Source organism: Neofelis nebulosa, chromosome 3 (assembly GCF_028018385.1).
Source record: "Neofelis nebulosa isolate mNeoNeb1 chromosome 3, mNeoNeb1.pri, whole genome shotgun sequence".
Taxonomy (NCBI): domain Eukaryota; kingdom Metazoa; phylum Chordata; class Mammalia; order Carnivora; family Felidae; genus Neofelis; species Neofelis nebulosa.
The window spans coordinates 176,855,734-176,988,440 of record NC_080784.1 but is presented as its reverse complement, the minus strand read 5'-3'; the positions used below and the strand labels follow the sequence as shown (position 1 = coordinate 176,988,440).

The 132,707-nt window shown below is 37.9% G+C and overlaps 1 protein-coding gene and 1 long non-coding RNA gene across 2 annotated transcripts; both read left to right on the top strand.

Moving 5' to 3' along the window:
• Nucleotides 1-13,618: 13,618 nt before the first annotated feature.
• DTHD1 (death domain containing 1) lies at nucleotides 13,619-79,098 on the top strand. Its single transcript, XM_058722885.1, has 10 exons — nucleotides 13,619-14,008; nucleotides 16,473-17,088; nucleotides 20,906-21,233; nucleotides 24,100-24,279; nucleotides 26,779-27,023; nucleotides 38,009-38,173; nucleotides 40,141-40,430; nucleotides 47,692-47,936; nucleotides 74,821-74,878; nucleotides 78,245-79,098. Exons 1-10 carry the CDS (start codon nucleotides 13,738-13,740, stop codon nucleotides 78,589-78,591), a joined length of 2,745 nt encoding a protein of 914 aa, XP_058578868.1. The 5' UTR covers nucleotides 13,619-13,737; the 3' UTR covers nucleotides 78,592-79,098.
• Nucleotides 79,099-115,196: 36,098 nt separating this feature from the next.
• On the top strand, nucleotides 115,197-128,374 carry LOC131507711 (uncharacterized). Its single transcript, XR_009259641.1, has 3 exons — nucleotides 115,197-115,263; nucleotides 121,493-121,671; nucleotides 128,160-128,374. It is a non-coding gene; the product is annotated as an uncharacterized LOC131507711 (long non-coding RNA).
• The last annotated feature ends 4,333 nt before the right edge of the window (nucleotides 128,375-132,707 follow it).

The following is a 132,707-nucleotide window of genomic DNA, read 5'->3' as shown; positions in this document are numbered from 1 at the left end:
GATTAGCTTGTCTTGCTCTTTGTGCACGTCATGGCTCGAGGGTGATGATTAAAGTCGTCCCCAAGTAGGTTACAATGTCTATGACTGGCCCGAATCTCACAACTAAGCTGTAAGGAGGAGATCACCATTCTCACATTGAAACAGTCCACACTGTATAGAAGCTGAAGCTGTATGCACAAGGTCGACATGCTCAAGAATTCACTCGCCTTATTATATTCTGCTTCTTTGTTTATTTTGTATCATACAAAAGGGCATTGCCACAGCTGCTGGATTAAGTAATGGCTCAAAATATCAGTCTACAAGGTCACACAAACACACTGCTATTTCTTCCTTTGAACAAGGATTTCAACTGCTGCAAAAATCCTCAAAATACACTTACATACTCACATGAATAGTCCTCCCATGGATCATCTCTTCCTCTCAAAAGGCATATTGAAAGTATTTCCTTGTTCTTTGTTATTTTTTTTTTTTTCTAATTCCTAACATGTTCTAATTCCTAACATGTTCTATCTTTCCTTGAAGTGCTCTACTTTCTGGGTTCTTAAGAATGTTGAGATTGTTTTTCAGGTATTAAGTGTTGAGCTTGTTGCTGAGGTAAGAACAAATAAAGTACAATAAAATATTTGGGAGTCTGGTGCTTTTTAAAAACATAGAATTTCTTAATGAGCATACTTTGAATATATTCAAAATGTATATTTAAAATCTTATAACTTATCCCACAGGGTAAAGCTGAAGGTTCCTTGCATTTCCAGTAATTGAATTAGTAATTGACAGTTCTTTAGAAATTGCTCCTTTTTACTATTCTAAGCTATTGTTAAACTTTTGAAGATTTAATTAATAAAATTGTGGTTTTCAAAAGTACCCAAACAGAGGAGTCTGCTCTTCCCGTGGATGAATACATTATTTCTCTTGTATTTCTGAAATAAGAAACGTCCTCTAGTGTTGAACATACTGATATATTTCTCCTGGTGTCATCAGTCCCTCTTAGGACATAAATGAGGCACAGAGGGGTTAACTCTTTCAGAACATAAGGAAGCTTCCCATACAGAGGCATTGACTTACTATGCCCTCCTGTAAAATCAAATGAATTCATATGGCACCTTTACTAAAATGCAGTTAAATAATTAATGCCTAACCACCTAGTTTATTATTTTTTTCCAGGAATGATCTTAGACTTTAGAAAATTACAAACCAGTTTAAGATTAAAGAGGATGGTGACGCCTGGGTGGCTCAGTCGGTTAAGCGTCCGACTTCGGCTCAGGTCATGATGTCACGGTCAGGGAGTTGAAGCCTCACGTCCAGCTCAGTGCTGACAGCTCAGAGCCTGGAGCCTGCTTTGGATTCTGTGTCTCCCTCCCTCTCTCTCGGCCCCCTCACCCCGCCCCCCACCGACTCATACTCTGTCTCAAAAATAAAATAAAACATTAAAAAAATTTGTTTTAAGATTAAGGTGGGATTACAACAATGTATTTGCAGCAAAAGGAGTATGAAGACAAATTGAACTGTGCTATTTAAACTACAATTTTCTCACTCCCACCCCCACCCGACAAGGATGGCTTATAGCAATCACTATCTATTGCGTTTAAAACAACACTAATATTGCTTAAGCAATAATAGCATATTTTAAAAAGCGTAGGCCTGATTTTCAGACCTGATTTTCAAATAATGCTCTTAGTTTCTTTGTAAGTAGCAGCCAGAGTTAAAAACGCCCCTCATCTTGGTGTTAGATAATACCACAGAGAGTACTTCTGACTTCAGCCTTAGCTTCTGTCTACTGGCTAGACCTATTTAAATTTCCTTAACCTGTTTAATGAGGTCCAAAAATAAATGTATATTATAGAGAAAACTGAAGCACACTCACTATTTACAGAGAAATGACACAGAGAGGGCGTTTATGCAGTATGTGACCTAAATAACCCAAAGCAGATTTAATTCAATATGGGAACCTGGGATTACAGTGGAGCTGTTATCTGGGTCTATCAATAATTGTAAAAGCATCTTTACAAGGTGGCACGATCTTGGATTGCCGGTGTCCTGTCCTAACAAAAAATGAGTCCTCAGGAGAACAGAAATTAATTTACTCCTTTTTAAAAAACGTTTGTTTGTTTGTTTATTCACTTATGTATTTATTTACTTTGAGAGAGAGCGCGCGCATGAGCGGGGGAGGGGCAGAAAGAGATGGAGAGAGAAAATCCCAAGTAGGTTCTGTGCTGACAGCAGAGGCGCAGAGGGGTGCCACAAACCGTGAGACCACGACCTGAGCTAAAATCAAGAGTCAGACATTTAACTGACTGAGCCACCCAGGTATCCCAGAAATTAATTTACTCTGGTTCTTAGTATTTAAAAAAAATTTTAAGCTTATTTTGAGAGAGACAAAGACAGTGCGAGTGGGGGAGGAGAAGAGAGAGAGAGGGAGAGGGAGACAGAGAATCCCAAGCAGGCTCCACGCTGCTAGCACAGGGCCTGGCGTGCGTCTTGAACACACAAGACCGCAAGATCATGACCTGAGCCGAAATCCAGTCGGCGCTTAACCTACTGAGCCACCCCGGGACCCCCTTAGTATTTGACAGTTAAATAAAGTTCCCTTAAAATTGTATAGCTTAATTCTGAATTAAGAAATAAAACAGTAGAAAAATCATGCATTGCTAACAGTGCTCAAAATGATAGAAAAAAAAAAAAGTTCTTGATGTGCAGACCTAATGCAGAAGCTGAGAGGTACTATTGCAGATCCATACAAAAAAAAAAAATTAGGTAATGCTGGTGAGGAAACTCACAGACCTGCCAAGACTCTACTGCAAATGGGTTTATCCAAGTGATTTTTGGCAGTTGATTCAAGACAGCAAGAGAGAAAGAACAGGGAAGATATGCTGAAAGGGAGAGGTAGGTGGGACGCCATTCCAGAAAGGAGATGCCCGTGATAATTTCATAATACAAATGCTTGCCAAGGGCCGGTTATGGCTGTCCTCCTCCCACCTATTGCCATTCACTGAGATCTTAGGGTGACCCAGAACCTGGAGATCAGAACAACAAGGAGGAAAGTGACACAAAAGGAAAAGATTGATGACATTTTCTTTTCTGATATTGGACACGGTTAGTATCTGTAGTGGATGGACATAAACTGAAGACAGCAGCTGAATGCATCCGATCAATGCGTCAAGATAACAACGGTCAAAGAGGGGAGAAAGTTGTGGTGCTGAGGAGCTTAATACTTTCTATTTATATAGTGGATTTTATTTCTGAGCAGCAAAGATACTTGAGTATTGAATGTGTGTAATATTGTTCTCCTGGTAATGACAGTACTGTGGTGTCCTGAGGTGGTCTTAGCCCATCCACATCCAATTGGAAGAGTTGTAGTATTTCTGAAAAGCAGCACATCACACATCCCTCAGTATCCTGTCCTCACTTTAAAAACGAGTTTCCATGATACTGAGGGTGTGGCTCATGCCAAAGAATTTGTTTCTTGCAAATTTATTTTTTCAGTGTGAGGAACAGGGTGTCAATTCCACTTTCAAAGACATGAGTCCTTGTGTGACATGACTAGGAATAGGTCTCAGAGATATCATAGAGCACAGGTGAAAGGTCATTTTGTGGAGCTGAGATCTAGGACACCACAGTCATTTTCCATTGGCACATTATGTTATGACTGTCCACAGGAAAGGAGGGAGACTGGAAGCAAACTTGGAGAAATATGTAGTTTATATCAGACTCTTCCTTTTTCTCCTTTCTAGACTTTTCCTTCGTTATTTCTTCTTTCTCTTTGCCAGAACTACCTTCCAAACTTTAATCACACCCTGGAAGAAGTCAAGTCATGAGGAAGCTATAGAAACACGTTCTAAATACTAGGATACCATGAAGTACACAGTAGCAATGCATCTGGCACACCCTCATTTGAAACTGTCTCCTAAAACTTTGGCAGAGAGGAAACTATCCAGTTTTTATTTCACAAAATTTTGCTTCATTGGTTTCATGTCATAGGCCCATGACTGTATAAAGAGTCATAATCTTGACAAACACATCAGTGACTCAACAGGGAAGTGTTGCAAAGCTGTAGTCCAAACACTGGTATTAATTTCAGAGGCCATTAATGCTATTAAAAAAGGAACTTTTGCTAACCAAATAATGGAATGCCCTTAATTACTTTTCAGTTCGAATACAGTCCCTGACACCCTGAACAGACCATTTTCTTTCTTTATGTAAAGTGACCATAGAACTTGGCAACAAAGACTTTAAGTATTAAACTCCCAGGTATGACAAGACATCTCAAATTCAGTTATCACTGCAATTGAATGGTAAAGATAGAGAATTTACTTATAAAGGAATGTAACTATCTGTTACATGTCTGCTGTAGCTCTGTAGCTTTACAAATCCGGTGACTTAGTTTAAATCAACTCTTTTAGGGCTCCTGGGTGGCTCAGTTGTTTAAGCGTCTGGCTTTGGATCAGGTCATGGCCCCACGGTTAGTGAGTTCGAGCCCCATGAGGGGCTCTGTGCTGACAGCTCAGATCCTGGAGCCTCCTTTGGATTCTGTGTTTCCCTCTCTCTCTGCCCCTCCCCTGCTCATACTTTGTCTCCCCCTCAAAAATAAATAAACATTAAAAAATTAAATCAACTCTTTTACTTCTACTTCTCATCAACACATAAAAATGGCACAAATGAATGGCACAAAAGATAAGTTTCAAATCTATAATTAAATTGCTCTGTCACCATTTTTATTGGGATACTTTTTAATGAGTTTTTCAGTTGTTTAAATTCATATGAAAATCAATAACAAAGAGTTAGCTGTCTATGTGCCCTTTATTTGGAGCCTAATTTTTAAAACTTGTGTGAAAAATAAGGTGTTTGTGATTTTGATGAGTTAATTGGGAAAGTGAACCCTAAGCAAGTATTTGACATTATTATGGAATTTTTAAAGAACGATAGTATGATTTTTTAAAAAAACAAGAATGCGTGGACGGTTTATTACATTTCATCATCGTCTTAATCATCGAACATTTGTTTATCTTCTGCTGTATCTAGAGCTCTGTGCTCCAGATAAAGTAGTTGATATTGGGTCATTACCAGGTAGTAATTATTCCACCTCTGTTTGAAGATCATGCCAAGCTCAACTGAGTACTTTTAATTTAAGTTCATTCCTGAACACCTGCCACTGTATTCCAAGCATATTTGAATGTCAAAATACACTCTTTATAAAGTCAATTAGAATATGTGTTTGTTGTTTTGCAGTAACTCACTTGATGTGAATATGTTATGCAACTTTAACATCATCACCAAAGGACCTCGTAGTGAATGCAACAATTTGGCCTTAGTTCTTTTTTAATATATATATTTCATTTATAGCAAAGTAATACATGTATATAGTTCTTTATTTTATGTTTATTTATTTATTTTGAGGGGGGGAGCAAGAAAGAGCATGTGTATGTGTCTGCTAGCATGTGAGCGGGGGAGGGGCAGAGAGCGAGGAAGAGAGAGAATCCCAAGCAGACTCCCAACGCTGGGCTCAATTTTAGGAACTATGAGATCATGACCTGAACTGAAATGAAGAGTCAGACACTTAACCAATTGAGCCACCTAAACGCCCCGATATGTATATAGTTCTTAAGAATCGATAACATGACAACTTTAAAGAAAAGCAACAGCACTTGCTCCTTTCCCACCTCCCACCTGAAATACCCAAGTATCTGTCAATGATCTACAGTCAAAGGCCACCAGAACACAACTATCATCGAATAGATAGAGCTAATTACTCATTTCAGCAACAGAGAACTCACATCACAGGGAGCCGTGGGGTATCTAAATTAAAGAGACTTATAGGATTGGGTTTGGGGGGAATTTCTTGCTCTGCATAAGAATTTGTTTAGACATGGGAACAATGCAGGGCACCTGGGTGGCTCAGTCCGTTAAGCATCTGATCTCAGTTCCGGTCATGATCTCACAGTTTATGGGTTTGAGCCCCTCATAAGACTCTGCACTGAAAGCTTAAAGCCTGGATCCTGCTTCCGATTCTGTGTCTCCCTCTCTCTCTGCCCAACCCCGCTTGTGCACACTTTCTCTGTTTCAAATATAAATAAATGAATAAATAAATAAACAAACAAACAAATAAATAATGAAAAAAAAGAAATGGGAACAATTCTATGATTGGATATTCCACTAAATCTTCTCTATAGGGATGGAAGACCAGAGAAATACTAAAGCTTAGTTGGTAAGAAGCAGCCTCAGCCACATGAGCTGAAATAGGGACATGTTGGGTATTTTGTGGCTAGGTCAGTGCTCATATCTTGTCTGTGTTTAGACATGATTATAAAGTGGTCTTCATTGTGTCTTGATTCATTATAGTCACAGAGTGTCCTTGTATGATATTCATGTTCTGTGAAATGTTTTATGTTCAACAGGAGAACACCAGAGCCTAGCAGTGAATGTCAGGCGGGTCCCTAGCAACACTACGGCCCAGCAGATAGCCCTGGACTAGCCCCTGTGGGTCAGGAGTGGCTTTCCTCTCTCCCACATCACATTCAATTTTTTAGCAGTTTCTTCTGGAACTTACCTCCAGATTCTTAAGTACTAGTTTCCTCTTATTCTTAAAGTTTTGATTTATTTTTAAATATTTGACTTCCTGCTATAGAAATAAGCTTTTTTGGGGCACCTGGGTGGCTCAGTCAGTTGGGCCTCTGACTTCTGCTCAGGTCATGATCTCACAGTCCATGAGTTCGAGCCCCGCATCATGCTCTGTGCTGACAGCCCTGAGCCTGGAGCCTGCTTCGGATTCCCTCTCTCCCTGCCCCTCCCCCGCTTGTGCTCTGTCTCTCAAAAATAAAATAAACGTTAAAAAAATTTAAAAAATAAAAGAAAGAAGCCTTTTGGTCTCTTATCTATCCCATTTATACTCATTCTCTACATACATGCCTCCTGTCGCCATCCTGGTATGTGCTGATATCACCAATATTAGTTAAAAGTAATTATAGTTATTTTTGTTTTTATGGCTATGAAAATATTATCCAGAGCAGTACTGTACAGAATACTATGATTATATATCCTTTCCTTTAGAATTTAATTTTATTAATTGTCTTATTTGATTTGATTTGCTCAGTTACCAATAATTCTTCCCCTAAATTCTCCAGTAGAATTGCAAAACTTTTCTTTGAATGGTTAAAACATCAGATAGTTCTTTAGTTCCATTTTCCTCTTGTAGACAGCCCTCCTGAACGCTCAGATGACTGAGGGACCCTGGAGCTATTTTTTTTAATTAATCTCTACACTCAACATGGGGCCTGAACTTATAACCCCAAGATTGAGAGTTGTATGCTACACCAACAGAGCCAGCCAGGTGCCCTTTGACTAGGAGTTCTTGAAGCCTATCACATTGCTGTAACATTGCGACTTCCCCTTAAGCATTTAATTAGTTCCTCTCTTTGCTGGCTTTTCTATTTCCCAAGCCGTTTTCTGTCTGTTCACTCTGCTGTTTTTGATGGACACAACCTCTAGTAACTTCCCAAGAAAGTGTATACAGGAAGCAAATTTTTTGATATGTGCATACCTGAAAATGCCCACCCTGCCCCCCTGAACACTTTAAAAAATATTTTCCTTTTTTTTTCCAGTTTTATTAAAATATAATTGATAGGAGGCTTCATTATGTAGGCATAATTGATAAAATCATTGGCCAGTAGTGATTGATTTAAACTCCAGCCCTTCTAGCCTCTCTGATGGTAGGATTATGAGGGTGGGACTGAAACTTGCAACCCTCCAGTCTCCTGGTTCAACCCCTGACAACCAGCCCTCTTCCAAAGGGCTATCCTATAGCCACTTCATTAATATAACAATGGCCACCCTATTGCTCTCACCGCTTAGGAAATTCCAAAAGTTTTAGTAGCTCCTGTCAAGAAATGGGGTCTAAATCCTAACATACATTTCTTATTATAAATCGCAATATCACAATATGGCTACGTGATTTTCACCATAGCGTTAGCCAATCCTTCCATCCCATCACATTAATTACCATTTCTTTTTCGTGTCACTGCACACTTGCATGATAGTTTGGGGGAAACAGAATTCTAAATTACAAAGAGGTTTTCCTCTGAATATTAAAGTCACAAATCTGTTATTTTCTAGGTCTTCATGTTGCTGTTGAGAAATTCAGTGCCTTTTGATTTAAACGTGAGACTTTTTCCTTCTTCGGAGGCTATTAGGATCTTTGTCCTTGGTGTTTTGAATATTCATTATGACATGACTAGCTATGCCCTTTTTTTTTTTTTGCATGTATTTTGCATGTATTTTTTTTTTTTTCATGTATTGTTTGCATGTATTGCCCTTTCAATCCAGAATATGAAATTCTTCAGTTCTGGGAAACTGTCTTGTATTATTTCTTTGATATTTTATTTCTTTCAGTCTTTTCTCTCCAGGGAAAAGACTTATTATTTGGACCACCTGGATGAATGACCTTAACCTCCTTTTTTCCCTCTTGTCTCTTTGTCTTTTTGTTTGACCTTCTGGGCAATTTCCTCAACTATTTATTTCTACCCGTATACCAGTTTGAAAAATTTCTGTTTGTTATCCTATTTTAATTTCGGTGAGTTATTTCCCCTTGTCCAAATGTTCCTTTTTTTAGAAAATCTTTTTGTTTTGTTTTGTAGATGCATTATGTTCTCTAATCCTAGACTCTAAGGATGCTAATTATAGATTTATTTCATATTTTCTCCTCTTCCCTATGTTAGCTCTATTTTCTCAAATTTTTTATTCATGTTTGCTTCAGTGTCTAATGTCATAAAAGAAGCTTTTTCAAACGCCTGAGTCACTTGTCTATTACTCCATTCTTTTTTTTTTTTTTAATTTACATCCAAATTAGCATATAGTGCAATAATGATTTCAGGAGTAGATTCCTTAGTACCCCTTACCCATTTAGCCCATCCCCCTTCCCACAACCCCTCCAGTAACCCTCAATTTGGTTTCCATATTTATGAGTCTCTTCTGTTTTGTCCCTCTCCCTGTTTTTATATTATTTTTGTTTCCCTTCCCTTGTGTTCATCTGTTTTGTCTCTTAAAGCCCTCATATGAGTGAAGTCATATGATTTTTGTCTTTCTCTGACTAATTTTACTTAGCATAATACCCTCCAGTTCCATCCATGTAGTTGCAGATGGAAAGATTTCATTCTTTTTGATTGCTGAGTAATACTCCATTGTGTGTGTGTGTGTGTGTGTGTGTGTGTGTGTGTGTATACCACATCTTCTTTATCCATTCATCCATCGATGGACACTTGGGCTCTTTCCATACTTTGGCTATTGTTGATAATGCTGCTATAAACATTGGGGTGCCTGTGTCCCTTCAAAACAGCGCTCTTACTCCATTCTTAAAAGTGAGGCATTAGGAGAAACTTTCAGTAACTTCTTATGCCTTAGATGGGGTTTATGACAGACTGGTCCTTCACTGTTGATGGGACATGGGGTCAGGGATGGGGGGTGGGGAGGAGCACCAAAAGTTTCACTATTAATAGATTTTTCTCTTTGGATGTTCAATTACTCTAGAGAGGAAACCTCTAATCTTCTGCCTGAGAGGTTATGCCTGCAGGCCGCTGTTCTTGGAACTGAGCAGAACGGTCACGGTCGCATGGGACCTCACTATTTAACATTGTCAGATTTCTCTTAACCCATGCCATCATAGCACTTCCTTCCAGTTCTTGGCAAGGTCCAGGCCTTCTACCTTCCTGCTGCAGTTTCTTCATAGAGAAAGTCTCTAGCTTCTGCTGTGTGGGAGAGAGACTTATCTGGCTATTTGGAACAGAGGAAGGGATTTAGGAATCTACCTGCTCCCCAATCTGAGTTCCAGTAAAAACTGGCTTATGCCCCCCCTTCACTCTCACTGTCAGAGGTACTAGATGTTTCTAATTCCTGGTACCTTCTGAGATTACATGGCATGAACTGGCCTATTTTCGCCCCTATACATGCTCTCTTTGCCTGTTAAGTCCTTTACTTAGTCCAGCTGCTTTTGATGTTCCCAAAGTTTGTTGACATCTTTTATCTGTCACAGTATCACCCATTCTCTCTGTCCTTTAGGGATTATACATTCTCTTACCCTCTTCAGTGGCATTTTGGGAGAAGCAGAGATAGAATACATATCTAGCCTACATTGTTTAACCAGGAACCTAAGCTTCGAATTTTACTACTTATTCTCTAAATACTCTTAAAAATTGATAAGCACACTGGGAATTCTGTAACAAAGGATTGGGGGAAACAAAAACAAAACAACTACTTTTCCTTTTTCCTTCCACACATCATTCAGTTGTATGAGCTTGTCCTAATCAGATAAAAGATGAACAGAAATTCAACAAGAGTTTTCGAATGGGGCAAATTTAGTCTGTGCTCACTGTACCCAAATCTCTGATGGAGCCAGCTACAGGCACTCAAAGAAAATAACAAAATCAGATAACAGGACTTGTAACAGTGACTCATAGTACCTTATGCCTATGTAATCCCTTTGCTTACATCTGATTTATCAACCCTGGCTCACTCTAATTTCCATGGAAAGTAGCATACTTTATCACACTTCAAACTGTGTTGTCCTCACCTCCTGACTAGTATCAACAGGTTGTTCAGTCCATTGCAGAAGTTTCTTTCTCCTGTAGTACCCAAGTGACCATCCACTTCACTTGAATTTCATCTCTACTCACCGTGATGCTTTTCATGTTAAGGAGAACTGCTGTTTTTCAACCATACAATGTTGCATAGGAATTGAAGGCTGCCTGCTAGTCGCTTTAATGTCAGTGGAAGCAAAGAGTTCTCAGTAAAGAAAGTAAAAGATAGTCTTAGTAGTGATAAGAGCTAGTAGCCACAGTGAAGATGCTAATCAAATGTTCAACCCACCAAGATAAATGTTAGGAGCTAGTGTCTGTGGATGTCACAAATCTTGATTGCAAATGTCAGTTCTTTCCATGGTTAGTGACTTCAATTACCTGGAAACAAGATGCAGGAACATGCAGATGCTTGTTTTAACAAGTAAATGTAGCAATGGCCAGTGGTAGGTCTGACTTTGCAAATATTACATGTACTTGGGAAGTCAGAGAACAAGTTTGGACTTGAGGAGAGCAAATGTCAATGAGGCTGAAGAAAAATGTTTTTGGGTGATTTTTTTTAATCCCCCCTGCCCTGAGAAAGAAATTTACAACATATCTAGAAGGGAAAAAAAGTGTATTGGTGTGTTGGTCCAATGTTCAGCATTTCACTATCAGTTTTACTCAACAATTAAAACGCGCATTAGTAGAAATCTCCATTGATCTCTTCTACTTTCAGGGACTCATCCATCACCTATTTGCTGATGACGTTCAAATATGCCAATATTATTCTTTGTTTTTAATTTATAGTACATTTCAAACTGTCCTAAGCTATCTCAAGCTCGGCAAATCCAAAATTAATCAAATTATCTACTCATCCAGTCTAACGTTCTTCCTAAACTCCTTAGTTCATTGAATTGTTCTCTCATTTATTTGCTCACCTCAACTAAAACATTTTAGTCTCATGCTCTCTCCAAGCACAGTGATTCCACCAGTGGCCAATAAATATTTCTTAAATCAATCAATGGATTTTCAGTGCTTTTGATTCTTCTCCCTCTAATGACTTAGTGAGTTCTAGTCACTTGACTTCAACCCCCTTCTCAAGACATCTCCCTCCCTGCCTGTACTGTTGCTGCTCTAATATGGGCCCTCAAGCCTTCTGCCTCCTGGGTCTCTACCATCTAAACTTAATTTCTCTCTTTTGCCTGCCAAACAAAATTCCAACTTCTTCTCCCGACTCTCCTCAGTTATTAGATCCTTCTTTCATCACTTCCTCCGACTTGTTTTTGAATCTTCCTGTAAAGCCAGGCTTTCCCATGTTTGATTGCACCGGGTCATTTCGTGCCTCCATGCCTTTGATCATGTGATTATTTCCTACCCTAGAATGTTCCTTTTCTCTATCTTCTAGCCTGCTCAAATCCAGACCATCCTGTAGCTCCTAATCCAAAACCTCCCAGGCCTCTAGATGGACTCACTTTTTTACTCCTCAAAGCTTGCATGACCTTTTTATGTACATGTCTGCTCTATCTCTCACAAAGTCTGAGTTGCATTTTCATAATCTACTAGGTGTCAACCTCTCCCCCAACTCCAAAAAGGCCCTCTTGCCTAGCCCTTAAGCCTAGCCCACAGAAAATGCTATACAAAGTTTTCAGAATTGGCATTGACTGAAAGCCATTATATACACTATTACTGGGATTACATACATATTTCAGGAGTTAAGGGGAAAAAAAGTAAAGAAAAGAAAATTGAAGCAGAAAGCGTTTAGTATTGAGAAGATGGTGAAAAATATTAAGACAAAGTGGCCCATGATGTATGAACTAATATCTCAAAAAGAAATCACCTTTTCAGTGAACCGAGGTTCACAGAGGCCCTCCTCTCACGGCCACCCTGCCACCATGCTTCATGCCGTTCCCTTTCTTTTCCTGAAGACTCTTCAAACCACAGGCAGCGTGGGCAGTAATGAGACCTGTGGTTCATTCTTTATTCTTTATTCACTGGGTTTTCTTTCCCTATCTTGTCATCCAGGCATCATGAGTGTGGCTCTAAGAATCGCAGTGTCAAATGACAAAATGTGATGGCTTGGGGAGAAGCAGCCTGGTCTTCCCTTTGGAAAGCTTTCACTTCATCCCAGTATCTCTGAAAGAATATGAATCTGGAATGCACTGCCCTCTCCAGGTGCTATGTTCTCTCTAATCAGGGGAGGGGGATTGGAGAGGAGGAAGGGGGGAAGGGGGGATTCCTTGGCACCCCCCCCCCAGGTTCTCTTGTATCAAGTCCTGTATTGCAATGGCCTCATATATAATGTGCTACCTGAAACATCAGTAGTGGTGAGAAACTGTTGTATGTGAATTTTAATTATACATGGTGAAGAGTCCTTGCTAGTTCAGAGAGAGCCACTCTTCATGTTTGCTTTATTTTAGTGAAGGGGCATTTTATCTAATTAGAGAGAAATTATCACAGAGGAAAGTGGCCAGGCACCTGTCTCAATCCCACTGCAGCCTTGCTGTATAAAAAGGTACTAATTTGACTTACCTAACCAATGGCAATAGATGTACTCTAGCAGAGGATTCTGTTTTTAAAGCTCTTTATTATAAAAGAATTATAAATATATGCTAATTAGAGAAAAATCGTAAAGACCCTCCCTGTAACCACATCCAGCTTCAACAATTAAGTAGCAGCCCATCTTAACTCATCTCAACACCACTCCAACACTTCCTGATTGTTTTGCAACAATTCAAACATCATATTATTTCATTCATAAATATTTTTAATTATCACATAGGAATCTTATTGACAATACTGTTAAACAGTTTACCTTTGATTAATAAAGTTCTCATCCCACCATAGAATCTATATTTTTTTGCCTCAAAACTTGAAAGGCACATAGGGCTTCTCATATACATATTGAATGTGTAAAACTTCCATGGAGAGTGGGATTGTGTGAGCTAGCTCTATCCCTGTGATTAATCTACTCTGTACACAATGGCAACCAGGGTGTGGGAACGCCCCTCCTTTGGTCACCTAGTAACTTTTCACTGGTCAACAAGAAGCTGAATAAACTATTATGTTGCGAGAAAGTGCTTGGCTAGCTGACTTGGATCATCTCCTAGATTTTTAAGAGAAGTTCCATTGCCAAGTTTGAATTCGCTAAACCTTCAAGGCTTTGCTGGCAGAAAAGAAGCGTTCCACTCTTGGAGCATAAATGGATTCAGAAGACATGGGCTCAGGTAAACTAGGCCAAATATTGAAGCAGATTTGGAGACAAAATCTGATGCTAAAACAGGCCCTCCTGGGAGATAGCCATTGTGAAGGGGCTGGAGGGGCCACTTGGATAGCCACAGTGGTCTTTCTGGGGCAAGAGCTCAGTGGGGCCCTTCACCAACTCTTGGAGCACACTGCAGGGACTCTGCGCTCTACCTGCCAGCAGCTGTATGTATTGCTTGACAAGGAGAATCAGTGTGTCTGGAAACAAGGCAAGTATTTCTTTTTATTCTTTCTCTAAGAAATGTTGATTGAGTAGTCACTTTAAGAGGTACTAAGGAGCATGCGAAGAAGGCTAAGATAGAGTCTTGTCCATAAGGGACTATTTGGGGAAATAAGGTAAGACAAATGCACAATAGTGCAAGAGATAGCAAAACTAGTTCCATTCGAGAAATAGAAAGAAAGTACATTAAGAGTTCAGAAGCAAGAATGATTCCATTATTAGAATGGGAATTTGGGAATTTTGCTAGATCAAATGTTGTATTTTAAGCTGAAGCTTAAGTGGGGTTCCTGGGTGGCTCAGTCGGTTGAGCCACTGACTTCGGCTCAGGTCATGATATCACAGTTTGTGAGTTCGAGCCCCGCGTCCGGCTCTGTGCCGACAGCTCAGAGCCTGAAGCCTGCTTCAGATTCTGTGTCTCCTTCTCTCTCTGTCCCTCCCCCACTCATGCTCTGTCTCTCTCTGTCTCAGAAATAAATAAACATTAAAAAAATCTTTTTTAAAAAATAAATAAGCTGAATCTTAAGGAATGAATTGGATTCATGCAGCTGGAAATTAGGAATCTTGAAAAAGCATTCCGGGCAAGGGTATTATTAGCAGGATCCACAATTAAGAGTAGGAAAATTGGGGTACCTGGGTAGCTCAGTTGGTTAAGCAACCAACTTCGGCTCAGGTCATGATCTCATGGTCTGAAGGTTGAGCCCCATGTCGGGCTCTGTGCTGACAGCTCAGAGTGTGGAGCCTGCTTTGGATTCTGTGTCTCCCTCTCTCTCTGTCCCTCTCCCACTCATGCGCTCTCTCTCTCTCTCTCTCTCTCTCAAAAATAAACAGTAAGAAAAAATTTTTAAGCAGAAAAATATTCCTGTTTTGAGACAGAACAAACAGTTTTTCTATATTGGAATAAGATGAAGTTCTATTTGTAGAATTATTTGAGCTTGAATCCATTAATTATAAAAACAGTAGAAAGACTGGGGTGGGCTGGGCTATAGAATTGGACACTCCCTTACACACACACTGAGAGGGGAGCAGGTTCTTGGGAATAGTCCCAATTATGGGTGCTGAGAAGTATGACAGGAAGAATATTGTATCTGATGAATATGATCTCAGACAACAGTTACTCTAGATAAGAAGATGGGTGGTATCATGAAATCGAACTCTAAATAATATAGTGTCAAGGTAAGTGGGCAGGTCTCATCAATCAGGCATCCAGGGCAGATAATGTTAAGAAATTATCTAGAAGGCAGATGGTAGGCATTGGGGAAATCTGCCCAGAGGCAGCATGATCCAGACAATGGCAGCTGGAGCTCATACCTAGGACTCTAGTCTCTGGAGCGAGTCGAATATGGTCTTAGGCAACATATCAAGACAAATGCTTATTCATGGAAAATGATAAGGTCACAGCTACCAGAATAGGAGATCAAAATAAAGGTGGTCTTGGGTACAAGACAAAAACACAAGTTGTGAGAATTGGAGCCCAAAGATAAACCTAGACTTGTAAAAGGATGATTTAATGATGATTCTTAAGATACTGACCGATGTATGGGGCCTAAATTACACATTCCTTAGTTCAGAATTGAATTCTAAAGATTGGAGAACTGCTAAGCCTGCAAGAAGTGATCAAATGACCTGAGCTATGAGCTGTGACCTCAGAGGAGGGATGAACAAAGAAGAGAATGGTAGGACACGGGGATGGAGTAAAATATTATTTCAAATAAGATCACGAGGATCTTCACTAGCGTGAAGAGGTTTGACTTGGTTTAGTAGTCCTTGAGTAGCTAATGCAGGTTCTAATCAGAGAATCAGAAGCTGTATAATTAAAGCTATTCTTTGGAAGGCTGATTAGACAACTGTAAATGATCACAAGCTCAGCAGGAAGAATAGTATAAACTTAATTTCATTCTTATAGCAGCCAGAAAAGTACCTAAAAAAGTATAGTTTCTACACCAGTAAAAATAATGTAGCTATGGTATGCCTGCTACTCAAGTCTCCTCTGAAGTGTTTTGCTGAATTTCAGGGAAATACTTTAAGTGGATCACTGATAAACAATATAGTACCTTAAAAGGAGAAGGAACAAGTCTCAAAGTCATACTAGATCATCAAGGAATGATTGAGGGAAATGTTGAGTTCAGTTGAGTAGTTTTGTTGCTGTGTAGGGGAGATCATGCTATCCACCTGCAAATATTCAAAGTATTTTCATGCGCAGAAGGTATTAGACTTACTCTTTGCCACTACAGTAAAAAACAATTTGTCCCCAATTCCTAGACATGTTAAAAGAATGACAGTTGTACAAATGACTTCTCCTTCAGGAGGGAGATGGGCTTAAATGACTGGTAAGGGTCTTGGTAGTCTTGTAAGGTTATCTTGCCATACCTCAGTGGAGAAATATAATTTGTTTCAGCTTTGTATTTTATTCTTTTTATGTATCTGTGTGTGTGTGTGTGTGTGTGTGTGTGTAGAAATGACTACTTTCATAGACTGCCTCATGAAAATAAATGAATATTTGGGGAGCACTGCTACACTTCTAAAGAAAGAAGAAAAGGAGATGTGTAATTTATGCGGCATGCATGATGAATGTACCCCACTGAAGACAATGTCCACCATTCACGATATCAAAGAAGCAGACATTGCTGCAAGAAGGGAACAGAATGTCATAGAAACAGCTACTGTTTCTTCCACAAATGGAGAGCAAAGTCATTATACGAACCAGGTCCAGTTAAAAAAAAATAAAGCACATATGAATTCAGACTTAGTGGAAAAGGAAAACAATACATCATTGAATGAAGATATAACAGAGCAAGAGGAAACAGAGAACAAAATGTTCCCAGATAATGTAGAAAATGAAGATGATAAACAAACAGAACACATGACTGTTGAGAACGTAAATGGCAACAGGGAAGAGACGCATGACATAATCCAGGCAACAGAAAGAGAAATACAAGAGACCTCAGAGAACCAAAGAGAAGAGATTACCACATCCTCAATAACATGTGATATCTCCAGCAGATATCTGAATAGTCTCCTTTCCAATGATTCAGAGAGTCTAAAGCAAAAGAATAACATAATGGAAAAGGAGTAAGTAAATGTAATGTGAGTGGTGCTTATACAATGCCTACTGATACGTGTGTTTCTATAGTGATTACACGTAGTATTTATACATGACTAGAATTTTACATTTCCCTTTCAGATCATCTCCAAAAAATATTACAAATCAATAATTCAGCTTAAATTACTCTTAGCAGCATTTATATGGCAGCTATCACTAATTTTTTTTTTTTTATAGTTTTAGGAAACAAACACTCAATGTTTCTTTAGAGGGAGAGGAATTGACTATATATGGAAGCAGTTTAAATGAACAATTGTCCAGAACCTGAATGGTATTCTAAATCACTACTCTTTCAATTATAATAAAAAGAAACTAGGAGATTACAGAGAGTTCATATACTGGAAATGCATTTTCTAGCCTCAGATTTGTTTTAGTTATATCCTCAAATAAATCCTCACATTTATTTTATTTATGAATTATCATAAATTCTTAACCTGTATCTGTAGTCTCTAGGGGGCATGGGTAAGCTTTAAGCAGTTTTTAAAACTAAATGTGTATTTTCATACCTATTTTACCTCTTTGAAGATGGTTCAAAACTTTTACCAGATTCCCAAAGAGCCCATGACATGTGAAAGAATAAAAGTGGAAATTGACTGATATACTTCAGGAATTATCTCCCCTATACAAGGGAATAATAATCCCTATTTGTCCAAATAAAATAAAATATTCACAAGCCATAGTTTTCTAGCAAATATCACATCCTTGCAAGGCAATGGAGAAGAATGAAACAATCATTGCTTTGGGAATCAGAAAGACTTAACATTTTATATCCTGTTTTATTACATAATAGTTCTGTGACCCTGGGCAGCTTGCTTCATCTCTTAGCCCTATTTTCTTCTTTGTAGACATTATATATACTTGCTGGGATTATTTGGTAAGGTCAAATGGGAAAATCACGTAAAGGGCCTAGCACCACGTCACTTTGTAGCTGCTCACGCTGGCCTTCATGTTAGTATATAATCGATCTCACTCTCAACAACCCTCACTTTCTCTACCTCCCACACGCTTCCAAACTTCATTTAACCCCTCTCTGCCATGACGTGTGGTGTTGTTTTCAGGTGTACGATACCGTTTCCAGGACAACACCACAACTGAGTCAACGACCTCAAGCAACTCATTTTGCTACTTTGACCTTACCTATCTCATCAGTAAAATGAACAGGTTGAGTTAGGTTAGCAGTGATGTCCCTACATGGCTGAGAATGTAATGAATTTTGTAGATGTCATAGGAGTGCATTCGATGCATGAAAGACCCCCATAGTTTCAAAGAACTACTGCCCCTGCAAAACAACTATTAAGTTAGTTAATACACAGTTACCCACTTTACTGGAGAAAAATATTAACACTTCATATTCTTACATTCAGAAATGACTCAAAGCATCAACTAATGAGTCACTGCTGAACCACTCCCTCTAACACCTCCCTAGGTGTTCCCTGGTTAGTGATTTCCTCTTCATAGCATCCAAACCAATTGTGCTTGGCTTGCATATTTATAAAGATGATGACTCCTTTAAATCCCTCAGGCTAGAACGCCATCAGATCACTTAAAATATGTATGTCATGAACAAAATCTTGCTGGGAATCTGTTGTGATTCCTTGCTGGATAGTTTTCTGTAAGAAACCTATCTCTTCTACTGTTATCCTAGTACGTATAGACTCAAAGGGAAACAAGACTAAAATAAACAATCTGATTATTTTAGCTGCTGGACTAGATCTATTTGATTAAGCCTAGAGGAAATGGAAGCATTTATAGGTCTCTTCACTCATTTCATCTGTCTTTTAGAAGAGTGTATGCAGATCATTTCCAGGGCATAGAAGAGAATCATTTTTGAAGTTATACAAGACTGACTCACTGTATTCTCTATTAAACAATTCCAAAATTGTCTCTCATTTTCTGAAGTACCATTATTACTGTCATCAGAGAATATAAAAACAGACCAATGTACTGGGTAATTTTCTTTCTAAATTTACAGGTTCGGAAGTATCAATATAAATGACCCTCCCTACAATTTCAACATGTTTTGTTTTGTTTTGTTTTGTTTTGTTTTTGATATCTATGTTAAAGGGCACTATTAAATCCAAGCTACTAATAATTGAAAAATGGTTAAAACCTTATTATTCTAGAACTGGGTATGAACGCTGCATTTTATACTGATCGTCTTATATATTTTCGCATTGCCAACATTTCAGTCATTTCACTGATGAGAAATGTGAAGTAACCAGAAGAGGAGAAACTACAGCTGGTAATTTTAATGTAGAGGGTCTAACATTTACCAAGCACATATTTTATGCTAACCCCTTATTATGAGAAGTTTAAATATTTTATCTCATTCCATGTTCACACCATCGTGAATTAGGCATTAGTTTCAGTTTGTAATGGACCAAGAAGCCAGTGCTTTGGAGTGATTTGAGAATATTATGTTAGAACATGTAGGCATTTGTACTAAAGACAGATGGATTCTTGTATTGGTTCTGTAGCTTGCCATTGGTGTGATTTTCAACACATGAAATTTTCTAAGCCTCAGTTTCCTTACCTGTGAAAGGTGATGACAGTAGTACCTGCCTGACACCCTAGTGTAAGGATTAAATGAAACAACGTGGGGACCCCTGGCTGGCTCAGCAGGTAAAACATGCAACTCTTGATCTCGGGTTGTGAGTTCAAGCTCCATGTTGAGTGTAAATATTATTGAAAAATAATAAAACCTTGAAATAAAAAAAAAAAAACAATGTGTAACCTAAAATCTGGTCCATAGAGAGAGCTGACATATTAGCTATTTTAATAATTATTATTGGTATTTGGGCACCTGAGTGGCTCAGTCGGTTAAGCATCAGACTTTTGGTTTTGGCTCAGCCCGCATCTCAGTTTCTGGGTTCAAGCACTGTAGCCATCTCTATGCTGTCAATGCAGAACCCACTTGGGATTCTTTCTCTGTCTCTCCCTCTGGCCCTCAAAATAAATAAACATTAAAAAAATAATTATTGATATTTAAGGTCAAGCAAATAGTAAGGGACTGACCGATCTCAAATCTGAATTTAAATGTTTAAGACTCTAAAATCTTTGGCAAAAGTGATAGTTATAATAAGCAAGAGTATAACAAATGGTCAGAATAAGTGTTTGTATTGATTCTTTGAGGATTGTAAATATTCTGCTTCTAATTACCTTGATTAATCATAAATTCACAGTATTTTTGTACCTTTCTCAGTGTTTCGCAAAAACATAATAAACATCATCATTTGATGTAATGTGTTTGGATAATTCCAATACCAGATATGTATTATATATATATATATATATATATATATATATATATATATATATATTTGTCTCCTTCCCTTAAATTTAGTAAATGATTCAGGTATACGTTCTTGGTTTATCAAAAAGCATTAGCAGTCTTCAGATTCATTTTGCAAAGTGAACAAAACTGAGAAATCAACCACCTAAATAATAGTGGTAATGTCAATAGTAACAATAGCTAATATATATAATATACAATACCAACTATGTCAGGCATAGCTTTCTAGTTACTTAACATATGCTAGTTTATTAATTCTCACAGCCTTCTTATGAGACAGTCTGTGAGAATAAACTGAGTTGAACTGTCTTACAGTTGAATAAACTGAGGCACAGAGAGGTGGAGTATCTTGCCAAAGGTTACAGAGTTACTAAGTGGAAGAATTGGGATCCACACCAAAACAACGTGGCTCTCGAGCTTGTGCTCTTATGCATTTAGCTATACAGTACACAAACTAAATAATTGCAAAAATTGTGTCTTTTTTTTCCCTGCAGGTATTTTGATATACTGAGTGATACCAGCCCCCAAGTGTCTTGTTATATTACAGCACCATCAAATGTTCTCCAGCATCTAGAATGCCGGATTATTAATAGCATGAGTTCTTTAGTAGTGAGTGATAATGAAGAGTTGGTCAGTAATGTCATCACTGTTGAGTGCTCAGATGTGGAAAAGGAAATTCCATTTCCAATATGCATTGCAATTCCATTTACTGCACGTTACAGGGGAAATTACAGAGACATCATGGTGAAAGTGTCTGACGTAAACCTTGGATCAAGTTACCTAACTCCAAATTCACTGGAAGGAATGAGAAGAAGTTACAAGGTTGGTAAACCATTGGCTATATCTACATTTGCTGTTTGACTCCTCTACTAAATATTAGTCAGGCTACCAGATTGTGTATAGATATAGATAGATTGTGTAATAAGTGGAAAGGCTGATTAGGTTAACACCAGTGAATTTTTTTTTGTTTATTTTTTGTTTATTTTTTTTGTTTTATTTTTTGTTTTTTTTTTGTTTTATTTTTTGCTATCTATAAAGATCAAAGAGCAGAAGTTATTGACCAAACTTAGGAATGAAGAACTTGTGTCTAGGACCCAGCAAATGTATTTTCACCTGGAAAACAATACCAAAATCATGGCTTACTCAGCTTCATGCCCTAGACTAGCATTAGACTAACATTTCTAATGTGATGGACCTCTGTCTAAATTTAAGAAGATTGGTATCCCCAGATAATACTAGTTTTATTTTTATCATTCATGAGTTGGGAAAATATGTTTAAAAAAATGAACAATTGTGTGTGTGTGTGCGCGCGCATGCCTGGCGATAGTTATTAAGTCTATAAATTGTGTTTTGTTTATACACAGAAGACAGTATATGTGGTGGTTAGGATGTGGGTTGTGGAGGAAGACTGGCTGGGTTTGCAGAAGGGGTCCTATACTTTCTTGCTGTGTTAGCGTGGGTAAATTATGTAACCTTGCCAAGACTCTATTTCTTTATCTGAAAATGAACACAATAATAGTGTCTACCTGATAGGGTCATAGGGATCAAATGAGTAAATGCACTTAAGATAAAAGTAGCCTATAAACATGTGTTAGGAGTTAATAAATTAGACTTTATTGTAATAACTCTGAACTTCTCTACTGTCACAAATTCTTGTTTTGAAGACAGAATATAACAATTGTTAAATTAGCATAAAGTTGACGGGAACTAAGGTTAAAGATTTTTCTGTGGGCCACCGAATTTACCATTAAACAAAATATTTTTCTTCTTAGCTTTAAGTAAGTCATCATTATTTGAAGACGAGGGCAAGGAATCAACGTTTAAAAATTCCACAAAACAAGAAATTCTTTATAATACATCTCTTCTTTTTCTGATTTGGGACTTTTCTGAGTTACAAACAAGGTTATACAGTAGAATATGAAAGCTAAGCTTGTTCTAATTATTTATTCCAATTCATGTCCCTGATACATTTTATATTTAGTCTAGGAAGACTGCATGTATAATAGTCTGATCAGCATTGCCCTTGATTGTGGCTTTTTCATCTTGACCAGTCTACATGACTGACATTATAAAAGCAAAAACTGTTGATAGTACATGTGACTTTCACAAAATGGGCAGGCAAGATGTTTAGTAAATGGATAATCAAAGCAAAAAGGAAACAAAATAAGAGGTCCATCCTCTACTAAAAATACAAAAGCATATGCTTTTTATAATTTTCCAAGGGTAGTTATCCCCATTCTTAGCTCAAAAATTTTAAACTCTGGAGTCCTTCCAAAATTTTATGTGGTTCATCCAACATTTAAGAATGCTAATTCTAGAGTCAGATAAACAAACCATCATCAGACTTCTGTTCATGGCAACTCCCATGCTTAAAAACACTTCTGGTTCCCAGCATCTGCCAAATGTGCAGAAAATGCACAGCCACCACCACCAGCTCTGGGAAGACTTTTGTTTCTTACTTCTCACCATTTTCCCTTCAGCCAATGAAGACCATTCATCTTGCCCTTAAGTTTCCCGATGACGGTTTCGTGACGTGATATTGTGAAATGTCTTCCTCAGTTTTTAAATGATAGATTATTTTCCATTGTGAGTGTCCCTGAAATGTTTGCTTATGTGTGTGTGTCTGCATATTATCCACTCATGCTGGGGTGGAGCCGGAATGGGGGGACACATGAATAGACCAAATTACCAATAGACCAATAGAGCCTTCCTCCTCATTTTAAGCTTTGGTGGTTACACGAATAGATCATTTTGCTTTCCTTCATGTGCTCAGTTCCCTTTTGTATGATAAAAAAAGCTTCAATATGTGACTGCATATATGCATTAAAAATGTAAATGTCAGTATATAAAAAATAAACACAAATGTCTCTTTCCAGTTTGTTTTTTTTTTTTTTTTTGTTCCCACTGCATGAAGGGGAAGAATAGAAAAAATGGCTTTGCTAAGAGATTGTGAGCTGTCAGAAGGAAGAATTTGCTGACGGTACAGGTGCTTTAGTGTTTGCATAAACTACCCAAATAATGAAATTTGGAATTTCCTAAAACAGTGTTGAATTTTCTGAATAAAGGCCAATATCTATTAATTTTTTTAAGTCTATTTCTTTATTTTGAGAGAGAGAGAAAGAGAGAGGAGAGAGAGAGAGAGAGAGAGAGAGAGAGAGAGAGAGAGAGAAAGAATACCAAGCAGGCTCTGGGCTGCCAGCGCAGAGCCCAGTGGGGGGCTCAAACCCACGAACCATGAAATAACATGAGCTGAAATCAAGAGTTGGATGCTTAACCAAATGAGCCAACCAGGTGCCCCTAAAGGCCAATATTTAAAGTTTATTCTGGTAAAGGAACATAGGATTCCACAAATAGTTAATATTTATGAAAACACTAAATGTGATTGTTCATTCACTATACATCTTGGGGGGGATTTAATTTAAATTTAAAAATATATTTATTTCTCTCTTTTCTACCACGTAGTCCAAATCTGAGAAACTAATATCGACTTCCACCTCATCTCATGAAATGACCAACCCTTTGGTGTTAATGAAATCTTTCTCAATTGTGAGAGATTATTACAGGGACAGCAGATAGACTTTTTCTTTTTTCTTTCTTTTTTTTTTTTTTTTTCACAGCAGAGTATGTACAGCAGATACTCCCTGAACAGTGCTGCATTAATGTCCTTTCATGTCCTCAATCCATACAGGGGACCTGTGCTGAAGTCAAAGTGTACAAGTTGGGTATCTTTTCTGTTGTGTCTTGTTTAAAGAAAGAGTCCTTCACAGTAACAAAGAAAGGCCATACTCTTAAGCCAAGCATGGATTCCCGAGTGTCCTTAAATTACCCTCCAGGAGTTTTTGGCTCATCAGTACTGGTACAATTAAAGGTAAATGCTAAAAACTGGTAAGTTTCTTCTCATAGATTTTGTGGGTCATCAAACATAGTCCCAAAAGGATAAAGAAGATACCACTATTTAATATAACAGTAAATGAATTCTTCTTATACTTTTCTTTTTTATCCTTTTTGTCTTTTATTTAAATTTTATTTATTAATTTATTTCAATAATAGAATTTAGTGATTCATCACTTAAATATAACACCCAGGGCTCATCCTAACAAATGCCCTCCTTAATGCCCATTACCCATTTATCCCATTGTCCTACTCAATACCCCTCCAGCAACCTTCAATTTGTTCTCTATATTTAAGAGTCTCTTATGGTTTTCCTCCCTCTCTTTTTATCTTATTTTTTCTTCCCTTCCCCTATGCTCATCTGTTTTGTTTATTAAATTCCACATGGTGGAATCATATGATATTTATCTTTCTCTGACTGACTTATGTTGCTTAGCATAATACACTCTAGTTCCATTCATGCTGCTGCAAATGGCAATATTTCATTCTTTTTGTTTGCCAAGTAATATTCACATATATATACATATATACACATATACATATGTATATATATATGAATGTGCCCCTTCAAATCAGCATTTTTGTATCCTTTGGATAAATACCTACTAGTTTAAGTGCTGGGTCATAGGGTAGTTCTATTTTTAATTTTTTGAGGAATCTCTATACTATTTTCCAGAGTGGCTGCACCAGTTTGCATTTCCACCATCAGTGCAAAAGTTTTCCCCTTTCTCCACATCCTAGTCAACATCTGTTGTTGCCTGAGTTGTTAATTTTAGCCATTCTGACAGGTGTGAGGTGGCATCGCATTGTGGTTTTGGTTTGTATTTCCCTGATATTGAGTGATGTTGAGCATCTTTTCATGTGTTTATTAGTCATCTGGATGTCTTCTTTCAAAAATTGTCTGTTCATGTTTTTGCCCATTTCTTCACTGGAGTATTTATTTTTTTGGGGTGTTGAGTTTGATAAGTTCTCTATAGATTTTGGATAGTAACCCTTTATCTGATATGTCATTTGCAAATATCTTCTCCCATTCTGTCAGTTGCCTTTTAGTTTTGTAGATTGTTTCCTTTGCTGTGCAGAAGCTTTTTATTTTGATGAGGTCCCAATAGTTTATTTTTGCTTCTAGTTTCCCTTGCCTCTGGAGACATGTCTACTAAGAAGTTGCTGTGGCTGAGGTTGTTGCCTGTTTTCTCCTGTAGGATTTTGATGGCTTCCTGTGTTACATTTAGCTCTTTCATCCATTTTGAGTTTATTTTGTGTATGGTGTAAGAAAGTGGTCCAGGTTTGTTTTTTTTTTAATGTTTGTTTGTTTGTTTATTGAGAGAGAAAGAGCATGAAAGGGATAGGGCAGAGAGAGAGGGAAATACGGAATCTCATGAAGGTTTCATGTTCAGCACAGAACCCAATGTAGGGCTTCAACTCACGAACTGTGAGATCATGACCTGAGCCAAAAGGAAGAGCTGGACGCTTAACCGACTGAGCCACCCAGATGCTCCTCTTATATTTTTAATGACCTAACATACAGTGTTATCAGTGATAAAGTGGGGATTTAGAGCATAATGAATCTCATTCCAAAGTACATCCCTGCTTTATTTGAAAGCTTTCTTAGCTGTGTGTGTGTGTGTGTGTGTGTGTGTGTGTGTCTTGATAATTATTAACAAAAACATATGTTGAGTATCTATGATAGAATTGATGCCAGAATTTGGGACATTCATATGATTCAAAATTTGCATCTGAGAGGATGGCAAAAAAAGAGGCTAACCAATTTAAATATTTATGATTATGAATATTTAGTTATATTTAATTATAAAACATCCCTTTTTGGGAATGAGGATTTAGTATATACAAACACCATTTGCAAAGTATACACAAGATATGATAGAGCATCAGTGCACATTTTAGAAGATACACTTTCTCAATATTTTCTGTTCTTCCAGTCTAGACTCTCCCCTCATGTTCTCCTGTTTCTCTCAGTTATCGTAAGTGGTTAACGGAGAAGAAAAAATAGGGGAAAAACCCATATTATGAACTATGTATTCATAAGTATTTTCCATAAACTTTGAAATTTTAGAATTATGCTAGCTATTTTTATTAGCCACTCTTGTGTGAGAGGAAACAAATATAGTCTTGTTTTTCTAGTTTCTAGTTTCTTGTTGATCTAACAGCAGTTTTAATTAGAAATTACGTAAAATGTCTATTTTGTTTTCTAGGTCATTTTGTTGCCTACAATGAGTGTTTCTCAGTTATTTATAACATTGGACAAGGAATCTAAATTCAGAAAGACTTTGTAAAAGGGGGGCCAAATGCTGTGTTTTTTAATAAATTAATTCAGTGTTGCTTCCAGTCAACAACACATAGAGAAATACATAAAACTAGATTCTGTCAAATTTTCAGAAAATTGGCTTAGAAATGTGCTGATACTTTGCATCTTTTGTTATCAAAATATAGGAATATATGCATTTTTCTCCTTGTTTAGGTCCAACCAGTTGACCCATCTTTGGTGGCATATTTAAAAACACAGCAAGATACTTCCTACCAGGTGATATCAACAAGCCCGCTGATCCACATGAAGCACCCTTTGGTACATCCTTTCCAGAAGCCAGTCACTGTATTCCTACCTTGTTCTCCACACCCTGATAAAAAAAATCTTGCATCTGAGATAGATCATAAAAGAATGGCTAGTGCTACTACAAAAAGGATCATACCACTGTACCTCAACCGGTGAGCTAAATCCTTGTATCTCTAACTGAGTTGATGATAAACAAAGAAATGTAAATAATTTAAAAATGTAATTTGATGTCATATATTTAAAAATCATTATTGAGGGGCGCCTGGGTGGCTCAGTCGGTTAAGCGTCCGACTTCGGCTCAGGTCACGATCTCGTGGTCCGTGAGTTCGAGCCCCGCGTCAGGCTCTGGGCTGATGGCTCAGAGCCTGGAGCCTGTTTCCGATTCTGTGTCTCCCTCTCTCTCTGCCCCTCCCCCGTTCATGCTCTGTCTCTCTCTGTCTCAAAAATAAATAAACGTTAAAAAAAAACCATTATTGAAATATCATGCAAGATTTTACTATAGATATAAAATATTATAGACCCATGAAAGGTAATGATTTTAGACCCACAAAAGGCCCCAATGTATGCTATGTGGTAGGGTAGACACAGAAGAGGTAAAATTAATCTTTGCTTTCAAAGAAATTATGACATGGTTAATTATAAAGAAGTGGTACAGTGATTTTAACTTCTATATTTAAGAGTGTGCTCTTAATGTAGGAAAAAGATTAACCTGAACTTTTCTAAAACAAAATTAAATTTGAGTTTGTATTCGCCATATCGGTGGAATACAGGTGGATAATCCCTTAATTTTTATGATTACGCAAAATCCCCACCAATGAGACAAATATACATATTGAGTTACTTGTCAGAAATGACATTGGAAATGAAATGCTAGCCTATTTCAGAAATGACATTGGAGATGAAATGCTAACAACAAATAGGTTACACAGATAATCCCGATCTTAATTCCTGTTCTTTCATTTAATGCTTATTTTTTCTTTTCTAATGAAAAATGTAGAAGGGGATGTTTCTGTTCTTCACTTCTGAAGGAAATATTTTTTTCTTTGAAAAATGAAAGGGAGAAACAACTTCAGAGACTTAATTGAAATACTATCTACTATTAATTGAGAATCTACTGTGTACCAGGTTTCCTGTGTATATGGTCTTATCCAGTTTCCCCCACCCCACTTTATCTCCATTTTATTAGTGAGAAGACTGAGACTCAGCGATATTAATAACATGTATAAGTCACTATACCTACCAAGTGACACAATCTTGGACACCCTTACATATCTCTAGATTTATTTATGACTCTATGTAGCCATCCTTTATTAAGTTTGAAACTGCAAGGCTGGAAATTGAGATGTGGATTATTTGTCCTTTCCCACAATGTTTGCGATTTAGGGCAATAGTAGAATATTAGGTTGAGGCTGGGAGAGGAAATTAAACTTTCCCTTGTGTTAGATTTAAGTGAGAGAACATAAAAATATAGACATGATCCAGTTATATATACTTTTGCTACTTGGGATGGAGATCTATTTATCTGTCTATCTATCTATCTATCTATTTGTCTGTCTATCTATCTATCCAACCATCCATCCATCCATCCATTCATTTATATCTATATAGATATATAATCTTCCAAATGGCAGTTTAGTTAATCCATGTTCCTGTGTACCAATGTAAAGTCAGATTTAAAACCAGAAATATCCTGAAGCTTCAAATTTAAAATGTACCAGTCTAATAGATTAAAGACATGCTATTTTAAATATCCCCTGAGATACATATATATTTTTTATTTGTTTTTATTAATTTTTTAAACATTTATTCATTTTTGAGAGACAGAGAGAGACAGAGCATGAGTGGGGGAGGGGGCAGAGAGAGAGGGAGACACAGAATCCAAAGCAGGCTCCAGACTCTAAGCTGTCGGCACAGAGTCCAATGTGGAGCTCGAACTCACTTACCATGAGGTTATGAAGTGAGCTGAAGTTGGATGCTTAACTGACTGAGCCATCCGGGTGCCCCCATACATAGTTTTAAAGATAAGAACTTAATCCTAAGAATGGATTCTTACCAGTAACCTGTTGCTGGAACCTAGTATTTCTACTATGTATAGAGGGTGGATGGCAAAGGATTAATAAAAATAATTTGTGACTGATATGTATTTTCCATCATAAAACAAAGCAGCTTCATTTGCAATAAATATGATAGAAAAATAATTAGCTTGTCCCTGATGGTCTAATCCCCTAGTCTGAGAAATAGAAATTTATCCCTGTAACACACAGATACCATTTTTGGATCTGATTAGATCAGTGTTCCTTTGCCCCTCTTTTGCTATATTTGCACATGCCTCAGAAATGACAGAGCAGAATGCAAAGACAAATTGGAAGCAGCATACTGCATTGTCAAAAATGAAATTCCCACAGGTATAGAGATAAGAGCAGAGGCGAGAGGAGCCCCAGTAGAACTCATGCTGAGGGTGGCACATTTTCATACACTTAATTGATTCGAAACATTTGAAATCCAGTTTTTTTCAGGTAGAAGATTACACAGGGGTACTCCAGATAAATTATACTCAGGAAAAACTATTAGACACTGAAAATTGATTTATAAATTATACACATGGATCTGCTTTCCAGATCTGAGAAAGAGATTCAAGTGGCTACCAAAGCGAGTGGACAAATATTCATTCAAGATTAAGGGAAAAAATACAAAATCCTACATGATTTCCTAAGGAAAAAATTGTAATATTAATCAAAAAGATTTGAAAAGCGGAATAAAAACACCAAAGAACATACTATGGAAATAAAGAAAGAGAGCATCATTCTGACATTTCACAGTAACTTGAATAATGAGAATCACAGTTACCTGCAGAGTATTTTAGAAATCTGTTTTGTAAGTGTAGTATGATCCAGTAAGCAAAATTTCTGAGAAACGGAAAGCCATCAGGATAGACTAGAAAAAGACAAGAGGACAACAGGATAAGATACAAAGATAACAAGCAGAGATGAAAAGGGACCAGTGTTTGATAAGGAGTCATTTGAAGTGATGTCACCTAATAATTACAGGTATCATCAAAGGAGCAACCAAAACAACCATAAAAGAAGCAATAATCAAAGGCATAGTTGAATTTGATTTTCTGACGTTGATTAAAGCCTTGACTTAGAAAGTGCTGATTGATTACTAGACACAATTTATGAAAAAAAAAAAACCCATACTTAGGCATAACATGGAAGATTTGAAATGCACATTTAAATAAAACATAATTCTTTAACAATCTGTTTAGCAGAAGCAGATTAAGTAAAAAGGAATAAAATCAGTCTTGCCTCAATCTCATTCATAAAAGTACAAAGCAAAAAGTAAAAAGGAAAAGTTTATATGGCAAAAGGATAACAGAAGGAAAACAAGAAAACAGCATGGTGATATTAAAGAGAAAAGATGATATAAATAAAATCATCAGTTATATTAAACAAATATAAATGGAGTAAACATAATTTATACTGTTGTTCATCTTACACAAACCTTTAATATTTTTTAAAAGCTTCTATGCTGTATTTGAGATGATTTCCTCATGTATTTTACCTTTTTTATATTTTGCTATTATTTATTTATTTATTAAAGTAAATTAGGTTTTCTTTTTTATTTTTTTCAGAGAGAGAGAGAGCAAGTGGGAGAGAGGAGTAGAGAGAGAAAGGGGGGAGAGAGGGGCAATGGGAGAGAGAGAGAGATAGAGAGAGAGAGAGAGAATCTTAAGAGAGAAAGAGAGATCCTGGGATCATGACCTGAGCCAAACTCAAGAGTCAGACACTCAACTGACTGAGCCAACCAGGCACCCTTACATTTTTACTGTTGTTTTTTTTTTTTTAAATCAGTAGTTTCAACTGTTCATTTCAATCATTGTAACTCTCATTTCTAAAAAAAGAAAAAAAAAGATATCGATATATTTTAAAAATCTTTTGTTCTAAGATGCTGTTTTTTCACTATGCTTTCTAATTCTTTCGTTACCCCCTTAATCATTGTAAACATACTCATTTTACAGTTTTATTGAGATTATTCTATCACCTACCTATTAGCATGATGTTTAAGATTATCTATTAGCCTGGTGTAATCTAGTACCTTGTCTATATGCTAATTCTGTCCTTAGAAATTCATTTCCAAGTATTGATTATGATTTTTAGATCAACTTTTCTTTTCCCCCTCCCTCCTGCCAGAGCAGCTTTGTGTGTTTGTTGCTTTCTTGAGCCAATATTCAAAGAGATTTTGGTTGTTTTTATTGTTTCTCATTTTACGGCCAGTGCTGCCCTTTTGGGATTCCAGTTTTATGACTGAGTTAGTTCCAGCTAATAGCTAGAGGCTGTATCTGATGTACCCGGTAATATATTAAGCTCCAGCCCCCACACACCTGGTGCGTATGCACAGTTAGTGGGGCAGGGTGTGCGTGTGGAGGAGACTGATGAGGGTGGGAGCTTCCATAGAACCAGTTGGTCATGTTCTGTGGGGAGAGAAGAGAATTCCAACTTTTTGAAGTGTGTTTGTTTGTTTGTTTCCAGATCTAAGGGATTTTTTTTTCCAGCTTTTGAGTTCCTCTACTTTCCTGTGTGTGTGTGTGTGTGTGTGTGTGTGAGAGAGAGAGAGAGGCAGAGAGACAGAGACAGAGAGAGAGACAGAGATTTTGTCCAGCATTCCTGTGTAGTGGGAAGATGGCCATTTGTCATCAATTCAGTTGGCCAAAGTACTAATTTCTTTTTTTTCCCTCCATCTCTTTGCTCTAGTGTATGGTCTTTCTGCTAGAAAATTCTTTTTCTGTCATGTTTAGGTGAAGAACTCTGGTTTATTCTGTAAGTAGTAGCTTAACTGTGTCCATATCTGTCAAGACATTCTAAGATCTCTAGGAGGGATTGATTTTTCCTCTCTTTGCGTCAGCCACGTTCTTTGCGCACATCCTATGTCATACTATAGTATCATTCTCCTTTCCATTAATCATCACTCAGCATAAGCATAACATTGTAGGTGTTAAAAAAAGTTGTGTGAGTTAAATAAATTAATGAATAAATTTATGGAAATGTAAATAGTATTAGTAATCCTATGCTTTTTAACAACACTGAATTAGTGTTTTATACTATGCTGTTGCTATTAGTGCTAGATATGGTAGATGCATTTCTCTCTCCAGTGGAGCATATTAAACAATAAAATGAGAACCTGTGTCAACTATTTGTTTAACATTCTTTCATGTGCTTGCTTTGGCAGCACATATACTAACATTCTTACATCAAAGGGTGAAAACAGTTGAACATTTTCTATGGAAATAGGAACACAGTGAAGCACTCCATGCTTCATAAAATAAAAAAAATGGTAAAAACTAGGTGAGGCCAAAACATGGTCTAAATACGAAGAATTAGCGGTCTTTATTACATTACATTCCTCTATGTCTGAATGGTTTCTGGGGAAAAGATGAGAGTCATTTAATTATGAACCAGAAAAGATTTCCTAACAGTGGTGAAAGGTGAAATTAATTTGTTAAATAAAAACTTATTCCATATTATATAAGAAATACTTTAGAGAGTCAGATGGGTAAATATTTTTGCTCATGAAAAATACTATTTCTACATATTGCCATTGGTTTTAAGATTATTATGTTCAAATGTAATATGTGAGTCTTATATGACAATATCTGTAAAATATATGCATCATATGGGATGATAATAAAATGAACACGTTGGTAAAACTACCACATAACTTAAGAAATCAAAAAGAAACCATCACAGAAGAACAGAATTGGAAGACTGACACTACGTGACTTCAAGACTTACTACAAAACCACAGTATCAACAGTGTAGTATTGGTGAAAGAATAGGCAAATAGACCAGTGGAACAGAATAGAGAGCCCAGAAATAGATCTACATAAATATAGTCAATGGATTTTTGACAAAGAAGAAAAGGCAATGCAATGCAATAAAGACAGACTTTTCAACAAATAGTGCTGGAACAAGTAGAGGTCCACATTAAAAAAAAAAAATGTAGACAACACTTATGCCTTTCACAAATTAACCCAAATTGGATTATAGGCATAAATGTAAAATGAAAAGTTACAAAACTCCTAGAAGGTGTTTTCACCTAATTGCACCTAATAGGTGAAAATCTAGATGACCTCGTGTATGGCAATGACTTTTAGATACAACACTAAAGGCACAATCCACATTAGAAATAATTGATATGCTGGACTTCATAAAATTAAAACCTTCTGCTCTGGGAAAGAGAATATTAAGAGAATAAGAAGATGAGCCCCAGAGTAGGAGAAAATATTTACAAAAGGTACATCTGATAAAGAAATGTTATCCAAAATACACAAAGAACTCTTAAAACTTAGCAATAAGAAACAAAAAACTTGATTAAAAAATGGGCCAAAGACCTTAACAGAGACCTTAGCAAAGAAGATGTATGATTGGCAAATAAGAATCTGAAAAGATGCTCCACAGCATATGTCATCACTGAGATACAAATTAAAACAAAAATCATACAAATACACATCTATTACGATGGCCAAAATCCAGAACACTTACAACCTTAAATGCTGGTGAGGATGTGAAGAAGCAGGAATTCTTATTCATTGTTTGTGGGAATGCAAAATGGTACAGCTATTTTGGGAAACTTGTGGTTTCTTACAAAACTAAACATACTCTTATCATACTATCCAGCAATAGCACTTCTTGATATTTATTGAAAGGAGTTGAAAACACGTCCACACAAACACCTGCATATGGATGTTATATAAGATTTATTCTCAACTGTCAAAACTTGGAAGCAATCAAGATGTCAAGAATGGATGAATAACATCCATACAATAGAAAATTACTCAGTGCCAAAAAGAAATGAGCTATCAAACCAAAAATACATGGAGGAATCTTAAATGCATATTGCTAAGTGAAAGAAAACAATCTGAAAAGGCTACCTACTGTATGATATATACTGTATAACATTCTGGAAAAGGCAAAACTATGAAGACAGTAAAAACGTCAGTGGTTGCCAGACATTGGAGTGAAGGAGGGACAAATAGGCAGAATATAGAGGGTTTTTATAGTGGTGAAAATACTTTGTATGATACTATTATGATGGCTACATGTCATTCTACATTTGTTCAAACCTACATAATGTACAACACAGAGTTAACTCTAATATAAACTATGGTCTTTGGGTGATCATGATATATCAATGTAGGTCCACCAATTGTAACAAAGGTACCACTTTGATGGGGGATATTGATAATGGAGGAGGCTATGCATATGTGGAAACAGGAGGTAAATGGCAAACCTGTGCATCTTCCTCTCAATTTTGCTGTGAACCTAAAACTGCTATAGAAAGAAAGAAGAAAGAAAGAAAGAAAGAAAGAAAGAAAGAAAGAAAGAAAGAAAGAAAGAAAGAAAGAAGAAAGAAAGAAAGGAAAGAAAGAAAGAAAGAAAGAAAGAAAGAAAGAAAGAAAGAAAGAAAGAGAAAGAAAGAGAGAAAGAAAGAAAGAAACTATCCTTGAAAAGTTTCCAGTAATGCCTATTTCTACTTGTAGAACCTTGGGATATAACTTCTTTTCTTCAAAGTTTATTTATTTATTTTGAAAGAGAGAGAGAGCACAAGCAGGGGAGGGGCAGAGAGAGAGAAGAAAGAGAGAGAATCCTAAGCTGACAGTGCAGAGCCCCACACAGGGCTTAAACTCACGAACCTTGAGATCATGACCTGAGCTGAAATCAAGAGTCCAACGCTTAACTGACTGAGCCACCTGGGTGCCCCTAGACAGATAGATCTTTTTTATCTTGGAAAAAATCTTCTGAGTGTCTTTCAGTGGTGTGGCATTAAGGCATTTATCTCAGAACAACATACCAGGGCACTGTTAGACCTGAGAAAGGCAGCTTGGAGTGGACATCTGTTGCTTTGTCTACCCAGCCACTTTAATTTTTGGAAATTGTACCACAAATTATGGAAAGTGTTCTTTCCATCCATGTGGATCTAATGGTAGTTTCCATGTTTTTTAATGTCCTTGTTAAATATAATTGAGCACTTGACCCAAAATGGGCCAATTATAATTGCCCCAATGCCTGGAATTTTGGGTACGGAAAAAGTTTCATCTCAAGAAAAAAGCAAAATCAGTAATTCTTGAATAAACAAATTTATTTAATGAAGATTATATTTTATGGAACTCTTAGTACATCAGAATTTTCTGTGGACTGTGATCAAATGCTAGCCATTGCTAGACAATAGGAGATGTGAAAGTTTGCTAATAGCATATATAAAAGGAAGAGTTTATTTGCAGAGTTGTCAAGAACAGCTGGGATAGATAAGGATGCTAGCAAATCATTTAATTTCAAGAGGAGGTATAATCTATTATCATATTAAAGTCTAAATGTGAGATTATGGATGCGTTAACTATACGGTAATAATCATTTTGTAACATATCCATGTATTAAACCATTACATTTTACACCTTAAACTTACACAATGTTATATGTCATGAAATCTAAATTTGATCTTTATATCATTGAGGACTCTTTTGATTTTGAGTGTCAGAAAAGCAAGCCCAAAGTTTTAAGGAAAAAGGAATTCTTTGGTTCATGTAAACAAAAAGTCTGGGGATATATTTATCTTTATATACTTCTTCAACCAGAAAGAACCTAGTCTCTCTCTTCTCTTTCTGCCCTCCTCTGTGCCGATTCCATTCTTTGACATGCTTGTCCCTCATGCTGGCAAGACAGTTCCATCTTGCTATTCCAAGTTCAGTAGAAGGTGAAGCTCCCCATGGATATGCATAAAGGCCCTGAGAGTTATTCTCACCCTAAATCAGTTACAAACCCATCACTGAACAGATCACCAGGACTGGGAGGAAGATGCACTCTACAGGGTAGGCTAGGCTAACAAAAACTTGAATTCACCCAGGGCTGATGACAACAATCCATATCTCACACATGCTGTGTTGTCCTCAAAGGCAGGCTGTCTCTTGGTTATCCTCACTCCAGTACCCAGGCTGAAAGGCAACCACTTTCTGGCTGCTGTCATGGGTAGCAGAAGAAAAAGCTTTGAGTAGATGCACATGAGCAATTAAATGCTTGGTCTCCAAGTGACATTCACTGTTTATTAACTAGAACTAGTCATATGGCCCCCACTCAATCACTGGAGAAAGGAAGTGCGATCCTATCACGTGCTCAGAAATCAGAAAAAATGGGATTTTTTTTTTTTAAAGCAAACTTTGTTAATGAATGCCAAATGCACTATATGCCTCAGGTTTTAGACCCACCTGGACGGGAGAGTAGGGTTCAGTTCTGCTACTGCTGAGAACCTGTAGGTCCCCAGAAATGTTTAGAACACTGGGAGAAAAAAGTTAGGAGTTGTCATCAGAAAAAAAAAAAAAAAAAAAAAATCAATCATGCATTTAATTAAGTAATTTTCTAGTAAATGACCAGAGTTTTGGATTCAGTTTCAGTGTATTTTCCTGTGTTAATAAATTATTAACTTCCGGCGTGCCTGGGTGGCTCAGTTGGTTGGTTAGGCTTCCTATTGTTGCTTTCTCATGGTTCCTGAGATCAGCTCTCCCCTCCCCCCATCGGGCTCTGTGCTGATAGAGCAGAGCCTGCTTGGGATTCTGTCTCTCTCCTTCTCTCTGACCCTAACCCACTTGTGCTGTCTCTGTCTCTCTCAAAATAAAATAAATAAATCTTTAAAAACTCCATAAAAAATAATTAACTTCCAAGTGTTACAAAATTTACTCTATTTGTGGTTTTAAACCAAAAGCCAAAAACTAAATGTTATTTCTTCCCCTATTCTCCATATTTTAAACTGGCTGATTCCCTGAAGGAATCAATAGAATCTAAAAATTTCAGAGTAGACATTTTAAATCAAGTTTAGTTCCTAATTTATGGCTTATTGGACAGCTCAACCTGTAAAAACTAAGGTGGTTTTAGAGCCATAACTAATCGTATTCACAAATAAGGATGTGGGATTCACACTTGGGTCTTCATTCTTAGTAACTAGCTAACATGGTTTTTACCCCTTGTGACTTGTACTATCATTAGACCTTCCCCCCCGAACCCCCCCCCACGATGTTCAGTATCAAGAACTTTTCTTCCTTTCTGAGGAACAGGTATCCATTTATGAATTCAAGAAAAGAGTTTATTGTCAGGCTATTCCATCTCTAGGACTACATGGATTCTTTCATTTTGATTTCTCTCCTTTTGTCTCTTAGCATCTCCTCTATTTTTTTTTTCGTTTATTAATATTCTCTGTGCTAATTATTTTTATAGCCCAGGGTGCCGTAGCTAAATGACAGCAGTGACAAGTTATAATCTCTGGTCCTCTTAGTCAAGTTCCGAAGAAAAAAGATAAAATTTGCTGAGTGTTGAAACTTGGTCTACTGTGAGTAAATTCAGCTCTGGTTGGTGGAAGGTATCACATGGTACATTCAAATGCAGGTTGAAAAGGAGGGGGGACTGTGCAAGAAAGCTAATGGGCTATGTCTGCTGTAGGAATTAGGATAAAAATATTAATTCAATTGATGTAGATACTATTTAACTCTATGATGTAGATACTATTGTTACTCTCATACTATAAATAAGGAAACTGAAACAGAGAGATCAAATAACATGCCCATTGGTCATATAGTTAATAAGATTCAGATCCACCCAGGATTTGAAAGTAGAAAGTCTTGCTCCAGAATCTGTGGTCTTACCTGTTAGGTGCCCCCACTACTCTTGGCTCCCCTGAAGCATCTGGGTTTTCACCAGTGACTTTATTAATGTTTTTGGGGTGTTCCCTAAACTCTCTTGCAAGTAATAAAATGCTTCTCATTTTCCAAAGTTCACGTCAAATATTAACATTTTCACTTTGCAAGCTTCCCTGAGCACCTTCCTTCTGTTTTCTAAACGACCTTGTGCATTCCCTTAATTATCACACCGATCACCTTGCCCCATATTTGGGTAATACTATAATACTGTACTCTTCAGGAGAGTAAGGGCTATATGTTTCTTATCTTTGTGTTCCCGGTGCATAGAGGAATTATTGGCCCATAGAATACATTTAATGTACTGTTATTGGATTATTTGCTTACTGAAAGAATTAATGCATTAAATAAGATTCATGCTACACAAATTTTACCAGTTTCTCCTCTCCTACCATTGTACAGGACAAAAAGCACTTCCATGAGGAAACCTGGGAACAATGGCTGTGAATCTTTGAAATTACTGGGATTCAGAAGTGGAGACAGTGGTTGGTTTGGGCTTGATAATGTTGTAGTGAGAACCATGCAGAGTGGCTTGATATCATTTGAATTGCGCGAACATTTAGAGAGGTAATACAATACCTGTAAACAATACAAGTTGACGGTATTATATCCTGATGAATTATAAGTGATGCTTACTGAAATGAAATTATAGGATTAGGTTTTTATGCCTCATATAGGAATATAAATAGTTCTTCAGGGTGTGCTGAAAACACAAACCAGAATTGATATGAATATGCTATCTATAATTTCATTCATGATAGTTTAATAAGTGCTTTTGGAAATCACTCATAACTTAGATTTATTTTTAGAGACTTCCTTTAACTCCAAAATAGTTTTAAAACAGCACTTTTATTTATGAAATTCCATGAAGACAGTAATTAACTGTTCATACTATGCTAATCTCATAAGCATGTATATGTAAACTGAATTTGTTATTTCCGTGCCCTTATTTTGCCTTCCTCATTTCCATGTTTTCTAGACAGCTAATTATGAGAAGAGTTTTAGACAGTTTTAAGGCTCATGAGGAGCAGACACTCATAAAGAGAAGGCAATCATGTGTCTAAAGATAGCTTTTATTTCAAAATGGAAGATCTTACCACTACAGTTGTCTCGGGTCAGAAGCAGAGTTTAATATGAGGATTTATTGATTTATTGAGAGGAACTCTTAGGTGAATCCTGTAAGGGAATGAAAGAAATGAGTAAGGCAAGGGAATAAGCTGAGAAAACCTATGGTTTCAGCAGAAGTTTACCTCAGCCTGGTACCTCCGGGAAGCTCAGGAGTGTGAGTACCAAGGAGGCTGGTATACACCCCTGCATCAGTGAGTCCTTGTCTGTGGGTGCAGGGATTCTCTGGCTGAGGGCGATCATGTAAGGCAATTTTTGTGGAGAAGAGTTGGGGGATGTGTGTGAGGCGGTAAGGATCCAGCCCAGAGAGGGATGTCTATATTAGTCTGCCAGGCTGCCATAATAAAGTCCCACAAACCAGGTGGCTTAAACAACAGAAATGTATTGTCTCATAGCTCTGGAGGCTAAAACTCCAAGATCAAGATGTCAGCAAGATTCATTCCTTCTGAGGACTGTGAGGGAAGGATCTGTTCCAGGCTTCTCTTCTTGGCTTGAAAGTGTCCATTTCTATGTTCACTTGACATTCTCCATGTATGCACATTTCTGTACCCAAAGTTCCCCTTTTTATGACACCAGTCATATTGGATTAGTGTATATCTAATGCCCTCACATTAACTGGATTACACCTGTCAAGACCCCATGTTGAAATAAGGTCACATTCTGAGGTACTGGGGATTAGGCCTCCAACATTTAAATTTGGGTAGAGTGGACAAGACTCATCTCACAACAGGTCTATTCATAACGATTCTGACACCACAGTGACAGAGAAAATATTTTAATCTCTACTTAATTATGACATCTATTCTTTATCCTGTTGGTAGTAAATGAATTATCTTGATTATCTTTCTCTTCTATAGTTGGAAATTATAACCCTTGGTGATGCTAGTTAAAATACAATTTAAAATATGCTGCCATATTTAGAGCTGATCTGACCCTGGGGGATTTCTTGGTGAACATCTGTTTAGAACTTGGTTTGGTTTGAATGGTTTCCTGACTGCCAGGAGGTTCATTAAAGTCATTCAGGAATCTAACTAGTTGGTTATTAGAACGCTTGATTTTATTTTTTTTTAATTTTTAATTCTTCTAATGTTTACTTATTTTTGAGAGAGAGAGAGAGAGTGAGACAGAGCGCAAGCAGGGGAGGGGCAGAGAGAGATAGAGACAGATTCTGAAGCGGGCTCCAGGCTCTGAGCTGTCAGCACAGAGGCTGATGCAGGACTCGAACCCACAAACTGCAAGATCATGACCTGAGCCGAAGTCAGACACTCAACCGATTGAGTTACCCAGGGGCCCCATGATGTTTTTTGTTTTTTAACGAAAGCTTGGATGATAATGGGTGTTATTTCTTATCAGTGATACTTTTGAGATTGTATGCTTCCCTCACGTCATGCCTCTTTGCTCCCGCGCAGATTTATTGTGCTACACCTTTCTTCCGTTGTGGAAAATAGCCTCTTGGTTTCTTTTGTGAAAGCTCTAGAAGAAGCTATGCTCAGCACCACTGCCTGTGTTGTACTCTGTCACCAGAAAGACAATCCACATAAAGTAGTCATTCTAGTGGTTCCTTCTAAAGATTTAAACCAGGTGCTTCGGAACTTGCGCTTGGAATCGTTCAGTGGCCCTCCAGAGTCTTCACGCGGCTTCCAAGTCAAAGAAGGAGAACAAATTCTTTTAAGATTTACTGGAAATATATTTGCTTCAAGTAAGTACAAAGACACCTTTTTGTATGCTCTATGGGCTAGCAGCCACAAGCTTCTGAAGGCCTTCGTTAAACTTGTATCACCAAGGAAAACTTCAGAGAACTGAGGGGAGGCTTATGAAAAGTAGGGAAAGAAAAAAGACTTATTTGCTTTTTGCTTCAATCTCTTTCTTCCCTTATTAGGGATGCATCTTCCCTTACAGACTGACTCTAGAAGGTGACACTCTTCTAGAAACAGTCTTCTCCGTGAATACTCTTGAATCCGAGCGAGGATCATCTCTTTCATACACCCTTGCAATTGCCTCCTAAACGCTCCTCTGTCTCCACTAAGAGCCATGTGAAGTCTATTTCTACACAGGAACAATAGTGATCCTTTAAAAATATAAATCATGCCTTATTGCCCTCCCCCCACATCAAGCACTTGACAATTATCTCTTATTCTACTTAACACAATATCCAAACTCTTTCTTATGTCCTACAAAGAATCTAATCTGGGATCAGCGGACTGATCACGACTCCCAAGAGATGTGTATCTAGAACTATATTCCAGTATGATTGTCTTATTTATACTTCCACGCATTTTATTTTATGTATTTAAAAGTCCACTCTGAGAAACAATTGATAGGTTTCACCAAACTCCAAAAGGGTTCATGGCACAACAGTGGCTAAGAACCTCTGAGGTAGATGACGTACCTTGCTTACCTCTCATCCTCATATTTTTCTAGGGCTTTTTTTTTTTTTTGCTTCCATTATAAATCATACCACAATGTGAAATTATTTTATTTATTTGTTTACTTACTCTTTGCTCATACACTTATGTTCTTCCCCGGAATGTAAATTCAGGAAGGTACTGGCTACGTCTTTCCTGCTGTGGATCCCTGAGCTTAGAAGAATGCCTGGCCCAGGAAAAGCTTTCAATAGGAATGTAGTGAATGAGTGAACCTATGGAAATACTAAGACCAACAAACAGGGTGAATGAATACGGGAGGTTGCAGGATAAGGTAGGAGAAATGAGGGAAGAGATCAGAAAAGGATATAAAATAAAGAGAAGAGGAAGAAAAAAGGAGAACACAGAGAGAAAACAGCTGTGTGAGAGAAGAAAGAAAAAGATTTTTGGAGAAGTTGCCATCCCCCCCCATTTTTTTTTTTTTTTTAAATTCAACTGCTTCTCTGTAACTTATTTCCTTGGGATGGAATAGAATCTAACAGGTAATGTATGTAAAGGTGAAGGGGAGAATTCAGGCTTGGGGTTCATGGGGATTTCTGGCCCAGGAATTTTGCAGTAGAGTTGACTTGAAGTAATATTCTCTGTTCACTTATAAATCGACACAGATCTCATTGATTTTTAATGGTGCCTATTTTCTCTCTGATTCTGGAAGTTAATCCAAGCTCTGTTGGCTCTTTGTTGTCACAAAAATGATGCAGCTTGAAGCTGAGGCTGCCCTTTTTCTGTATCTCAGAAACGAGACCCAAAGTGTCCCAACGTGAACTGTCTCTTCCACTTGCGCATGCGGAGTCCCAGCCGTCTGAGTCAGCTGGCAGGACTTAGTGAGTGAGTAACGAGGGTATCAGAAAAAGGGAAAGAGAAGGGTGAAGAGATGAAGGAAGGAAAGTACTGGGCTTCTGAAGCAGAAACCACAGTGTCCACCCTGGAACAATCTCTCTAGGAGACAGTAAAAAACTGGAAGTGTCCCACCCAAACTAAAGATGCCAATGACTTTCCTGTAATATTTAGGACAGCAGCTGTGTTTACCTAGTGCCATAAACAGGAGTGAGTTGCTATGCTTCTCACAGGCAGTGGTACTGAGGGTAAGAGTTCTTGAGGTTAGCCTGCCTGTGTGCAAATTCCTCCATGTAAGGAATGGGGAAGAGCTCATCTTCACTCAAGGGAAATGAATCAGGCATTGAACAGGGAAATGTTCAGGCATTGAACAAACCTACAATGCAGAAACAAAAATTCCTAGAGACCTATGCTCGGATCTGTGGCCTCACTGGATTTTTCTCCATCTAAGGGGAGCAAGATTCTCAGGAAAAAATGGACACCTCATCCTTTCATTAGAGCCTGGTGTGAATCTCAAAAAGGCATACAATCAGATAATGCCTGCCTGGAGGGTTCTCCACCCCACCCATCTACCCCGCCCACCTCCAGTTACCTCCTACTGTACTTTCATATCTCACCTTGAAGATCATGTTTAGAAAAGTGTTCCCCATCTTTTCTGATTATGTCAGTTCTTATCTTACTCTTTTGTGGACATGACCATAGATACAGTCTTTATTCATTTAATTGTTTGATGGATGTCGGTTTCTCTGACTACTGTCCCATGAGAACAGGTCTTGTCCTGTTAGTGGGCACCATTCAATTCCCAGCACCTAGTGTGGTACCTGACAGCTAGAAGTATTTGTTGGAAGAATGAAGACAAAAAATTGGGAAAGATTAAAATTATTTAAAAATTTAAAAGTATTAAAAATATTTAAAATTTTAATTAATGGATCCAGACATCTGCCCTTTGAGAAATGTTAAAAATTTTATATTTATTTATATAGAATACATATAATTCTTTTGAGTGAGGTCATGCACCATTTACTTTACTTCTACGAAAAACTAAGATAGGTGATCCCCTTGCTTTTTACATCAGCCTTTGGCATTCTTCTGAACATAAGCTAGAGTATGCCTTCATTCTCCAGGTTAGAGCTGTTAATTCAGACTTAAACTTTCCACTACAAGTCACCTAAACCCCCCAGTGCTCACAGAATCCAGAGAGGCCTGGGAAATAAACAGAAAATTTTATATAATGACACTTTAGCATGACCTGTAACATCTACTAATGCCCTGAAGAGGTTTGTGTGTGTCAAAGTGGCCCTGAATGCCCTTTAGCCCAGAGAAGTGACTTTCCCAGAAATGTGTAGGATGTTGGGATAACCACCCTTTTATTCATTCAATGAAAATTCCTTACCCTTGCGTGCATTATATTCTACTAGGGAGAGACAGAGAAGCAAATAAGTAAATAAAATGTGCAGTGTGGTGGGAGGAAAAGTGCCTTATAGAAGAATAAAGGAAGGAAAGGACATCAAGAGTCTCACAGAGAGTGGCAGAACTGCAATTTTCAATAGACTCATGAAGGAAGCCATCTTTGAGAAAGTGACATTTGGACAGAGACTTGAAGAAGGTGAGAAAGGAAGCCATAATCCTATAGCAGGGGAGTCTGTCCCAGGCAGAGGGAGTACAAGTGCTACTTAGCAGTGGCAGACGTGTACCTGACACGTGTGAGGAACAGCAAGAAGGCTGAAATGGGTGGTAGACAGGGTGTAAGAGCAAAGTTGTAGGAGAGGAGATGAGTACTGATCATTCCTTGAAGGCAACGAGTTTGCCTTTTATTCTAAGTGAAATGGGCAGCCATCTTGTTAACAGAAGAGTCACATGATCTGAGTCAGATCATAGAACAGATTTTCAAACAGTTATAATCTCAGAGGCAAAGGAAGGATTGGGGAGACAAGTTAATGAGCCATTGTAAAAAACCAAGCAAGGAATGATGGTGGCTTAGGGGTAGAGGTGGTAGAGAGGTGTTAGAATACAGAAATGCCCTGAATCAATGGTTCTTGTAAGATTCATTTGGTTCCCCATTTTGCTACCTTTCACTTATCACTTACTCATCTGATGTTTCTAAGCAAAAGCATATATCTCTACACTTTTACTTTCTATGTCATCTTTGAAAAATATTCCAATTCCCCTCATTGAGAAGAAAAGATATCTCTATGAGGTATGCCTAGTAGCTCATAAAATATAAATAAGTTTTGTATTTCTTCATATGACAAATATTTATTGAACAGCTACTGTTCCAAGTTCTTCTAGGAACTGTATACATAATATGCTGAGGAGAAAGAGGTTCTCAAAAGGTCAGCTAATGGTTGATTTCATAATTTTGGAATGCAGTAAATGGATTTTGTTTTTACTTCTCCTCTAAATATGCCAATGTGGGAGGGAAAAAAAAAGTAGAATAGTGCAATTTCGGGGTGCCTGGGTGGCTCAGTCAGTTAAGTGTCCAACCCTTGATCTCTGCTCACGTCATGATCTCATGTTTTGTGAATTTGAGCCCCGTGTTGGGCTTCTCCACTGACAGCATGGATCCTGCTTGGGTTTCTGTCTATTTCTCTCTGCCCCTCACCTGCTATGCGCTCTCTGTCTCTGTCTCTGTCTCTGTCTTTCTCTCTCTCAAAATAAATAAACTTAAAAAAAAAATAGTGCAATTTCTTTGTGCTGCTTGTCCCCCCTGCCCCCCGCCCACTGTGACAGCGGTATTCAAAATATAGTGCTATGTCTTGGCAACAATGAAATTCCAACTTAAAAACATGTAAGGTTTCTATTTATAACACTAAAATCATGCTATTTATTACTGTAAATCCTCAACACTTTCATCTTCATTTCATATTTACATTACGGATCTTTAGTTTAAAAAATTAACTGTCAGGGGCGCCTGGGTGGCTCAGTCGGTTGAGCGTCCGACTTCAGCTCAGGTCACGATCTCGCGGTCCGCGAGTTCGAGCCCCGCGTGGGGCTCTGCGCTGATGGCTCAGAGCCTGGAGCCTGCTTCCGATTCTGTGTCTCCCTCTCTCTCTGCCCCTCCCCCGTTCATGCTGTGTCTCTCTCTGTCTCAAAAATAAATAAACGTTAAAAAAAAAATTTAAAAAATTAACTGGCAGTGAGAGGCAGATAAATTTAAGATCTAAATTGAATCAATGTAGCTCTGCTTCACCTTCAGTCTTTATATCCTGCATATAAATATTCTTCATGAATAATTGTGTACACGGCAGGGAGTATCTTTCAAAGGACAGAAGGAGAGATTTATTAAGTTGTATTCTATTGGGACCAAAGTAGCAACTCCAGTAGCATGGAGAAGTTTGCCAGGTGTTACTCTAGTGATCTAAAAATTCTAATTTATCTAATTTACTAGATGACATTTTGGTGACTTCAAAATTTATCTTTTTTTTTTTTTTTTTACCAGCAGGAAACATTCAAGAAGGCAAGCCATGGCTTGTCATTCCTTTCCTAGGACGTCCTAGGGATCATTCTGTTCAAGTAGCCAGGTTGTCTCTTAAATACAAACTTTTGCAGAGACATACTCTAGCACCTTTCCTAACCTGGAGTTATTCAAATTCTAGATTTAACTGTGTGCTTTAGAGATTCACCAAAATGACCTCTAGCAGTCCAACATGGAGAAAAATATTGGTGTCATCTACATCCCTTATTGAACTCTGATTTCATTGGGAAGGTTTTCTCAAAGCGGGAAAGCTTTTCACAAGAAAGAGCTCTGGGTCGTCAATGTTCAGGCTTCTAGGTGTAGGAGGAAGCTGCAACTTAGATATAAAAGCTTCACATTGATATATTTGAAAAATTTTTTGTTTTTTTGTTTTTACCATACAAATTCAAAAACAGTTGAAGGGTCCTGCTTCTTTCTTATCATTTGCTATTATTACTATCATTTGCTGAGCACTTATTATGTGCTACGCCTTGTGCCAGTCATTTTATCCATGTTATTTCTTTTCGTTCTCAGAACAATCCCAGAAGGTAAGTTTTATTTATCTTGGTTTAAAGATAAGAAAGTTAAGCCTCCAATAAGTTCAGAGATGGGAAAGAACCAGATAAATATTACAATGTAGATAAGTAGCTGGGGCTGGAGCTGCATCTGGATCTCAACATTTGAAACAGTCTTATCTTGACTGCTACAATGTAGCTTACATTTAAATTTTGCTAAGGGTAATGCGACATGTCTTAGGGAAAATGGCATCGCTATTGGAATGGCAAGGTAAAACTGTCATGGTAAAACCCCATGAGTGAAAGGTTATCTTCACTAGAGCTCTTGTATTTTCAGTGAGCAGTTGAGAAGATATACCCTTATTTTGGGGAATTAATCAGGTTTCAATAAAAATTTCAGTAACATGAATCTAGTAGCTATTTCATTTTGAAGTTTAGCTAGAACACCTCTATTTTTCTTTCCATTTATTTATTTATAGAGAGAGGGAGTGAGTGCAAGTGGTGGAGGGGCAGAGAGAGAGAGAGAGAGAGAGAGAGAGAGAGAGGAAGAGAGAGAACCCCAAGAAGGATCCTCACTGTCGGTGTGGACCCAACGCAGGGCTCGATCTCATGAACTTAAACCGTGAAGTTATGACCTGAGCTGAAATCAAGACTTGGACTCTTAAGCCACTGAACCACTCAGGTGCCCCTAGAACATCTCTACTTCTGTGATCCTGGACATGTTTTGTATCTGCACTGTCCACAAGGTGCATATGTTGCTATGAAATAGACATATGTTGCTATGAAATATTTGAAATGTGGCTAGAGTGACTGAGGAGTAAATTTCCAATTTATTTAATTTTAATTAATTTCACCATTAATTTTATTTATTTTTTTTAATTTATTTTTGGACAGAGAGAGACACAGCATGAACGGGGGAGGGGCAGAGAGAGAGGGAGACACAGAATCGGAAACAGGCTCCAGGCTCCGAGCCATCAGCCCAGAGCCTGACGCGGGGCTCGAACTCACGGACCGCGAGATCGTGACCTGGCTGAAGTCGGACGCTTAACCGACTGCGCCACCCAGGCGCCCCTCACCATTAATTTTAAAAGCCACATGCTGCTAGTGGCTACCACATATCTAGAATGCCTATTGTGAGGTCATGATAGGGTACAATATGCTATGAATAGTTAGGGGAGAGACAAAAGACAATTACTGAAAGATAAATGTAATTTTCTAACCACAGAAAGAACAGAATATTTCAATACTTTTTTTGTTAGAGTAAAATGGAATGGAAAGAGAAAATTAAAGATTATTAGGTCTAGAAGCAGCCAGAGAACACCTGGTCCAATTACAGATAAGAAATCTCTGGGGTACCTGGGTGGCTCAGTCAGTTAAACATCCGACTCTTGATTTTGGCTCAGGTCATATCTCATAGGTTCTTGAGTTTCAGCCCCATGTCGAGCTCTGCTGGCAGCACAGAGCCTGCTTGGGATTCTCTGTCTCCCTCTCTCTCTCTGCCCCTTCCCCACTCAGGCTCTCTCTCAAAAATAAATAAACACATAAAAAAAAAAAAGAAGTCTTTTTAGTAATCTACAGTTTCAGTCTACTGCTGCTAATATTTTGGCAAGAGTCAGTGATACCAAAAAAAACTTAAATTGTATTAAAAATGGAATAATAGTTTGGATTTTAAAAATTTAAATAAGGCAAAGTGGTATATCTTAGTAGCAACAAATGCATTTCACTTCTTTTTAGGCAATGGAAAGGATTATGGAAAAGATTACAAGCTTATTTTTCATTTACAAAGAAAACCCAGGCTGGAACTCCAAATCAAAGAGGTGGATGAATTTGGAAACTATAGCTGCCCTCATTATAAGGGCACCATTGTAGTTTATAAAGTACCTAAAGAAAAGATAGTCCACAACTTGGATCAATCTCCTATACTGGATGAAAACCTTTGTCAGTTGCCAATTTGCAAACTGCCATTGAAGTTGCCAAAGGTAAGTTATTTTACTTCTCTAATTACCATATTTTGTTAACTCTTCGTGATTCTCCACCACAATCTATACTTCAGGCACATGGATACGCAAGGTGAAAAGGAAAGGCAGGAATAAAGTTGATAAGGAAGGAGTGGGTATATAATTTTAGAGTGGTGGAATACACTTCAGGATTTTCACTTCCTTTCATATCAACTTTCTTTAAAAATTTTTTTTAACGTTTATTTTTTGAGAGACAGAGAGAGACAGAGTACCAGCAGGGGAGGGGCAGAGAGAGAGGGAGACCCAGAATTCGAAGCAGGCTCCAGGCTCTGAGCTGTCAGTACAGAGCCTGATGTGGGACTGGACCCATGAACTGTGAGATCATGACCTGAGCCAAAGTCAGATGCTTAACTGGATGAGCCACCCAGGTGCTCCAGGATCTACCCAGGTGCACCTCAACTTTCTAATAGCAACAATTCAAGTTGATCCGGTCTTGACAACATGTTCTTAATGATTATAGAAATAATGTCATTCATTTTCTGTAACTGCATAAGAATAACTGGGAAAGAACTTATGAAAACACAGACTACATTTAACAACACAACACTTTTAGGAAATGTCATGTGGGGAATGGGAAAACAACATCAAAATATTTTCATCCAGGCTTATAAAATCCTGTACACTTGTTTTAAGAGTGAATACTCTTACCTAAAATTCTTATTCTTTTCAGGAAAGTAGGATTGAATTGTTTCTCCTAATAGGTCAAACAAATAATCTTATTGTTGTATATACTATTTTCTTCTATGATCCAGGATTTAGTCCTTCCAAACTATATTCTTAATTAGAAATATAATTGAAAAACTCACTTTATCACTTCAAAGAGTAAACGTATTCTTTAAAGATGCTAAAATTACGTTTTCGTGTTTTTACTTTTTACATTATGAATAGTAGAAATGTGTGTCGTGCCATTAGATATGGTACTGATTTTAAGTTAATCAGTAATTAATGAATTTGACAGATATTAATTGAACTCCTGAAATAGGGAATGTATTATGCTAGGCATTATGAAAAATACAGAGATATAGAGGATAATACATGCCCTAAAACTGTGTTGTCCTAAACGATAGCCACTAACCATATGTGTCATGTGTGGGGCACTTGAAATATGGCTAGTCCAAATTGAGAAGTACTGTAAGTATAAAGTACAGACCAGATTTCAAAGACGCAGTACAAAAAATATAAAATAACTCATTAATCATTTGTTTATGTTGATTTTGTAGAAATTATAATATTTGGTTACGGAGTGAAGCAAAATATATAATAATAAAATTTAGATATAAATAATATAATAAAACATATTATTACTTACTCCATAAAGTTAATTTCACCCATTTAAAAAACATTTTTTTATGTGGCTAACTAGAACATTTCAAATTGACACTTGTCTGTGTCAAACTATATTTTTATGGCACAGTATTGCTCTAAATGATTTACAATCCAGCAAAGTATGTAAAATCTGTACAGTTGACCCTTGAACAACTTCAAGGTTAAGGGCACCAACCCTTGCATAATCAAAAATCTGAGTATAACTTTGACTCTCCCAAAACTTAACCATTATTCGCCAATAGTTCATTGGAAGCCTTACTGATGACATAAACAGTTGATTGACCCATATTGTATATTACATGTTTAATATACTGTATTCTTACAATAAATGAGAAAAGAACATTATTAAGAAAATCATAACGGATATATCCAAATACTATATTTTAGTAGGTGGGAAATCATAGCTCCCTCTTATATACAAATCAGCAGAAGTAGGTACAGTTTAATATTTTTACCCTATTATCAACTTTTAAAATAAAACTGAGACAGAAGGGAGCCTGTTTAAGATTATCCAGATTGGAACGAATTTTGTGACTTGAATATACTAGAAAACGGGAGTTAGACCCTCTAATGAGAGTTGTAAAGCTAGTTGTGGGCCACGTCCCAGATTATTCAAATAAATTACTTTTCTGTTTAGAGTCATATCCGTGATTGAGACCAAAGTCTGGGAGGGGGGTGGGGCACGACGTGGGGGTGTGGGATTAAATAGCCAAGGTGCTATTTCAAGCCTGACAACTTCATTCTGTTGTATATTTCCAGTTGTGTTAATCCTAAAGCTGCTGTAAGAATCTGTTTTCCATTTCATAGTAATTTTCACTCTTTCTAGATGTTATTTTCTCAGCATTTTTCAGAAATCTGCTCCTTGATAGAAAATTATCTTTCTGTAGATATAACTCGATTTTAACTTAATTTCACTAATATTCATGTTTGGAAGAAAAGTAAAATTGCTGTAAAGGACAAGTCAACTGGTATTTGTGGTTTAGATCTTTGTAGCTTTATTTTATTATATCTTATTTTTTTCCTTTTGGCAAAAAAAGAAAATCATAAGGAAAATGCATTTGCAGTAATGTTATGTATTTATAAATAAAAATCAGTGTATAAGTTGACCCAAGCATTTCAAACCTGCGTTCTTCTAGGGTCAGCTGTATATAAAATCACCTTGTAAGATAGTAAATGATTAGACTAATGGGAAAAACAGTGTACTAATAGTTGTTCAGACGAGGAAAATAGCTTTTCCGGAAGCTGGTACCAATAGGAAATTCATGGTGGTTATGGCATGTTATCTGAGCTTTGTAAGTTGTTAGAAATTTAGCCGATGGAAAGGAAGAAAAAATGTTATGATGATGGAATGGAATGAGTTGGACTTCGGGTGGTAGGCGTAGCTTAGCATGAATTCATAATTCATGTAATAACCATTATAATAATGCATAATGTCCCCAAAGTCTTTCAAGGGCTTTTACATGCCCTATATTATTAAATTCACACATGAGGCTTTACCACTGTTCTCATTTTATAGGAAACTGAGGCATAGAAATTTTAGTCAACTTGCCCCTGGTCCCATAGTTAAGGAAGTGTCTGAGCTAGGATTCAAACCCACAACATCTGCTTCCCACAGGTGCAACCACTGTCTGCTCTTGTCTCTTGAGCAGATAAAACTAGGATTTAGGGGGCGCCTGGGTGGCGCAGTCGGTTAAGCGTCCGACTTCAGCCAGGTCACGATCTCGCGGCCCGTGAGTTCGAGCCCCGCGTCAGGCTCTGGGCTGATGGCTCGGAGCCTGGAGCCTGTTTCCGATTCTGTGTCTCCCTCTCTCTCTGCCCCTCCCCCGTTCATGCTCTGTCTCTCTCTGTCCCAAAAATAAAAAAAAAAAAAAAAAAAACGTTGAGGAAAAAAAAAAACAAACTAGGATTTAGATAACCTCCAGGATATAAGATGGATTTTAGGACTTCCATGTTCACCCCTGAAGTTGTACAATAATTTTATGTGTATTATGCCTTAGTGTAAAGGTGATATTAAAATTAAAAACTGATATGGCATGAATTCTGGCTACATTGAAAGTAGCCATATCAACAGAGGTGCTGGGTTATAGAGACAATAACTCTTTACTTGCTGGTTTGGGGGAGATTCTGGGGTTCCTGGGAGGCATTTGCAGGGTAGCAGAGTCTACTAAACCATTTATACTTAAAATTATATTTAAGAACAGTGTATCTATATAGGTGTGTACCCACCATCAGTTTTTCCTCTGTGCATTTTCACTTCCGTCTTAGGGCCTTTGTACTTGTTCACTATGCTTAGGGCTCTCTTCCCTCAGTCGAGTAGCTGGTTCTTTATCATTCAGGTTCAGCTCATAAATCACCTCCTATAATTACCCCCCCCCCCATCTCCTTATCTAAAGCCACTCTTTAACCCATTAGCCCTTTAAAATTTACTTCATAACACTTACTATTAATTGAAAGTAATAGAGTCATGTATTTGTTCGTGAACTTTCCATTTGCCTTTGCTCCTTGAGAAAGCAAGCTCCGCGAGTGAAAGACCTTGTCTCCTTGTTCTGGCTATACCGTCGGTGACTAGAACAGTGCCTGGCACATCATAGGAACTTTAAATATTTGTGACTGGATCAAAGAGGAAAGGTCTGTACCATTTGTTAGGTTCTAAAAATTAGAATTAAAATTAGATTTTAAGAACTATGGACTTAATACTCCAATTCTCTTGTCCAGTGGTTCACAGCCTCATTTATAAACACTTAGCTGGTGGGCCAAGGAGTTGATTTGGATCAACACGAAGATTTGGGAGCAGAGCAAGAGAGGAAGGAGACACTGGGGGCATTCTCCAGGTAGCTCCACTTAACACATTACCTCCTAAGGTCACTATGTTGTTCAGCTGCTATAGGGAGATCGGCGGGAGACAAATAAGGAGGCTTAGAATTTTCTGGCAGGAGGTGGTGAAGGTCTCACTGTGATAGTGGCAAACAATGGAAAGAAAGCCCCTTATGTAAGAGAGGACAGACTTGAAGTCCAAAATGTGATACAAATTCAGCTCTCAGTTTTTGGTATTTTCTCTGATTTCATGAATCAACTGGCCAAATTAGCCAAGCCATACAATTTAAGGTTTTATATGGATTTTGCTCAGTAAAAGTCTGTGTGAGTGATTGTCCAGGTCTTTTGCACAAGTTCTTCCTCTGCCTTGATTCTGCTTGCCTGAACAAATCCTACTGGTCATCATTTACAGCTCTGTTGAGGTGTGACTTCTCCCAGGAAGCCTTCCTTGATTTCCCCTTTCATATCGACTTTGATGTGCTTGGTTTCCACAACACCTGTACTTCCCCTATTGCTGCAGTTACCATATTGTATTATCATCACTTGTTTCTCAGTAGATATATATCTCTCGGTCTTTTTGTTTGTTTTTGCCCTCCTAAAGAGTCTCTCTGGACATCTTTTCCTCTAATCAACCCTCCCCACTAAATTTTAATATCACAGATACAGAGTATGCATATTTGTATTTTATAAACTAAAAGTGTAAAACATTTTCATATTGCCCAAGAGCTAATTTTCTTTCAATTTGCATTGCCAGTGTCAGGCATACAGTACATGCTTGATAAATATTTGTGAATAATTAGAGGGATGAGACGATTTCTTCAAATCTTAAGACTGACCAGTTTTGACACTGTGGATCTTGAAACTATATGGACATTTAAAAAAGATGTTTATTTATTTATTTTGAGAGAGGGAAAGAGAGCAGGGGAGGGGCAGAGGGAGAGGTAGAGAGAGAGAATCCCAAGTAGGCTCCACGCTCAGTGCGAGCCTGTTGCTGGGCTTGATTGCACAACCTCAAGATCACGACCTGAGTCGAAATCAAGAGTCTGGCCCTCAACAGACTGAACCACCCAGGCGTCCCTGGCTTGCTTAAACATAGTACATTTTACTCTGCTGATCTTCATATATGAATCTACTGCTCATAGCCTTTGGTCCTTCCTTTTTCTTCCAGATGGGTTTGTATAGGGCTATCCAGATTCACCCTTTTGGTCCTTTTACATGCTTAAATCTTTACTAGAAGTTTCTTGGGTTCAGAAAAAATCTGTGGCTATACAAGCTTTTCTCTCTTTTCAAAGTAATATACCCAAATGGGAATTGAAACCAGACCTTTAGTCTGTGAGGACAGATTTCTTCCAAAAAGTTCATAATTAAAAAAAAAAAAAAATTGACCTCAGCTTCACAGTAGTAGAATACCCTCTTTTTCAGGAAATGAAAATATCCCTATTATATGGAGCTTGGCATTAATGAACACTACATTATGCACACATTTGTACATGTAGCATAAATTACATGAAGGCATTTGTCAAAATTAAAAGTGCTTTTCACACAGAAGATAAGTAGTAACTATTTAGATGTATGTATATAAACATACACATTCACATACACATAATTATAATCTGTGATCTTAATGTACTGCCTGATTCCCAAAGATGTGAAAACATAGGACCCATTACTTCATGCTTGTGAAGGACTCTGTTTCATCCTTTAGCCTCCAAATTCCATTCATGCATATATTAATTCATTCAACAAACACTTTTGTATCCCATGGACCAGACACACAACAGTGTTCCTTTAGGTACGGTCTCTTCCTCTTACCTCTCCACAGATTATTGTCAACCCAGAGGGCAGAATGAGCCTCTAAACCATCAGTCAGATCATTTTCTGACTTTGCTCCAAACCTTGCAATGGCTCCTGGTTTCACTCAGAGTAAAAGACTGTGTCTGAACTTGACTCCCATTGATGCTAAGACCTTCTCTCCCCCACTCTTCACTTGTTCAGCTCTCGCCACAACACCCTCTTGATGTTCTTGGAACTTGCCACACATGCTTCTGCTTCAGATCCTTATGTTAGTGGTTCCCTGGCCTGGAATGTCCTTCCATCCATCAGATACCTACGTGGCCAACACCCTCACCTCCTTCAGTTCTTCGATCAAATTTCACCTTCTCTCTGAGGCTTACTCTGATTCTATTTCTTATTGCAATGTACTCTTACCCACACAAACCAACAATCCTGGTCCTCTTTAACTTGCTCTGTAGTTTTGCTTTCCTCTAAAGCATCGATACCTCCTAACATTTATTTCCTTGTTGATTATGTTTATCATAGGGACACTTACTTCACCACTAAAATGTGAGCTTCTTGAGGGCAAGGACCTTTATCTGTTGTCCATTGCTGCACCTCAGGGCCCTAGAATAATGCCTGGCATAGGTTAGGTGCTCAGATACATTGGTTGAATTAACTGTCAAATAGAGCTTGTATTTTCAATACCCAAAGTGCGAAGAGCAAAGTGAGAAGTGCCGAGAAGGAAAGTGAATTAGCATCAGAGGGTTGGCAGAATTTGTAATATATGCTTACAGATGTGATAGCCAGCACAGGCCTCCCTGTGGAGCCCCTTCTGGGCCAAAGAGTAACAGTGACAGGAAGCTCATCTGCCTGCGTGGCCAAGAGAGCACCATGGTGAGGGAAACAACATGTTCCCAGACTGCCATGGGCATGAGATTTTAACCAAGGACTCCGTGGCAAATGCTCATGGGAGGAGCAGAGAGAGGTGATTAGGTTTGAGAGATAAAGAGGATCTTCATGATAATTCCATTTCAATCTAATCTTCCGAAAATGGTCACATAATCAATACATGTGAAAATGTATGAAGGAAAAGAGTAAGGATTGGTCCCTACGTCTTTCTTAAGTTGTGCTTCAAACTTTCTTCTTTTACAAAATATTGAAGGAAACTCAGTTCACACCACGTCTATGTGTGCTTTGGCAGAAACAGGGCAATTTCAAAAAACTGTCAAAGATTCTTTTTTAGGTGGAAGGAAGTGGTGTGTGCGTATGTACTTCTGAAATCACGTCACAAAGGTAACTGTGCCATTTGGTTATTTGTGCTAGGTTGAGTTGTGACTGCCTTTCATTCTTGTTTGTCTGCTGGGAGGCTTTGCTTTGAAGGAGAGGGGGGCTCTGGGTCTGGTGGCTGTTTTCTGTGGGAGGCTGTCAGGGCCGTAGTTTTCTAGTCATATCTACCCTACATATTTACGTAAGCCATCTGTTGACCCAAGTTTTGCCTAGTCTGAACTTCCTCTTTTAAAAAAAAAAAAAACTGAACTCATGACATGTGATTTCTAGTAAATAATGATACTGCTTTAACACTTGCTTTCTCACCACATGAAGTAACTTGCGTGGTCAAAGAGAGAAAGCAGGCAGAGGCAGGTGCACCATTTACCTCATTAGAAGTGATATACTTCACCTTCTCACCACTTCAGATTGCCATCTCCCTGTCCTTTCAGGAATGACATGTTTTTCAGTGATCTTTTTCTAGGCCCATGAGACACTAAGAGACGATCTCAACTACAAAACTGTGAAGACCCCAAGCTATTGAACATCTTTACACTCACAGCCTCTTCAATTCTACTTAGGCTTTTATTTGTAATAATTTACAAAGTTGGATTAAGGCTCAAGAATGGAATGGGACTTAATAGTCCATTGCTAGCTATGAATAAAGCAGATTTTTTTAAAGTTTTTTTTTATTTTGAAAGAGAGAGAGCAGTATGAGTGGGGAAAAGAAGAGAGAGAGGGAGAGAGAGAATTCCAAGCAGGCTCTGCACTGTCAGCACAGAGCCCGATGTGGGACTCAAATTCATGAACCATGAAATCATAACATGAGCGGAAATCAAGAGTCAGACACTTAACTGACTGAGCCATCCAGGAGCCCTGAAGAAAGCAGATTTTAAAAGGTGTCTGCTTTTAAAATAAAACTGTGCAAGAGGCATCAGAGTTTGTTGGCTTTTGCATGTGAGTGTTTGGGGGGGGGGGGAGGGGTAGTGGAGCGGAGACATTGTAAACCTAATGGTGATTTTGGAATTTTCTGTAACTTAGTTTCATGCTTTCTATATTATAGTTGATTATAATAACATTTATGTTGCTTTATGCACCACCCCTGTCAATTATGGAAAGAAGTCATTAAAATCTTGGTAAGGAGAGATATCACGTCAATTTTCTTTCTTAACCTGTGAAACGTTTACAAAGCCCTCTCTTTCCAGTGTTGTAAGTCTGGCTCTCCTTGGCTCTTTGCTGACATGCCCTCTGTGACTGCAGTCTTACCTTCCTCTGAGCCATCAGAATGGCCTTCAAAGACAGTCTTGACTATGTCACTGAAAAATCTAGTTTATATTGTACATGAGATGTTTGAGGGTGAAAATGATCAAAACTGGTTTAGTTAGAAACAGGATCCTTTTCTGGAAGCAGCTTTGCCCACCAACTTAATCAGAAGAGCACCTTTCCCTTCTCTTGCCCTTCTCCTTCCTATTCATCTACCCCTTCCCTTTTCTTTGTCCTCTCCCCTCTCCTCCTCTTCTCCCTTACTCTTCTCTATCTTCCCCTTTCTCTTTATCTGTCCATCTTGACCCTTACTCCTCATTCTTCCTCCTTCATGGTCTGTTCATACAAGGGAAGGTTTTCTGTGCTCAGCAGGCAGTATAATTAAACCAGGCATTGTGCCCTACAATTCTTGTGCCCAAGAATTCTTTTATAAAGCAAACTCATATATTCTTGTCTCTCTGGGAAAATTTAACAAAAAAAGTAATTGATGTGTTTGCACTTATTCTCTTAAAATAATGTTTACTGAGCAAAAGATGATGTTCATTAATTCAAACAATTTCTAGCTTATGAACTCCAACCATAATGTTTTTGTGTAGAAATGTCAGTCAACATGTCAAATACTAATTAAATACCAACTATGTATGAGATACTATGTAGGGTCTAAAAGATAATAGTAATATTGGTCAAAGTCCTAGCATTAGGAAATTACAGTCCAGGAAATAAAGCACAAACACTTTAAACATTATAAAACAATGCAAGAGATAGATCATAATAGAATACAACAATCTAGTAATATCACAGGACAGAAACTGGTGATTAACTGCAAATGAATGATGGAGATGTTAAGTGCCAGGACATTTCAGAGAAGGGAGTGATTTCTGTGACCGAGGTAACCTGGGACACTTCACAGAGCAAGACAGATGTAGAGAATGTTTAGGTCCTGGAAAGGACAGAGAAAAAAGCAGCAAGTTCCACAGAAGAAGGATAGCTTGAGCTGAAACTTTGAAGTGGCAAAGCAGATGATGTGTTTTATGAAAGGACAATGTGTAGATCTGTGTGGTTTGAGTAGAAGATTTGGAAAAATCACATTGGAAATAAATTGGGGAAAGATTATGGAGGGCTTTGAATGCCTTGATAAGTCAATCAAATGTCTCCGTGAAATTTTTACACAATTTGTCAAAATTTGTCGAAAGAATGGGATTGGTTTCATGATACAAAGGACATGTGTGAAGTAGAGATTCAAACCAGAAATCCTTAGCGTATAAGCAAACAAAAATATCCCTTGGCCACTGAGGATGGAGAAGTAGGTGTCTTATTAATTGATAACTAAGCTAATCTTTTATCCTATAAATAATTGGAAAGTGTTAACCAGGAGGGTGACATGATCAAATTTCATTAGCGTATCATTGTGACAGGGTATAAGAATAATTATGAAAGAGATGAGTTTAGCAACAGTAAAATAAAGGGCTAACGAAATAGTCCATGGGAGAGATGGCCTGATATTAAGACCATGGTGGTAAGGATGGCAGGCAGAGAACAGAGTCAGAGAGCAATTTAGGATTGGGGACCAACTGGACTTGGTGGTAGAGTGAATTTGTGTGGGGATTGGGAGGTAGCAGGACATTAGGAGCCAGAGAAAGTTGCGGGGGGGGGGGGTGCTTCCTAGGGTGCCTCCTAGGACACCAGTTTGAGTGATGGTCCTGTGATACAACCTAGAGTTTCACTGACTTTAGTTTGGAATTGCGTTCAAACTTGCATTTCATTTCCGTTCCCCCTAATATTGCCCTAAACAATAGATGGTTGTTACTTCCTTTTTGAAGGCTTACCACCAGCTCCCTTTACTGCTCTACATCACACCCTGGCAGGGTGGTTTTCTCAAAGACAAATGTGGTTTTATCAGTCTTATACATAGCATATAAAGCCCTTCACAAATCACCACAACTTACCCTTCAACCCCTTCATATTACATTTACTCAAATGACATTTTTTCTCCAATGCCACTTAAAGACTCATTTCTTTTACACATTATGGTCTTAACTACCTCAGAGGCTCTTCCCACAGCTGCCCTTGGGACAGCACTGACTCCACACTTAGCTCTAAGATCATCTCTTTAGAAGAAGCACAATTAGGTAGTGGGCCTCCTCGGGGCTGGAGGCATAACTCGCTTAATTTTGTAAACCCATCTGGTAAGCATTCAATAATGTTTTGTCGAACTATTTAATGAATAAGTGAATGCATTTATTAAATAAATGAATGCTGGGGAAATTGATAAGACAAATGAAGGAGCCTTAACAGCTGACAAAAGCTTTACCTGTTTCCTTTCCCAGCTAACAGTTAACATTTAGCAAAAGCCTGTGTCATGCCCTCAAAGGAATGACTAATATGGGGATTTTACAGCTGTGGTCAGACCTGGAAGATGTTTGTGGCTATCCAGGCCTTTCCCGGTAACATTCGTATCACTCTTCCTGGTAGAAAGTCTACTCCTATCTATAAGCCAAAAAAGAAAAAAAAGAAACAAACAAACAAAAAAAAAAAAAAAAAAAAAAGAAAAAGAAAGAAAGAAGAGAAAAGAAAAGAAAAAGAGAAAAAGCAAAACAAAAAATCATCAGGAAGTTAGAAAACAAATTCGAAATTGGATATTAGAATCTAATTCTAGAATCTTGAAATCAGAACACACTAGAGAAAAATAATGCTCAGAGTTGAACAGGCACTTTGACAGGTCTTGAGGATTGACCACAACTCTCTGGGATTGTAATTTAAAAGTGGAATAATAGAGAGAGGAGGTAGAACTTCATAAAAGTGTTAACAGTGCTGTGTATGTTTGACTTGTTCGGCTGCTTTTAAAATGAATAGTGTCTCCCACGTAGCTGCATTTATAGATCAAAGGCGTCTGCTTTTGCCAGAATTGCTTGGAATAGTGGGCAAAGTTTTAAGCATATTAAGAGTAGTTACCATTTACCCAGTGTTTGCTATGTTCCAGGCATATTTGAAGTGCTCTGTATATTTTGTGTCACTAAAACCTCACTGTAGTTAGGGTACAGGTACCGCTTTGCCTATTGGTAGATACAAAAAATGAACACGGAAACATTAATTTCTAAATTATATTTATCCGTTCCAGACTGATTTTGACAACTTTTCTTTATTGACTCAAGGTATATACTACATATATCTTCTGACTTATCCAGAACCTTTCTTAGTCTATCTGTAGCCATCTCTGAAAGCCTCTTCCTTCTATCTGTCCAAGCTCCTTAAATCAGTTGGGGTTTCCTGATTTGGTCTTTCTGGTGATCAGGGTCCTGAAGCTGTCTCCTTTTGTGACTGACTCCTTCAAAGGCTGAGAGATATTTAAGCTCTTCCTCTTGACAAAGCCACAATCAAATTAAAGCCTTAAAAAGAGCCATTTTCCAAGGAGCAATTAAAAAAAAAAATAATGAAAATAAAACATAAGCTTGGCTGCAAGCAAAATATGCACGGTTTTAGGACTAAGAAAAACCGGACCTTAAACAAAGGTACGGATTCGGGTTTCTTCTGGGATTGGTAGTGGTCTGATTTCATTTTGAAAAAACTTAATTTCTAGATTTATCTCTAAGTTAGACCGCTCTTGGTCAGCTCTTCTTGTTCTGATCTCGGTTCTTTCTCTCTCTTTCTCTCTTTCACTTTAATCTTACTTCTCTGTGGGTTTATGCTGGTCTTCAGATTTCTCTACATAAAGGCACTTCCTTTTATTGTGTGGGCCAAGCACTCTGCCTAAGCTTTCAGGAAGTTCTACACTGACTGTGCTATTACAACAATATCAAGATGAAAACAGCAAGAGGCTATGTATTGGCTGATATTGGTGTCTTTTAATTTATTTATTTTAAAAGCCTGTGTAGAGAATATTTTGAGGGTATCTGAGTTATAAGTCATCATCAAAAAGCAAGGGGCGGGGATTTTCAAAAGCACACAAAAATAGAGAAAATAATAATGAATTTACATCGACCCATCATCTTCTGCCATTCTTGTTTCCTCTAATATCCCTGGGTTTTTTTTCTTTTTTGTTTTTTTTTTTGTTTGGATATTTTAAAGCAAATCACAGATACTATGTCACTTTACTTGTAAATAACTCTCTCTGTTTCCTAAGAGGTAAGGACTTAAAAAAAGACCACAATACCATTGCTACCCCCAACAATATTAGCAATTCTTACTTGATTTTCTCTTTTTATAATTTTCTCTTTTTATAGTTAATTTGTTCAAAAACAAGGTTCAAGAAATGTCCACACATTGCCTTTGTCTGTGTCTCTGCCACAATTGGTTGAATTTTCAGTGTAGCTCGTGTGCTTGATTTCAAGCTACCCTCCCAGCATACTTTGCGGGTAGGAACCATCGTCTCTGTCTCAGAGAGTGTAGTAAACGAATTTCAATGACTTGCCTCAACTTGCACGACCTCACAGGGCCAGAGGCTGTGTCAGGACCCACTTCAAAGTCATTCCCGTTTCATGTAGTCCCATGTCCCTTTTTCCCTGAGCAAGCCAGATCCTTGCTTACATTACATCTGCCACTTTTATTACGATGTCATGCTGCCTCTCATACCCTCTGCCCCTTCAGGGTGTGTGGCAATTCCAGACTTTTCAAAGAGCCAGACTGGCTGTACCTTTTGTTGAAACTAAGTTTTGGAATAGAGCAGCCATAGACTACGATGGCGGTTTCCTTTGCTATTTGGAATTTTTCAGAAGCAGATTTTCTCTGTCAACTTAGTGTTAAATGCGCAGTCACTTCTGAACAGCTCAAAAAGGTCTTCTGTTTAACTCACGGGTGACATCAGTTCACAGAACCTCCTTTCCAGAGCAGAGATCATCACTGTCCGTTTAATATGATGAAGGCTCCAGCTTTCTCTGGCTTAGGTCATGAGTTCACATTCCTTTCTTTTTGTTGGTGATTTATAACTCAGATACCCTCCAAATATCCTCTACAGTTTTAAAAGAACAAAAATATGTTACATATATGTTTATAGCAAAAGATGGTTCCTAGCAAATAAAAGGGAGTGTTCAGTTATACTGCTTTTTTCTAAATTTTGGAATTGGAAGAACTTTTCTTTTTGAAGGACGATAACATACCAGCTTTAAATAAAATGGATTCACATGGTGAGGGAGTTATTCTCTTTCTAATCCTTTCCCTGATCTTCTGAGTAGATCTCAGGTTAGTGTTAGCATATTTTCACATCTCTCTAACACAAAATCTCCCCTGTTAACAAGCAGAGAATAATTCTTAGGCTCAGAAATCTTGGCTGGCAACAGAATTCAACAATATTGTTTAACTGTATTCATTTTTAAGATTTTCATGTGGTTATTTAAGTGAAATGTTTTTTCCACTTATGATTCAAATATGGGTTCCTTTTAAAACTGTATTTTGTAGGTTGGGTGCTTGGGTGGCTCAGTTAGTTAAGTGTCCAACTTCAGCTCAGGTCATGATCTCGCAGTTTGTGGGTTCAAGCCCCACATCGGGCTCTGTGATGACAGCTCAGAGCCTGGAGCCTGCTTTGGATTCTGTGTCTCCCTCTCTCTCTGCCTCTTCTCTGCTTATACTTGCTCTCTCTCTCAAAAATAAGTAAATAAACATTTTTTTAAAAACTGTATTTTGTAGGTTAAAAGCAGTACTTCTACAGAAAAAAAATTAAGTAATGACAGCTATTGTTTTGAGCACTTATTACATACAATGTCCTGCTTTAAGTTACCTGATAGAACCCAGGGTTTTCAGGGTGCCTGCCTGGCTCAGTCAGTAGAGTGTATGATTCTTCATCTTGGGGTTGTGAGTTTCGGCCCCATGATGACTGTAGAGATTACTTAAAATAAATAAAATAAAATAAAAAAGAATTCAATGTTTCTGTCAATGACACTACGAAGCAGGTCCGATTATCATGTTGTAAGTGAGGAAAGCGAGGCACGAAGGAATACTTTCAGATCACAAGTTTAATAAGTGGTAGGGTTAGGAGCTGAGCAGAGCTCTTTCCCTTCACCTAATACTGGCTCCCAGTCCGGAGCAGTAAAGTGGATATATGTAAATGGTGAGTGTAACACAAGAAGTACTAGAATCGTTCAGAGAACATCTTGCCTTACAACCTTCACGTTCCATACACGTTTTAACTTACAGGCTAAAAATAAATGACCTGTATTCCTACAAATGTTACTTTACATATGATATCCATCTTTTAGTGTGTACATTTTTGGTCAAACTATTTTACCTCTCTACACCTCAGTTTTCTCATTGTAAAGTACCTCATTGTAGTTGTACCTAACAACTACCTTACAAGGTTATGGATATAGTAGACTATACCAAGGTCATATGATATACTTTACATGGCCGCGGTAATTACCGGTACATGATAAATAGCACAAAACAGTAGCTGATATCATTATCTGGAGGCAATAGTATTTACTGTTTGGGTTAGGGCTTTCGACAGACCCAGGTTTTAAGACCATGTTACCTCAGAGAAGTGACATCTGTGAAATGGGGATGACAGTTATTGAAATTCTTGTCATGCGTTTGGAATGAAATGATAATAGTTACCTGTTTAGCCCAATTCCTCTTACATTGCTTTGGATCTCTAGCATTCCTTTTCGGTTCTTTCTCAGAAATTCCATCTCTCTGCTTATATTCCCCATCTGTTCTTACATGCTGTTCACTTTTTCCATTAGAGCCCTTAGCACATTACTCCAAGTTTTCTAAACTTTTTGGCTTGATAATTCTAACATCCTTGACGTATCTGGGTCTGGCTCTGACACTTTTGTTTCCTCAATTTGTGGTTTTGCCTTTTAGTAGATCTTATCATTTTTTCTTGATAAGTGATCCTGATGTACAGGGTAAAAGGAACTACTTTAAATAGGCCTTGAGTAATGTGATTGTAAGTGTGGGGGAGGGGAGCTGTTCAATAGTCTTATGATGAGGACTCAGTGTTCAATGAGCCTGTACCTCTGTCTATGAACTTCACATGTGCCTCTTAGCCCACTTCCTAACTTCCCCAGCCTGTGGAACAGGATGGCTACAGGGGGTTGGAGTTGAGTAGTTCCCTTCCCCCATGGAAAGTGTTAGATGGACCAGGGAGGCAAACCATAAGAGACTCCAAAATACAGAGAACAAACTGAGGGGTGCTGGAGGGGTGTTGGGTGGAGGGATGGGCTAAATGGGTGATGGGCATTAAGGAGGGTACTTGTTTGGATGGGCGCTGGATGTTATATGTAATGATGAATCACTAAATTCTACTCCTGAAATGAAACTAAATAAATAAATTAAAATTAAAAATTAAAACAATAAACAGTTAAAAAAAAAGTTAGAGGGACCTAGATTTGGGTATTTCCCTTCTCTAGAGTCAGTTAGGCTCTAATAAAACCCCAGCAGATCAGGCTCTGGTTATAGTTTCTACTAAGGATAGACATTGTTAAGAAGTATGTTTGTTAACATACTTAAGTTTCTTAACTTAACAAGTATCTCTGGTATGTTTCAGAGCGGTTTATTTCCCCCTATCCCTGCTGGAAGTAAGGGGGATTTTTCTTAGCTTTCACCATGAGAACCTGGCTGAGCTCCTGGAGGTAAAATTCATAAAAGTGTGTCAGTCTCCCTTGACTGGGTCCCTGTGAAGTTTTTAACTCTTAAATTTGTTTACATTAAGCCTCCAGCAATTTGTCAAGTATAGTTCAGGCTTCCTTACCTGGCACTGATCTAGAGGCAGTTTCTACTGATGGGTTTTTCTCTGGTAAGTTGTAACATTTTGTACTCAGCTGTCAGTCTCTTCAGGTATGGGGACAGAGGTTCGTCCTGTGACCTCACTTGTCTGATGGATCTAAAAAGAGTTGTTGATTTTTTAGTTTGTTCAGCGTTTTTTATGTGTTAGGACAAAGTGGCAACTTCCAGCTTCTTACATGACTGATTGGAAACTGGAAGTTTAGCCCAGTTCTTTACACCAGTACATCCTTGCTCAACCCTGGTATTAGCTCCGATTTGATTTGTAATAATGTTGGACCCATAACTGCGGCACAAAGTTTTTTGCTAACGTTAATCTTTTGTACCAGATTACTTCTTTGATCAATATTCTATCTAAGTTATTTACAAAGCAAAGCCATTAAGAACTTTATAGAAGTTGTACATTATAAAGGTTGAGAATATACAGTTTACTATTATGATGCAATAAAGGAACTCAAGTTAAGCAAATGGCAGTAATTACTTAGTTGCAGAGACCTCTATGCAAGATAAATACAGAGTAAGAATAGGCAGTGAAAACCAGTACTTAGTAATATTATCTCAAAGGCTTCTGATAAAATCTGTGCTAAAGATACACAAAAACATTCTAATTATATATACTTCCTCGATCTATTAGTATTCACATACTTTCACTTGCATATCTTCTAACTACAAAATAAATGACCAATTTACCAGAAACGTCTGCAATATGTGTATGGGGGTGGGAAGGGTGTGGAGGTTAAGGCTGGATGGAGGAGTTGTTGCCACAAGATGTCGTGATAATTAACCAGTGAAAGTCTCTTTATGCAAAAGTGTCTTAGAGTAAATAAAAAATAATATCAGCATGGCATTTTTGTTTGTCATATTTCACTGACTCACATTGATCTGCGGTGCTCGGTGGCATCCACATGAGATGGAGCTTCAAATGTCAGAAAGTTTTCACATTACTTTACATAAGAACTCCTTCTGCCATAGGGACCCTCCTTCCACCCTCCAAACTAGCAGACAGGTAGAAATTAAAGAGAAAATGTCTACCTCTTATTATTTCTTTTTTTTTCTACCTCTTATGATTTCTATATCTTCCCAATAGCAACGGTATTATTGTGGATGCCCTTACCATTGGCACCACAATTTAAATAGGATACAATTTAAAATAGGATATTGCTATAGGATTCAAAGATACCGTCATATTATGTCACAGTTTCCACCTAGCACTTCAAAATATGTGTGAAATAGTGGGAAGGATCCATAGTTGTTCTGACTACCCCCCTTTTTAAAATTTCACGTTAGGTTTTGTGGATTACTGTGGTGATCCCTGTAGGGATTTCCCCCCAGTGTCCTTACTGAATGAACTTCCTAATTTGATGCGAGTTTGTCCTAGGCTGGGAAGTGGGTGCACAGTGGTGACTTAAGTTATCAAACAAATCAGTCCTAAAGCCAATCCAACATGGCAGTTGTTTGCTCTGCATTGTCCGTCACTCTGCTTTTCACGCACACGTTTCCAGAGTGAGGTTAACTTAGTGAACACGACCACCATCCTAAGCATCCTGAAAGCACAATATAATGAGGGTGAATCCTGACCAAGATTGAAACATTATGCTTCTTTCTAAGTCCTGTCAAAGACTAGATGGGCAGCAGTGGCTGAGCCCAGATTGGCTGTGAGACCACAGGGAAAGGGATGGTCTCCAGTGTTTTTATGTCATGGTAACACTCAGATCAAGTCTTGCTATACAAAAAGCTATAACACTCAGATCAAGTGTTACAAGTGTGGATCAAGTATATACAAAAAAGCTATACTTACAGGATTAGTTTTAGTTACAAATGGATTTTTGGGCAATCATCTCTGTATTGGAATTTTGGAAGTATATAAAGCCTCTCTGCATCCAAAATGGGTCTCTAGTTCTGCCAAGAGAGGTCTGACAAAAACAAGTAACTTTTGTGTCAAGGAACCCAGCCAAGCTATTCCATTTTATTTCAACTAAAGTTTATTATTTTATTTCACTTAAAATCCATTATAAACCTAAGAAATAGATAAGATAATGACAATAAATTTAAAGTTTAGGAAACTAAGGCATGGATTAACTCTCAGGAGCCAACAATTACAGAGGTTGTCCAGTCTTACCTGAGAGCTCGTGTGCTGGAGCAGCCTCGTATTAGGGAAAGAAAGCACCAGCTTTAGAGTTAATCACAGCTGGGTTCAGCCCTCCACTCACTCTCTCTGAGGTCTCAGCCGTGAGACCTCAACCACTCTGGAGTCTTTGCTATCCTCACAGATCACAGAGGAAACCAGTAAGAGCTCCTTCATTTTCCTCACAGTGCTTTTGGAAAAGATAGATCAGATAATCAAGAAGAAAAGAATTTGTAAATAACTTTGAAGCAGACTCAATTCTGAGAGTTTCAGCCTTGCCTGATAAATGGGTACTGAGGGCTTACCAGCCCAGAAGATTGTTTATGTGAGTGTTGAGGTAATTTCTGGGTAAGAAATTGACCTCGTTCATTGGGTCTGAAGTAATGAAGTAAATGAGATATGACTTGATAGAATTCTATTTGCAGGGGTCAGGGTAAATTTGCCTAAAAACACACATACATCTTCATATAAGGTTGGCCCTTGAACAATATGGGAATTAGGGGTGCTGCCCCCTGCACAGTTGAGAATCCACATGAAACTTTTTTTTAAAATGTTTGTGTATTTATTTTGAGTGAGAGAGATGAGAGAGAGAGAGAGAGAGAGAGAGAGAGCCCATGCAAGCAGGGGAGGGGCAGAGAGAGAGGGAGAGAGAGAGAGAGAGCGAGCCAAGCAGATTCTATGCTATCAGCACAGAGCCCAACATGGAGCTTGATCCCACAGAACTTTGAGATCATGACTTGAGCCAAAATCAAGAATCATATGCTTAACCAACTGTGCCACCTAGGTGCCCCAAACTTAACTACTAATAGCCCACTGTTGATCAGAAGCCTTACTGATAATATAAACAGTAGATTATCACATATTTTGTATGCAATATATATTACATAATGTATTCTTACAATAAAGAGAGCTAGGGAAAGGCAAATGTTATTAAGAAAATACATTTTCTGAAGAGAAAATACATTTACTATGCTGTGCTATATTTATCGAAAAAGTCCATGTACAAATGGACCCATGCAATTCAAACCTGCATTGTTCAAGGGCCAACTGTATATTAATTATATAAATATATTTTATTAAATACATATAAATATATGCTAGATACTCTATGTTAAATACATAGCATATTGATATATATTTAAAGCATCAGATGTTATCAGAATGGAGTGCTGTAGCTATTAGTGAAATCTCTTTCTCAGTTCAGCCTCTTGGATTCAAGATTGTGTCCTAAAGGGAAAGGTTTTAATTTAAAAACAGAAGACCTATTTCACTGACCTCTGTGACACATCAGGGCACAATCAACATCACTCTACTGTCATGTAACACGATGGGGAGGGAACCACTTTCTTCATCCTATCACATTTTACCACACAACGTACGTACCAGGAGGGGTCAGGGTGGCCACTAGTGGAGAATTGCTTTGTTTAGGAGAAAACTAGGGAAAACCATGAGCTGCATATGGAGCAAGTTGGGATCCGGCAGAACAATGGCAGGATAGCAGTAGAAAAAACCCGTGGTCACCACTGATGTCCAACAATGTGCCCCTATGATACCTCTGGAGCACAAGTGCTATATGGGTAGAAGCCATCATGGCACACTACATGGTAGGCCCAGGAAGGGAAACAGTGATGCCTATAAGAGGAACATGGATGGGCCACATTGCCTGACATTGTGGGGTTACTAGGACAACACTGTAGCTACCAAGAGAGTAAAGCCTATGGGACTGCCAGAAATACTTAGAGTGGCCTGTGTCAGAAGCTAGAGTTTCTGGATGAGGAGATGGGCACCAGAGCTAAGTCATCTGTGTGACACCTGCAAGGTAATTTATGAATTAGAAATTATTATTATTGCTGTCTTCTTATAGTGTTCTGTAGGTAAGAAACAATCAGAATTTCACTTTGATCCTGATATGATATGAGAAATCTTCATCACTTTTTGGATAAAGGTAGTTCTTTCATTCTTCTGGGAATCCATTAGGATATATTTGGGGGACAAGTTGATAAGTGATGTAGGTCCTACTTGATAGTGTTTTTCTAAGTGCAGCCACCATACTTTAGTGTCAGAAACACCCAGTTCACTTGTTACAAATATGGCCTTATCTGAGACAAACTGAATCAAGCTGTATACTTACTTCTTTTTGCCTTTTTCTTCAGAGTAATTTTCATGAACACTAAGGTTTGAGAACTATTGCTTTATTTTCTCAGTGAGAAGATAAATCTCCTAGCTGAGAGAGTGGAAATTAGGGGAGAAGTAGAGGTCTTGCAAAGACTGGTAAAAGTTTGAAGTATCCTCTGTAGGGAACACTGGATAAGTCTTCAGGGATACATAAAAACATGGCGGAGCAGCCCTGGTCCCAGCTGAAACTGCAGACCTTACATTTAAGATGATAATAATCCTCATGGATTGTCCGCAAAGCGTCTTCATGGTTATCATGTATTTATTGAGGGCATAGTGTGGCAACCATTTGGTAAATATGAGCATTGATATAAAAGAGGATACAGAAAAGTATATAATAGTTTCTATGAGCAGCGTGTCCATGAAGAGGTGTTAAAAATGATTGAAGAAGACAATTGAGGTGATATAAACCTTATTTAATACTTCATGAAGTAGACAGTCTCGGAGAACTACAAAATGGGGTGGAAGGCAAGAAGCTTTTATAGGATGAATAAAAAACAAGGAGAAACAAATGGAAAATATCTGATTGGCTGGAGCCATGGGGTCAATCTTGTTTAAGGTAAGAGGCCCAGAGTTGGCTTGATCTTTGGGGATTGGCTAGCTGGATATAGTGCATTTCTGGTCAAGCAGAACATTTATAGGGACACAAAAATTATCTCAGTTTTGGTTTTCTGACATAGTAGTTTCTGACCCTGGGAAGAAGCACCTCCATCAAGGGTCTAAAAATGTATTTAAACAGAGGCACAAGTCATGTCTTGAAAGAGGCCCCAACATGCAGAGCTCGGATTGACAGCGAAGTCTCCATTTTGTTGACGCTTTTCTACTCACATTGATACTATAGTTCTTGAGTAGCAAGAAAAATGCAACCGTTGGTCATCATCAAACTGTCAGGACCAGAGAGAGTGGATGTGCTGGAGTCTAAGGAAGATGTCAAGCAATTTCTGCTTCCAGTCATCAGCAAGATGCAAGAGCGTATTACATCTTGCACTAGAGTGCAGTGGAGAGCTTATGTGCAGAGTTAGTTGTGGAAAATGGGCAGTCTACTCATCCGAATAAAAAAACAACTGAAGGCCTCAGAGGAAAGCACTCTGAATCATCTTTAGAATCCAAATGATGGAGTTGATTATTGAGTGACTAAACGATGCAAAGGCCAAAGATAAGGCCAAGGAGATTCTAAAGATGGCAGTGAGGTATTGATCAACCTAGTCTGTGTTGAGGTGCTTTGCTCTTTCTCGTGTGACTGAATAGCTTCCTGGAATTTTGGGTCTGTGTGTAACACATGATACTTAGAATTGGATTTCTCCAGCTCTGGAGGTGCTGAAGGAGCTACATTATTTCTAGAAGCCAACTCCATGAAACGACTGCTAAAAAAGCTGAACAAGGGACCAGACTTCAGCTGGGGGTGTGAATGGGGCTGATATGGCTAGGATGGATGGCTCAGATGAAGGAGCAGAAGATAGTATTATCGATAATTTGAGACTTAAAATTCTGTGTGAGGCCAAAGAAGGAGAGACGTGTTTTGTCCAAAATTTTAGTTTCATGTGACTCACTAACTGAGGTAACTGGTCAGTTTGTTTGGATAGCCTGACTCAGCTTTCTTTGAGATAGAAACTGGAATAGAACATAAGGTCTTGGTATTCTCTACAAGTTGATGGAATACCCTGGTGCATTTTTGGGGATTCTGGGCATCCAATGAAAGAAGTATTTATAAAGGCCCTTGAAGGGTTGGGGGAAAAAGTGAGGACTGTCTACATTGGACCCTACAATGGAGAGGGAATAGGTATCTTCAAGGTTCCATAAGTAGTCCAGCCATAAGTTAATTTATGGAGCAGATGACAAATATTTGGGGTCGAAACCCTACCATGAAGGGAAAAAACTGTTGCCCTGTTAATAAAACTATTCATTTTCTTGAAAAAGAAAAAGGATACAATAAGTATTGAAAGCCTCATTGGGGGAGGGAAAACAGGCATTTATGAATGGCATTAACAACACCACAAGATAATATTAAGTTAAAAGATAAATTGAGTGATAGTGTGTAAATTCTCCAATAAGAAACCAGGCACTAGAGTAGTTGATAAAATAGGTGGCATTTGGTGCCTTAAAAATATGGTAGGATTTGTAGGAGGAGATCATTCAAGTCAAGAGAAGACATCATCACATAAACAGTTTATACTACCCCATGCATGCAATACCATTTACAGCACTGTGAAGAATTAATATAGGAACAAGATACCTTATTGGTTCCCAAAGACATTACAATCTAACAAACAGAGCCCAGACTGATCATGGCAAGTTCTTGGAGTGGTGGAAAGCACAATGAAGGGAAACTTTTGAAGGTGCTATGGGAAATAATGTGGGGTAAAATAATAAACAAACAAATAAATAAATGGTATGCTTCGTTTCAAGAGTTAGTAACAGGGTTGTATTTAGGCAACATGGAAAGAATAGTCAGCAACTGAGTCTTAACAACAGTGGCCTATAAAACTAGACCTAACACCCATTTCAGGTGTGAATACTTTTCTTTGGTTCCAAAAAAATTTTAACCACTTTTAATTTCATGAGGCCTGTGCTTCACCTAGCAGTATAAATAAGACACATCTGTATATATTTGAGTTACTAATAATTTTACATTGATGGCTTTGAGAAGTTCATAGGGAAGGGAAAAGTGCTACCCACACCCGACCGCACCCTTTTACAAGATAGATGTGTACTAGGGAGAGCTTGGGAGACAGGTTTAGATTTTGCCAACCATCTTCCTGAGCAGTGACAAGTTGAAGATGGCATTTAAGAAATTGCATTCAGCAAAATAAAATACACAATATTAACATATATAGCAACCCTTCCTGTAGCAAATAGTAAAACCTGAGAAAATGCAACAGAATGACACCTGTGGATTGGAACAGGGAAGAGAGAAAAGTGGGAAAAAATTAGAGTCACTGCCACCAAGGAAGGCATCCAGGGATCCACACGTAGATACTGGGGATCTGTGGGAGGGACACTACGTGGGACAAGCAGAGACTCCCCTTTCAGCCGGGACCTGACCTTGAGCACCAGTGAGATTTGAAAGATGGTGAGCAAGGCAAAAATAGTGCAGAGACAAAAATCATGCAAACAAAAGAAAAGAAAAAAAAAAAAAAGGAAGGGAAATGGAGGGAAAGAGAAGGGAACACTAAAAATCCCTGATGAAGGGGCCAAGTGGGAGACCCAGCATAGTGCCTTCAAGTGTCCAAGAGTCCGAGATTTCCATGCTGCTACAATCCACTCTTTCTAAGGTTGAGCCCCAAAAGAAGGACTTGGCTTGAATTTTCACGTATGGGAAAATAATACATATATTTAAACACTAGAATCACTCTCAGTGCATCATGATGCTATGAGACATTTCTGAAGAAAGAAGGACAGGGGTAGGAGGTCATTATTTATACAAAGAAAAAACAGTATCTCTTGTCCCAGGCTCAATGCAGGCCATATGCCCTTTGATGGGAAAGAGAGAATCTGTTTCACTATTTAAATTGCTATTTCTCAATTTTTTTGAGAGGTTTAAGCATATAGTTGATGTTTCACAAGTTATGTCTGCTTATTTTGCAATTCTGTAGTGATTAATATACTTGAACTTTTGCTGTTCTTATGTTATTTCCTAATATCCTCCCATTACAACTTAAATTTTTTTTAATGTTTATTTATTTTTTTTGGGGGGGGGTGCAAGCAGGGAGGGCAGAGAGAGACAGAGACACCAAACATGAAGCAGGCTCCAGGCCCCGAGCTGTCAGCACAGAGTCTGACACGGGGCTCGAACCCACGAACCGCGAGATCATGACCTGAGCCAAAGTTGGAGGTTTAACCAAATGAGCCACCCAGGTGCCTCAAAACTTTTTTTAATGTTTATTTATTTTTGAGAGGGGGGAGGGGCAGACACAGAGAGAGACGTAGAATCCCAAGCAGGTTCCAGGCTCTGCTCCATCAGCAACAGAGTCTGACACGGGGCTCCAACACACGAACCGTGAGATCATGACCTGAGCCAACGTTGGACGCTTAACTGACTGAACCACTCAGGCACCCCTCCCATTAAAACTTCTTAAAGGAAAATTTATATACATGTTTATATGATGTATGTGACAAGAATACTCACAAAATGTGACATTCACATTTAATCCACTTGTATTGAAATCTTCCTGTGAACCAGTGTGCGACGTGTTAGCATAACACACTTAGATTACCCTTGTATCATTGCTGTGAAGTAAGCGCTTTAAAAAAAGTTTTTATTTTGAAGATATGTGAGGATTGCCTTTGACCAGGCACTTGGCAATTCAGTAGTTTAGAGAGGAAAATATTCAAATGTAAGAAAAATTTCAACTCTTACATTAAATGGTAGAGGCATTTGCCTTGAGCGCGTTCTTACAGGAGTGAGGCATTTATAGCTAATGACATTTTCACAATAAAAATTGATGGCATTAAATATCGTATGAATACATCGTCATTAAAAATTAACTTTGATTACAGGTCTTAATTTTCTGAAATTCTGTAACATATTAGTGTGTATGCTTTTATATGTGTGTTATTTTGACCATTTGGACGGTATCAATGAGAAACACTAGCTTATCAACAACTTCATTGTTCATACCAGTACCTTAGGTAGGATCACTGAAATATTCTTTTTAAAAAAATTTTTTTTTACATTTATGTATTTTTGAGAAACAGAGAGAGAGCATGAGCAGGGGAGGGGCGGAGAGAGAGGGAGACACAGAACCTGAGGCAGGCTCCAGGCTCCAAGCTGTCAGCACAGAGCCTGACATGGGGCTCGAACTCATGGATAGTGAGATAATGACCTGAGCTGAAGTCGGACACTTAACCAACTAAGCCACCCAGGCGCCCCTGAAATATTCTTTACAGTGAACGCATGCAAAACTTGTTTCCATTGTAAATCACTAAGGTAGCAGTTTCTGTCACGAATGCTTGTGCATGTATGTAAATCTATGTCAGGTTTTACAGACCGCCTTCTAAAAACCTACATGAAACTTGGAAAATTATTTGTAGAAGGTATTTTTTCCTTCAGTATTATCTGTATGTTCCAAATAATTAAAAGGTAGTTAAACTTGCTCCTTGGAAAAAAGGTTTTTATTGCCAAAATTATGGATCCATAGGAAGTTGGAGAATACAGTACAGAGAAGTCTGGTTTTCCTCAGTGGTTACATTTTACATAACTATAGCACAATGTCAAAACCCAGAAGTTCACATTGATCCAGTGTGTGTGTACAGTTCTAGACACTGTTCTAGACACATTTTATCACATGTGTAGATTGTGCAACCACTGCAATCAAGACACGGAACTATTTTCTCACCACAAAGATCTCCTTTGTGCAACCCCCTTTATGGTTGTCTTCCACCATCTGTAACTCCTGGCAATTGCTAATCTATTCTACATTCCTATAATTCTGTAATTTCAAAAATTTCATATAGATGGAATCATAGAATATGTGACCTTTCAAGACTGGAGTTTTTCACTCAGCATAATTCCCTGTGGTCCATGCAAGCTGTTGCCTGTATCAATGCTCTGTCCCTTTTATTATGGAATAGCATCCCGTAGTGTGGATGTGCCTTAGTCCGTTTGACCGTTCACTACCGCAGAAACTTTTAGGTGTTTCCAGTTTGGGACAGACACAAATAAAGCTGCTCTGAACATTTGTAGACAGGTATCTGAGACTTTTTTTTTTAATAAATCACCTTTCAGAGCTGAGCTAGGAGAGGCAAATAAATTGTCCAGAGCACTGAGAAATTTTCCAAACCCAGGTGTTGTTACTTTATCTCCTGTGCTATTTCCATGATCCCCTGGTAACTGAGAACAAACCGTTCTGCAGACAGTGGAGAAAAGTAATGATTATTTTTAGCATCGTGTATGCACATTGATTCACTCATTCATTTACAAAAATTACTGTTTGAGTACTCAGGCCCTGTGCTGGGGCAAGGTGCCTTCCCCATGAGGGCTTTTACAAAATACTGCATTTGTTGCATAGAGGTAGCTTGCTTTATGTTTGCTGCTTTTAAGAGTTTCAAATTTTATTTCATTATATTATATTATATTATATTATAATTTTATTTTTTAACAGCTTCAAATTTGAAACTGGAAAATATTTATTTAGAGTTAATGTGACTGCTATAATAATATTTAAATATGTAGTTTTAAATTTGCTGAAAGATCTGGGTTAATATATTTTGCTTTATCATTGGAAAGCAATTCTGAGCATGCATGCCTAAATACAGAATCTATTTTTGCAAAGTGTGCAGTTCAGTACTCCTTTCAAACAGAGGTGAGGTTCAGATGGATTTTTACTTGTAGCTTGTTCACAAATTAATGATTTCTTCTGCTTATTCTGTGTTCCTTTCCTCCAATAGCATAAAAAATTAATCAGCCGTCCACAGAGTACCAAAAGAATTTCTACAGATCCTGTAGGTAAGAAATATTTGCTTTGTCCTCATTACAGTGGTGCTATTTTTCCTCTTATATTTTATATGTATATGAATCATTGTATACAAAAGGATAGAAGGAGTGACTTTGCACAAACAATCATAAACAACAAATAAATGAGTTTTTCTTTGGAAGTCATGTGCACATAAACCATGTGCACAAAACATTCTCAAATGTGAATGTAATTAAAATGGTTAAAATCTACAAGAAATATGAACCTGCTAAGTATTATTTTACAAAGATACCTAGTAATTGCTTAGTTTGGTAAATAACTACAGTTTGTTCTGAAATGTTTTCTATTAAATTGTGAGTTAAGATGTGGTCACTTCAATTCTACATTTGAGGCCAGTAGATTTTAATTTTCTTTTACATTTATTTATTTTTGAGAGACATAGACAGAGCACAAGTTGGGGAGGGGCATAGAGAATCCGAAGCAGTCTCCAGGCCCCGAGCTGTCAGCACAGAGCCCGACATGGGGCTCGGGCTCACCAACTGTGAGATCATGACCTGAGCCGAAGTTGGACACTTAACCGACTGAGTCACCCAGGAGCCCCAAGGCCAGTAGATTTTAAAGAGAGGTATATTGGTATGAAACCACAAAAAGGAAAGAAACATCTAGGAGTTGATCATGGTTATGCATTATTCAGTTACATAACAGTGATAAAGGCTTCAGGGTAGAATTTAACATTTTTATTCTGCTTTAGGCTTTGAAACAATTCATTTTATAATGTTAATGGTCACTAAGGCAATACTTTATTGGCCTTCAAAACTTGAGTATCTTTCAACTACCTTGTGTCAGGCCCACGGCTGATGGCATAGCATTCCATTCAGGGGTCACCTTTGCGAATTTGTACAGAAAATGTGCAGGCTTTGCTGAATTACTTTAAAAGTGAGGATGGGCATACACCTTAGGGTTATGCACCATCTCAGAGGCAATAAAAACCGTTTTCAAAGAAAGAGCAGATGATGTGGCAAAAACAAAAGTAAATGTACCAAAGCCAAAACCAAGAAAACCCAACCACAAATCTAAAAAAGCAACAGTGGTAGATGAAAGCCTGGTAAGTTTAGTCGTGTTGTTAATGTTTGAAGAGTTTGATGCCCACAGAAAAGCGTTCCCTCTACTATTGTCAACAACCGCCAGAGACCACAAGGCTATAATCTTTCCTATGTGTACTAGGAAGTCCTAGGTTGCGACAGTGTGCCATCTCTCAAAACCAGGCTGCTAAGGGAAGGATGGCGGCAGATGAGGTTATAGCAGGCTAAAACTAGAAGTTTTAAATGCCAAGTTAAGAAGTTCAAGCAATAGGAGGAAGCTACGTGACACGTATTAACAAGAAATGGGTAAAATCAGATTAGACTTTGCAACCGTCTAGGAGTTGATGGAGGACTAAGGTGGGTCAGCACTGGTAGCAGGGATTTAGACTCCTGGTGCCTGCAATACTCCAGAAAAAGAGAGGTGGGACATGACTGAGATTGTCAGTAAGGCTGGTCAGGAGGGGAAATATCTGAGCTATATTTAGAGTTAGGACATGGGTGTGGGGGTTAAGAAATAGGCATTGAGAAATTTGAATAATGTTACATGTTTCAGCTTACTCAGCTGAGTGGTCATATTCACTAACAAGTGCACAGAGTGAAGAAGGATCGGGTGCAGACAGAAAAAGCCCAAAGCTGATTGTGACTTTAGAAATACGGAGCTCGGGTTGGCTGTGATATATACTGGTAAAGATAATTAGGAGATGAATCGTCCCAGGGTTTAGGGAAACAAAGCCAAGGATGAAGATATACCAGGGCTGGTATATTTCACATTAGAGGAAATGGTTATGAAAGTGAATGTTGATGAATTCATTCAGGGGAGAGGACAGAAAAAGAAAAGGCCAGATAGAGGAAGTAGTAATTCAGCAGAATCAGGACGAAGAGAGTCAACGAAAGGGAAAGAGAGGTGCGGAGAATGAGGTCAGGCCACGGAACCCGGGGGAGGGAGTGAAATGCTTTCTGAAAATCAGAGAAGGTGCAGACTGAGAATCGTTTGCTGTGAGATGTAACTAGGAGAGCACTAGGAAGACCAGAAAGAAAGGATTCCGCAGAGTTTTAACAGACGGGGAGAGGAAGGCCTACCCATGTAGCCTGAGTATATTGCATGAGGGAAGCAGAATGTTGGTTCGAAAGTGACAATGGAGAGCGAGGGTGCGTTGGCTCTGTTTCCTGAGTAGTTTTCACACCAAAGTGGCATGATTCATAGTGTGTTAAGTGCAGTGTATGTGAGTAGGTATCTACTCACAAAGGAATCGTTGAGTGAAAGGTACACATGCAGAATGCTTACTAACATCAGACAAGAGTTGGGATAGTGGTACGGGCTTGGGCTGGGGCACAGAGGCAGGAGGATAGGAGGACTTAGGGGTTTCACTGGGAGTGATAACTGGGAGTAACACAATGGAAAAAAAAAGATAACAACCAAACAATAGAAAAATGGAATCATGAGTTTAGGCGGTAGACCTAACCATCTTCCAGGATGTATTCAGAGGAGATGTTTGTGGTTCCAAATAGTTCAAAGGTCAGGGGAAATGTTGGCATAAAGGACCTTCCACAGAACTGCTTTTGGGGTTGAATCTTGGGGAGTTTGTGTGTGTGTATAGTTGGGTGGTGATGAGAGGACTGTGTAGTGGGTATAATTTTTTTTTTTTTAACTTTGTTTGCTTATTTATTTAGAGTGTGAGTAGAGGAGGGGCAGAGAAAGAGACGGGGAGAGAGAATCCCAAGCAGGCTTTGTCAGAGCAGAGCCCAATACCGGGCTCGATCTCCCAAACTGTGAGATCATGACTTGAGCCCAAATCAAGAGTCAGACACTTAACTGTCTGAACCTCCCAAGCGCCCCTCTGCTGGTATAAGTTATGTATCAGATCGGTACTAATTAAGAAAAATAGTTTTGAACCTAGAAGTATCCTTTAACATGGTGCTACTTACTCAAAGTATGGTTGGGGACCCCAGTGCCAGCATCACCTGGGAACTTGTTAAAAATGCCAAATTTTACCCCTACCCTAGTTTTACTTCATAAGAGTCTCTGGGGCAGTGCCTAAAATCCATCTCAACAAGCCCTCCTGGATCTCAGGGGAGTTAAAACCTGAGGAGCATTTCTAGTCCCCCTGCAATAGGTGATTCCCTCGGGGAGAAGACCCCCGAAATGGCAGGGATCCAAAGGCTTTCAACAGTGGGCCGGAGAGTTTCCAAATCTTTCCACTGTTCAGAGGCCAAAGCAGAGAGCCCTTAGACTTCCCATGCACAGGTGTGGATGGTTAGATAAGCACGTGGCCCGAGAAAGTGTCCTAACCCTGCGTGTCCCTGTGTGCCTGACAGAAGCCCTATGGGATAACTTGCTGTACTGGCTGGCAGAGGAACTCTCCGAAGAAAATGCCACCCGCCTCTCCTCCTCCCTCCCTCTTCGCCACAGCACCGTCCAGCTCATCAAACTGAAGACCCCTGGTGACCTCACAGAACAGATCCATGAACTCCTTTGCTTCTGGAAAAAATCACTCCCAAATTCCACCGATAAACTTCGCCTGCTGGCTCGTCATCTCCGCAAGATCGGCAGGAATGATCTTTCCGAAGAGCTCAGATTCAAGTGGGATAACAGGTGTTCCCTGAGCCACAGCACTGGTTTGATACAACCTAGTAAAGCCGGGTCACTCTTTCTTTTGCCCTAGAGAGGGGGTCATGGTAGGTTTTAAGGCTTTTTCTGCCAACATTTTACTGGCGGTTTCCAAGTAAAGTTGTTTGAAAGGCGTCTTTTTGATAGCCGTGCTATGTGAGACAGGTGGAAAAGCACGAAGCAGATCATAAAAGGCGTTCTTGGGTTTGAGGGCTCCTCTGTGGTTCAGAGGTATACATTCTGCAAGAATTATTGTCTTGAGTTCAGCCAAATTTAATAGCATTTGTGGTAGAGCTTGCTCTGTTTACATGTTAACAGTTGAGGTCGTTTTCTAAGTGGAAAGGAAAGATAGGCTATACAGAACCCCCCTTTTTATCGTTATCTACATAAAAGTAAACTAGTTGTGCCAGACTCCAAGCAACAAATTCACATTATGCACATGCTGTAGAGCCTGCAGCTAACAACACAAAATAAACTGGGTTGCAGCGACCTGATGCTGATGATAGCAAATCAGTAAGAAAACAGAGAAGCTTGGAATAAATTAAAAATAGAATAACATCCACCATCCGCTGCCACCGACTTTTCTTTTCTTAAAAAGGTGTCTTGAAATAGGGAAAATCTCGTGTTTTATTAGTAGTGAAATGAGGCAGTGCAGAGAACATGAAGTACCATTGGAAGAATTCAGGGCCTTTTTACCTTTGGAAAACAACCTACTCTTAGATCAGTTTTCACGGAAATCTTTTTTTTTTTTTTCATTTTTTTAAATGTTTTTTTATCTTTGTGAGAGAGAGACAGAGAGAGCACGAGCGGGGGAAGGAGCAGAGAGGGAGACACAGAATCCGAAACAAGCTCCAGGTTCTGAACTGTTGGCACAGCGCCCGTCACAGGGCTCGAACTCACAAACTGTGAGATCATGACCTGAGCCGAAGCTGGATGCTCAACTGACTGAGCCACCACCCAGGTGCCCCAGTTGTCACAGAAATCTTATTAAGTAAGCCCTTAAGTAAGACTCATCGTTAAAAAAAAAAAGCTGTAAAAAGCCACAAAACTAAAAGAAAAAAAAATAACAATTACCAAAGCCCCTCCATCACTGATGAACCCTGTTGATGTCTAGTGCATAAGCTTTGAGACTTTGGGAAACCTGAGGCTTTAGCTTTAGCTAAAACAACGTGATATGAATGGGGTATGACATGAGTATTACCATTTCATTCATACAAAAGCATCACGGCCTGGGCTTGTCAGCATCAGTAGTGATTAGCTTTGATTATTAAATATGAGAAGAATTAATGAAATCACATGAAAAGTTAAACACTTATAGGGCTCTGAATTTCAAACACCAGATTTCCTTCTACAAATTAACCAAGGAGTTAGATTCCCATTTGGTTACACATTGAAAAAGAGGATTCCAATTTTCAAATACATTCCCATTAAGAAACAGTCAATTTTGTACTATTTTTACATGTTTCCGGAAAGGTACAATATTTTCCAGGTGTCCTTGGAATGAAGAAAACAGATTGGAATATCCAGTTTTTTGAACTACAAAGTAACAGAAAAGTGAAGTTTATTGACCTGTAATGCTTTATGCTTAGTCCTTTACAAGCACTGACTTGTTTAATCCTCCCAACTGCTCTGTGAGGTAGGTAGCTCCCCGCAATTTACAAGAAAGGAAAGGAGATTCAAAAGATTGAGTTCCTTGCCTCACGTGGTAAGTGAGTGACATAGCCAGGATTCTTGTTCCAACACTAGAGAATACTATTCTGAACATTTTGGAGTATTTTCTCCCAGTTTTTCTTTTGCTCCTGGAAGGAAATATTTCTATTTCTCTGTGTATAGATATCTATAAACACACTCACCTATGTGCTCACAGGCACCCACACACTATCTATAAATCCCCACACATGCTGCACACTCACCCATCTCCTTACTTACACACGTCTTCTCACCCTACCATGTCCTCGTACCCTGCCCCCCAGGCACCCCCACGCATACGCACACCCTCCCACGCACATCTCGCAAATCCCCACACAGTCTTACCTCCGCGTGCACATCGTCACATGCATGCATACACTATCACGCACACACTTGCTTCTCACGCATGAATTCATTCACATGCTTCATGTACCTACCCTCACAGGCACCCATCCCTTCACCCCCACACACTCTCTGACCTTTCCAGAATTAAAAAAAAAAAAAAAAATAGCATACATTATTGCAATAGTCAAACAATATAAAAGTATATATAGAAAAAATGGGTCATGTCTTGGGTGTGGCCTCTCACCTAGGTTATCAAAGGAATCAGTCTGGGTGTAGCACGTGCCTCGTGTGCTCTCTCTCTCTCTCTCTCTCGCAAAATAAACACATAAACTTTAAAAATTTAAATAAAAAAAGAGATTACTTACTGAAAGCATTTTTAAGGCTTTTGATACACATTGCCAAATTGCCATCTTATATTATAATCACTAGGTCATGAAGATTCTTAGGAAAATGGTACTTTTAAGAATACATAAAAATGAATTAACTTGAGGCACATAACATGAAACTCTACATCCTGGGTAAGCCTGGACTGTCTTCAATTGCTCTATTGAAAAAAAAAAAAAGACATTGGCTTAAATCTTTACAGTAATTCCTTTACTAATTAAGAGAGTATATTCCATTGACATTGCTCTTTTAAAAAGCATCAGAGAGAGAAATAATACAGCAGACATCTGGACAGATTCCAAAATGTCAGTTTCTAGTGTCAAACTATAGCCAAATTCCAATGAAAATAATGTTAAATTCAATAGGTATACATTGAACACGAACTCTGGGTCTAGCAGTCTGTTAAATGGTACAAGTACAAAAGAGAGTAGGAGCCAGTTCTCTAGGGTTATGTTTTCTGCATACAAAAAGAGTAAATGAATGAGATAAACATCTAGTTTATCACCTAGAATGAACCAGGCTTTTTATGCTTAGCCCTTTATAAGCACTGAATTATTGAATCCTCTCACTGCTCTGTGGGGTAGGCACATTGCCCCCACTTTATGAGAGGAAACTGGAGTTTTGAAAGAGTGAGTACCTTGCTTAATGTCACAAGTGAGTGACATAGCCAGGATTCAAATGTAGAATGTTGGCTTGGCTCCCACCATACCATGTTGCTACCAACCTACGGAGAAGAAAGGAAGGGAATGGACGTATCTATTTCTCCATTATCTTATTTATTATTTTGCGAAACAAAATTTCTAATTCATATCTAAGACGAATAGACATGAGTTTTAAGAACAGGGATGGGGAAAAGAGCAGGAGGTGGGAGGGAAGTGTGATGTTGACTTCATTATTTGTCCCAGCTCAATTAGTTAAATGTTCTCTTATTCTTGTTTAAGAGACTGACAGTTTAGGATAATACTGCAAATTGGTCAAACACAAATTGGTGATGCATAAATATTGAGTTACAATTAGAGCTACTGTGCCACAATTTAGCTACCCAGGAACATCAAGAACCCTTCAGAGTAGTGGCTGCAAAACAGGACCATTTACTTAGCAATTAATAATAAATAATTATTAATGTTAATAATAATTATTAATTATTATTAACATTCTTACCCCCTGTGGTATAAAATTATTTTCATAATTTTATAAAATTATAAAATTTTATAATTCAGACCAATCTTACCTTATCTTGAATAACATCAATTTCATTAAGGAAAGCCCATTATATCCATCAATTTGCTAACTATTAAGCACTAAATATTTCAAATAAAAAATTCTAACATTTATTATTCTATTTAACAAAACGTACAATGTTAACCATAGTTATCTTAATCAAATTCTTATTCATTCATGATTATAGCAATTGATTATTTCTAAAAAATTGTAGCTTAAATGAACACATAGGCAATATCACATTGTATATTCTAAAGTATTTTATTTAAATTTATTTATTTTTATTTTTATTTTTTAGAGAGAGGGAGAGTGAGAATGGTGTAGAGGGGCAGAGGGAGAGAAAGATAGAATCCTAAGAAGGTCCCATGCTCAGTGCAGAGCCTGTCACAGGGCTCAATCCCATGACCCTGGCATCATGACCTGAACTGAAATCAAGAGTTGGATGCTCAACCAACTCAGTCACCCAGGTGCCCCTATTTTGAAGGTAAAATAGAAACATCATAACAACTAAGTTAAGTAGACTTTGAGGGTATCATAATCCAATTTTCAAAATATCTAAATTTTGTGGAGAAAGTTCTATTTTCCTAACCCAGTGTTTGTTAAGGAGGTGTTATTGACATTTTGAATGGAATATATATTTTTTTAAGTGCCTTGAACTGGCTCATGTCCATTTGGCATCCCTGACCTCTGTCCACCAAATGCACAGAGCACTCCCTCACCTTAGTAAATGTGAGAAGTAAAATTCCTTCCGCACAGTTTGAGTCATGGGGTGGGTATTGGGAGGGTACAGAAGTGCCATAACTGAACTCAAGAATAGAGTGCTATAGACCTTAAGGGAGCATGTTGAGAACCACTGTTTCAGTCAAATTTTGGCTTGAAGCAGAGAATCAAAGAAAGGGGGCAGAATAAGCCAAGGGCAATTTAGAGCATTATAAGCAAAAAAAAAAAAAAAAAAAAAAAAAAGGCCCAACTTGAAATTCTCCAACTGGTACCAGTGTTTACAAGAATTGTCAACTGTTGTCTGGTAGCTTGCCCAGAAATATTCTCAGAGAGGAATCTCCTCTGAGTTGTACCCCAGGGTTATGCTATAAAATGAGAGTTTGGCTAAGGTACAAATTCAGGCTCACTAAAGTTAGAATAGTGGTAGTTCACAAGACAAGGGAAATACTGGGGTGAGGTCAAAGTCGTGGCTAAGTGATGTGCAGGTGTAGGGTTTCCCCTTTCTCTGAGGCAAACATAACTTGTGTGATTTAATGTCATGAGAATGTCCCTGTGTAATGTCTAGGCATTTGGACGGACGTCATATCATTGAATCCTCAACCTGCCTCTTCTCCTAGGTTTTCTCTACTGGTATGTCCAACTTCCTTCACTCTGCATTTATGACCTAACATACCAAATAATTTACATTTCAATGATGGTTATTATTTATTTTTGGTAACCCTGCACCTTAGTGCATGCTCTGTAAGGGGCAGAGAGCTTGTCTCTTGTTCGCTGATGGAATCCTATTACTTAGAACTCTGTCTGGCACTCAGTGAACGTTCCTCTGTTTTGTTACCCTTACTTCCCAGATGAGAAGCTGCAACTCAGAGCTAGAGTGATACCCAGTCAGTGGATTAGAGGCCAGATAATTCTGTTTTCAAAGTCTTGTTCCATCTGCTACCACTTTCTGGTCCTGGTTCCACCCCCCAGCCCCACCCCCATAATCATCCATCTTCTATAATCTCAAGTAACATTTTTTTTCCAGTTCCCTAAATACCCAAGACTGGGTTAATTGTTCATGGATATTCTAAAGTCTAGTTACAGCTCTTCCATACTCTGTTGCAATTGCTTATATGTGTTTTTCTCCAACCAGCATGTAAGTATCTCAAGGGCAAGTACTGAGTATTGTTCATTGTTAAGTTTGCAGGATGCTGCCAAGGTCCCAACACAAAGTAGGCACTCAATAAGTCTTGCTGAATTAATGCATGGGTGACATCTACATGGTGACATGCTATGACCCTCTTTTCCTGTTCCATTTTCCTTCTGGAAGCAACCCCGTGGGGCAGATGCCATTTCTAAACAACTAAAAATTAGTTTGGAACATAAACACTGCCCTGCCATTTATGAGGCTAGAATAATAGAGAGGAAGCCGGCTACAAAATTAACAGGATTCAATATTTCTCCCAAGGACATACTGCATCTGTAAAGTGTCTCTTCCCTCTCTTTGAGTGACAGCTGCTTTTGTACACACTGAAAAAACTTTGTTCTTCAAAATCACGGTCTATCACAAACTTTGCCGTTTGGAATCCTATTGGTGAGAAAGAGATATTCCTCTCTTGCCTGGAGGATCTAACACACTTTGACACAGAAAAGCAGTCCTCACTGATAATCAGGGTGCAGAGCTTCAGAGGAAGGGTGTCTGGAGACAGCACTGCACATCTATCTTGACATTATTGTCTTCAAGGGAGCAGGACTTGGGGTCCACTTTGCAGTGCAGGCCCATGTTGGTTCCTTTACACACGCTCTGCTTTGCTTCGAGCCCATTCAGACACTCAGCCCGGCCCTACTTCTGTGTCTTAATATAACTCAATTTGCTTTGTTCTGTGGGACACCACTGTTCCTTTGGCATGCCATCCCCCTCATTGCAATGAGTCCGTAAACCTGACTGTGTGGAACTTCAGGTGCGTCTCTGGTAGTTGGAGGCAGATTGAAGTCTGACATCCATCCTTCTGTGCTGTGGCCCAGTAGTTCTCAAATTGGCTGCACATTAGAGTCAGTTTGGGGGGGGGGGTGCCTGGACCCATCCTGAGAAATTCTGATTGAAGTAGTCTGGGGTGGGTCCTGGGCATGAGAATTTCAAAGCTCTCCAATGGATTCTGCAGCCGGGGCAAAGAATCATTTTCTCTAGCTAACTGGCCCCAGAAAAACTTGGAAGGGATGTTAAAATCCAGTTTCACAGAACCACAAGTCAGCCCCGTAAATCAGTGTCTTTGGCTGCAGAACGGAGGAATCTGTATTCTTAGTGGACATGGAAGTTTAAGGACAACGCCTACTATTTATTTCCTGTCCAAAGCACTATCCATTTCTATTTTTATTTTTCAGGATTAGCACAGAATCAAGAGTAACATAGGAGGGAGAGGGAAAGGGAAAGGAACAGAGAAGGCTCTGTTCTGTGTTGAATATACAAGACTTTTTCTCTCCGTTTATGGTTGCATTTTGAGACAATTTATCTGTTCACAAGACTAAGCAGGGTGGGGTTGGGAGCTGAGGCAAGGAATTGGAATTGGGATAGTTAGGAGGGAGGAGCACTTGACCCAGGCTTCATAAGAACAGAGGAACTTAAATATGGGAGCTTTATTTATTTTAAGTTTATTTATTTATTTTTACAGTGAGAGAAAGAAAAGAAGAAAGAGAGAGAGGCAAAGAGAGAGGGAGAGAGAGAAACCCAAGCAGGCTCTGCAGTATGGAATCTGACACAGGGTTCAAACCGGGCTCAAACCCACGAACCATGAGACCATGACCTGAGCTAAAACCACAAGTTGGACGCTTAACCAACTGAGCCACCCAGACGCCCCCACATATAGAAGTTTTAAAAGTCTCAATGAAAAGAGCTGTGCCGCAATCACAAAGATGGACTGACTTCTCTGGAAGCTGATTCTCATACACCTTTAAATTTGATCCTATTAACAGACTGCACACCAATCATACACTGTGAATTAATAGTTCTTTTTAATCTCTTCTCTCATTTTAAAGAGTGAAACTATATTCCATTGTATTTTTGTTTGTGTGTGCTAAAGAATTTAAAATGCACTGTATTATATTATATCATATCATATATTATATATTTTTAGATTTCTTTTTTGGTAATTTTTTACAGACACTGAGGACCTCAGAAATCCAACGTGCCCCAGGCTATGCTCCACCTGAATGGCCCTGTGCTTCCTGCAAAGTCAAACTGTTCTTTAGAAATTGTTAGTGCAAATGCCTAGAGATGGCCACAAGAGGGCCTCTGTGTTTCAGATAAAATTAAGGAATCATTTAAAACTTTATGGAGAAAAATCCTTTATGTTGCCAAACAAGTGTTTTGCATGATTTAAAAAACTAAAGTTATTTTAGGGTAGAGGGTGTAATTTGATCTATGGTCAATATATTGTTAACGTAATAATACATCATTTTGTGGCTAACTTCTCTAATATTCAGAAACATCTGATTCTTTTTTTTTTTTTTTTGAGAGAGAGAGAGAGAGAGAGAGAGAGAGAGAGAGAGAGAGAGTAGGGGAGGGGCAGAGAGAGAGGGAGAGGAAGAATCCCAAGCAGGCTCTGCATCATCAGATAGAGACCTACGTGTGGCTCAAACTCACTGACCATGAGATCAAGACCTGAGCTGAAATCTGACGCTTAACTGACTGAGCCACCCAGGCACCCCCATCTGATTCCCTTTCTATATGAAGAAAGGAAGTATATAGAAATTTCTGCATTTATCCAGGTCTCTATGTTATATCATACCTGCTGTTTCTTCAATCAATGCAATAGAAATAACAATGCAATCTATTATTGATCATTGGAACTGATGTGTATAATTTTGTTGAAATTATCAGGAAATGGAAATTGAGAGTATAAACTATTGATAGTACTGTGGAACAAATGTACTTTTGACTCACTTTACTTTCCAATATATGTTATTGATGAATGTGATTTCTGAAGAATTGCCTTCTCATTTTTGAAAGGTTTTGAATGGAGTGTTGCTTTGGTTTGTCAGTAAACAAAAGTGGCTAGCATGCTTTAAAAATAAATCTCTAAATTGATTATTATTTAAAAATAATCAAGTGATATTTTTCAGAATATTTGTGTTAGCTGTGATTTTATTAAAAATGTATATTTCCTGAGATAAATTCTAAAATAAGCACAATATTACTACCTCCACAAAGCATCACAAACACACATGCACCAATGATATTGTGATGGCAACAGAACCGCCCCTGAATATATAGCAAAAATGAACAGCACAACTGAAAATAGTCAAATACACAAAAATGACACTGAAATGTGATGAGTATATTAAACGTTTGCTTCTCCTCGTTGTGGAAGGACTACATATTCCTATCCCATTGATGTTCCCCTTGATGGTGTGATTTAGAGACCCCAAGGAAATCTGAGTGCCATGTTTGAGCAGAAGCTTAAGAGCCATTGAGTTGTTGTACCATGTTTCTCCTTTCTCTACCTTGAGATCAGCATTGTCCCAGTGAAATCTCTTCCATCAGCCTGGATCCTGATACATGGATGAGACCCACAGCCTACTTGCAACACATTGCATGAAAACTAGATATGAAAAATATATATTTTTGCTGTAACTTCCCATCATCTGATTGATATAATTAATTTCCCAAGCATAAAAAAGAAAACAATATGATTGGCTGTTAATGCTATGAGACTTTAATGAAAGTCGTTGAACCTTAGGGTCTATAAACAAAGCAAAAGAAGAAGAAGTGATTAGAAGGTCAGCAAAAATTCAAAACTTGGCATCCCTATTGATCTTAACAGCAGATTGCCACAGCAAATGGGGGAAATTAGAAGTCATTACAGAAATGGTAAGCCCAGATATTATGACACTGTAGAAAGATTAAGAATAGATACTGATTTATTGAGTGCCAACTATGTACCAAAAGCTTTTTATGTATAATTTCATTTCATTTTTGTAAGTGTTCTTCAATTAGATGCCATTATTTTCCTTTCCTAGAGGGCGAAACAGGTTTTGAAAAGTTAAGTTCACTTATTTGCACATTTCCTTGTTTATTTGTGCATTTATTCACATAGTCATAATTCAATCAACAAGCATTTATTAAACACCTATTATGTACCAGATCATGAAGTTAGGTTTTTCAAACCCTTTCCTATCTGACTTCAAAGTCTATGTTCTTACTGTTCCTTACAACTCTGTGGTAGGCAGAATTCTAAGATGACCCTCAAGATTTCCCACTCTCCTGGGGCATCTGAGTGGCTCAGTTGGTTGGGTGTCCAACTTAGGCTCAGGTCATGATCTCACAGTTCGTGGGTTCAAGCCCCGCGTAGGGCTCTGTGCTGACAGCTCAGAGCCTGGGGCCTGCTTCGGATTCTGTGCCTCCCTCTCTTTCTGGCCCTCCCCGACTCACACTCTGTCTCTCTCTGTCTCTCAAAAATAAATAAAAATGTAAAAAAAAAAATTAAAAAAAAAAGATTTCCCACTCTCCTGTCATAAACAGTCTATGAATATTATGAATATAGTGGATTTAATTCTCAGGAATAGGCTATGCTATAAGACACAGTTGGCTTTAAAATAAGAAGATTATTCAAGTGGGTTTGACCTAATCTCCTGAGCTGGTTTTGGAGGGAAGTTAGAAAGAATTAAAGCACGAAAGAGATTTGAGATGCAAACCGTTCTCAATCTCTGAAATAGAGGGGACCACATGGCAATGACCCAAGTGTAGTCTCTGGAGAAGAAAGCAGTCTGTGAAGACAGCCAGCAAGACATTGGGGACATCAGTCCTATAATCACAAGAAAGTGAATTCTACCAGCAGCTAGTTAGTTGACAGAATATTCCTAATCATAGCTCCAGATGAGAATACACTCAGCCAACACTTTGAATTCAGCCTTCTGAAACCAAGTTTGCACCAAGGACTAACTAAAATGTGATAACTCCTGACCCATGGAAACTATAAGCATATAAATCAGTGCTTTACAGGTCACTAAGTATGTGATAATTTGTTACACAGCAATAGACAACCAATGCACTCATCTTTAGGTTGACAAGTTTGAGTCATTAATAAAAATACAATTTATGTTCAGATTTATCTAGTTTAGAAGGTAGGCAAGTATGATGGTAGAGTTTAGAAATACCCCTAGACAATAGAAAGCAAGGCAAAAAAAGAAAAAAAAGTGATAAGAAATTATTATAATACAGGATCACTAAGCTCCCTTCTAAATCCAGAGATTATGATTATATTTTCTATGATTTCATGACTACTCAAGTCCTTTCTTTTCAAAGTTATGTTATGGGTTTGACTAATTTTGCCAGAGATTCGAATTGAGTTATTTGTTGCCTCTAGGGGAAGGTTTGTGGCAGTTGTGGTCCATTCAAAATATAATGACTATAGGGGCGCCTGGGTGGCGCAGTCGGTTAAGCGTCCGACTTCAGCCAGGTCACGATCTCGCGGTCCGTGAGTTCGAGTCCCGCGTCAGGCTCTGGGCTGATGGCTCGGAGCCTGGAGCCTGTTTCCGATTCTGTGCCTCCCCCTCTCTCTGCCCCTCCCCCGTTCATGCTCTGTCTCTCTCTGTCCCAAAAATAAATTAAAAACGTTGAAAAAAAAATAAAAAAAAAAATATAATGACTATGAACTTGAGATATTATTCAGGGTCACGATTCATTTAATTTAGACTTTTCCATTTAAAAAAATTGGTATGGCTGCAGTTGGATGAAACTTCTTCATTCTTTCTTTTATATGAGATTCAAAAATCTATTCAAAAGCCTTTCTCATGAGAATAATATGAACAAATATAAGGGCACTTTCATTGTTATAGTCTTTTATTTCAATGCACATATTTCCTACACTAACCTTACCTCTCCCCACTGTGCTTTTCCTCTGTTCTTATTTATGTAGCAAAGGTTAAATATTCTTTGACCATTTGAGATATTTTTGACAAGTCCCCTTAATTGTCGTGCAGGATCCTTTTTAATTTAACCTTAGTATTCTTCTGTGGCAAAGTCTTCATGAATAATTTTAATTTTCCCTACTCATAATATGTATGTGTAAGAAAATATCATTTAAATAAAATCTATGGAAATCAATGACCTTTAAAACAATTCTTTCCCTATTTGAAGACCTATGTTAAATGTTACTTGGTATTACTAGAGGGGTTTGAACAATATGCTATCTTAAAGGGTTTAAATAACATGATCTTACAAGTTTACCAAGTTTGGGGCACCTGGGTGGCTCAGTCGGTTGAGCATCCAACTTCGGCTCAGGTCATGATCTCATGGTTCGTGCGTTTGAGCTCTGCATCGGGCTCTGTGCTGACAGCTCAGACCCTGGAGCCTGTTTCAGATGCTGTGTCTCTGCCCCTCCCCCACTTGTGCTCTGTCTCTCTCTCTGTCTTAAAAATAAATAAACATTTAAAAATTAAAAAAAAAAAAAGTTTACCAAGTTCACAAATAAGATACAAAACCTGCAAATGGGTCATCTGACCTACAATTTTATGAAATAAAATCTTGCCATGAGAAAATATTCTGTTTCCTAAGTAATGGATCTTCTAGTGTCTTCCCTGAAGAGCACTCCATTATTTGTTAGTATTTACTGCCCTCCCTCCAGGTTCACTTTCCTTTCTTCCATTTTAACTTGTCCCATTGAGTTATGTGTCTCAGTTCAAGAAAACAATCTCCTTCTTGCTTCTTCTTCTATGTTTGAGAATGTAATTATCTTTGGATTCAGTAACATTGTTTCAATTAATGTCCCATGATGTCTTTCTAGAAGAGAATTGTTCATGTCTTGTCTGTTTGGGGTTTTCTCTCTTTAGACTAGCATATGAAGAATTTCAATTGCCAGTCCTAAGTCAGTGAATAGAATATCGCAAGCAGCTCTAAAGTTATTCACCGAGTGTATAAAATCTTGCTGCTGGAAGAGGTCATTGAGAGGATGTGACAGCAAGTAGATCTGTGATCTGGACCCAACATCTGGAGGTTCCTCACCCCTTCCCTGGTTTTTAGAACTTATGTTCTGTTTACCTTCTCCCTGCTTGAAGCTGCCCAAGGATGCAGCCTTGAGATAGAAATGTGTGGTTGAGGCCATCTGGATGGTATACATGACTGCACCCAGTCAAGGCCTCTGTGTAAACTTTTCAGACTTGGTGGGCATGTGCAGAGATCTACTCCCATTCCACCTCCCAAGACAAGCCTCCTATGTAAGTTCCCTTGCTTTTTAAACCTGCCACCTACCAATACGGAGTGGCCTGCCTCTTTCTGCAGTCTCTCCTTGCCCTATGTCCACAGGGGGGAATTCTGGTTTCAGATTTTACCTGGCAAGCTCCAGAGATTGCAAACTGACATTTGCTAATTACTCTGGATTAGAGTATATAAAAGTTGCCTAGTACAGGCTGTGAAGCTACTAACCTCTGACATATGAGAGCATCTGTATTAGACAACAGATCGGATGTCCTGAGTCCCTATTCAGGCTCTGAGACGAATTCACCGTTGACTTTTGGCAAGTCCCTTAATATCTGTGTCATATATTTTTTTTTCACTTTAAAGATGGAAAGATTGGATATATTAGGGATAACATATATATTACTTGAGGGTTGTTATTTTTCTCCCATCCCTATGTATATCCATAACAGATAGTTGATGGTAACATGGTTCATTCATTCATTTGTTCAAAATTCAACCAAAATCCTCATGTTCAAACTCAGCAGTTTTCAAAGTACTTATTAACCCAGCGAAATTACCATTTAGCATGAGACAATATACCACTCCTGGAATGGATGCTCTCAGTCCTCTTCTATTTTTCTAGTGTTCCATGAGTCTTGCATGCATCTTTCTGTGCAAGGAATTTTACTTGACCTTAACAAAGGTTCCATTTTTCTCCAGGTCTTGACTATGTACCTTGCTTGCCTCCACTTTCCTTGACATACTTTGCTCCTGAGGAAAACGAACTGCTAGGACATTAGTGTGCATCAGTGTCTGTTGAAACACAGATTACTGGACCTCACCCCCAGTTCTGATTCAGTAGGTCTGAGGTAGGACCCAAGAATTTTGCATTTCTAACAAGGTTCCAGGTGACCATGATGCTTCTGGTCTTAGCATCACGTTTTGAGAAACATTGTTCTCTAGAAGAACATTCCTTAACCTAGTGTTCATAGACGCAATGGCATCTATAGATAGAATCAGAGAGTTTATTAAAGATGGGTTAAAAAGGGCACCTTGGAAAAAAAAAATAAAAAGGGCACCTTGGTGGCTCAGTCGGTTAAGTCTCAGACTCTTGGTTTCAGCTCAAGTCATGATCTTATGGTTCATGAGATGGAACCTTAGCCCTGGCTCTGTGCTGACAGAGCGGGTCCTGCTTGGGATTCTCTCTCTTTCCCTCTCTCTGCCCCTCCCCTACTAGCACACGTTCTCTCTCTCTCAAAATAAATAAACTTAAAAAATAAATTAAAAAGTTATAAAATATGGATTAAAGAACAGCATTTACATTTTTACTAAGCCACTCTGAATGAAGCCAACAAACCACAAAAACAGTAGTAGCACCAGACTTTGTCCCAGTAGAAATCAGAGATATTTTCATACCACCTTACCATTGTTTCAGATCTCTTGAAATACGGTTTGTGCACATGATGACTTTGACGTGATATTGTTATTTTCCTCTCCTTAGATTTTGTTACTTTATGGGCTACTAAAGGACTATTATATCCCAACGTAAAATATATTGATGCCTATATTTCAATATATTTTCTCCTTTGTAATTTTATGTATTTTATTTTAAATGTGGAAAACATCACCTTGAATGGAATTTATAGACTTTATCTGCCTGAAGCGTCCTTGGCAGAAGACATGAACTCCCTTCCTAAAGGATGGATATAATAAAGACTTTAAGAAGATCAAGTCATAGTCCACCTACCAGAACCTTCTGGTGGTGCAAACACCATTTAAGGATCTAGTAGCAACAGAACTGGAGGTGCTGGGTGAAGTCTGTCTCTAATCATCTTTGCACCTGAGCAGAAACATATCAAGCTACATCACTGAGCAAATGACACCACACATTAAATTTTACCTTTTCCATGCCATTCTTGCTATTGTAGATGGCTCTACAGTGAAATGCCACTGATATTTCTTTCTGTTTAATTATCACTTAGAATAATGGTTCTCAAAATGTGGTAGTGGGGGTGGGGTCCCTGAAACTCTCTCAGGGGATCTGAGAAGAAGAAGTAAAAATTCATTACAATGTAACTAATATTTTATTTGTCCTTTCTCTAATAAGTATGCAGTGGAGTTTTCCAGAGGGTACATGATGTGTGATGATTGAATGCAAAAGTACATAGGAGACTTCAGCTATATTTTTTCAAATCATACCAGATATTTAAAAGATTTGCTATGATTTAAACAATGCCAGCTTTCTATATTTGGGGAGGGGGGGATAGTTATTTTTAATGAAAATGTTATTTAGGTTAACATAGAATGGATTTATAATTGCCTTTTTTGAGATGAATTAATCAGTAAATGTATCAAAAATTTCTTTTAATTTATAATATGGTCAATACAGCTAGATAAAACCAACATTGAAAAAAGCACTTTGAGGTCATTCATTCTTAAGAGTGGAAGGGGTCGGAGCACCTGGGTGACCCACTCGGTTAAGCATCTGGCTCTTGATTTCAGCTCAGGTCGTGATCTCACGGTTGTGAGTTTGAGCCCTGCATCAGGCTCTGCAGAGCCTGCTTGGGATTCTCTGTCTCTCCCTCTCTCTCTGTTCCTCTCCTGCTTGTGCTCACTTGCTCTCTCAAAATAAATAAATAAACTTTAAAAAAAAATGTAAAAAAAGAATGGAAAGAGGTCTTGAACCAAAACATTTTTCCTTAGACAATTTGGAGCCCAAAGAATATAATTATTAAAATATCAAAGAGCCTTTTAGTGACTGTGTTGCCAGGTCCTTTGGAATGTACTAAGACCATCTACACTGACAAGAACTAATATGAAAAACAAAGAAAAAGATCAAACAGTGAACATTAATGATTGAAAGAAGTTTTAGAAAACCTGTAGGAGATATGAGGGTTAAATGGAAGCAGGGTTGGAACATACAGGGTGAGTTGGTGGCCACACCTGGGATGTGAACCAGCATGCCAGGATGTTTTCCTGCCCTGCCAGTCTCTTTTACCTGCTTGCTATTATTATTGGAGATGAAATAAGACAGAGTACAAACATTCCAGACATGAAATACATTGAAAAAATTTCTCACTAACGTATGAATAATTGTCATTAAGTCATTATCTTTGGGCAGTGGAAAGCCACACACCTGAGGAGCCAGCAGGGAATATGGAAGGGCAAGTCCTCGTGGTGATGGACCATACAGGAGTGTGAGCAGATTGGACCTCGTTCAGATGCTGCCCAAGCACAAAGGGCCCTGGCTACAGTCTTCCCAGGGAGCAACGCATCTTAACGATCCTTCCTCTTGAGGAAGTTCTGATAGAATTGAGTAGAAGATGATGTAATTCCCATTAGGGGAAAGCCAGCCAGTGGGAAAGAGCAGAGTCCAACACAAACACAAACAGGTTGTGTTTTCTGCAAACACTGGCAAATCTAAAATCATGACGAAGAGTTAAAATAATGTCTGTCCTTTTATAATATAGGAGGAAATCTGTAGGAAGTTGAAACACGTAAAACTCTTTATCCTCATTCAAAGTTCCTCCTGGAAGCAGAGGTATTTGGACTGTGTTACAATAATCTATTATTTGGGAAAAGGAGCACATTACCTAAAAAGTACATTAAAATGGATTAATTAATACGATTGGTTCATTAGACTCCCATAAATCATTATTGAATGAATTATCCTATTAATCCAATGACTAAACTTATTAGCCAGGTACAAACACTATAGCAGCTTCATCCACAGAGAAGCAACTAGATAATTATTTCCTGTTATCAATAACTTGTGGTATAGCTGTGGACAACTGGTTACCAAAACCCAGAGAGTTCTCTCTTTTTGTTCATTCATATTTCCCAAGTGCTGAAAGCAGTACATAACTGATAACTGTTCAATATTTAATGAATGAATAATTGATTAAGTCAGTTTAGATTGCAAATAACACAAAATTTAACTCAAGCGAGATTAGACAGTAGAGTGAATTTATTAGTTCTCATACTGATAAGTGCATAGATTGGGAGAGATTTAGAGTATCCTCTCCTATAAAGGAGAGCTTTAGAGTTCTTATACTGATTCTCGGTGATCCTCTCAAACCTACTTTTATTAATGAGTTATCTTTGTCCACAGGCTGTCTTTACCCATGGTTGTAGCATACCAGCTTCTTTCACATGTATCTGAAGGGAAGGAATCTCACTCCAAAGCAATGATAAAAAACCTTCATCTCACAGTATTTGAACCATCCTGAACATATTCTCATGACCAGGAGAGTGCCAGGTTCTGCGGCACTTCGTGACAAGGAACAAAGCAATCAACACATCACCCACTCTAATGCTGACCATCACCTCTTCTCCCTTAGAGTTCTGGTAACATCCAGCCCAGCCTTGGGTAAGAGATTCACCTTTCTCCTCCACTTAAGCATTATGAAAGGAATTTCCCTCCATACTGTTATAGTTATGTTACCAGAAGAAAAGAATAGGTTAAACACAGTCCTTTCCAGTTGGTTAAATTCTGGCTGCCAAACCCAGCCAATCATCAGAATCATTGTTGAGTTTTCTAAAAATCCAGATTCCTAGGCCCAGAGCTAGCGATTATGATTTAGGTGGTTCCTCAGTTAATTCTGACAATCAGGTAGGTTTCAGAATCATTGCTTAAAAAGCACAGCAAAAAAAAAAAAAAAAAAAAAAAAAAAAAAAGTATAGTAAAATATTTGAAACCACAGAGCATGTTTGTATTGGGTCAGATAGTCATCCTTACAATACTGGGTACACGCTTCTCTTTGCTTTTCCTAAAATTGTTAGCATGTCAAAAGCAAAAGCTGTTTCACTTCTGTTTGTGTGTGCCTCACGTATCATCATGCTTGACATTTTGTGAATAGTGTGCACTCAACAAATTTGATTGAGTTTGACATAACACCACAAAGGGGGTTAAGACCAGCACATCTGGAAGATTCATCTGCTTTCAGCAACAAAGCGATCTTGCTTCACATTTTACCTAGAACCCACTCTGTAGATTAATCAGGATCACTGCTCTTTCAGATAATTAAGGAATGCTCACTATGACAAGACAGCGATATGGTCAGTTAAAAACCTGTATTTTACCTGCGTAAATGAAAATATTTTCTCACATATATTATATGGAATTCACATAAATTCTATGTTAGCATTTATCAAATAAAGTTAGAGAATAAGAAGAGACTCAATGTAGATTTAAAATGTGATATTACTTCTGGAGATAACCAGTGAAACAGCAAGCTAAGGAAAAAATATGCTAGCACATACTTTCTACTATGATAAATTATATTAAATCTTGTGTTTTCCTATTTTAGGAGAGCTTCAAACAAATCATTTTTACTTATGCTTGGAATCAAGACTTAAATTGAAATCTTGAAGATTAATATTAACACTTAACTAAGTGTAGTATTTATTTGAATACTCGCTTTATTTTGAAAAATGGTAATAAAGGGAACACATAAATACGTATATTTCATGAAAGTATTCAGATTCTGGATAATTTGATCTTTCATGTGAAATATAAACTCACCTTCCTCTTGGAAATCTGAGGTACAATTCTATGGATAATGTCCAGGGAAAACTTACTTTTTACTAAATTTTTCATTTGTGGAATTACTGTTGCCTACATTTTGCCAAAAATATAATCAATTGTTGAAATTAATGGACTCCTCAGCCAGTAAAGCACAGGCACTTTTTATGGTCTGCTTAATATCTTTACTTCTTAAAGTAACACTTAGGATTCAGTGCAATTTATCAAGTACCTAACTTGCTTCCAGGAGTAGTTTGCTTATAGGAAAGATTTGTCTTTCTGAGGTCTAACTTTAACTCCCTGTTCAGTAAACAATTCAGTACGTTCAATTATAAGCAAAAAAAAAAAAAAAATACATGTTTTGCTACCAAAAATATGAAATACAACAGAAGTTGGAACTGGAAAGAATCGTAGAGATCAATGTAATATGATATCTTTATTTTGCATATGAGATTTCTACAGTTTCAAGTATTTAAATAACTTTTCACAACCTGTACAACCTAATTATTGACCAGGCAGGGGGTAGAACCCAGGTTTCTTGATCTCCAGTTCATTTATCTGACAGTATAGTAGCCTTTTTCAAAGTCTGATTCTTATAATGCTGGTGGCAAAGTAGATGATCCCAGGTGGATATGGATAAACATTAAAAAATTACTATGCATTCACTTTCAAATGATTAGGGACTTCTGGATTCTGCTTAGGATATAAAAATCTGGGAAAGGCGTTGCTTATAACCCCAAAATCAGAAAATGCACAATAATCTACAAAATCATAAATATTCTTACATCCATAAGAGAGATGAGTTTACAGGTACCTCAACTAGTCTGAAGTTAAAGGAACAACAGGTAGCTTCAAAGAGATATATGTCATATGCACTGACCCAAGTGAAATATCATGGGTGGAAGATGGGACTTCCGTGCAAGTTTTCAGGAAGAATTCAGCCACAAATAAAATAAATTTTAATGAAAAGCTGCTAAAGATGGAGTGTGGGCAAGTGTGAGAGTATAGAACCCCTAGAAACAAAGATGCAAGGGGAATTTGCACCCGCTCAGATGTTCTTCTCCACAGCTCTCCACTGGGCACTCACAAGAAAGATGAAAAGTTAAGGGCAATTGGGAAAAGACAAAAATCATTCCTCATGGTCCAGTATGGAAAAGTGGAGGAGTGACAACCATAAGAAAGGCAGAAACTCCACCTAGATGCTATTCCCTGTGTGTGTGTGTGGGGGGGGGGGGTATCCCTATGTTATTGAGGGAGGGCAGTAAATCCTATCACACAGGCCAAGGCTCTTCACGGCTTAGAAAGCAGAAAAGAAAAACACTCTCTATATCTTGGCAGGGGCAGGAAATCTCATAGGCCGAGACCTTAAGAAATCTCTTCCCCCCCCCCCCCCGAGGGAGGGAAAGGATCATTGAGAAAGACCTGAGATGCAGTGATACATAGTCAGTCTCAGACTGAGGCTGAATCAAGTGAAGAGTGGACTCTGCTTCCCCTGCCCATTAGACTAGCAAGCACTTAGTAACATGCTATTGCAATATTCTGTTGGAGAAAGGACAAAAGTTTGGAGAGAGAGCCTCTCTGAAATATAGGTGTATAGGGAAGACCTAAAGTTGAAGGTGGAACAGGAGAATTGTGTGAACCCCTCCAGCAAGCTAACCCACACTATAAGCACAAGGTGACAGGAGAGGAAATTGAAGCCAGCAATGTACTGAAAGGGTACCACTGCAATAATAAAATCCTTTTCCTGGTTCTACTCACTAAAAGACTAGCAGAAGAAGAGGTGTGCCCTTCTTATTATAGTATTATTCCAGGAATAAATACTATCTACTTCAGTTTCAACCAAAATTACAAGACACACAAAAATATAAACAACAAATAACACATTGTTAATGGACAAGGCAATAAATAAAATCATATTCACATATAACCCTGAACTTGGAACTATCAGACAGCAATTTTAAATAATATATCAAAAATAATGTTAAATAATATATCAAAGGCTCTAGTGGAAAGGTCAGGCAATATGGATGAATAAATGGAGAATTTCAGCAGAGAGATGAAAAGTAGAGGAAAAAGTCAAATGGAAATGCTAGAAATAAAATTACAGTAGCAGGGAGAAGAATGCCTTCCATGGGCTCATCGATAGAGCTGACACAGCTGAGGAAAAAAATCCATAAACTTGAGAATACGTCAACAGAAATTGCCCCAATTGAAACACCAAAAATGGAGTGAAAAATGGATTAGAAAAACATAAACAGGGGCGCCTGGGTGGCGCAGTCGGTTAAGCGTCCGACTTCAGCCAGGTCACGATCTCGCGGTCCGTGAGTTCGAGCCCCGCGTCAGGCTCTGGGCTGATGGCTCGGAGCCTGGAGCCTGTTTCCGATTCTGTGTCTCCCTCTCTCTCTGCCCCTCCCCCGTTCATGCTCTGTCTCTCTCTGTCCCAAAAAATGAATAAAAAACGTTGAAAAAAAAAATTAAAAAAAAAAAAAAAAAAAAAAAAAAAAAAAACATAAACAGCTAGCCAAATGTGTTATCTTAATTCTACTAGTTAGATAAGGTTGCAGTGAAAAGTAAGTTAATATTAACAGAGACGTCATATTGAGATTATATAATCTTCATATGATTATATTAAGTGATGAGAATGGGCACTTTGCCTCGGTGGTTTTCCTCACAAAAGCCTATAACCTCACAAAAGCCTATAATAATCCTATTTCCTCACAAAAGCCTATAATCATAAGAAAAACATCAGACAAATTGACACTCTACAAAATACCTGGATCATCCTTTCCCAAAATGTCAATGTCCTCAAAAATAAGGAATTCTGAGAAATTGTAGTAGCCAAGAGGAACAGCCTGGGGGGATATATGATTAAACATAAGGTGGGGTTGTGGACGGGGCACTGCAGCGTAAAAACAATGTTAAATAAAAACTAATAATTTTAAAATAAACTATGGCCTTTAGTTATTAATATATGAGTAACAGTTCATGAATTGTATCATACTAATGAAAGATGTCAGTAAGAGGGACATTGAGTATGAGGTATATGGGAACGCTGTACTATCTTCACAATTTTCTTCTAAATCTAAAACTATTCTAAAATGAAATACCTTAAACAACTTTGTTTTAAACCTCAAATAATATGTAATATATGCATAAATGATAAAAACATTGTGAAGGGAGTATGAGAATAACTCAGGTTTGGGAAACACTTCATTAAAACAATTAAGTGTTCATACCATGCCATGCTATTTGCCAATTTATATGAGAAAAAAATTGAATTTCTCTGAGTCTATGTTAGTACAGAGTTCCTTAGTGGTGCTTTATGGTCCTGTAGCTCAATAGCAGAACTTTCTCTATGATTAGAAGCTTCATCAGGGCAGAGCCTATGCCTGTCTTCAATTCCCTTGGGATTTTGTATGACAATGTTCAAAATGGAAACGAAACATCTATTCACAAAATTGATTCATAGGAAGATAAATGCTTCTTTGTGCTTTTCTTTATTTTTACACTACTGATTTCTCTCAAGTGTTAAGAAACTCATATTACAGCTTATTTCTTTAGAGCGACTTTAAGATTTTGAACATTAACAATCACACAATTGTCATTGTCTTATTTCAAGACCAAGGCAGGTCAATCTCTTGATCTCTGTCAGCTCTTACTAAATCTGCTTAGAGCTGGGAGAACAAATAGGTCTCATTTTGCAGACCAATCCCAGTCCTTTCGTGATGGCTGCCCAGGAATCTGTCCTGAGGAGTCTGAGGCCATGTGAGCTGTGATGGGCTTAAGGGTGAAGGAGAAAGAATGATAATGCCATGATGGCTCATGTGTCACATACCTGGCAAATTCATTTTGAAGACTGACACTAACAAATGTTACCACTCTCAAAAGGAGGCTCTGAAAGCTTGAAAAACTTAATAATATTAAAATATATAGATTTCTATGGGCAAATTCAGACACTTTGGCAGGTGGCAGATGGTAGGACTACCCGTTTTGGTGGTTTTTCATAAATTTTCACCAAAATCTTTTGTGATACATATATAAAACGCAATTAGATAAAAATTATGAGTGAAAACATATTACCATTATCATTACTGATAGAAAAAGACAAAAACATTTAGATGAACAGAGAGAAAAAATTTCTATTATATAGTACAGGACATTTTTTATTGGAAAAGAGAGACCAAATGTGAATCATTCAAATTAAAACAAACAAACAAACAAACAAACAAACAAAAACATTTTCTGGTTAGCCTGGCAATGATCCCAGGCCTGATTTCTGGGAAAGCTCTGAATCACCTGTGACTTAGCATGCATGACAATTTAAGTATGGTTCATCTTAACCGAGGCCGACAGCAGTCAATTACTTCCTTATCTCACTTCACCTACCACCCTGCTTATTCCTGATTGAGAAGGATTTTGCTGTGATCACCAACCAGGTGCAACTCTCCAAAGACTTTTAGAATTTCCATTTACAGGAAGTGTTTGCAGAAGGTTAATGAGTGAGCAAATTCTCCATTGTGTCACTTATCGGCTAAATTGTGAGTTCTTTGAGAATTGGAGAGATGTTTTATTTATCTCTATATCTTTGGGACCTAAGGCAAATAAATGAGATTTATTCTCACACTGTCTCCATATGGAGGGCTCCTTAGCTCTGGTCTTTGCAGGTTCCCTCTCATCTGTCCATCTGTCCATCTCCCTATCCATCACACTAATCAATCATTTATTGAGCATCTATTATTTTCAGTTACAAAGAGATGAATACATCAGTTTTTGTCTTCAAGAAGATCACATTCTAGTATGGGAGAATTATAATACCTCTACTTCAGCTTTTTGCAGATAGGGGAGTGCAATTCGTGTCTGCCCGGGGATCAGGGAAAGATGTCTAGATGTCAATGCTTTTATAAGAAACATCACTTCTGGGCAGGATCTGCCTAGAAATTGGGAGTCAAAGTACAGAGAACTTATGGCTAACTATGAAGGGTGTTCCAACTGAATGATGATTCCTATCCAGTAGGAAGCACCTAGATCAATGTTGAAGCCAAGTAGATAGGAATAGGAGCGTGCCTTGCCCTGAGCTCTAGCAGAAGCATGACATGGATGGACGTAGTCCTTGCTTTGGAGAAGGACACCCACTCTATCATTTTTTTCTTTCTTAGAAGACATAGCTGCTCCATTCATTAATCTAACAATTGAACACCAGAGACATGCTTGAAAACATATCCATCTCTCCCTGGAATCTGCAAACGTACTTTCCTTGGCTGCTGAAGTCAGTGAGTGTACCTGTGATGACACTGGCCCCATGAGCAATAGTAACAGATGCAGAGTCAATCTTGCCATGGGTAGTTTGCGAGCGTCAATGGGAAGTACCCCATTCATCAGTTTGCAGCCTGGGACTTCTGTAGCACTCTGGCCACCAGGCAAATGGGAATGTATTTATTTGGATCTATTAGGATGATAGGGCCCACAAATATATTAAAATTTTTGGATATTTTTTTCTATTAGACAAAATATCGGAAGAAAATAGAGGTAGTATCCATGACTTTTGAACAGCTGTGCATTTTTTCAATGGAGATAATTTTATTCATTTGTCAATGACTGATTATTTTTTCATTAAATTAATCATCAAATGCCAACCAGCTCAGAGTCATATGCAGTGCTAGATGTTGTGACTTCAACATTTTGAAAAAGTTCCTTTTCCCAAGAAGCTTTCAGCATTAATCGTTTCATTCAGCATATATTATTTGAATGTCTACTACAAGCAACCAATGCTAGGTTCTGAGGATAGGACAGTAAACAAAGCCAGAGGTGACTAGACCTCTCCCCCATTATTTTGGAGTTTTCTTTTAATATTTCACCAAGAATAGTAATAAAATTTATCAAGTTCTCTGCCTGTGGCTTGCGGGTGGGGAAGGAGACTAGATGCTGCCAGCAAGGTAACTCACTCTTTTAGAACTAAAGAATCAGGGAGAGAAAGACAGTCTCTTCAGTAAATGGTGCTGGGAAAAATTGGAGAGCTACATGTTAAAGAATGAACTTCGATCATTTTTTTTAATATATCATACACAAAATAAACTCAAAATAGATTAAGGACCTAAATATGAGACCTTAAACCATTAAAATCCCAGATGAGAGAACAGGCAGTAATTACTTTGACATTGGATGTAGCAAAATTTTTCTAGATATGTCTCCTAAGGCAAGGAAAATAAAAGTAGAAATAAACTACTGGGACTAAATCAAAGTAAAAAAGCTTTTGCAAAACAAGGGAAACCATCAATAACAACAACAAAAGACAACCTACTGAATGGGAGAAGATTTTTGCAAATGGGATCAATATCCAAAGCAAGCAAACAAACAAACAAACAAATAAAAAAAAAAACACACCAAAAACCAAAAACTAAAAAAACTTCTTACAACTTAACACCAAAAGAATCCCAAACAATCTTATTAAAAAATGTGCAGGGATATCTGGGTGGTTCAGTCGGTTGGTTAAGCATCTGACTCTTGATATCGGTTCAGGTCATGATCTTGTGGTTCCTGAGATCAAGCCCCATGTTGGGTTCCGTGCTGACAGCACTGAGCCTGTTTGGAATTCTATCTCATTCTTTCTCTCTGCCTGTCCCATCCTCACACACTCTCTCTCTTTCTTAAAATAAATAAATATTTTTAAAAATGGGCAGGGGACCTAAACAGACCTTTCTCCAAAGAAGACATAGAGATGGCCAATAGACATAGGAAAAGATATTCAATCCCACTCATCATCAGGGAAATGTAAATCAAAACCACAAATATCACCTCACACCTGTCAGAATGTTCAAAATCAAAAAGACAAGAAATAACAAGTGTTGGCAAGAATGTTGAGAAAAAGAAGCCCTCATACATTGTTGGTTAGAATGTATATGGGTAGAGCCACTGTGGAAAAGAGTATGGTGTTTCCTCAAAAAATTAAAAATATCAATACTGTGTGATCTAGTTATTTCATTACTCGGTATTTACCCAAATAAAATCATTAATTTGAAAAGATATATGCATCTCTATGTTTATTGCAGCATTATTTACAATAGCCGAGATATGGAAGCAACCCAAGTGTCCATCAATAGACAAATGGATAAAGATATGGAACACACACACACACACACACACACACACACACAGAGGAATATTATGCAGCCATAAAAAAGGATGAGATGTTGCCATTTGAGACAACATGGATGGACCTAGCGGGTATTACACTAAGTGAAATAAGTCAGACTGAGAAAAACAAATAGCATATGATTTCACTTATATGTGGGACCTAAAAAAAATGAATAAAAAAAATAAAAAGCAGGATCAGACCTACAAATACAGAGAAAAAACTGATGGTTACCGGAGGGGCAGGGAAGGATGGAAAAAATGGGTGGAAAACAGGGATCCTGGGAGGTACAGGATCCTAGGTTATGGAATGAAATGTCATGAGGTATAAAAGGCACAACATTGGGGCACCTGGGTGGCTCAGTCAGTTAAGCGGTTAAGCGTTCAACTCTTGATTTTAACTCAGGTCATGATCTCCCTGAGTTCGAGCCCTGCATCAGGTTCTGCAATGACAGTATGGAGCCTGTTTGATGTTCTCTGTCTCCCCTTCTTTCTCTGCCCTTCCCCTGTTCTCATGCACTCTCTCTCTCAAACTAAATAAACTTTAAAAGAATGGCACAGCATGAGGAATACAGTCAATGGTACTGTAATAATGTTGTATGGTGACAGATGGTAGCTACGCTTGTGGTGAGCAAAGCATAACCTATAAATTTGTCCATTCACCATATTGTACACTTGAAACATAAGGTAACACTGTGTGTCAACTATACTCAAATAACAACAATAAAAACAACAAAGAATCAGGGAGAGAAGAAAGGAAGGACCTCTTTATTACACGGGAGAAGAATCACAATCTTTGCCTTGGAAATTAAGGTTGTTGGGTAAACTGATTAATCTGATAAATTTGCCATTATCAGTTATGTTATGCTGAGACATATATTAGGTTCAATCTAGAATGAGTTCTGGAAAGTATAATTATAGATATAAAACTGATGAAAAACTCAGAGACACAGTAATAAATACTTTAAACCCTCTTTATTTAAATATTTTTAATATAAAATTTATTGTCAAATTGGTTTCCATACAACACCCAGTGCTCATCCCAACAGGTGCCCGCCTCAGTACTCCTCACCCACCCTCCCCTCCCTCCCACCCCCCCATCAACCCTCAGTTTGTTCTCAGTTTTTAAGAGTCTCATAGGTTTTGGCTCCCTCCCTCTCTAATCTTTTTTTTTTTTTCCTTCCCCTTCCCCATGGTCTTCTGTTAAGTTTCTCAGGATCTACATAGGAGTGAGAACATATGATATCTGTCTTTCTCTGTATGACTTATTTCACTTAGCATAACACTCTCCAGTTCCATCCACATTGCTACAAAAGGCCATATTTCATTCTTTCTCATTGCCACGTAGTATTCCATTATGTATATAAACCACAATTTCTTTATCCATTCATCAGTTGATGGGTATTTAGGCTCTTTCCATAATTTGGCTATTGTTGAAAGTGCTACTATAAACATTGAGATACAAGTGCCCCTATGCATCAGCACTTCTGTATCCCTTGGGTAAATTCCTAGCAGAGCATTTGACAAAATTCAGCATCCTTTCTTAATAAAAACCCTTGAGAAAGTCAGGATAGAAGGAACATACTTAAAAATCATAAAAGCCATTTATGAAAAGCCCACAGCTAATATCATCCTCAATGGGGAAAAACTGAGAGCTTTCCCCCTGAGATCGGGAGCATGACAGGGATGTCCACTCTCACCACTGTTGTTTAACATAGTGTTGGAAGTGCTAGCATCAGCAATCAGACAACAAAAGGAAATCAAAGGCATCAAAATTGGCAAAGATGAAGTTAAGCTTTCACTTTTTGCAGATGACATATTATATACATGGAAAATCCGATAGACTCCACCAAAAGTCTGCTAGAACTGATACATGAATTCAACAAAGTTGCAGGATATAAAATCAATGTACAGAAATCAGTTGCATTCTTATACACTAATAATGAAGCAACAGAAAGACAAATAAAGAAACTGATCCCATTCACAATTGCACCAAGAAGCATAACATACTTAGGAATAAACCTAACCAAAGATGTAAAAGATCTGTATGCTGAAAACTATAGAAAGCTTATGAAGGAAATTGAAGAAGATATAAAGAAATGGAAAAATATCCCATGCTCATGGATTGGAAGAATAAATATTGTTAAAATGTCAATACTACCCAAAGCAATCTACACATTCAATGCAATCCCAATCAAAATTGCACCAGCATTCTTCTTGAAGTTAGAACAAGCAAGCAATCCTAAAATTTGTATGGAACTACAAAAGACCCTGAATAGCTAAAGTAATTTTGAAGAAGAAGACCAAAGCGGGAGGCATCACAATCCCAGACTTTAGCCTCTACTACAAAGCTGTAATCATCAAGACAGCATGGTATTGGCACAAAAACAGACACACAGACCAATGGAATAGAATAGAAACCCCAGAATTAGACCCACAAAAGTATGGCCAACTAATCTTTGACAAAGCAGGAAAGAATATCCAATGGAAAACAGTCTCTTTAATAAATATTGTTTTTAAGATACTTGTTTTTTACACTGAAATGACATTAAACAAGACAAAGGGACTAAAAGGAAATAGAACAGTGATACAGCTAGGTTTTTTACATGGAAACCTCCCGCCAGCAGACTGGATTGTTCTGTGACATTTGGCATTCCTAAAAATCTGAGCAGGAAGTTAGAATTAGGGTTTCTTTATCTTACACTGTTCACAGAAGATAGAAATTTAAAAATAATAATAACATATTTTAGTAGAGGCCATATCAAGAAAGTGACATGAGAAAAATAAAAACTATGGCTGGTTTTTTATAACTATTTCTGATTTTTTTTTCCGGAAGAAAAGTTGGAAAGTATGGTTGAGACAATTGAAATGAAAGTCTATTAAACTGGGTTGAAAGGGGAAAATTCTTAATAAAAGGAGAGGTCATCCAATTGTTCTCCTCACTGTCCTGCAAACATGTCACATACAGCATTGGTCTGTGGCACATGCTAATCATCTCTACCTAAAATAAACTCTTCCCTTCCGACCTATTTTTCAAATCTTCCCTCCTTTATGGCTTTTCCAACCACAGTGATCTCCTCTGAACTCATACTTGTTTCTATCACCTGTTTCTCCATTTAATCCTATGCCACTTTGTGACTTTTTGGACCACTTATTTGTTATCACTATTAGTGTCCAGACTGGACTCAAGATAGAGTCACTTATGCTAAGCCCTACATCACAGACCAGAGGAAATTAGTTAAATTTCTATGTTCTGCTCTCCCCAAAAAAGGAAGGCCTAGGCTTGCCTGCTCAGCACAGGTTACCTGACCTACTCCAAGTCCTCCATGTGAGTGCCATATGAGGAAAGTGACCTTCCTTTAACCAATCAGCAAATGACCACTATAACTTCCTGGTTCTTTCTCACATTGCACTATAACATTCTCTCACTTTATACAACCCTCGGAAGCTCTTTTTAATTTTCTAGACTGGATGCTTCTCAATTCATGAATCACTGAATGAAGTTTACCGGATCTTTCAAATTTTATGATTGTTGGACTTTTCCTTTAACATGACTTAGATCTCCCAAGAGTACATTTTTCATACGTTTCCCACGTCAATCATAAACTTTAAGGCATCAGGGATGCCTCTCCCACATATTTATTTATTTATTTTTTATGTTTATTTATTTGGGGGAGAGAGAGACAGAGCACAAGTAGTGGATGGGGAGAGAGAGAGTGAGACATAGAATCCGAAGCAGGCTCCAGGCTCTGAGCTATCAGCACAGAACCCGATGCGGGGCTCAAACTCATGGACTGCAAGATCATGACCTGAGCTAAAGTCAGATGCTCAACTGACTGAACCACCCAGGCGCCCCCCCCCCCTTTTTTTAATGTTTATTTATTTTTGACAGAGAGAGAGAGACAGAGACAGAGCATGAGTGGGGGAGGGGCAGAGAGAGAGGGAGCTCTCCCACATATTTCTATATCTGTCACATGGAATGAACAGAGAATAAATGCTGCTCCATAACCTTGGGTAACTGAGAAACCACTCTCCACATTTAGGTCAAATAGATTTAGGATCCAGCTGGAATATAAGCACATTTGCATATTCCATCTGAGCCTCATACATCCCTTGTCCTATTTGGGCTTTTTTAATGAATAATTTCTGCATCTTCATAATATGTACTTGTTAAACAATTAAATAAATGAATGAATTTTACCCCATCTGGAAGTCTTGTGATGGCTCCAAAGACACAAAATATTTCGGATATTTGAGGAAAATCCTTAAGGAACCTTTATTTAGTCAGAAGTCTTGCAAGAAACAGGGGGTGATTTCCCTGACCTCTTGTCAAATATGCAGAATGTTGTAATTTAGCTTTTGCTCAAGATAATGTTTTGTCAGAATTTTGTAGAACCTGGAAGAGTATTCTTCCCTGCCTCCTTCAGCCTCTCCCTCCTATTTCACCATGTCTAAACTGAGAGGAATAAACTCTAGTATATTGAACTAGTTCTTTCTTCCAAGGAAGAAACTAGCTAAACTACCATTTTACTCTAATTTTACTGTCTACTTTAGGGTCCTTTTTTCTTCTTGTGTCTTGATAGTGTAGTTACTAGAAAATTTTAATAACGGTGTATCCAAGAACTTGTCTAGTATAAAGTAGAAGGAACTCAACACTACCAAATTGATTGCATCTTTCTTTGAAATTTCAGAAGGTCCATGAGCCTCTTGATAAATTTTAGAATAATTATTATGAACATAAATTACATGTTCTTTGGGAAGAAAACAAGTGCTTTGAGTCTCCAATTTTTTGATCACTATATATATGGGCTTTACTATTTTAGTATACTGCAATAAGGAATATTTATTCTCTTAATCTCAATGATGAAATGAAAAAAAATTATACAAATATAACAATAATAGTTAACATATATCAAGTACTGTACTTAAATTTTCTAATTACATACTTAACATGTATTATATTTGTTGTTATAAATTCTCACAAATATGCAATGAAATACTATCTTTTTATTGTAATTATGCAGATAGGGATCGAGATATGTAGAAGTAACTTGCTCAGTTACATAGTTGGTATACTGCAGGATCAAGATTCAAATCCAGGCATTTGACTCTAGAACTCATGCTCTGATAATAAAGTTCTGATAGCAAAAACTAGTTCTTTTTGGTTTACAAGCTCATTGTTAGATTACCAGGAATTTTGTGAACCAATTGGTAACTTGAATCTGGCTATGATGGGTGTTTTAGACAGAATAATGGTCTCCCAAAGTTATCCATATCCTAATCCCTGAAATTTGTAAATGCATTACTTTACATGGCAAAGTGGAATTTGTAGATGTCATTAAAGTTAAGGACACTGGGGAGATTATCCTAGTTTATCCAGGCAAATTATCTAATTGTGTGAATCTTTAAAGGTGAAGAATCTTTCCCACCTGTAGCCAAAGAAAGAGAAGTAAAAACAAAAGTAGGGTCAATGAGATGCAATATGGGAAATAAATTGCTATGGCAGCAATGTAAAAGTAAGAGTTTAGTGGCAGTATTCACACTACAGAAATCAGTAAATGGAATAAATTGGCTTTCATGTTTTGCTCTTGGAGAGACTGTGTTAAACACTTATTAGCACATCACTGTTCATAACCATCATATTCTGCTGCATCTTGTTAAATACATGAATAGAAACATAGAGAAGTAACTTAACCAAAAGACAGGAGATTCAATTATCTTCATAAAACTTTCCATTGTAATTAATAAATAAGCATGTTTTTAATCTTTGCAGTAACCAGGAAGTTTAATTTATTGTTTTATTGCTGTATAATGTATTTACTAGGTTAAATGTATTTACGTAGAACCCTTGCTTATTACAGCTCATTTCTTCAGAGTCCCCTGTTTTTCTTAAGCACGACCTTAGGATATACCACTGTGTCCTCAAGAAGTAGGATAGTATCCAAGGATATGCAGGCCATTTGAAGAAAATAGAGAGTCAGTCAGTGATTATTCATCCATCCATCCATCTATTAATTTATGCATTCAAAAAATAATAGTTACTTCTTCAATTTAATAAATACATACTGATGAGCTACTATGAGCTCAGCTCTAGACTGTTGGTTACTAGTGGACAAAACAATAAAAAAGCAACAACAAAAAACCCCCCAAACTGCCAGGCTCTCATGGAGCTTAAGTGCTAATAGAGCAATACACAAAAATTATTCCAGGCACAGAACATTAATTTGAAGGGTAGAGACTTTCACATAACCAAATGTCACCATTTTGGGAAAGCCCATGGCCAAATAAAATCAGTATTGTGTCCACCTTTGTAGCCTCTTGACCTTTTATTGCCCTTCTTCCTTCTTATATTCCTCTTATCCTTCTTATGCTTCTTCCCCTTTATGTAAAGTGGGTCTCTTTTAAAAAGAGATTATTCAAGGTCCAGGCAAATAAAGATAGGGTTTAAATAAACAGCCATTATTGAAGCCACTACTTAAAGAGGCATGATTAAAGCTACGGGCATAACCAAGGATGGTGAGGGAACTCAGAACTAACAATGACAAGTTCCTGAATCCTAAAGGAAGAGGCTTTGGATAAGGAGCTATGCTCATGGAGAGACGCAGCTCCTGCCAAAGACCCAGAACCCAAGCAGGGAGGCAGTAAGGAAAAAGACCATGATAATCTACCTCTTCCTGTCACCTGTTCTCATGCTGGTGCCTCTCATTGGCCAGACTAAGAAGCCAGACAGCAAGGGAGCCTGACTGATACAGCCTGCTGTGATCAATACCTGGGACTGCAGAGTTCAGGGACTGGATCTGAGGCAAATGGAGAGTTACCAGCATAAAAATAATTCAAATTATGTTGCAAATGTATCCATTATATTATTTACATATTAATAGAGGGAAGGTATAATCTTCTAGCAGTAAAATGAAAGGTAATGTTAAGCACGTTGGGCTGATGAGGGCATCACTGTTGATCTCTTACAAGTTGTCAACCCTCCCACATTCCTGTGTTACTAGAACTCACTGCCTGCATTCAGTCATTCACTAACTTTTTTTATTTAAATTTTTTTTAATGTTTATTTATTTTTAAGATACAGAGAGACAGAGTGCAAGCGGGGAAGGGGCAGGGGTGGGGGGAGATACAGAATCTGGAGCAGGCTCCAGGCTCTAAGCTGTCAGCACAGAGCCTGATGCGGGGCTCGAATCCACCAGCCATGAAATCATGACCTGAGCCAAAATCAGACAGTTGACCGACTGAGCCACCCAGGTACCCAGGTCATTCACTAACGTTTAAGCCAGCTTCATTTGCCAGTTAGATAGGTTAATATTTCAGAAGAAATGCCATAGTGTTCAGAAAATAATGAGATAAGAAGTGCCATTAGGATGTCCCAAACTCTCTTTCCTTATTTATTAATATTTATTTGTGTAAAATGAAACTGTGGTATAAAGACTGGATCTAGGTGGGGGTGCCTAGGTGGCTTAGTCAGTTAAGCGTTCAACTCTTGATTTCAGCACAGGTCATGATGTCACAGTTCTTGAGATTGAGCCTCTTTGGGCTCTGCCAGTACAGACCTTCTTGGGATTTCGCTCTCTCTTTCTCTCTCTCTCTCTCTGTTCCCTCCCTGCTTATGCTCTCTCCCTCTAAAAAAAAAGAAAGAAAGAAAGAAAGAAACTTAAAAAAATAAAGAATGTGTCTATGGGACACTTTGGGTGAAAGGGAGCCTCCCAGTCCTGTGAGAATTGTCCTTACATGGGTAGCCTTGGGGAAGTTATCCACTGATGTATTTGGAAAAAAAAAAAAATGAACATTTGTATCATGTACACTCTTAACCAGCAGATGTCATGCAAAGTCCTGTGCATGTGTTTTTCTGCTTATTGTTGTCAGTAGAATAACAATAGTGTATGAAACTCAAAGAAAAATTCCCAAAGGCTTATAACACTGAGAAGCATCTCCATTTTTTTTAAGAAATAATAAGTTTAATAAAAATAGTTAATATTTCTAATATACTCAAGGGAGAGAGAAGGAATCAGATATATAATACCTTTGGGAGACGAGAAGCAATCAGGAAAATAACTAAACAGATATTCCTAGATTTGTACCTTAACCTTAAAATACAGCTGTTCTAATTATTCTCCATTGGTATGCTAGCCTTTATAGTTTAGTAAGTATGCTATGTATGGAGGACAGGATAAATTTAGAATGGCTTTCATTAGCATTGATTTTGTTTCTTTGATTAATGGTCTGGGTATTTAAAAAAATAAATCATATAGATTTATGACATGTGGTTTATACAGAAGAAATGCTTTTATTCCCCAACAAAACTTCAGAAAGAGAAGCTTTTCCACAGACACATGGAAAAGGACAGTCACTTCCTGGTCTAAGGTTGCTCATATCTTACTGGATTTTTTTTCTTCATTTAATACTACATTCATATGGGACTTTTCTTCATATTGAATCCTACATTGTTCGTTCTGAATAAATTCCCACCCCACCTCCCTGCAGATTATGTTTAATCCATTTTTCCCCTTTGCTGTCAGCTACATTTAAAGCTTTACGTCATTCCCATAGTTTAGGAGTTTACTATTACCTTTCTCTTCAAGATCCTTAGCAACTTGATAGACATCATTGGGTTAAGAACTAGGTTTTGTGTTACCTTATTGGCCATCTCCTAAATATTTGGGGGAAAAATGCAATGAATCACTATGATCTAATATATGTGATTATGTTTTCATTCAAGCTCATGTGAAACACAGAGTTTATATTCAGTGGGTCAATAAACCAATAATGGAAGACCAAATGCTCCATGCTAAGCAAGCAGTGACTGTTGATGGCAAATTTTTAGGATAGTATTCTTATTAGGTCTTCATACATATATTATATATTTAATATATATTATATTTAATATTATTAGCATTAATATCTAATAAATATGTAATATTAATTAATGTTTACTTATTATTAATTAATAATTAATATATTATATATATTGCATTTAGTCAGAATGTCAGAGTTACAGACTATTAGTCAGGATTTTCCAGAGAGACAGAACTAATAGGATGTATATACAGAAAGATGTACTACGAGAATTAGATCATACACGTATGGAGACTGACATGTTCCAATATCTGCATTTAGCTAGCTGGAGCTTCAAGAGAGCTCATGGTGTAGTTCTAGTCCAAGTATAAAGAACCAACAACTAGGAGAGCCAATGGTATAGATTTAGTCCCAAACCCTTCAGGCTTGAGACTCAGGAAGAGCTGTTGTTTCAGTCATGGTTTAAAGGCAGGAAAAAGCCAATGTGCCCACTCAAAGGCACTCAGGAAGGAGGATTTTCCTCTTATTTGAGGAGAGGTCAGCCTTTCTGTTATATCTGGGCCTGAATAGAACAACTGATTGGACGTGGCACGTCCACATTGCTGAGGCCCGTCTGCTTCACTCAGGCTACCGATTTCAATATTAAACTCATCCCAAAACATCCTCACAGAAACATCCAGAAATATCTGGGAACCCCATAGCCCGGTGAGACTGACACATAAAATAAACATCACAGACCATAAGACCCGTTTCTCTTGCTCAGTTTCCTCATTACAAAACGAAATGTTTGTTCCTGATCGGTGTTTTCCAAATCTAGCTGAACTTCAATTGGATGCCTTAAAAACATAGATTTTTGGTGTTTATTTGAGGTCCACTGAATCAGACATTCCACAGAGTCCAGAAATAAGTGATTCTGATTCTATATGCTGCATATGATGTTTGGGACTCTGCAAGCTATATTTTTTCCATTGTCAGCTGGTTTCTTACCATTTCTTCCAGTAGAGTTCACTAGGAAGAGACTGAAATGTGGCAGTAGGAAAGGGGGATTTCTTTTTTTCCTATTTGCTTTCTGTTCCTGTCAGCATCACTCTAGAAATGGCCCTTTCACCCTGGAAGAAATAGTTGATTCCAGTCCTTAACTTTTATTGGCACTTTTAGAATCAGTCTCATTCTGATTCCTGAGAGCTCCCATCTCAGAGAACCAGGTCTCAGTTCTCCAGGTACTTCATTGGATCGATCCTCTGAGGCATCAATGCAGATAGGCAACAGTTCTTCCTCTGAGATACGAGACCAAGCCTTATAGGACTCCTCTGAACTCCCAAGGTCCCCAAGCCAACTGATCTGTGTCCCCTCTTCAGATGTCTGAGCCTTGACTCCATGTCCACTCCCCTGAGCTATTAGATTCTGCGAACTCTGCACCCTTGCATTTGTTTCTTCTAGTTGTAGAGGTATTAGCTGCCTCCTGCCTTTATATCTAGTGTTAACCTTACTGTTGCCTTTGGCTGTTCCTGTCCTTCAACACCTGCTTCACCAATTCTACATTGAATATTCTCTGTTAAAAGGCTTAATGTCTTTCATCAAGACATTTCATTTTATATTCTTAATGTTTTCTGACTGATAACTGTCTGTATCAAGCTAGTGAACTATCCATGCGAATGTCTATGTGAAGAACTGTCCACTCAGTGCAAAGAGCGGGTACAAAGCCCTTAAAGTATAAACATTGCCTGGAATATTTGAAAAACTGCAAGGGACTCATAATGGTTGGAGAAAAGTAAATGAGGAACACGTATTTAGAGATTTCCAAAAAGGTCAGATCATGCATGGCATTCTAACTTACAGGAAAACAAAGAACTTTGGCTTTTTAGTGCTAAGGGAAGCCACTGAAGCCACTAAAGTCACGAGAGGATTGATATGACATGAATTTTGTTTAAAAAATACCACTGTGGCTGCTGTATTTGGAATATATTTAGGAGGACACAAACAAAACTAGAGATATCTGTTAGGAGCTAGTTGTAAGCAGGCAAGAAAGAGATGATGGTGATTTTTTTAGGGTAGTAGCAGTGTAGGTAATAACTAGTGAAACCGTGAATATATTTTGCCAATAAATTGGATGAAGAAAGAGAAAATGTATCAAAAATGACCTCGAGTTTTTGGCTCACACAACTGAAATAATGAGGCTACCACTGATAGAAATGGAGCTGTTTTTTTTTTTTTGAGGGAGATGGACAGTAGGAGCAATGTTTGTAACATATTAAGTTTCAGATGCCTATTAGACATCACAGTTGTGAAGTAGACAGTTATATATGAGGGTCTGAAGTTCAGGGTTAGAGGTCCAAGATGGAGATATAAATGTGAGAGACCTCAGAGTACAGATGATATTTAAGAACCATGAGAATGGATCAAATAATGAAACGAGTGTTGAATAGAAACGGTAGAATATATAGAACAGAATAGAGAATATATTCTCTATATAGAACACAGAAACAGTACAGGAGATGCCAACATTTAGAGAATGAGAAGGAACCATCAAAAGTGGCTGAAGATCCAGAAAAGTGGGAGGGATACCAGGAGAGTGTGGTATCCTGGGAGCCAATGATGAAGAGGTTTCTAGAAGGAAATGGCATAAACAATGGCAAAGGATGCTAATAGGTCAACTGAGACAAAGCCTGAGAACAGACAAAGTAGCTTCAGTGATGTCATTGACGACCATGACAAAGAGCAGAGTGGTGCAGTTGAAAATCTACTCAGATTGAGATTGAGAGAAGGTGAGTGAAGGGGACTAAGAGGTATAAACTATCAGTTCTAAAATAAGTCACAGGAATGGAAAGTACAGCATAAAGAATATAGTCAATAATATTGCAATAATGTTGTATGGTGACTATACTTAACATAGTGAGCACTGAGTAATGTATAGAATTGTTGTGTCATTATTTTTTTAAGCTTATTTATTTTGAGAGAGAAAGAATAGGGGAGGGGCAGAGAGAGAGGAAGAGAGAGAGAATCCAAGCGGGCTCTATACTGACAGAGCACAGAGCCCGATGGGGTAAAATCTCCGGAACCATGAGATCGTGACCTGAACTGAAATCAAATGCCAAATGCTTAACTTACTGAGCCACCCAGGCACTCCTAGAATTGTTGGATCATTATGTTATACACCTGAAACCAATATAACATTGTGTGTCAGTGATGCATGATTCAGTTAAAAAAGAGAGAGAGAATGGAAGTAGCTAAACTGCAGAGAGTACAGACAACTTTCAAGTCATTTTCTTTTTAATTTTAATTCTAGTATAGTTATCATGTTAACATACAGTGTTACATTAGTTTCATGCATACAATATACTGATTCCGCAATTCATTACTCAGTACTTATCATGAAAAGGGCAATCTTAATTCCCATCACCTATTTCATCCCCACCCACCTTCCCTCTGGTAACCATCAGTTTGTTCTCTATAATTAAGAGTGTTTTTTGGTTTGTCTCTTCTTTCTTTGTTTTGTTTCTTAAATTCTACATATAAGTGAAACCCTATGGTATTTTTTTTCTCTGACTTATTTCATTTAGCATTATATCCTCTAGATCCATCAATGATATTACAAATGGCAAGATTTCATTCTTTTTTATGGCTGAGTAATATTCCTGTGTGTGTGTGTGTGTGTGTGTGTGTGTGTGTACACACACATATATATGTATATATACCACATCTTCTTTATCATTGATCTGTCAATGGACCCTTGGGCTGCTTCCATAATTTGGCTATTGTAAATAATGCTGCTATAAACATAGGGGTGCATGTATCTTCTCAAATTAGTGTTTTCATATTCTTTGGCTAAATATCCAGTAGTGGAATTATTAGATCATATGGTATTTATATTTTTAACTTTATGAGGAACCTCCCTAATATTTTCCACAGTGGCTGCACCAGTTTGCATTCCCACCAACAATGACAGATTGTTCCTTTTTCTCCACATCACCACCAACATGTATTTCTTGTATTTTTTTATTTTAGCCATTTGACTGTTGTGAGGTGATATATCTCATTATAGTTTGCATTTGTATTTCCCTAATGATAAGTGATGTTGAACATCTTTTCATGTGTCTGTTGGCCATCTCTGTCTTTGGAGAAATGTCTGTTCATGTCTTCTGCCCATAATTTAGTGGGATTTTGTTTTTCTTGGTGTTGAGTTACATAAGTTTTTTAAAATATATTTTGGATACTAACCCTTTAGCAGATATATTATTTGCAAATATATTCTCCCATTCAGTCATTTTCCTTCTTTATAATGTAAAGTAAATGAGGGAAATAAGATGATAACTGAAGTAGGAAGAAGGGTTGATAGTTTTTTTGTTTGTTTTTTAAAGATGGATGGGGAAAAAAATCAGTGTATCTGTGTGTTGCTTGGAAAAATCCGCTAGAGAGGAAAACTTGACATCTTGATCAAAGGCAAAGGTGGAGAGATTTGCTTTAGAAATATGTAAAATTCATCTACAGTATTTTTACATCATAAAGCCTATTATTTCATTTCCCCACTTAAAACCTATGAATGATTTCTCTTTATTTTAGAACACAATCCACAATCCTTACCCTTATATTCCAGGTTGAATCTGACTTGGATTCTGTCTTTCTTGGCTGCATCATCTCCTACCACCCTTCCTGCCACACCGAATTCCAACCAGACTGGCTTCCTTTCTGTATCCTGAAATCGAGCTTTTCTTGTGCTTCAGGAACTTGCACTGCTATTCCTTCTGCCTGGTTAACTATTTTCTTGGCTTTTCATTGACTTTCTCTTTTACATATTTTACATTTCAGCTAAAGTCTTTTTTTTTTTCCTTCCAGAAAATCCTTTCCTGATAGGGGCACCTGGTGGCTTAGTCGGTTAAGCATCTGACTTTGGCTCAGGTCATGATCTCATGGTTCCTGAGTTTGAGACCTGCATTGGGCTCTCTGCTGTCAAAGTGGAGCCTACTTTGGATCCTCTGTACCCCTCTGTCTGCCCCTCCCCCTCTCAAAAATGAACAAAAGTTAAAAAAAAAAAGGAAAATCCTTTCCTGATAACCTTAATATGTACTCAGAAATTACTCTCTATCATTATGCACTTTCACTGACCTTATCATGATTTGTAAATATCTTGTATATATCTGTTTACTTGCTCATTATGTTTCTCCCCCACAAATCTAAGTTCTAGCTGTATGTGCAACACTTACTAAAGTGTCAGGCTCACACAGGTGATCAATAAATAATGTTTGTGACATAAATAAATCTTAATTAAAATAATAAAACCTTAGTGTCCAAAGTTCTCTAGGCCTCTAGTGTATTTGTTACTTTAAATATACATACAACAATATGTGAACTCCCATACTGAATATAGGAGTCTAATTCTAGAAAGTCTAATTCTCTTCCCAGGTTTTTTTGAGATCACTCCTTATGTGTCCTCAAAAGCCACCCTGTCTTGCTTGTCACTGCTTTTTCTCCCTTACAGAATACCTCCAGCTGTCTCTCACTACTTTCTTATTCCTGAGCATGCTTCACCCCAAAACATGGACGAAGGTGCCTAAACACAGCTAGAGCAATGCTCTCATGTTTAAGAATTTATTAGCTCTAGGGGCGCCTGGGTGGCGCAGTCGGTTAAGCGTCCGACTTCAGCCAGGTCACGATCTCGCGGTCCGTGAGTTCGAGCCCCGCGTCAGGCTCTGGGCTGATGGCTCGGAGCCTGGAGCCTGTTTCCGATTCTGTGTCTCCCTCTCTCTCTGCCCCTCCCCCGTTCATGCTCTGTCTCTCTCTGTCCAAAAATAAATAAAAAACAAAAAAAAACAAAAACAAAAAAAAAAAAAAAAAAAAAAAAAAAAGAATTTATTAGCTCTTGGGGATAACCACATTGCTGGTAATAATAACAACCTCATAGTCAGTACTTGCTAGGACGAGACACTAGAGTGTGTGTGTGTGTGTGTGTGTGTGTGTGTGTGTGTGTGTGTAGTCACTTAATTATCCTACCAATCCTATGACACAGCCGTTATCCCCATTTTCTAGATAAAACACTGAAGCATTGAGAGGATATATGAACTCCCCAAAGACATGTAACTAATAAGTGATTAATTCAGGCTTTAGTAACAGGCAGTTTGACCAGGGAGTTTGTCTTAAACGGAAGGAAACTGGGGCGCCTGGGTGGCGCAGTCGGTTAAGCGTCCGACTTCAGCCAGGTCACGATCTCGCGGTCTGTGGGTTCGAGCCCCGCGTCAGGCTCTGGGCTGATGGCTCGGAGCCTGGAGCCTGTTTCCGATTCTGTGTCTCCCTCTGTCTCTGCCCCTCCCCCGTTCATGCTCTGTCTCTCTCTGTCCCAAAAATAAATAAAAAACGTTGAAAAAAAAAAACGGAAGGAAACTGTAATGTAGAAAAGAAAAGGTTAAAAATCGGCTCTCTGATAATGTTCTTTCTCTAATGTATTGGCTGTTCTCTTTGATTCAAGTTCTTCTGAGTCACATCTTTCTCAGGTGCTGGCTCATTTCCATATTACTTGGAACAACTTGGGGCTTGACTCTCTCTTTGGGGTGAATTCATTTTTCTCTCAGCTTTTAATTTCACCCTCACTACTTGTCCTTACCAGAGAGAATCCATGTATCTTAAAAGCAGAAAAATGTCTGCAAAGACTAACTCAATTCAAACTAGAAAGAGCCTTTTGCGTGATTACATACACAGCAACAGCTCTATCAGAATCATGTGCATTTTCAGTTCGCCACTCCCTATATAAGGGCAAAGGGAGGATGTTGACATTCACCCCAGACTGTAGAAGTGGCTGTAGCCTTTAGAATGGCACACTCTGTCCCCACTTTATATGCAAGATATTGCAAGGGTAACATGAAACAACGATGGCATTTGCTATTCCTAGGAGCTAACAGGAAAAAAAAAGAAGGCAGCATGACACATGACTGCAAGTGTTATAAAATAGCTTCTGAGAGCTGGGAAATAACAGCATTTTGTTCAGCAAAGAGATGCTACAGTGCCCGAGGTCAGAAGTAAAAATCTAAAGTGACCACCACAAGCCTGTAAGAGAGCATTCATGTGAAGGGTTTTTGGTGGGGAGTGCTCTTGAGGAATAAGAATGTTAAAAAAAAGACTGACTCCACTCAGAATGTAGAGACCCCGTTATATCGAAAATCCAACAGCAAATCTATCTCCTCTAAACTCCTTTAAACACCTAGGTGGGTTGAAGATTTAAAAAAATGTGATATCTGTTCTTAGGAATATTGTCCACCTCATCACCTCACAGTCACAACAAATACAAAACAGCAATACAAGCAGACGCCATTAATTAATTAATTATCTTAAAGGCTAAGTGCCTGATGCTGAGGATTTACTAATGAACAAAGCAGATAAAAATTCCTGCCTGCACTGAGCTTATGTTTATGGAGGACTTACTCCGCGCTGGACATTGTGTGCTGGGTTTTTACAAACATTTATTATTCTTCTTAATAACAACTTTTGAGATAGTTTCTCTTTTGGCAAGTTTTATACAATTCTAGAATGAAAAAAGTAAGGCTTAGCAGGACTGATCAGGGTCCAGTAACCAGGAAGCAAAGGAGCTAAGCTGCAGTCACAGCCTATCTGAAGTCTATGATGATCAACATAGTCATAGCGTTTACACACTGTTGATGTTGTCTCCGACAATACCAGTTTGTGTTCTGGGACTTCCTCGGCCCTCCACTGCTAACTGCAGGCTACTAATTTGCCTTCGTGTCCTCTGATCTATCCATAGACATTTCCACTACATAATAGTATTTTGCCCACAGGTATATCTGCTGATTTCACTCAGACATTCACATGGTCATAGCAGCTCCAGTAGTGTTCCTTATTTTCTTTCTTACCTTTTTGATGAGAACATTCATGAAACGGCAGTATTGTGAGATCTCAACGTGTATGGTCCCCACTAAACACAACATTATCTAGGTCCATTCAGTTGTCTAAAAGAGAATGCATTCTGGTACTTAAAAGGCCAAAGATGTCTGTTTATGTGTTCTGCCCATTTTAAAATTGGATTATTTGTTTTTTGAGTGTTGATATTTTTATATATATATTTATATACTGCATATTTTGTGTATGTAGTTTGCATGTATTTTGGATGTATATTTAATCAGATATGTCATTTTCAAATATCTTCTCCCATTCCATAGTTTGCCTTTTAGTTTTGTTGACTGTTTCCTTCACTTTGCAGAAGCTTTTTATTTATTTTTATTTTTTTTTTATTTACTAACTTTATTTATTTATTTAAATTTAAATCCAGGTTAGTTAACATATACTGTAGTAATGGTTTCAGGAATAGAATTTAGTGATTCATCACTTATGTATAAAACCCAGTGCTCATTCCAACAAGAAGCTTTTTATTTTGATGTAGTCCTAATAATTTATTTTTTATTTTGTCTTCCTTGCCCCAGGAGACGTACCTAGAAAGAAGTTGGCTATAGCCAATGTCAGGAAAATTACTAGCTGTGTTCTTTTCTAGGATTTTTATTGCCTCACATTTAGGCCTTTACTCCATTTTGAGCTTATTTTTGTGTATGGTATAAGAAAATGGTCTAGTTTCATTCTTCTGCATATTGCTGTCTGGTTTTCCCAACACCATTTGTTGAAGGGACTCTCTTTTTTCCACAGGGTATTCTTTACTGCTTTGTCAAAAAGTAATTGACCATATAACTATGGGTTTATTTCTGGATTTTCTATTCTATTTCATTGATCTATGTGTCTATTTTTTTTGCCAGGACCATATTGCTTTGATTACTATAGCTTTGTAATATGACTTGAAATCCAGAATATGATGCTTTGCATTTCTTTTTCAAGTTTTCTTTGGCAGTTTGGGGTCTTTTGTAGTTCCACACAAATTTTAGGATTGTTCGTTCTAGTTCTGTGAAAAATGCTATTGGTGTTTTGATAGAGATTGCATTAAATGTGTAGATTGCTTCAGGTAATATAGACATTTTAACTATGTTTGTCCTTCCAATCCATGAGCACGGAACATTTGATTTCTTTGTGCCATCTTTGTCCAAAGAAGATATCTGGATGGCCAACAGACACATGAAAAGATGCTAATCGTCACTTATCATCAGGAAAATGCAAATCGAAACTACAATGATATATTACCTCGCACCTGTCAGAATGGCTAAAATCAACAACACAAGAAACAAGAGGTACTGACAAAGATGTGGAGAAAGGGGAAACCTCTTACACTGTTGGTGGGAATGCAAATTGGTGCAGCCACTCTGGAAAACAGTAGGGAGATTCCTCAAAAAATTGAAAATAGAACTACCTTATGATCCAACAATCAATCACACTACTGAGTGTTTACCCAGAGAATACAAGAACACTAATTAAAAGGGATACATGCACCTTTATGTTTATAGCAGCATTATTTTCAATATCCAAGATATGGAAATAGCTCAAGTATCCATTGATAGATGAATGGATAAGAAGTTTTATATATTTATATATATAATGGAATATTATCAAGCCATAAAAAGAATAAAATCTTGCTATTTGAAACAACATGGATGGAGCTAGGGAGTACAATACTAAGCAAAATAAGTCAGAGTAAGACAAATACTATATGATTCCACTCATATATGGAATTTAAGAAACAAAACAAATAAGCAAAAGGAAAAAAAATAAGAGACAAAGAGACAAAAAAACCAGACTCTTAATTATAAAGAACAAACTGATGGGTACCACAGGGAAAGGGGGTGGGGGGAAGGGTTAAATAGATGATGAAGATTAAGGACTGCACTTGTCATAATGAGCACAGGGTAATGTATGGAATTGTTGAATTACTATATGGTACACCTGAAACTAATATAACACTGTATGTTAACTAGAATCCAAAACCTTTAAAAAAAGCCAAAGATGTGTTCTAATATCCTGAACATAAGTAAACTAAGATTTTAAGCACAGACACACTTCATAGCTTTATCTGATTTTTTACAAGGACAGAGTATACATATGACATTTACTGTAGTGAACTTCATTAGGCTAGGAGCTATATTTCCTTATATTCTTTCAAATTAGAGTTCATCAAAATGACATATGTGCACTTGGAATGCAGAAATAAAGCAGCATCTATTATTCTCTGAAGTTCTGTTCCCAATCATATATGGTGACAGGCATTCACTTAGGTGCTTGCTCTTTATCCAATGAGGTCTCCAGACTCCTGGCCAGGGCCAACAGTGACCTTGGCTCTCCCCAGGCACTTGGCTGTGGACTCACTGATTCAATAGCTATTTAGAAGCAATGGCTTCTCATAGGCTTCTCCACAAGCTCACCTTTTATGGTTCTAATCTATCACTGGTAGTACGTAGTTTCTCTGATTTACTGGTTGGTGACTCAACCTCTGATCCAACCCCTTTTCTGGATCTATATTTTCCAACAATTGTCTAAGGCCTACTTCCTATAATAACTCTCTTATTCCAAAACATTCAAATTGACACATTTTCCACTGGTTTAACTTGGGTTGATTCATCAACAAGAAATGAATGCTGGGGCGCCTGGGTGGCCATGATCTCAGGGTTTGTGAGATACAGCCCCACTTTGGGTTCAGTGCTGACAGCATAGAACCCACTTGGGATTCAATCTCTCCTCTCTCTGCCCCTCCCCTGCTCACACCGCTCTCTCTCTCAAAATAAATAAACTTAAAAAAAAAGAACGCTGATTATGAATAAAGTGGGAAGAAGACGGCAATTATTTATTACCACAGAATTTTCAGTAAAAGTATTTATAATCTCTTTTTGAGAATTATTGTCCCTATCTTGAAGAGATATCTGTGCCACCCCCATTCACTACAGCCTTGTTCACAATAGCCAAGACATGAAAGCAACCTGAATGGATAAAGAAAATGTAGTGTGTATGTGTATTTTGTATGTGTGTTCATTTGTGTATAATGGAATACGATTCAGCATTAAAAAAGAAGGAAATCCTGCCATTTGTGACAACACAGATGGGTCTTGAGGGCATCATGCTAAGTGAAATGAGGCAGACAGCAAAAGACAAATATTACATGTTCTTACTTATATAGGTTTCCCCTGCCATCTGAATGTATTCTTATGATACATTCATAAACTAAAGCAGCATAAAGTGAAGAAGTGATTATCATTAATTCATATGGAAAAATTTTGAGCATTCCGAGACCTAAAAAATAATTTTTCTTAGGCTTTCCCGATACCTTCAGATAAATCCTGCAAATAGACGCACAAAATAAACTGAGATAAAGCACAGATGCTCACAGACACAGTTCAAATGTATGGTGGCTTGATGCTGAGATGTTGAGTGAGGTTCCCAGGAAGGAGCTTGGTGGATCCCTCTCACTGCTCAGCCAAGCTTCCAGTGTGGCTCCCTGCAAAACAAATACTGAACCCAGGTTTTGCTTTTCACTTTTTTTGGTAAAAACAAAAATCCTCTTCATATTTCTTGCAGTTAGTGAAAACAGGTACTAATGTAGGTCTTTTGTAAATCTGAAGTGACATAACATGAACTTACAAAAAGCAGGGGATTAAAGCTGAACTTAGAAATGGAGAGTTGAATGGTGGTTGCCAAGGATTGGCAGTGGAGGAAATGGAGAGAATGTCGGTGAGAGGATATGAACTTTCACTTATAAGATAAATAAGGTTTGGGGATGTAACGTACAACATAGTGATTATATTATATACTTGAAAGTTGCTAAGAGAGAGTAGATCTTTTTTTTTTTTTTTAAATGTTTATTTATTTTGAGAGAAAGCACAAGCGGGGGAGGGACAAAGAGAGAAGGAGGGAGAAAACCCCAAGCAGACTCCACACCATCAGCATGCAGCCTGATGCAGGGCTTGATCTCATGAACCATGAGATCACGACCTGAGTTGAAATCAACAGTTGGAGATGCTTAACCGACTGAGCCATCCAAGTGCCCCAAGAGTAGATCTTAATGTCTCCACACATAGAGGAGAAGCTAAAAATGAAAGAAAAAAAGAAGTGCTGTCCTATTGGGAAAATTAATATGCCACACACGACTCAGTATTTCATTGCCTCAGATGTTTTTCCAAATGGTCTACTTGACTTCTGTTCATTTTAAGAAGTGACAACTTGAAATTGACAAGGAAAGGGATGACAGAGCAAGTCTGCCCCAAATCCCTAGACACGTTTGATTTTGCTTATCATACAAAAGATAAAAAGATTACTGATAAATCTTGACTCTGCTCCTTTAAGTCATTACTGCAGAACATAAAAAAAATTGTTCAACTGAAATGAACCACAAGTTGTTTATGTGACTGTCTGAGAATAATACATCAAAGAATATTATGATTCCTCATAAACTGACAGGGAAAACAAGTTATTAGATATAGTTTTGAAAGGATTAAAAAACTGTTGGAGATTGTGCTTGAAATATACATTCTGCATCACTGAACTGAACAATTTATGTCAATAATTTATGATCACACTATTTTTTATTTAATGTGCATTTTAGCTTTTATAACCATGTTGGGAATTATTGCGAACTGAATTTCATGTAAAATATACCTGTATTTCACATTACTTTGTTTTATGCATTTTAAGGATGTTACCAGATGTGAGACTGATCCATTTCTTTCATTTATTTTTTAAATAAACATTTTATTTTTGAACAGTTTTGGATTTATATAAAAGTTGAGAATACAGATTTCTTATATAACCCATACCCAGCTTTTCCCTATTATCAACATCTTATATGATAGACTTGTTATAATTCATATTGATATATTATTAACTAAAGTGCATAAGTTATTTAAACTTCCTTACTTTCAACCTGATGCCCTTTTTTTGTTCTTGGATTCCATTCAGAACACCACATTATATTTAGTCATCATGTCTGCTCAGGCTCCTCTTGGCTTTGACAGTCCCTCCAACTTTCCCTGATTTTGATGACTTTGATAATCTGGGAAAACACTGGTTAGGTTTTGGGGTTTTTTTTTTTGTTTTTAATTTTTTTCTTTAATGTTTATTTGCTTTTGAGAGAGAGAGAGAGAGAGAGAGAGAGAGAGACAGAATGTGAGCAGGGGAGGGCAGAGAGAGGGACACAGAATCTGAAGAAGGTTCCAGGCTCTGAGCTGTCAGCACAGAGCCTGATGCAAGGCTCGAATTCAGGAGCTGTGAGATCATAACCTGAGCCGAAGTTGGTCGCCAACAGTCTTAGCCATCCAGGCGCCCGTAGGTATTTTGTAGAATGTCCCTAATTGGGACTTGTCTGACATTTTTCTTAGGAGTAGAGTGGGGTTATAGGATTTTGTGAGGATGACTAAGTGCACTTTTCATCACATCATATTAAGGGTAAATATGATCAGTGTGACTTAAAACTGTTGATGGCAACCCTCATCACCTGGCTGAGACAGTGTTTGTCAGGGTTCTCCACTGTAAAGTTACTTTTTTTCTCTTTCCATACTCTTACGCTTTGAATGGAAGTCACTGTATTAGGTTGCTAGGGCTGTTATAACAAACTACCACTAACTGGTTGGCTTAAATATCGGAAATATAATGTTTCAAAGTTCTGGAGGCAAGAAAGTCCAGGATTAAGGAGTCAGCAAGGTGTCCTCCTTTGAGGGTGATGAAGGAAAATTTGCTCTATGATTATTGTCCACATGTCTTCCTTCATGTTCACTTTGTTTTCTCACTGTGTTTGTATCTTGTCCAATTTTCCTGATTTTGAAAGGACACTAGTCATGTTAGATTAGAAGCCTACCTTACTCCAGTAGAATCTCATCTTAATTACATTTACAATGACTCTACTCCCAAATAAAGTCAAATTCTGAGGTATTGGGAGCTAGAACCTTACCATACGAAGTTTTGGGGACACAATTCAACCCATAACACTTAAAGTGTGGAACTATAGTCTTATTTATTTATATTAGTATGGAACTCATGGATACCTACTTTGTACTTAGGGTTAGAATCGAATACAACTGTGTTTTGTTGCTCAGCTTTAGCCATTTGAAGCTTTTTCATTTGACTCCTATGTCCCTTTAAAATACTCCCATCAAAGGTTTTGCTTTTTATTAAAAAAAATTAGCATTTCTTCCTTGGGTGCCTGGGTGGCTAGGTCGGTTAAGCATCTGACTCTTGATTTCGGCTCAGATTATGATCTCACAGTTCCCAGGTTCAAGCCCTGCATTGGGCTCCACACTGGCAGCATGGAGCCTGCTTGGGATTTTCTTTCTCTCTCTCTCTGCCCCTCCCCCACTCATGCTCTCTCCCTCTCTCTCTCTTTCTCTCAAAATAAAAAAAATAAACATTAAAAAACTTTAAAGAAATTAGCATTTCCTTACACTCTCTGACACCACAAAATGCTCCAGTCTCATCTTGTATAATTCCTGCCCCAGTGTGATTATCAACCCTTTCTCCAAGAACTCCAGGAGCCCTGGATCCTTTCCTTGAGAATGCTTTTAGCAATCAGGATAGGTCACCAGTTGTGCTCAGTGCTAGTGAGTTGCTTCTAGCTGAGGGAGAAAGGACACAACAACGTGTGTATATACTATCCTATGTATAGACACATACCTATACATATTTCCATATGTAACCATTTGAATCTATGTTCAGCTAAATAGGTTCATTCTACTGTGTCCAACTCTAACACAGTACTACATGGATCATTCTAGGCCTTTCTCCTTGCTTATCTGTTACCTTCTACTACAACAGCAAGAAACCTGGCACCTACCACCCACCATCCGTTCACTTAATTGTCAATCCTAGTATCCATTTATAGTAGGTTTTCATTTACTTTTAATCCACAGAATTATTGTAGTATAAATATTTATAAACCAATCATAAATATTTAAATATGCAAAAAATCCCACACAGCAATAGCTTACATTTCCTAGGAATAACTGCAGAACTAATTGATGAAATGTAATTTCTTCTCTGGATCATTGTTAATGAGGACAGTTCCATTATTTAAGTGCAACTGGTTTTCTATTTAATGTAATACATTAAGATATGCACTAGGCCAATTAGAATAAATGATACAAACATCAACTTCATGTTTTATCGGAGTAGTAAGGAATAAAGTTTATGTAATCTCCTTCCCTGTGGATATGTTATTTGTATCCGTAAGTTTTATACTCATATCCTCATATACACATATAATAAAAACTTCAATAATATTTCACAAGTAGTAAAATGATTCAGTTTCTAAAATAGAAATATAAAGGTAAAAGCTGAAAGGTATTTTCAATATATTAAATATCCTTGACTATAAGAGGGGAAGGAAGCTCCTGATGCCAGAAGTTTGTGTGGGGAGAATTCCAAATATCTCAAATATATCAAAATGTAAAATTTTCTCTTTGTTTACCATATACAACACTGAATTTTGCCTGCCCTTTACATACTATATACAGTATAGTATTTATCAGTAGTGTTTTTCTTTCCTTTCCTTTCTTGGTGTTATACGTCTAGTTTTAGTTGCAGACCACTGCTTGCCTCAAGGACAAACAAAAAATTGAGCAAGTTTGTGCAAAGGTACAAAAAAATAAATTAAAAACAGATGGAGTTAATATACAAAATGCGTGGCATATTTCTCTGCACTGGTTACCTACGAATTTGGATCTGAATTTTCCATCAGTCACTGTGTATCAGACATCTCTTCTGCATTGCTTCAGAGTCTCTCAGCCTCACTTATTTCTTGTTCCAGCTGCCACTGTAGTGACCAGCTTTGCAAGGACCTGGACTGACTTCACACAGATGCAACATGACAGCCCTGCGCCCTGGACCGAAGCCACCCCCCCCACCCCCCTGTCTCCTATCCTGTGGGCTGCTCTGTTGACATTGCTTTGGGACATTAACTCTGAAATCTCATCACTGTCATCAATAAAAAAGCATGGCAATCTGTTCCTTTTCAAAATTTAATCCCTGATGCCTTTTTTTCCCCCTTCTACTGCTCTTTTCTTAACAAACTTATGCATCTGTATGTTTACTGTGATAATAGACACAGCATCAGAAATCAAATGAGAGCCTGTAACACAAGAGCCTCTAGGTCTCTTATGGAGAGAATATGGTAGTTCATTAAAACATTAATAGAACTGGGAATAGCATTTTTTTTTTTTACCTTCTTTATTTGTCCTAAGGCTGAATATGAAGCTGTGAAGAGCTGCATGTATGTCAGGAGAAAAGGCTAGTTACTTTTAGCTGGTCAAGAAACAAGGGATTTAAATTTTAGTTTAGGCTCCCTGAGATCTCTCAGAAAAAAAAAAAAAAAAAACAAACATTTGCACACTGCATTTCTATGCAAACCCAAGCCCAGTGTTACCTGGGCCGGTGTCCTTGAGCGAACTGCTTTTACAAAGGTATTCACTTTCTATCCCATCACTTGGAACTCATTTACTTAGCCTCCTTTGTCACTAACTGACTGCTTTTAAAATAAAACTTATGTCCTGCTAGTTCTTCTGACAATACCCTGAGACGGCAGGGGGCATTCTTAATGCAAACTGGAGAACAAAATAAAAAAATAAAAAAAAAATAAAAAAAAGAGGGAGAGAGAGAGAAGAACATTAAGACTTCCTCCCGAACCAAAGTAAAATTCAGGCTGTGAAACAATGATGCTTTCCCTCCAGTGGGGACTTTATAACCTTTTATTCATGGGAAATTCAATTAAAATGTGCATCTCTCCTGTTTCCTGAAAAATTTAATTTGCATCTTAACTTGCTACTGCTGTGCCCATGATTTTCAAATCAAATATTAAAAATGAACTTGTCAACTCCAGCAGCTTTATGCTGTGAGCTAAACACTTCATAAATTCTCTTTCATTTTGTAGTCTATTAAGATACACTTATAAGTGAATGTGTAGTGTCTTAAATTGTTAATAAGTAAATTTTACAATCAGTTTTAAATTAGATTCTCTTTCCTTACTCACTAATCCACCTCATTTCCTGTGTGTATTTTTGTCTTCCTGCCCAATTCATGATCTCAGAATGCAACACAAGCCATTATGTTGTTTGAATCATCTCCGAAGTCCTGTAATCTAATATCTCATAAACTTGCTTTTCTCTTCCATGTTTCTGAGCTATTTTACATCTAAGATAATCAAGAAGGCAAAAATAATCAACATTTGTTAGACAAGTCTGCTTTTGCATGAAGAAATTATGATCTTATTATTCCTTTATAAATATTCAAGATTGTAATTCAAGATGATTTTTCTTTTTCTAATGTATAAAATGTGTATCTCTAATGTATATACCAATTGTAACATTTTTTACATCCTCTGTATAATTCAGAATTATCTTTACTTGCAAGTGGGAGGGGTGGCTAGATCCTGGGTCTCCTTCAGATTCCATACCTTTTGTTATCTCTTCTGTTCCGGTGGTTTGTAAACTGGCTACCAGAAAGCCTGCATTCATATCTTTCAAACTTATTAACCACAGTGGAGGGATAATCTCTCCAAATACTCCTTAAAGAAAAGTCCACAAAAGGCATATTTGTTTGACTTGGATCACATGATATTTAGAACAAACTACTCTGGTCCAGGCTCCACAGAGCCAGAACTAGGTCACAGGAATGTCCCTATGGCTCCACAGAATCACATGTAATAGTTTTTACCAGAAAAAAGGGCAGGAGCTGGGGGGGGGGGGGTTGTCACCAGAAAAAGGAGGGAGAAGAAATACTGAAAAAATAAAAAAAATGGCAGCTATCAAACTGCTTACTATTCTGTTTTAGTCTTTTCTCACACTTGACTTTAGATTGTGTTCTCCTAGATTATAGAATTTACCATGTTGTATTGCAATTATTTTTATATTTCTTGCCCCAGTCAAACCCAGGACATCCTAAACATAAGATGCCAATATTATTACTTTACAAAGTATATATTTTCATTATTTAATTTTTGGAGTCTAATCCAATATTTGGTACTTCGTAGCTCTTCAATAGATGGTTACTAATTACAGTAAACAATTACATGTACTACTATTCTATTTTCCCTGTCTCTGTTTTGGCATTCTTTTATCTTCTTAGTGAGCCCTCATAAGTCCTTTTTTGTTGTATTTTCTTTAATTTTTTCTTTTCATTTCATCTAGTTCTCAAATCATTTTCCTAGGAAGCCAGGTGAAAATATATACATAAGCTTAATAATATATTTTATTTATAATAAACATTTTCATGCTTGAGAGGGGGTGATTTCTCAGGGCAATAAAAAGAAGTAAAAATATAGCCAATTGAATTGTTTTGTTCATGAAGCACCCTCAAATATACCTAACATCTCTGATCTCTCATTTTCTGAAGTTCATGAGAATACCTTGGTTTCCTGTTGGCTTTCCCCCCTAATCTCCAGTACCTCTGAGATTACAAATTGTCATTCTTACTTAAAATGGAAGTAATTTTGATTTTGTAGTGTTATGATGCATCTTTTGTTCTGGAATTTTAGCATATTTTCTAATTTATTGGCGGTTTATGAGTCACATGTATTGTTATTTACTTGTTATAGGCCCTAAGCTAGCCTCACTCTAATTAAGCCCAGTGATGTTTACTGTTTTAGCAAGTGACATTTCAAGTCTTACCCCAAAGTTTTATGGCTCTAGCCTGGTCCTGGGGCTGTTGTAAGTTTGAGGTTACTCTGGATCAGGCATCAGGTTAGCAGATACATTCCAGAACACCACAAAGAAAGGAAAATTAGTAGAGCTTCTTACGTAGTCACTTTCCTATACCAGTTCATCTTTGTGATTACACAGTTTTTCATTCCTATATTATGCCATCTTCAAGGAGTTTTTGTTTGTTTCTTTGTTTTGCTTTTGTTTTTTTCCCAGTTACTTTTCTCCAGAATGTCTTCTAGAGATTTTTTCCCCCAAGTGATATCTATTCATCCTTATATTCTCCTTCCTCAGAAAACTTTTTCCTAGACTCTAAAAAATAATTTTTACCCTACTGTGTACTGTGACATCACTTTGTATTTTATTTACCATTTTATCACTGATCATAATCAGACATTTAAAAATTATATTTTTTTGTTCCCTACTATAGTGTAAATTTAATGAAACAAGACCACCTTCTCACCTTGTCTTGGCTACTACTGACTCCCCAACCCATACATGGCACACAGTAGACTTCTTACTCCCCAGGATTTAATTATTTCTGTTTAATTTTATTTTCTTGGGGTAAGAACATTTAACAAGAGATTTGCCCATTTAATAAATTTTAAGTGGACAATATGTGATTATTGACTATTGGTACAATGTTGTATAGCAGATCTCTGAGCTAATTCATCCTGCTTGTCCGAAACTTATGCTTGTTGTATGGTAATTTCCCATTTCTCCCTCCTTCAAACCTCTGGCAACAAACATTTCACTTTTTGATTCTTTGAATTTGACTACTTTAGATACTTCATATATGTGGAATCATGCAGTATTTGTGTTTCTGTGACTGGCTTAATTCACTTAGCATACTGTCCTCAAGGTATACCCATGCTGTTACATATTGCAGAATTTTCTTCCTTTTTAAGGCTGCACAGTATTTCATTATATGTATATGCCACATTTTCTTTTCCCATTAATCAATCTAATGATGAACATTTAGGTTGTTTCTACATCTTGGCTATGAACAGAGCTGCAATGAACATAGGAGTGCTAATATCTACTTGAGATTCTGATTTCAGTTGCTTTGGGTATATACCCAGAAGTGAGATTGCTGGATCAATCACATGGCACTTCTGTTTTTAAGTTTGTTTTTTTTTTTTAATTGTTTTTAACGTTTATTCATTTTTGAGAGACAGAGAGTGAGCAGGGGAGGGGCAGAGAGAGAGAGGGAGACACAGAATCCGAAGCAGGCTCCAGGTTCCAGGCTGTCAGCACAGAGCCTGACATGGGGGTTGAACCCACGAACCGTGAGATCATGACCTGAGCCAAAGTTATACACTTAACCTACTGAGCCACCCAGGTGCCCCGTTGCCTGTGAAATCAGTCGCATCAGTGAAATCACTGTCAAGACCAACACCATGAAGATTCCCCTTATGTTTTCTTCTGGGAATTTTAAATTTTCAGGTCTTATGTTTAAGTCGTTAATCCATCTTGAGTTTATTTTTGTGTATGGTGTACAATACAGGTCCAATTTTATTCTTTTGACTTTGGATATTCAGTTTTCCTGGCAGCATTTCTTGAGGATACTATCTTTTTTCCATTGTGTATTCTTGACGTCACCTTTGAAGAGCAGCTGTGGACTTGTTCTTCTTTCTCAAGATTGATTTACCTGTCCTGGTCCC

Coding starts and splice junctions, on each gene's coding strand:
- DTHD1 (XM_058722885.1), top strand. CDS start 13,738: ATGGATTCAGAAGACATGGGCTCAGGTAAACTAGGCCAAATATTGAAG. Junction 40,431..47,691: donor TGGAAATATATTTGCTTCAA/GTAAGTACAAAG, acceptor ACTTCTTTTTAG/GCAATGGAAAGGATTATGGA. Junction 74,879..78,244: donor AATTTCTACAGATCCTGTAG/GTAAGAAATATT, acceptor TGTGCCTGACAG/AAGCCCTATGGGATAACTTG.